This window comes from Carcharodon carcharias, chromosome 21 (genome assembly GCF_017639515.1).
Source record: "Carcharodon carcharias isolate sCarCar2 chromosome 21, sCarCar2.pri, whole genome shotgun sequence".
Lineage (NCBI taxonomy): Eukaryota > Metazoa > Chordata > Chondrichthyes > Lamniformes > Lamnidae > Carcharodon > Carcharodon carcharias.
The window spans coordinates 77218833-77343088 of record NC_054487.1 but is presented as its reverse complement, the minus strand read 5'-3'; the positions used below and the strand labels follow the sequence as shown (position 1 = coordinate 77343088).

Here is a 124256-nt window from a genome sequence, read left to right as displayed (position 1 = left end):
ACAGGACCCAAGGAACTAATCTAAGAGGCCAGAATTACAGGAACATAGTGTTCTCTGAGAGCTGGGGTAGGTTACACTGATGAGGAGGTGTAAGGAAATAGAGATAGCTTAAGTAAGTTACACTTGTATTTGTGGGTTAGGAATGAGTTTTAGCTTTAAAGTTTAAGTTTGATTTGTATTTCTGCATCTGTATGTTAAGAAAGGTCAAATGGAGTTCTAGTTTCACTTTAAAAAGCTGCTTGCACTTCTAATGAGATGTTTACAACTCCTATAAAGTGAAAGCAAACACACGAGAGTAGGAAGAACAGTGCTTTTGCCTAGCAAAAGGGAGCCAGATAGGCAGGTTCCTCCCACAGACACACACATACACATACACACGAGAAGAAAGACAGTGGTTATGGAAGCTGTTTGAGTCTAGTTGGTTTGAAGTCAGGACCCAAAGAGACTGGACACTGGGAGAGGGAACTGCAGATTTCCCAAAAGAACAAAGAGGTCCCAAGCTAAGAAAAATCCCAAAGGTCCAGGGAAGTGGAAGAAGAGAAAGCCCAAAGAAGATCTTCCAGTTAAAAGAAGGACAGGAACCTGGGAAAAGGTCCTGTTACGTGAAGCTAAAAGTGAGAGGCAGAGAGAAAGGCTCCAAGTGTCAGATTTAAAGGGAGAACAGATTGCAAGAAGCAAGAAGGTTCAAAGAGACAACCGAAGGTCTGTAATCCTTTGCTATGGGCATGTGAAGCAGTGGTGTACTGTTAAGGCTGAGTTGGTGAGAGAGAGTGCATGTGGTGACCCAGAGAAGAGGAACATCAGAAGGAGAGTTCGAAACCCTGGAGGTGAACGCTTGTGGAAGGTGTCTGAAAGAAAACCTCAGTTTGGGAGAAGATTCCAAGGCGAGATCCTGGATAGTGGAGATTACAAATCTGTATACATCTGTAAAGGTATAGTTATGGGTGAGGGAGTATCGTAATATAATTAATCTTTTCTTGTTGAATAAATGTTTTATTCTTTTGTTAAAAGTTCATCAGCTGACTCCTGGGATTCTGTTCAGTAGCGACTCTCCATCTAAACAAGCAAAAGTAAAAGGATCTATCAAGTTGGTTTCCACTCTGGGATCAGACTTGGCTAAGGGTAACCTCAGCTTGGATCATAACAGGTGGGATTTGAACACATTTTTAAATTTGAGACAGCCGCACTGAGAATTGACATAGACCTGTGAGCACAGAGTGGTGGGTGAACAGGACTTGATTGGGGTTAGGATGGAGCAGTGGAGTTTTGGATGAGCTGAAGTTTCCGGAGGGTGAAAAATGGGAAAAAGGTGTTTGCTCTACCCACTGCCATTTAATAGATAAATATATATAAATATACTTTTGTCAACAATGGTTGCTTCAAATCTGTAGCATAAACAAAACTCGCAGGTGCTATACTCATTCCCACCTTTTCAGTCTTCCTCTCTGAAGTAAGAAATAAGCGCTTTCCTGTGAAACTTTACCTGAAAAGAGACCTAAAATTAATGCTCCCACGTGTTTTGAAATCACCTGCAAACACAAACTCACAATTAGTTATTTGGTAGTCCAGAACTTGAGTATTGCTGAAAAAAGACACGTTGTCAAAGCTTTTCGTTTTGCACTTGGCAGGACAATTTGCAAGAATACCAAATGTAAAAGGGAACAACAATGCGTAAGAAGAGAGTGCCAAATGGCTGGAAAGTGGCCACGGATTGGTAGATGGTTGCCATGGCGAATGTACCAGTTAACTGATAACGGACAGTTAATTGCCAAGCTTTGTTTAAATTGAAACCAGGCAGGTTGACTCTGATTAGGGAGTGAACCAGAGGATGGCTGTCACCTATTTTGTTAGATGAAAAAGATGCAATGTGTGTATATGTTCCTTCTGTCTATTAAGGACAGGGCCCTGTGTATTAATATTTGTAGCTTCTAGCATGTTTAAGTGAGCCACACTGACTGATGATCTTAAATTGGTTGCTGGTGTAATTCTTAGCATCTTCAGGATTGTTTAGCAAATGTTGTCCAATCTTGGAATCATACCTAATGTTGGGCACTAGGTTTTGAGTTTTGCAAGTACGCGCTGGTTGGATACAGTTAGTACTTGGCCTGTTGCAAACAGCCAAAGGGATGTGCTGTTTGATACAATCTACCAAACCGTTAACTGGCGTGTTCTCCAAGGCAACACTTTGACCAATCAGAGTCAACTTCCCAACCAATCAGCGCTCTCATCTCATGCAGCATAAATTGTTGTTCCTTTTACAATTGGTATTCTTGTGAATTGTGCTGATGAGTGCAAGATGAGAAGCTTTGACAGCGTGTGTATTTTTTCAGCAAAACTCAATTACTGGTATAAACAGGAAAAACGCTGCTTTGAGTTATGAATTACTGAGACCGTTAAACAAGCAGAGCAGGCAATACATTGAATGAAAACCAAACAAGTTCTTCCATGGCTCTGATCTCTTCCGCGAGGTTACCACCCAGATGTTGTAGACTAATATCTACCCCACATCTTTAAATCTAGTGTGTGTTGGGCACTGCCACTAATTCCACCTAGTTCCAAAGCTTCACTGACACTGACCTGACTTTGGATAAACGTTCACGGTCTTGGAAATTACTTTCCGGCCGATGTATTATGTGAAAATTAGGATTCCTAGTGCGAACAGCAGAGTTTAACCCTGCACCCAGTTGGTATTTCTGTTTTTGTTAAACCATTTCGCACCACTGAAATCCCTTGTGGGTGCAAAATGCATTCCCACTCAAGAAAAGCAGCAAGATAACTTATCAAATTATAGGTCAGTGCTCTAAGATTATATTTTACAAGATCATGGTCTTTGAAAGAGGTTCAAGCAAATGAAAAAAATGTACCCTTTATAAATGTTTTGCTTGTCCACTGTGGGAGGAAATGGACCCCACTTTTTCTCACCCAATATACCCAGCCAGGGGCCTGAAAACTGGCCATTTCTTTAATAGTTTGGAGTGGAGTCAATTAGCCATCCTGTTGCACTCTCTGTTGAAGACCTGACCATATCTGCTTTCTCTACCCATACTGAGTGATTCCAACGTTTTCTGTTTGTGCATTCCACTGGATATCACCCAAGCTGTTTACTTATCAGAAAAATAGTGTGGTTAAAAAATAACTTGTTTAATTCTGTTGTGAAGCTAATTTTAAGCTATCTCTCCCCCATCACTCTTTACCTTCAATTAGTTTAGCTTTGCATAATCCACCCAGGACACCATTCAAGTACAGAAAGATTACATCGAGATGTTTGCTGCTATGGAGCTTTAAGAGAGACATGCAAACCTTTATCAGCTCTGTTCAAGAGCCTCTGCCAAGCAGTAAGCATTCTAAAATCATCAATGGAAGTGGTTGTGGATTTTCATATTATTATTCTGTGACACGCTGTTGAGAAAAATATAATGTCTTTTGGGAACAAAGCAATATTTTGTGCAAGTGCACATGAAACTTTGAAGGACATCTTGTGATGTGTTGGGTAGTGTCCCTGCCCCTGGGCTCTGTATTCAAGTCCCACACCAGCACTTGATGGCCAAGGGAGGGTGTGTTCATATTTTGGCCAAACTTGTTGAGTAGCAACCTGCAAATCCTCCCAACACCAACAGCAGATTGTAAGAGTGGTAGAAGTTGTGATGGAAAGGAAGTTGGAGTCTCTACCATCAGCTTCCATGCCACCAGACATACATGTAAAAGTGTATGTTAATTCAGACTCCCTGAGTGAAATGGGACAAACATACAAGTTGTTCTTTTCTGGCCTAGCAAGCGCTTAAGAGAGAAAAAAAATGCTCATTAGCAAAACTGTATCATCAAAAAATAAATTGGTTTAATTCAGGTTGGGGGTTAAGAAACATTAACCCAGTTTCTCTTTCTGCAGATACTGTTAGACCTGCTGAGTATTTCCAGCATTTTCTGTATTCATTTTATCTTCGATTTACAAATGTTAGTACATCTTAAAAAAAAAGTAGGGTATGATCTTGGAGTGGAAAAAACTATTTTACTACAAATGGAAGCAACTATTTACAATGTCATAACTTATCAAATTATAGGTCAGTGCTCTAAGATTATATTTTACTGATCTATAAATCTAACATAGAGATAAAAACAAAAAAACTGCGGATGCTGGAAATCCAAAACAAAAACAGAATTACCTGGAAAAGCTCAGCAGGTCTGGCAGCATCAGCGGAGAATAAAAGAGTTGACATTTCGAGTTCTCATGACCCTTCAACAGAACTGAGTGAATCCAAGAAAGGGGTGAAATATAAGCTGGTTTAAGGTGTGGGGGGGGGTGGGGTGGTGGGGAGGGGTTTGGGTGGGGGGAGAGAAGTGGAGGGGGTTGGTGTGGTTGTAGGGACAAACAAGCAGTGATAGAAGCAGATCATCAAAAGATGTCACAGACAACAGAACAAAAGAACACATAGGTGTTAATGTTGGTGATATTATCTAAACGAATGTGCTAATTAAGAATGGATGGTAGGGCATTCAAGGTATAGCTCTAGTGGGGGTGGGGGGAGCATAAAAGATTTAAAAATATTTAAAAATAATGGAAATAGGTGGGAAAAGAAAAATCTATATAATTTATTGGTAAAAGCAAAAGGAAGGGGGAAGAAACAGAAAGGGGGTGGGGATGGAGGAGGGAGCTCAAGACCTAAAGTTATTGAATTCAATATTCAGTCCAGAAGGCTGTAAAGTGCCTAGTCGGAAGATGAGGTGTTGTTCCTCCAGTTTGCATTGGGCTTCACTGGAACAATGCAACGAGCCAAGGACAGACATGTGGGCAAGAGAGCAGGGTGGAGTGTTAAAATGGCAAGCAACAGGGAGGTTTGGGTCATTCTTGCAGACAGACCACAGGTGTTCTGCAAAGCAGTCGCCCAGTTTACGTTTGGTCTCTCCAATGTAGAGGAGACCACATTGGGAGCAACGAATGCAGTAGACTAAGCTGGGGGAAATGCAAGTGAAATGCTGCTTCACTTGAAAGGAGTGTTTGGGCCCTTGGACGGTGAGGAGAGAGGAAGTGAAGGGGCAGGGGTTACATCTTTTGCGTGGGCATGGGGTGGTGCCATAGGAGGGGGTTGAGGAGTAGGGGGTGATGGAGGAGTGGACCAGGGTGTCCCGGAGGGAACGATCCCTATGGAATGCTGATAGCGGGGGGGTGAAGGGAAGATGTGTTTGGTGGTGGCATCATGCTGGAGTTGGCGGAAATGGCGGAGGATGATCCTTTGAATGCGGAGGCTGGTGGGGTGATAAGTGAGGACAAGGGGGACCCTATCTTGTTTCTGGGAGGGAGGAGAAGGCGTGAGGGCGGATGCGCGGGAGATGGGCCGGACACGGTTGAGGGCCCTGTCAACGACCTTGGGTGGAAAACCTTGGTTAAGGAAGAAGGAGGACATGTCAGAGGAACTGTTTTTGAAGGTAGCATCATCAGAACAGATGCGATGGAGGCGAAGGAACTGAGAGAATGGGATGGAGTCCTTACAGGAAGCGGGGTGTGAGGAGCTGTAGTCGAGGTAGCTGTGGGAGTCGGTAGGTTTGTAATGGATATTGGTGGACAGTCTATCACCAGAGATTGAGACAGAGAGGTCAAGGAAGGGAAGGGAAGTGTCAGAGATGGACCACATGAAAATGATTGAGGGGTGGAGATTGGAAGCAAAATTAATAAATTTTTCCAAGTCCCAACGAGAGCGTGAAGCAGCACCGAAGTAATCATCAATGTACTGGAGAAAGAGTTGTGGAAGGAGGCCGGAGTAGGACTGGAACAAGGAATGTTCCACATACCCCATAAAGAGACAGGCATAGCTGGGGCCCATGCGGGTACCCATAGCCACACCTTTTATTTGGAGGAAGTGAGAGGAGTTGAAGGAGAAATTGTTCAGTGTGAGAACAAGTTCAGCCAGACGGAGGAGAGTAGTGGTGGATGGGGATTGTTTGGGCCTCTGTTCGAGGAAGAAGCTAAGGGCCCTCAGACCATCCTGGTGGGGGATGGAGGTGTAGAGGGATTGGATGTCCATGGTGAAGTGGAAGCGTTTGGGGCCAGGGAACTGGAAATTGTTGATGTGATGTACGGTGTCAGAGGAATCACGGATGTAGGTGGGAAGGGACTGGACAAGGGGAGAGAGAAGGGAGTCAAGATAACGAGAAATGATTTCTGTGGGGCAGGAGCAAGCTGACATGATCGGTCTACCAGGGCAGTTCTGTTTGTGGATTTTGGGTAGGAGGTAAAAGCGGGCCATCCGAGGTTCTGCGACTATCAGGTTGGAAGCTGTGGGAGGAAGATCCCCAGAGGAGATGAGGTCAGTGACAGTGCTGGAAACAATGGCTTGATGTTCAGTGGCGGGGTCATGGTCCAGGGAGAGGTAGGAGGAAGTGTCTGCGAGTTGATGCTCAGCCTCCGCGATCTTTTCATTGAGAACTGTCGGCGTGACATTAATCGTCTCAATTTCTCTGCTCCTCTCACCCACTCTAACCTGTCTCTCTCTGAACTTGCTGCACTCCGTTCTCTCAGGTCCAACCCTGACATTGTCATCAAACCTGCTGACAAGGGTGGTGCTGTTGTTGTCTGGCGCACTGACCTCTACCTCGCAGAGGCTGAGCGTCAATTCGCAGACACTTCCTCCTACCTCCCCCTGGACCATGACCCCACCACTGAACATCAAGCCATTGTTCCAGGACTGTCAGTGACCTCATCTCCTCTGGAGATCTTCCTTCCACAGCTTCCAACCTGATAGTCGCCCAACCTCGGACTGCCCGCTTCTACCTCCTACCCAAAATCCATAAACAGAACTGTCCCGGTAGACTGATCATGTCAGCTTGCTCCTGCCCCACAGAACTCATTTCTCGTTATCTTGACTCCCTTCTCTCTCCCCTTGTCCAGTCCCTTCCCACCTACATCCATGATTCCTCTGACACCTTACGTCACATCAACAATTTCCAGTTCTCTGGCCCCAACCGCTTCCTCTTCACCATGGACGTCTAATCCCTCTACACCTCCATCCCCCAACAGGATGGTTTGAGGGCCCTTAGCTTCTTCCTCGAACAGAGGCCCAAACAATCCCCATCCACCACTACTCTCCTCCGTCTGGCTGAACTTGTTCTCACACTGAACAATTTCTCCTTCAACTCCTCTCACTTCCTCCAAATAAAAGGTGTGGCTATGGGTACCCGCATGGGCCCCAGCTATGCCTGTCTCTTTATGGGGTATGTGGAACATTCCTTGTTCCAGTCCTACTCCGGCCCCCTCCCACAACTCTTTCTCCGGTACATCGATGATTACTTCGGTGCTGCTTCACGCTCTCGTCGGGACTTGGAAAAATTTATTAATTTTGCTTCCAATCTCCACCCCTCAATCATTTTCATGTGGTCCATCTCTGACACTTCCCTTCCCTTCCTTGACCTCTCTGTCTCAATCTCTGGTGATAGACTGTCCACCAATATCCATTACAAACCTACCAACTCCCACAGCTACCTCGACTACAGTTCCTCACACCCCGCTTCCTGTAAGGACTCCATCCCATTCTCTCAGTTCCTTCGCCTCCGTCACATCTGTTCTGATGATGCCACCTTCAAAAACAGTTCCTCTGACATGTCCTCCTTCTTCCTTAACCGAGGTTTTCCACCCAAGGTCGTTGACAGGGCCCTCAACCGTGTCCGGCCCATCTCCCGCGCATCCGCCCTCACGCCTTCTCCTCCCTCCCAGAAACATGATAGGGTCCCCCTTGTCCTCACTTATCACCCCACCAGCCTCCGCATTCAAAGGATCATCCTCCGCCATTTCCACCAACTCCAGCATGATGCCACCATCAAACACATCTTCCCTTCACCGCTCCCCTATCGGCATTCTGTAGGGATCGTTCCCCCTGGGACACCCTGGTCCACTCCTCCATCACCCCCTACTGCTCAACCCCCTCCTATGGCACCACCCCATGCCCACGCAAAAGATGTAACCCCTGCCCCTTCACTTCCTCTCTCCTCACCGTCCAAGGGCCCAAACACTCCTTTCAAGTGAAGCAGCATTTCACTTGCATTTCCCCAACTTAGTCTACTGCATTCGTTGCTCCCAATGTGGTCTCCTCTACATTGGAGAGACCAAACGTAAACTGGGTGACTGCTTTGCAGAACACCTGTGGTCTGTCTGCAAGAATGACCCAAACCTCCCTGTCGCTTGCCATTTTAACACTCCACCCTGCTCTCTTGCCCACATGTCTGTCCTTGGCTTGCTGCATCGTTCCAGTGAAGCCCAATGCAAACTGGAGGAACAATACCTCATCTTCTGACTAGGCACTTTACAACCTTCCGGACTGAATATTGAATTCAACAACTTTAGGTCTTGAGCTCCCTCCTCCATCCCCACCCCCTTTCTGTTTCTTCCCCCTTCCTTTTGTTTTTACCAATAAATTATATAGATTTTTCTTTTCCCACCTATTTCCATTATTTTTAAATATTTTTAAATCTTTTATGCTCCCCCCACCCCCACTAGAGCTATACCTTGAGTGCCCTACCATCCATTCTTAATTAGCACATTCGTTTAGATAATATCACCAACTTTAACACCTATATGTTCTTTTGTTCTGTTGTCTGTGACATCTTTTGATGATCTACTTCTATCACTGCTTGTTTGTCCCTACAACCACACCAACCCCCTCCACTTCTCTCCCACCCAAACCGCACCCCCCAACACACCTTAAACCAGCTTATATTTCACCCCTTCCTTGGATTCACTCAGTTCTGTTGAAGGGTCATGAGGGCTCGAAATGTCAACTCTTTTCTTCTCCGCCGATGCTGCCAGACCTGCTGAGTTTTTCCAGGTAATTCTGTTTTTGTTATAAATCTAACATAGTTTGCTGCGTGGTACGCATCTACATGAATTTCAAACAATGCTTTCAAACAATTATAATTATAAATATAGGAGCTTGCTTTTTCATAACTACCGAATTCAAAATTATTTAAAATCAAATAACCAAACTATGGTAGTTTCTCAAGCTTGGCCAGTCTTATGACTTACGAAAATAAACTGTTGTGAGAATAAATTGGTGGTGATTTGCTATAGGATTCAATATTTTATCAATGTCATGAGCTATTGATGTAGAGACTTTTATAAAGGAACCCATTAACAGAGTGAGGTAACAAATTATCTAGCAACATAAAACATAAAAATTATTTGGCAACATTTGAGGAAAAAGAGATGACTAACTTTTTGAAATCTAAAGAGGACGAGAATTTCTCCTGTTATTTTATTTAGTTGTTTGTTAATGAACAGCATATAGGATTAAATAGGGTATATAGCACAGAAACAGGCCATTTGACCCAACCAATGTTTATGCTCTATTCAGCCTCGTTCTGTCTTTCCTCAACCAAATCAATCATTGTAATCCTCTATTCCCTTCTCCCTCATACGCTTATTCAGCGTCCTCTTAAATACATCTAAACTCCTCATTTTTACCACTCCCTGTGGTAGTGAGTTAGTGATTTTCACCACTCTTTGGGTAAAGGGGTTTCTTCTGAATTCCCTGTTGAATTTCTTGGTGACTAACTTATATCGATGGCCTCTAGCTACACCTTTCCACAAGTGGAACCATTCTTTCTGCATCCACTCTATCAAAACCTTTCATCCTTTTAAAGACCTCTATTGGGCACTCCTCAGCCTTTTTTTAAAGAGAAAGGAGACAGCGTGTTCACCCTCTCCTGGTATGTACACCCCTGCATTTCTGGCATCATTCTTGTAAAGCTTTCGTGTCCTCCCCAGTGATTGTTTTTTTTTGTATAATATGGCAACCAGTGTATTACACTGCGTGGTTTAACCAACGTTCAGTACAAGTTTCACATATCGTTTTTATATTTTAATAAAGAAAGATGGGTATTTATATAGCGTTTTTCAAGTCCGTCAGATGTCTTAAAGCACTTTACAGCCAATGAAGTACTAATGAAGTATTGCTGAAAAAAGAGACATGTCAAAGTTTTTCATCTTGCACTCATCAGGACACTGCAAGAACATCAATATAAGGGGAAAACAATATATACTGTACGTAAAGGGAGTGCTGATTGGTTTGCAAGTGACAGTGGCCAAGTTGTATGCAGCAAGTTCCCACAAACAGCAGTGTGATAATGACCAGATTTTTTTTGATCTGTTGATTGAAGGATAAATATTGACCAGGACACCTGGGATAACTCCCCTGCTCTCCTTTGAAATAGTTCCATGGGATCTTTTACATCCACCCGAACCGGCTGATGAGGCCTTTACTTAATGTCTCATCTGAAAGACCATAAGACATAGGAGCTGAAATTAGGCCATTCGGCCCATCGAGTCTGCTCCGCCATTCAATCATGGCTGATAAGTTTCTCAACCCCATTCTCCTGCCTTCTCCCCATAACCTTTGATCCCCTTACCAATCAAGAACCTATCTATCTCGGTCTTAAATACACTCAATGACCTGGCCTCCACAGCCTTCTGTGGCAATGAATTCCATAGATTCACCACTCTCTGGCTATAAAAGTTTCTCCTCATCTCTGTTCTAAAAGGTCTTCCCTTTACTTGAGGCTGTGCCATTGGGTCCTAGTCTCTCCTACTAATGGAAACATCTTCCCCATGTCCACTCTATCCAGGCCTTTCAGTATTCTGTAAGTTTCAATCAGATCCCCCCTCATCCTTCTAAACTCCATGGAGTACAGACCCAGAGAGGCATTTTAACATCTCAGTCGGACAGTGCAGCGCTCCCTCAGTACTGCACTGGAGCGTCAGCCTTGATTTTTGTGGGGAAGTTTAGGAGTGACACTTGAACCCAGAGATTCAAAGGGGGGAAAGAGAATGCAACCAAATGAGCTGCAGCTGTCATTTAATCCGATTCCATCTTTACTTTTCAATTCTATTTCAGCTTAAGTTAAAGCCTCTGAAAGTTGTCCAGGGCAGAGATTCAGCGGGGGTAAGAAAAAAACAACAGTTAATCACGAGAGGCAGATGAGTGCTAAATTCTTATTTTTTTCATGTCTAATAATTAATGAATGGGTGGTCGGGCGAGGGGGGCGTGGCGGTTTCTGCTGAGCTTGGGTTGCGATTGGCGCTTGCTGCCACTGTGACGTGAAGAGAAGGGGAGGGGGGGACCCCCCCGTGTGCGCGCGCTTGACGCGAGTAACAATTGAAGAAATTGGCAACAAATGAAAGTAGCAATTTCAAGCAGAAGGTGTTAATCGTCCCTGGCGTGGTACCTCTCCCCTCCTACTGAGCTGATAAAGCAATCCTCAAACCTCAGATAACTTTTTTTTTACTTCCCTTCCATGGCGAGGAGTGAGCTGGATACATTCCCCTCCAAGCGGCAAGACAAGCTGGACTTCTTCCTGAAGAGACACTTGGAGGAGAGCGTCTTTGACAAGATCCGAATGTACGAGGCGTGCATCGTGGTGTCGGAAAGGAAGCAGAAGAAAGCCTTTGAGTATGTCATACTGACCGACGAGAGCATCTACTTGACGCAGAACCCACCCAAGACCATCCACGAGGCGGTGCATCTCAATGATGTTGTTGCAATCGAGCTGGTGAGACTGTCACTTTTAGTTTGCTGTCTTTTTCTTTAAAGGCTACTTTCCCATCCAACTTCTACGTGTGATTTCCAAGCTGCTTTTTTTTGTGCAATTTTCCTCTTTTTTTCCCGGGGTCGGAGTGGAAGGGGAGTGGGGGGGGGGGGTGGTGTGCAAATTTGCAATTGGCTGTCAGAAAAATCACAGGATTTTCTATGAATACATTGCAGACGAACGTGGCCCCTGAGGCTGTGTTTGGATCATACTCTTTTGGGAATATCACATAAGGGCTTTAGTGACCGACTGTCCTCCATGAGTTATACTGCCACTCTTACCTTGTGCACGCAAAGCCATACTGCAGGGACACAAAAGTTAGTAGCCTTTCATGAGCGATCAAAATACAGAGGAGGAGTCAGTGCTAATGTTCCGAGGTTTAAAAAAATGTTCAAAGGAACCACGAAGCTAAATTTTAAGCCTGAAATTTCATCTCGTCTACTCCCATGAATGATTGCAACTAATTACACGTGCTCCATCGCTTGCATGGTATGATATTCAATACAATGATAAAATGTTGCGAATGCTGGAAATCTGAAATGAAAACAGAAAATGCTGGAAACTCTCAGCGGATCAAGCAGCATCTGCGGAGAGGGACCCAGTTAACAAAAGGTCATCGACTTGAAACCCAAATTCTGCGTTTGCCTTCACAGTTGCTGCCTGGCGTGCAGAGTGCTGTATTTCTAGCCCTTTCTGTTTTCATTTTCATACTGTATGTGAATATCTTTCACGGCTACATAGAATCTTACAGAATAGAGGATGCCATTCGGTCCCGTTTGTGTGTGTGCTGGCTAATTCTCGAAACCCAACGGTGAAGCAGATTATTTCCCCGACTCAAGTTTAACTAAACTCCTGTTATAAACATGAATGCTATCAAATATAAATTTTGTTAAGTTGTTCTGTAAAACTTCATTGCATTTTTTCTCTGATGAGACCTGGGGAAGGCTTCTGGAACCATGTATTTTTATGCCTATATGTATTCAGTCTACAAAGGTCAATATCTATTTGTTTACTATTAATAAGCTCGGGGTGGTTCTAAGAGGTGGAAATTTAATCCTGTTTGATGTTCAATGAAAAATTGAATAAGCAGTTTCGTTCTGATTTAAAAGAAAAACATTATTTATGGAATAGATTAGATTTATATTTATTTATGAAGGCCATTTGTTGCTAGTTTGATTATTTTTTAAAGTAACATGTTCATAATAGCTTCATAATAGGCATCAATTTACCTGGGTTAGGAATTCTTTTAAAAAGAAATTTGTTCACAGGATGTTATCTGTAGTGACTATAGCTTTAAGACTTATTGTACAGTGTAGTATAACGTGACGGTGGGAACAAATCAGCCCCAAGTACAGCGAACCTTAGGGCAGGAGTTTGTGTCTAGTTGTGGATCTTGATAGAAGCACTTTCTTATGAAAAAACCTGTCTGGAAAATCAAGGTCTTTAACAACTGGCGATGAGGATAAATTGGTTCTGGCACTGCCCCTCACCCAATGAATGCGAGTATCTTGTTTTAAACAGAAGGCAGGGAAAATATACCTCACCAGGTATGCCACTTTTTGGCAGGATCAACCCCTTCGACTCGTCCACAGAGGATTGGAGTCAATATATTGAACACTTCGTTTTCTTTCTCCAAGCAAACGAGATAATGGAGAAGAAAAAAAGGAAAGCAATTCTCTTAAGCGTCTGTGAGAGTAAAATTTATAACTTAATCCGTAGTTTGACGGCCCCCAAATGCTCCGATTCGAAGACTTTTAGTGAGTTGGTAGACCTCATAAAGGATCATTTTCAACCCAAACCCTGCATAATCATACAGGGGTTCAAATTTAATTCGAGAGTAAGAGCCCCAGGGAGACCATAACAACATACGTAGCAAAGTTGAAACAGCTAAAATGAACATTGTGGCTTCAGGGAGACCCTAAACGATATGTTATGGGATCGCTTGGTCAGCAGTGAGCACGATGATGCCATTCAACAATGGTCATTAGCTGAAGTAAATATCAATTTTAAAAGAGCATTAGAAATAGCGCTTGTGATGGAAAGCACTGAGCGGGATTCCCAGCCCTTACAGGGTGTACAAGAAAACGCCGGTTTCCAGTTGGGGCGGGAACAGACCGGGTGTGGCACGAAAACCAGGGAGTCAGCCGCAAAGCGGGAGACAGTCCCTGCTACCTGAAAATTAAAAAAAATATACAGGAGACAACTCGGCAGCAAATCTGGAAATGAATTGTTACCGATGTGGAAGTCACCATATCCCTGAAACTTGCCATTTGAAAGAGGTGGAGTGCCAATATTGTCATAAAAGAGGGCACATACTGAAGCAATGGAAAGCAAGATTGAGACAGACTCCCAGGCAGCAAACTAAACTGATCAAAGTACATAATGTCGAAGATCCAGAAACCACTAATTCTGATGTTTATTCTCTACTTAATGTGAAAGTAGGGAAAACTGAGCCAATCACTGTTAGTCTGCAGGTCAATGGAAAACCTTTGGTTATGGGAGTGGATACTGGTGCATCAGCCACTGTAGTAGGGGAGCACGCATTCAAATATTTAAGCAAGGGTATTCAACAATTGAATATAGAGCAAACTTCAGCCATATTGAAAATGTATACTGGTGAAGCCATGCAATTGAAAGGTATTGCCACTGTATCCGTTTATTAGAAGCATCAGACAGCACAGCTTCCTGTGATTGTAGTGGAAGGTGAAGGACCAAACCTTCTAGGTCAAAATTGGTTAAGGGAAATTAACTTTGATTGGCCAGTGAGATTTCAAAAGGAAGGTGGAAGAGTTCCTGAGTTGGAAAAGGAACAAGGCAAGTACTTCAGAAAGAGCCTGGAGAGTCCGAGGACCATGACAGGATGAAAAAGGAGTTTTCAGCAACCTGAAGAAATGAAGACTGTCTTAAACAGCAGCATGGAAGAACAGCAGAAGGAACTCAAGGAGACTCTGCTGAGTTACAGAATTCAAAATGAAGCAAATGAGCTTTGTAAAGAAAAGGAAAACCTTTTTGAAAGACCTTCACACGGTACAAGGATCCCTCTTGTCAAAGGTTGGACCTCTGGAAAATTATGCAGAGAAGCAGAATGAATTTAACGCCACTGAACAAATTGAAGAACCAGTTGACAGAGAAGACACAGCAATGTTCAAGGCTCCAGGAGGAGGCCAACGGATACAAGAAGGAGCCAGAAGAGCTGAAGAATCAGCTGAATGAAGCCAAAGAGGCTTTAGAACGAAAAGCCGTAGAACTTTCCAAAATGCAAGTGGGTGATGAAGACATAATGAAGCTCAACCTCTGAACTGAACCAGGTTGAGATTTCGCCTGAGAGCAGCCTGTCCGACTGTGAAGTCAAAATGAAGGACGAGGCGAAAATCTGTAGACAGAGGAAGACAAGATGGAAGATGGTTCAGAAAAGACAATGACACCCCCCACCCCCCCCCCGGCCAAACACTGCTACAGGTTCGACACCTTCAGGATTATTTATGAAGCGCTGCCTTCGTATGAGATTAAGCCTGGTACTTCCCAATTTGGAGGGGAAGGTGCAGAACAGTCAAGGGAATCAAAAAGTGACTCATGATTTGCATATTTGAGAATGAGAATTTACTGTCGGTGAAACAGTATTTGAAACTTTGGTGGTGGATCAAATTGGTTACCTGGTGTAATAGTTTCTGTGACCGGACGATTGTCGTACCACTTAAAAGTGGAGAGCTGGATCGCCAGAAAACACATGGATCAGTTAAGAAGGGAGATACCACCTGTAACCATTGTAGAACCTGTGGTCCTCATTATGATTGATCACCCAAGGATAGACATACCAGATGTCTCTGTCAGAGTAGATAACGCTGAACTGCCTGGGCCTAAGGAGGTACCTGATGTTGCTGTGGTTCCAGAAAATGAAGATTCAGTAAGAGATTCTAAAGTCGTGGAGCTGCGACATTCCACCCGGATCAGGAAACCACCCGAGAGACTGAACTTATAATTTCATGACCTCTGAATATTTTTGTAATGCCATGAATGTAGTTGTTCTTGTAAACACAAATTGTAAAAAAAAAAATTAAAGGGGGAATAATGTAGTGACTGTAGCTTTAAGACTTATTGTACTGTATAGTAGCACGTGACAGACTGTGAATGAATCAGCCCGCAGGGTAGGGGAACCTTGGGGTTTATGTCTGGTTGTGGATGTTGATGGAAGCATGTAACTGCCACAGAAGCCCAGTAAATAAAGTTCACTGTTTCTTATGAGAAACCTGTCTGGAAAGTCATGTCTATAACAGCATCGCTGGCTAGGCCAGCATTTATTGCCAGTCCCAAACTGCCCTTGAGAAGGTGATGGTGACCTGCCTACTTGAACTGCTGCAGCCAGGCTTTGTAGCGGTTTGACATAACTTGAGCGGCTTGCAAGACCATTTCAGTGAGCAGTTAAGAGTCAACCACATTGTTGTGAGTCTGGAGTCATGTAGGCTAGACAGCATAAGGATGGCAAATTTCTTTCCCTAAAGGACATTTAGTAAACCCAAACCAGATGGGTTTTTACAACAATAGTTTCACGTTCATCATTACTGGAACTAGCTTTTAACTCCAGATTTTTATTAATTGAATTTAAATTCCACCAGATGCCGTGGCAGGATTTGAACCTGTGTCCCCAGAGCATTAGCCTGGGCCTCTGGATTACTGTATGGGATGGCTGTGGATTTCACGCAAAAGATAATGGATATCTGGAACATGCTGTTCCAAAAGAATGCTGCATCAATTGAGATTGCCAAGACTGAAAGATGTAGCAAAGTTTTTTTTTTCAGTAAAATTTCTGGCTGTAATGTGCTGGTCTATGTATCAGTATTTGTAAATGGGATTAATCTGCTTGAATAAAATCAAACAAAAAACTGCATTTTGAATCGCAGAGAATTTTGGCTATATCACAGTCATTGCAAAGCTTTTGTAGTATATGTTGGGCATTGGGACGGATTGCTTCTTATTCGTTTGAGATCATTCATTTATGTCAGCAAATTAAGAAAGGGAATTATTTATGTATTTATCTATCTATTTATTGATTTATTGTCAGCAAGCCCTTGAAGGGGAAATCAGAACTAGGGGCCATAAATATAAGATAGTGTCATGACTCACTGGGGAGAGTGCGCTGGAATATCCAGCCCCACTGTTCCCTGAGACACGACATGTGAAAAGTTTGACCAAACCACCAGATTGTCCCAATTCTACCCAACTGTTTAATTTAGGTTAACAGAATACGAGCACCCCAGGTTTGTAAACTTAATAAGTAAATAACTTTATTGAACAAATTGTCTTTAACAAGTGGCAAAAAGAAATATTAACTGCTAAATTAAACTCTTACCTGCTTCTTAAATACTCTCTCTCTCTCTCTCTCTATCTCTCTCTCTCTCTCTCTCACTCACACTCACTCACACTCTCACACACACACACACACACACACACACACACACAATAAATAAGACACACAAAACGTGGATTTTAAGGGTGGGATAAAACAGTTTAATAGCACCAATCTGGAGTACAGGATTTGATGGGTTGATTTTGATTGCTGCCTTCCAAATTCCTTTCAGTTCTTTGATGATGCGAGATGGTTTTCCCAGCAATTTCAGTCTTTAGTTCACTTGTTGAGCACTCGCTTCTCAATGTCTCCAATGGTGATTTTCACCTTTCCTCTTGACAGGTTGTCAGAGAGAGAGAGAGTAGGTTGTAAAGATATGAGAAGAAAAAGCCAGCTAGTTATTATTGTGGAATTACTGGAATCTTACATACACAGTAGCAAAAGGTTTTAGGTCTCTTTCCTTTCAGGCTAGGAGCTATTCTGCTGTACTGCTCTCACACAAAACCTAGTCACCTGGTCAGGAGCCAATTAAAATTCTGTTGTTAGGCAGCTTCCTTGGTTCAGGACTCCTTTCTGGCACCATCCTATCTTTCATGGTACACTCTGTTCCAGGACTGCAACATTGTATATTTCTCTCATCCTGTTCCAGTTGACATGTCTTTCAAACTGCAGCCACTGTAGTTTTAAATCCACAGCCAAACAGAAATAGAGAAAAATAAAAGGAAATGTTCCTGACGATAAATCCAATAGGGAAATGAAGAGAAACTTCTCTTAACCAGAGAATGGTTTTGTAGAACTTGCTACCACAAGGAGTAGGGGAGGTGACCGGCAAAGATGCATTTTCGGGGAAGTTAGATAAACACACGAGGAAGAAAATAATAGCAGGGTTCTAATTGTCCTGAGAGGTGGTTTCTGGTGGTTATTTTCACAACTGAGGGGAACTGAGAGACACTGATGTAGTGTGGGACTGAAGTCAGTTTGTCAGCCAGACAGGACCAGCAGTGGCATAAAAGCAAAGAAACTGCGGATGCTGGAAATCCAAAACAAAAACAAAAATAGCTGGAAAAACTCAGCAGGTCTGGCAGCCTCTGCGGAGAGGAACACTGTTAACGTTTTGAGTCCGTATGACAAGCCAGTGGCAAATATTGCTTTCGTAAAGTTGCCAGTGAACCAGCTAGGTTTTGTGACAAGGTGGCAGATTTTGCGGTTTGATTCCCGCCCCCCTCCCCCACCCCGGAGCTCACCCACAAGTTACCAGATTCTTTACATATAGCACCTTTCACAACCTCAGAATCGCTATAAAGCGCTTTATAGCCAATGGAGTACTTTTGAAGTTTAATCACTGTTACACTGCACTCCCACAAACAGCAGTGTGATAATGACCAAATAATCTGTTTGGATGTTATTGAGGAATAGATATTGACCAGGACACCAGGGATAACATTCTTGTTCTTCTTCAAAGTAGCACCATGGGATCGTTTACCTCTTTGGGGGGGCAAACAGCTTAACTTGGTTTAACGTCTCATCAGAAATATTGCGCCTCTGACATTGACAAAAATCCGGAGTTGAGTTTCTTGATGTCTGTGTGCTTTGCGTAATGTGTCTCCGTATCGGGAGCTTGAAGTACAAGCTCCCCACAATATTACCGTGAGCCCATCCTTTTGCTGGATGGCATTCTCGTGCATGTAGCACCCAGGGATAGTTTTATGCCAGTTTTTTGTTTAAGTGGAACATTTGGTCATACAAACAGTGTGAGAGATGACAAATGCCTATACGCTGAATTAACACAGGAATTACAGATCCATTTAAAGAACTGTTGGAGTACATATTGATTTTGATTACCAAACTTATTGCCATTATAATACTATTGTGTAAGCTTTAGCGAATAAATAGTGCAAACAAGTGCTCTGTTTTTTGTGTTTTTTATGAATTGAGGAACCCTGAGTTTTTTATAAACCATGAGCCTGGGAGCCCTTTCACTGACTTGTCCTTTTTGAATAATTGATATCTGTGATCTGCATGCTTACAACTACTGTGAGTGGCAATAAAATTTTAATGCACAAGTTGAAGGTCCCAAGAAACTCCAATTACTACATTGGCACTCAAAAAGAAAATGTGTGAGGAGAAAGATTGTTTGTATAGCATCTTTCACAACCTCATGACATCTCAAAGAGCTTCACAGCCAATTAAGTACACTTATTTTTTGAACAGTAGTTACTGTTGTAATATAGGAAACGCAGCCAATTTGCACACAGCAAGCTCCCACAAACAGCAACGTGACAATGACCGAATAATCTGTTTGTATTGAAGTTGATTGAGGGATAAAGACTGGCCAGGACACAGAGGAGAACTTCTCTGCTCTTCAGAATAGTGCCATGCGATCTTTTACATCCACCTGAGAGGGCAGACAGGGCCTCGGTTTAACATCTCTTCCAAAAAGTGTCACCTTCAACAATGCTGCTGTCCCACAGTACGGCACCAGAGCATTAGACCAGAATCTTGTGCTCAAGTCTCCAGCTTGGGACTTGAACCCACAACCCTCTGACTCCAAATTAGGGTTACTACACAGCTGAGCTACAGACCAGAATGTAAACATGAGCAGGGCTCAGACAGGGCTGGAGCTGAGGTTGGAGTCATGAAGATACCGTCATAGTGTACAAATGGCTTATGCTTGCACTTCATTTCAATAGCATATGAAAAACACAGCAAGAAGACCTGTTGCTAAGCCTCTGTGTTTATGTACAGAAAAACACTTCTTAAATGCACTTCCTAAATGAAATGACTGGCAAATGGCTAGCAGTCCTCGGCCTAGTTATGTATTTTAATTGGCATTTGCCAAACACAAGTGTTTCCTTTTGTCAGTCTAGTACCGTAGAAAGTAAGAATGGAGTGTGCAGGGCATCGTTTCTGGGCATGGTTTCTATTTCAAGCTTAATTTATTCCCGCTTGCCCATAATTACTACTTTTATATTTGGTATCACTGATCTATGATATGTTAATCAGTGGGGGGAAAAAAGGTAGATTATTCAGTAATGTAAATGCAGTCATATCCATTTCTTTATAATTCACTTTTTTCATTTCAGATGTTTCAAGTCTTGGTTATATTTCCAACATTTTCAAAAAATAAAAGATGTTGCTAACATATTAAATATCGCTTTGCATTATTTCATCTTTATAATTGCCATGGCAGGCAGTATTGTTTAAAGGGACAATCTCAAACTGCAGAAACATTTAACTATGCTCAGTTTCTTTTTAATAAGGTATCACAGCATTGCTACAGTACAGAAGGAGGCCATTCAGCCCATCGTGTCTGCACCCGACTCTCTGAGCAATTTGCTTAGTGCCATTCCCTTGCCTTCTCCCCATAATAACCCTGCACTTGTTCCTTTTCTAGTTCTCTTTTGAGTGCCTTCATTGAACCTGCCTCTACCACATTCTCAGGCAGTGCATTCCAGATTCCATTTGTTGTGTGAAAAGTTTTCTCATATCCTTTTTGCTTCTTTTGCAAACTATTTGAAATTTGTGCCCTCTTGTGCTTGATCCTTTCATGAGTGGAAACAATTTCTCCTTTTATATACTCTGTCCAGACCCCTCATGACTTTGAATGCTTCTATCAAATCTCCTCTTGGCCTTTTTTTTCCTCCAAGGAAACTGTGCTAACTTCTCCAATCTATCTTCATAACTGAAGTTCCTTGTCCCTGGAACCATTCTCATGAATCTTTTCTGCACGCTGTCCAAAGGGGTGCCCAGAACTGGACACAATCGTCCAGCTGAGGCCGAACTAGTGTCTTATACAAATGCAACATAACCTCCTTGCACTTGTACTCTATTAATAAAGCCTAGGATACTTTATGCTTTATTAACCACTCTTTCAACCTGTCCTGCCACTTTCAATAACTTATGTAGATATACACCTAGGTCCCTCTGCTACTGCACCCATTGTAGAGCTGTACCCTTTATATTGTCTCCCCATGTTCCTGCTACCAAAATGAATCATTTCACATTTCTCTGCATTAAACTTCATCTGCCAGCTGTCTGCCTATTCCACTAACTTGTCTATGTCATTTTGAAGTTCTACACTATCCTCCTCACAGCTTCCAATTTTTGTAACCTCTGCAAATTTTCAAACTGTGCCCTGTACACCATGGTCTAGGTCATTCATATATATCAGGAAAAGCAAGAGTCCCAACACTGACTCTCTGGGGAACTCCACTACAAACCTTCCTATTTCCAAGCTTTATTTTATTGAAGAACCATATTCAACAATCTAAGCACTCTAACTTGCTCATTAAAATAAGCACAAATCTCTCACACACAATGTAATCTAATAGACATCCACCTATCCCTGAAGGTAGATGGATAGACAGATAAGGTAGTCAAGAAAGCATATGGGATACTTGCCTTCATTATCCAAGGTAGAGAATATAAAAGCTGGAACTGGATATTATATTTCTACTTCTTAGGCAGTCTTTCGGGATTGAGCATGCCAATTGCTTCCACTGCTTCATTGGGTTCTGAGATGGCTGATAAGTCCAATACATGATTTTCAGTTTCTGCCATGTGCGGGACAAATGGTGCTTGAAGGGTTGGGTTAGTGAGTCTTTTGGAGGTCTGTGCACTAGTATATTATACTAGTTAGGCCGGTTAGGTGCAGTACTGTGTGCAGTTTTGGTCTCCACTCTACAGGAAAGATGTGATTGCACTAGAGAGGGGATTTATGAGGATGTTGACTGGATTGGGGAGTTTTAGTTATGGGGAAAGATTGCATTTGACTAGGGTTGTTTTCTTTAGACAAGGGGGGAGACCTCACGGAAGTGAACAAAATTATGAGGAGTCAAGATAAGAGTGGGTAAGAAGGTCCTATTCCACTTGATTGAGGGATCCATAACTAGGGGGCATAGATTTAGGGGAAGTAGGAAGGGGTTTAGAGGGAATTCAAAGGGGAAAGTTTTCACCCAGAGGCTGGAGGGGATTTGGAACTCACTGCTTGAAAGGGTAGTAGAGGCAGAAAACCCCCTATCATTTAAAATATACTTGGATATGCAATTGAAATGCAAGGCCTGGACCTGTAAAAATGACGGGTGGGACCCGGAAGCATAAATCCATTTCCGCCAGATCCCACTTTTGCCGGTGGGGGAAAAGGGATGGGATGTGATTCACACAGGAGGTAAACCCAAACTCAGCAATTTGAACCATAGCCATGCAAAATTACCCATGTCAAATATTTATCCAATCCCCTTTTGAAAGTTATTGTTGAACCTGCTTCCACCACCCTTTCAATCAGTGCACTCCAGATCATAATGACGCAGTGTGTAAAAATATGCTTCTTTATGCTGTCATTTGCCAATTGCATATTCAAGTATCTTTTAAATGTTATGAGGGCTTCTGCCTCTACCAGCCTTTTCAGGCAGCGAGTTCCAGATCCCCACCACCCTCTGGGTGAAAGATTTCCTCTTTGAATTCCCTCTAAACCTCCTCCTATTTACACCTAAATCAATGCCCCCCCCCCCTTCCCAGTTATGGATCCCTTAACCTTCAGCCTGTCTCCTCTAGTTACCTATCCTTTTGCCAATAGGAATAGTTTCTCTTCATTTACACAATCAAAACTCCTTCAAGATTTTAATTACCCTTATTAAATAGCCCCATAACCTTCTTCCCACTAAGGGGAACAGCCCCAGTTTCTCCTCCAGGTACAATGCCCTAAGAGGGCATTGGTGCCCATGGACTTTCATTGGATTGGTCCATGATTCTGTTTGGCAAAGTACTGCAGTACAACATACCTTCTGCAGTACAGCTGACCACAAAACCTCCCACTCTGCCTTCAGGCCAATATTGCGAGGGTTTAGAGGCTGATAATCAACCTGTTTGGCCACTTTATAAATGCACCTTCCATGGCCATCAAGTCCTGAAGTGGGACTTGAACCCAGAGCCTCTGGGCCAGAGGTAGGGAGACTACCCACTGCACCACAAGACTCCACTCTAATCTCTCCATGTAACTGAAATCTTTATGGTGCTTACCTTACCCAGAATGATGTGAAAACCAAAAGTTTTCTGTAGTGTCAATATTTATATTATTATTCATTTGAGATGTGGGCACTGCTATTGCCCATCCCTAATTACCCTTGAGAAAGTGGTGGTGAGACACTGCCTTGAACACAACTTAGTAGCTCCCTAGGCCATTTAGAGTGCAGTTGAGAGTCAACCGCTTGGTTCTGGAGATACATGTGTAGGTGAGACTGGGTAAGGACAAAAAATTTCCTTCCCTAAATCAAGTTAATTAACCAGATGGGTTTTTACAACAATGAAGTAGTTTCACGTTCACCATTACCAATATTAGCCTTTTATAAATTCCAGATTTGTTTAATTAACTGAATTTAAATTCCCTAGCTGCAATGGTGGGATTTGAACACTGTACATGAATTATTAGTCCAGGCCTTTGGATTATTTGTTCAGTAACCACCATATTACCGTACCCATTATGCTGTAAGGATCCATTATATGAACGTGTGTGCAGCAAAATCAAAAAAAATTGAATAAAATATTCCATCGCTTTAGTTTATTCCGTGAATAGTATTGATAAATATCCTTCCTTCTTTCATACATCATTTGGAATCCGGCCATTTTCACAGCCGCTGCATGAAAGAAAATATATGCGTGTTTTTGAAAGCAGAGAAGGTTTTGAAATACTCAGAAGGTTTTTGAAACATACTTTGATATCAATATGGGGCAGATAACCTGGCCTTATTTGTTTCAATCTATTCAGGTTAAGGAGGCATGCTCCAGACCAGTTCCCATTCAAGGTTAAAAGCAGAGCCTGCTGGAAACACTCAGCAGGTCTGGCAGCATCTATGGGGAGAGAAGCAGAAATTAACATTTCAGCTCAATGACCTTTCGTCAGAACTGGAAAAGGTTAGAGATGTAACAGGTTTGAAGCAAGTACAGAGACGGGGAATGGGGGGAAGGGAGGGGGGAAGGTGGGTGGAAGAACACCATCTCTAACACTGTTCTAGCTCTGAGGAAAGATCATTGGCCTTGCACGAATTCTGTTTCTGCCTCTACAGGTGCTGCCTGATCTGCTGAGCATTTCCAGCAATTTTCTGTTCTTATTTCATATTTCCATCGTCTGTAGTATTCAGATTTTTTGTCCCAGTTCAAGTTCTCTTCATGGGTGCCGAGTTTAAAATGCCAAGTCCTCAGTGGTAGAAAATAAGCCTTTGCTTTCTCTTCTAAAGATGTTTATTTCATTGCAGTAACAATTAACAGTTTTCAGGGGTCTACTCTGAATAGCTGATGGACTGTGTTCATAGTTTTATCATGCGGGCAGATTTAAATATTTGATGATTATGTTTTTCAGTCTGAGCACCTTGCTTTGAAACCTCTGTTCAATGAACCACAAAGACTCACTTCATGCTTCCTTCATTTGCAATTCAGCAAAATCTCAGGGCTTTAATTGATCATAAGGTTTAATTTAAATGCACCATAATGCGGCGTTCTTTAATGTGCATCTCTGTCAGAAGGCCCTGTTTTCTGTATAGGGCCTTTATTAATGAGCTCATGATTCTTGTGTGTGACTGATTTAAATGGGACTTCAACAGGTAGAGCACTAGGGTGAAATTCCAGAGTTATCGCCTCTGAGGCAGGGCCTTGCTCGAAGGAGGACAGAGTGGTTCAGAAACCTAAACCTTACTTTTGTGGTCATTGAAAATTCGAAATAAGCTTGTTCGCTCCATGCCAAGTTGTCCGATCTGCCCTCCTACTGGACAAAGCTTACGCCAGAGAGCTAACTAATAACATTGAGTCCAAGTTTCCTGAAACACATGTCATAGAACATTCCAGAAATGGTATTTTCCTAATGCTAACGCCTGACTACAATTCTACTATTTGAGTAGAACTCCAACACTTTGCTGCACTGCACATTGAGTTTGTTTTTTTGGAACCCTTAAGATGGAAATAGTTGGTAAATATGTTGAGGCAAAGTATCTTTTCCACCCAGCAAATCAGCATCTTTGAACATGCCAGATTCTGAAATTCAAAGCATGAGTTTTATTCCAAAACTAACTGTTGGACTCCTAATATTAACTTAGGGTAAAGGAGGGGGAAATATAAGGGTGTGGGAGGGAGACCAGAAAATCTCAACACTATGCTCTTTAAAGAGCTACAGCTCTGATTTAGAGGGATGTTGCTATAACAACTGGCTGTCACAGTCAGAAGGTTGTCGACCATTCGAGAGACTTGGGCATGACAATTCAATGCAGCGCAGAGGGAGTGCTGCACCGTAGGAGGTGCCTTCTTTTGGATGATAAGTCAACCTGCCGTCTCGGTAAAAGATCCCTGTGCACTATTTTGAAGATGAGCAGGGGAGTTCTCGCTCTGTCCTGGGCAATAGTTATTCCTCAATTAACACCCCAAAAATAGTTTATCTGGTCATTACACTGTTGCTGTGTGTGGGAGCTTTCTATGCGCCAATTTGCTGCTGCGTTTCCTACATTATACACTTTGTAAAGTACTTCATTGACAGTGAAGCATTTGGGGACTTCCTGAGGGAGTGAAAGGCACTATACAAATACAAGTCTTTTGTTTAAGAATTCTGACAAAGGCATTTATATCTGCAACATTAACTTGTGTGTTTTCCCCACAAACGTTTGTTTTCAGAGCTTTGCACATTACGTGAAGGTCATAGCACAGAAACAGGCCCAAGTGGTTTATGTCGGTGTCTGTGCTCCATACGAGTCTCCTGCACGAATTCATCTCACCCCATTTACATATTCTTCTATTCCTTTCACCCTCACGTGCATATTTAATAGGCCAGTTCCTTATTATAACCGTTGAAGATTCATTATTGCTTTGCTAAGAACTTAAAAATAACATTACTGCCTATGAACATCGAAGTGGATCAGCACAAAGGCTTTTCTCACTCTTACAACCTTTGCCCTCAGGTCGATGATTATCCAGATTTTCTGAGCGGACAAGATCGTGAGTCTGCACAACACATTCGCATCGTTTACATTTCACGGGCGGAGAAGAAACATCACAAAGTGCAAGTTAGCCGCAATAAATATTTACCCGCTCTCATCAGCGGCAGAAGGAAACTCGGTGCCATAAGCCAGGAGGAAGGTATGTGCAGCAGTCACTTGAAAGTAAATGGATATTGACATGATTGAAGAGCCATTAAACCCAGTGTGTCTGGCAGAATGAGAATAGCTTGGATATTTGCATTGAACACAATGGACCCAGCAGGACCTGGCGGTACTTACTGCAGGAATCTTTAGTCGTTAAAATTATATTTTTCAAATGTTCTTTTAAAATTGTCATTATTCCTTGTCTGCCTTTTCCCTGTGCCCCTCTGTCTTTCTCGTTGTCTGTCTGTCTGTCTGTCTCTCTCTCCTTCTCTCGGCCTGTCTGTTTTCCACCAGCAAAATTGCCCTTGAGAAGGCTATCGGGGATGGGCAACAAATGCTGGCCTAGCTAGCGATGCCCACCTCTCGTTAAAAATCCCTCCAAGTGTCCTTCCACTTCACCGCTGGGTCTAGCTTACCTGCCTTGGAGGACCACCACACCCCCCAACACCACCCACAGACTTACCTAATCCTGTGGCCTCTTCTTCAGCGGCTCCCACCTGACTGGAAGCCAAGCCCTTCAATTGGGCGGACGTCAGGTGAGGAAACTCAGTGACGTTAGGCACTCACTGGAAAGCTCAAGATCTATAACGTGTGGGGAAATCCCAGCTTCCAGCTTTTCCTGTGCGCTCCCAGGCAACCCCTTTCCTCACTTCTGACAAGCCTAAAGGTTTAAAATCTCCACCCCGTATCTGAACGGTTTTGAAACGCTGCGAGCATCGAATCCTCCGCCTTTCGTGACACCGCCCCATGTCCCTTTTGTGCCATGAAGGTCGCTGGGAATGACGGCTTTCCCAGGAATTTTTTGTTTAAGCCCCAGACTGCCAATCCAAAAGTGTGTGTCTCTCTCTCTCTCTCTCCGAGAATTTCAGTCTAGTTAAGACCAGGAGCCCATCCACGTGCGACACTTCAGCACAATCCGACGATTTGAAAGCAAGCACGGAGCCAGGAATTTCCAAATAGAATTTCTGCAATCTTCTATGTAGTCTTGTTAAATTCCATGATGTATTCCTCTATGGGATAACCGCCTGTTGTTCTTAATTTATCAAAGTCTGATCATGCCTCGCATACATTTAATAAATCACCTTTCTTATAAATTTAAGTGGAATATCCAAACCTTCCTCCGTGTCCAACTGACGAATCTCTAGCTTCAAAAATACTTTGTACCTGATTCTCCTTTAGATAGGAAGTGACAGTGCCAAGGCCATACCTTCCTTTTCCTTCTGTAAGGATACATAACCCGTGTCCACATATCTACTTCATTTTTCGACTGGTCATAACATCAGTGGGAAATCATACCCTCACGCTTGGTTTCTGCCATTCTTTTCAAAAGTAATTCCGATTACAATCTTCGGTCTGAAAATGTGTTTTTTTTTTAATCATTAGTTTCCAATCTTCACCTTGAGGCAACTGTCCTCTGTTGCCACATTAAGTGGATCCAAGCCAGATGGTGAAGTGTGAAACAAGATACGGATACTTTCCCTTCATAGCAGGTTTATTCACAGGATGCAGCATTACAGATCTCTGCCTCCTAACTGCTAATCCAGTATCCCAGCTGTCTCTCTTTCTGTGTGCTTAAAATAAACAATGCCCACCACCAGAACAGCATAATCAACCGACCATGATCATCTTGCCCGATCACAACCCCACCCTTTTTTTAAAAGAGTTGAAATTATCCCCATGCCATCTGTGTTGGATCTTTGAAAGAGCTATCCATTTAAACTCACCGCCCTGCTCTTCACTCCTAGCCCTCTAGCCCTGGCACAAAGCTGAGTGCTAGGATTTGATAAATGTTAGCTATTTGAATGCCAGTAACGTTTTTGTAATTTCACACTTCTGCACTTATAAATAAAACATGGCTTTGCAAAATTAAAATCCTTGCGCCCTACTTATAATAAGTAAATCCTGGCGTTGTGTATTTGATTATAACAGCAAAATAAAATGTGTGAGTATAAAGAACAAATGTGTCAAACTTGAGTAATCATTGGCCACCAATAAACCAATAAAATGTCACATTTTATTACCTACTTTCTCCTCGTCAGTAGTTTTTTTTTTAAAGAACGTGACTTATTGGAGGGGATTTTCAACAGCTTCATGCAGGAGTAGATAGTAAAAACAGAATGCTTGAACAAGACTTCACAGTTCTGGTGCAAAATGGAAGGCAAATTTCCACATTCTGTTCGCTGACTACTTCAGATAAAAATGCCTAGCATGTCCAAAAGGGCCCGCAATAAGAGTTTGATTCATCACTGTCCAGGCACATTTATTCATGGGGCAGAAAATTCCCCCCATCGGGGGTGGGGTGTTGTGCGGGGACAGGCGCAAACCCAATCGGGGCTGCGCCACCATTTTATGCGGGCAGGCCAATTAAGTCCCGCCCAGTGTGACGGTTGCCCAGAAGCGCTGAGCGCTGCTTGTGTGGGCGGGAAGAGGGGGAATTCCTTGAGCGCACGCGCGCAATAGAGTGCAGAAATCTCCCTGAGGCACAGAGGTGGTCGGACACCCCATACTCTGAAACCGAGTGGCAGATGCCACCCAAAATAGATGCCATGGATCTCTCATCAACTCCCCCCCCGACACTTGGCACACCGTGATCCAACCGGTCTCACTGAGTTCCATCTTTCTCCCGCAGGCTTCCAATCTCAACGCTCAAAGTACTCGCCTTGGAATCTTCTCCCAAACGAAACTTTCAACAAAGATCCACCTCCCTGAGGCACAGAGGTGTCTCAAGGAGATTTGTTGAAGTTTTAAACATCCAAATAAAGAAACTTTTAAAAATTTGCCCCCTCATGTGACAGTGTCACATGAGCTGGGACATGTCAATGAATTTTTAAAAAAAAAAAAATTTTATTGAATTTTTAAAACACTTCATGAAACCTCATCCCGCCTGTGGATGAGGTTCCATGAAAAATGCAAAGGCCGCCTGGGCTCTTAGTTCATTTAATCAGTTTTTAACAGGCCTTAATGGGGCTTTGACAGTTTGGCGGGCACGTGGCCGACTTGGCTGCGCTCCAGCCGAACTGAAAATCTAAATGATATCAGGACACCCGCCCGATGTCACCGTGCGTCATTGTACACGTTGGCGAGCAGGCCCCGCCTCCTCTCGCCAACCCTAAAATTCTACCCATGCTCCAATATGATGCTTGAAGACTGGATGGATTGGGTTTTCTCACTGTCCAAAGGGCCAGTTTGTATGGTGGACATTAGAGGTGGAAGCTGCCGCAGCCCATTTGATATTTGCACACGAGGAACCTTCTCCAGCCTTACAACTCTCCACAATACCTGGGCCCCTTCAATCCTGGCCTCTTGAGCACCCTCAGTTTTCATCGCTCCACATTGGTGGTCATGCTTTCAGCTGTCTCGGCCCCGAGCTCCAGAATTCCCTACCTAAACCTCTCCTCCTTTTAAGTTGTGTTCTAATTCACTTGAGTAAAGGAGGAATCTGAAGCCAGTCTTTCCTCTACAAAGGTTTAGTCATAAAACCCAGTGACGACAGGCACAGACTCCTTTATCCTTTCCCACTGCACAAATGGAAACCGGGTCTTATATACACTTAAGAATAATGCCCTAACCTTTTCCCAATTATTGACAGCCGCTTTCACCTACAACTAGAGCTTGCATTTTATTGTGGCAGGATTTCAACATTAACAAGGCGTTCTCTAATACCTATTTCCTCACCCATCCTAATATTTCTTTGTGTGACTCAGTGTCAAATTTTAACCACATGAAAGGTGCTATATAAATGCAAGTTGATGTTGTGGTTACTCATGGTGATACTCAATTGATGAAAGACCCATAGCAAACAGTAAGTTCAGACTTTCCTTATTGCGCTATGTAAGTTTAAGTTGAGACTTTAGCTTTAAGTTAAATTTATATGTTGTATGTGTGTGTACAGGGGAAAGGGGAAACCTGGGTTTTGGTCACTTTAGAATGTTGCCTGCAAGCCTGTGGGTTGGTTTGTATACCTGCATTTTCATGAGGTTTTAGGACCCTTGAAGTGGTTTAGGGAAGTTAAATCAAAGTAGGGAAAACTGTGTTATTGCCTAGCAACAGGGGTCCACAGAAACAGGGAAAAACAAAGAAAAGCGGTTTGATTTCAGTGGGTAGGGCCACTCCACAGAAGCTGCCAGAGCCGGCAGGAAGGGGAACAGGCACCAAAGAAAAATAAAGTTGGTTGCAGAAACCAGGGAGTTGGGTAGAAGAAAGAAGACAATGAAGTCAAGGGAAAAGAACAGGAATCTGAACTGGTCCTGTTCAGTGAAGTTAAAGTAAGGAGCAGAGGAAAGGGCCCCAGTTTAAAGAGAGAAAGCTGCAGGGAGCAGAACCAAAGCAAAGTGGGCTTGCGAGAAGCCAGAAGATTCAAGGAGACAGCCAAATGTAGATGACTTCTTAATATGGGCTTGTGAAGTAGTATCCTGAGAGTGTGTGTGGAGGGTGAAGCCTGAATGCATGTATAGATCCAGGGGGAGAGGAACATCAGAAGGAGAGTTCAAACTCTTGGAGGTGGATCTTTGTTGAAAGTTTCGTTTGGGAGAAGATTCCAAGGCGAGTACTTTGAGCGTTGAGATTGGAAACCTTCGGGAGAAAGATGAAATTCAGTGAGACCGGTTGGATCATGGTGTGCCAAGTGTCTGGCAGGGAGTTGATGAGAGATCCATAGCATCTATTTTGGGTGGCATCTGCCACTTGGTTTCAGAGTGTGGGGTGTCCGACCACAGATTGCCCATTACATGGTCTGTATACTTATTGTGAACATTAGAGAATAAGGTAGCTTTTGTAACTTGCGTTATCCTTACAAAAATGTATATAACTGTATATAGTTGTGGGTGAACAAGTGGTGTAATATATTAACTTTTCTTGTTGTGAATCTGTTCAGTAGCCACTCTCCACATTTCTAAACAAAAACTAAAAGTAGGATCTATCAAGCTGGGTTCCACTCTGGGATCTGACTTGTCCAGTAGTATCATCAGCTGCGATCATAACACATTGCTTTAATTTCTAACAAATACAGATGGGAATTTAGACAGAATTGGTTTAAATCATGTTCTTGAAAAGTTTTTCCCTTCTTTTCCCCTCAGGTGAATCAATCACAGTTTCTGAATTTTTGAAATTGTTCCAGTTTGTGTCTCAAGCCTTTGGCCAGGGAGGCTATAACAAGGTTTGCAGCATTGTTTAAGATAGGCTTTAGCTGTGCAATGGGAGTTTAACAGCCAATGACTGAATTTTAAACAACATTTGACACAAATACATTGGCTGGGATTTTGCAGTAAGAATAATTGTGAGTCTATCAGCACTCATTGTTAATTAGGAGTAAATTGGACAGCAATTTGCATTGTATGCAACTTGCATAGTTAATCGCGAAAATCGAATTTGCTGCTTGGGTTGCCCTGATCCTCCACGTGCTTTGCTCTAACAGTAACTCACTGACAGACTCAGCATCGAATAATGTGCAATGATGTGAAGTTGCTATACATGCCTAACAGATACCCGCTAAACATGCCAGAAAATGTTGGGGCTTATACTTTCAAATGTGAGTAAATTTTTAATAGTGTGGTAAGCCTTATTATCGAACAACAATTTTAACACTGAAAATGTATTTTTTATAAGTGTGGACTCTCATTCCTACAAATTTTAATTATTGTTGGAGGTTTTTTTTAACCTCTTCTTTCATCTCCCTCTTAATCACAACTTTCTTTCCCTGTCTCTATACATATTATTGAATTCAATATGCCAACGTACATTTCCTGGTCTGGACTCTGCATACATCAGAAGGATTCTCATTGGTTAACAAGACACACCTTTACTTGCCCTGGTCCTAAATCTGCTGTAGAGAGAGATGTGTTGTTTTGGATTTCCAATCAATACAAGTTGTAGTACAAAAGCCTACAGAGAGTTTGCAGTTTGTGTTAATGTAGTGAACGGCTGGCACTGTTCGAGATTGACTGCAAAATCCAGGGTCATTCTATTTGCAACCAACACTTTATCTATGCTAATGTTTCATTTGAAGTACCAAAGGACCATTGCAGATGCTATTCTTCCTGGAGTGTCAGTTTAGACTTTGTGCTCAAGCCTCTGGAGTGGGACTTGAAGCCACAACCTTCCAACCCAGTGAGCATTGACAACTGAGACTTCAAAGTTACATTGACCTCCTTTATTTTCAGTTTTTGTTGGTAATCTCGCTGATAAGTGGTGACTATCAATGTTGATAAGTCGGTGTTCTTAAGTTCACAAATCAGCTAATATAAGGGGTGATACCAACTGACCATGATGAATGACTAGCATTCAATATTAAGAATGCCGTTAAATTTCTTAGCTTGCGTTTTATTTAAATTGCTCACTTGATAAATGCTTGTACAATGCTGAAGAAATAGCATTGTAATCTTTTGTTTTTTAAAAGACTATTGATGAATTTTGGAGTGGTTTGAATTTGTGCCAAATTGGGGTGTGTGGACCTGCACCCACCTCTTTGGGCGGATGGTTCTTTCCAGTCAGTTTGAAAAGGAAGAAAGGTAGAAAATGAACAATAAGATGAAGAAAGGTTCTTCCCTGTGATGAGAGGACAACTTTGCGTTGTGGCTTTGCTACGCTCTCGGGTGCAGTACAGAGGCCGGGTGTGGGCATTCACCCTGGGAGCAAGTCGCCTCCATTGACTCCTGTGTTGCAGGAGGTTTCCAGGCCAGGGTGGGTCTAAAGGAGGAGAAATAGGGGCAGAAACCCCCTCCATCCCCACCCAAAAAGATCAAACTAAAAAGCATACAGTATCTAAACCTGCTCCCACAGGATGGGAAGTGATAAAATGCATGTGCTGTTTGATTCAAGTATTAAAACTTGTTTTACAAATGCTTCTTTCTCGAAGAATCAAAAAAAATATTTTTATCTTTAGTTCTGGTTAGTAGCAACATCCAGGAGGGCATCAGCACATCAGATGCACCGAACACAAAGCAATACAGACCTCTGAATGAATTCTCTGTCAGGTAGGAAATATTATAATACCAAATCATTTATAATGTTAATTAAAGAACTCATTAACTCATTAAACTTATAGGCCTGGATTTTACCTTTTGGCAGGCCTGGGGTCAACTGGGAAATGGACCACTGACCGCGATCGGCCTCCGACTGCGATTTCACATTGGCTGGCCAATTAACGGCCATCCAGTGTGAAAGGCGTGCCGGAGAGCTCAGCGCTGCCGGGGTGGGGGGGAGCGGGAAGAGGGTGGGCGATGATGTTACTGTGGACGGGGGTGAGCACTGCAAGAGAGCTCCCTGAAGTCAGACAGCTGCCTCAGGGAGCTGCAAACCTTCAAATGATGAAATAAAGGCTTAGAAAGCTGCAAAAAAAATAAATGTCCGTGCGTCACAATTAAGCACCTGAAAATATACCTCATAAAAATGCTGTCCACAGATATTTATTTTCATTTTCGCTCATAACAGAGATTTCGTTCCACCCTTGGATGATGAGAAATGTAAAGGCCACCCGGCCGATTTGTCCATCCACCAGTAAGGTTGGATGGGCCATGAAAGATCTGAGACAATTGTGTCGGTGACGGGCTTAATTGCTGCCTTAATGGTTGGCGGGCGCACTTACGATTTTTGCGCGCAGCCACCAAGCGAAATATCGCGCGAGTGCGCGATGATTTCGGGACGCTCGCCCGACGCCATCTCGCGTGATTTTACGCCCAGTCAGGTCGGGCGTGCACCCGCCTGTGAAGCGTAAAATTCTGCCCATAGATTACTTAAGTAATATTCTCTTGGGATGCCTTGTCGTTCAGTACGGTATTTGGATCGGGAGTGGCTCTGGAATGTCTGGACAACTCAGAAGAACACAAAAGGAACAGGAATAGGCCAACCAGCCCTTTGCATCCCCTCTGCTGTCCAATAAGATCAGGGCTGATTTTCTACCTCAACTCCATCTTGCTGCACTAACCCCATAATCCTTAATTCCCTTACGAGTCCAAAAATCTATCCACCTCCGACTTGAACATATTCGACAACTGAGCATCCACAGCTCTCTGGGGTAGAGAATTCCAAAGATTCACAAGTTTCCCCTGATCTCAGTCCTAAATGGCTGACCCCTTACTCTGAGATTGTGACAACTCCAGCCAGGGGAAATAGCTTCTCAGCATCTACCCTGTAAAGACCCTTATCTATGGAATGCATTGCCACAGAAGGCTGTGGAGGCCAGGTCATTGAGTGTATTTAAGATGGAGATAGATAGGTTCTTGATTGGTAAGGGGATCAAATGTTACGGGGAGAAGGCGGGAGAATGGGGTTGAGAAACTTACCAGCCATGATTGAATGGCGGAGCAGACTCGATGGGCCGATTGGCCTAATTTCTGCTCCTATGTCTTATGGTCTTAGGAATTTTATTGTAGTAAAAGCAATGCGACACCCATGGCGCAATCTTCCAAAAGTGCAAAAAATATACCATCACAGTGGATAAAATAAGTGGCATTTAATAATTCATCTTACACTGACCTTTCACCTCTCTGACAGCTAAGTTTGAGTCCAGTCCACGTGGAAAGGCTGAAACATCCCCCCTCATAGTTATGAGGGCCCTCTCTCTCCCGATCTATGATGAGTTTAGTTTACAAATTTGGCACCAAATGTCTCTCGGAGAGACAATAGGGATGGCTAAAATGGAAAATGTTTCATTCATGGGGTAGATGATGTTCTCCTGAGAATGGGCATACTGTTAAGCAGCCTCGAAAGAGCTTTAAACTGCAGCATGCTGTGATTCATATGACCTGGGTGTACGGGGTATCTGAAATGGAAAATTGCTCCATCCCACAGTTTCCAACATCCCTTTCTCTTGATGAATATAAAAACTCAGCAAAAGTTAACTCGTAGCAGAAAGTCCAAATCTATACTGAGCATTGTGGGTGCCAAATCCCAAGGATTAAATTATGAGGAACGATTATGCAAACTAGGGTTGTACTCCCTGGAATTTAGAAGACTTAAGGGATGATTTGATCAGTTTTTGAGCTATTGGGGCTAATTTACGGGGCAGATGGAGAGAAACTATTTCCGCTGGTCGGGGAGTCTAGAGCTATGGGACTTAGCTCTAAAATTAGAAAGACCTTTCGGGAGTGAAGTTAGGAAACGTTTACATGTGAAGGGTGGTTCAAGTTTGGAACTCTCTCTTCCCCAAATTGCAGCTGATGTGTTATGACGTGGCAGGTATATACTGGCAGATGTGTGCCAGGTGGACCAAATCCACAAGGGAAATGTGGCCACACTATCACAACGGTTTTGCAATTTGTATTTATTACAAGATTTGTGCACTGAATTCAGAAGTAATGAGTACACAAACACCTTTAGAGATTTTTAAAAATAAATTAAAACATTTATTAACACAAAGAAGATTTCAAGCACCTATGTAAGATTACAGTTACTTAATAGAATAACAAATTCCTAATTAACCTGACTCCTAAATACACACCCCTTTAAGGCAACAGTCTAAAATAGATTTTAAATTTAAATAGCAAGCCAGCAGGTTTACCATAGCACCCACTCAACAGTGGAGTTCCAACGGCTTTCCTCCACCTTTGGTTACTGGACATAACAGACTTTTGCTAAAGTGGCTGGAGGCTTCCCCAAGGCTGCTTTACATTTTCCTCTTAGATCTTACATGGCCCCGCAACAGAGTCTTCCATTCTCTTTATATATGTTTCTCTCTCTTTAATCTGTAAATTCCATTGTTCTAAATGTCTTTGTAAATTTACTTTTCCCATAATATAAAAATCTTTCATGTTGCCAATATGGTCAGTACCTTTGGGGAAAAATAGACTGCTTGGGCTTGCTTATCTTGTTAGTTGTAAACATCCTATCATCCCTTTGAAAGCCAAACAACTCCTTCACTTATCTAAAAATGCAAATTCCCTTCACACCCTACACGCTAAGACCTCATCCGTGTTTACTCATTAGCATTTCTAATCCATTTTACCCCTAAACTTCTTTTGATAGTTTCAAGCTTCCAGTCTATCTGACTCAAATTCAATTAAATCAGCTACACAGGCAACCATCTGCACTCTTCCTGGTAAACTTACTTTACAATAAACCACAATAATACAATGAAAAAATGTTAGTTTCATGACAGATGCTAGACCAATTGTTAAAGTTATCAATCTCAGATTTAAAATTTTGTTAACCAAACGTAGAGGCTTATGGGGCAAAGGCAAGAATGATGGGGGCAAAGGGATGGAGTGCAGGTCATGCATCATTCATGATCTCATTGAATGGTAGGACAGACTCGAGGGGTAAGTGTGGAAACTCCTGTGGAAAGTTGGAAGAAAGATGAAGAGAGATCACAAACCACAATGAAATGAAATCAAGCCAGGTTTGCCAGAGTTGTTGACAGGGCCATGCTGCTTTCTAACTCTCAATCAACACCTCTTAATTTTACATTTGGTCTCGAGACTTCTGTAGGTCAGCTCTTTAATTTGTCCTGTAGTAATGAGGTGCGTTCATGAATGGGAGCATGTCTACTTTTATTTAAGTGTTAATAGAATGTAAGAACTAGGAGCAGGAGTAGGCAATTCAGCCCCTCGAGCCTGTCCTGCCATTCAATACGATCATGGCTGATTTAATTTCGGCCTCAACTCCAATTTCCTGCCCTCTCCCTATAACCTTTCAACTCGTTACTAATTAAAAATCTGTCTATCTCCTCCTTAAATTTATTCAGCGTCCCGGCATCCACTACACTCTGAGGTAGTGAATTCCACAGATTCACGACCCTTTGAGATAAGTAATTCCTCCTCATCTCTGATTTAAATCTACCACCCCTTAGCCTAAAGCTATGGCCTCTCATTCTAGAATGCCCCACAAGGGCACACATCAATGCCCCACATCTGCTCCACGTCAACTTTGTCTATCCCCTTTAGCATCTTATATATCTAAATTAGATCTCCTCTCATCCTTCTAAACTCTAGCAAGTATAGGCCTAAACTGCTCAATCTCTCCTCATAAGACAAGCCCCGCATCTCTGGAATCAACCTAATGAACCTCCTCTGAATCTCCTCCAAAGCAACTACATCCTTCCTCAAGCCAAAACTGTACACAGTACTCCAGGTGCGGTCCCACCAACGCCTTGTACAGTTGCAACATTTCCTGGATTCCAACAATTTCCCAATGACAGACATTAAACTAACTGGCCTATAGTTTCCTACTTTCTGCCTCCCCGCCTCGGCCTTTTTTAATAAGGGTGTTATATTAGCATTTGTTCCAATCCACTGGAACCTTTCCAGAATCCAGGGAATTTTGGAATGTTATAGCCAATGCATCCACTATCTCTGCTGCCACTTCCTTTACGACCCTGGGATGTAGGCCATCAGGTCCTGGGGCACCCTTTAATCCCAATAGTTTGCTCAGCGCTTTTCCTCTAGTGATGGTGATTGTTCTAAGTTCTTCCTTCTCTATACCCACTGCATTACCTGTTACTATTGAGGTACTAGTGTCCTCCACTGTGAAAACTGAGGCAAAATATTGATTAAGCGTCTCTGCCATTTCTGCGTTCCCCACTATTAACTCCCCAGTCTCACCCTCCAAGGGACCAACATTCACTTTAGCTTCTCTCTTTTCTTTTATATACTTGTAGAAGCGTTTGCTATCAGTATTTACATTTTGCGCTAGCTTTCTTTCATAATTTACCTTTGCTCTTTTCAATATATAAATTAAATCAATCTAATCAATAGATTGCAGGATCACCCATTACAGCCCAAGATAAGCCTGGATGATCCTCTTCCTGTCCAGGAAGGTGGGGAGTGGGATTTCAGTAACCCTATATCGAACTGGAATAATGGTTTACAATGTGATTGACAATGAGGAGCCATGGGTTGCAGCTCAGAATTTATTTAATGCTTCACCAACTCTTTTTTCTTAAGTAAAACTAAACCTAGATAGCAGGGTAGAAGTAGTTTCCTCTTTGCACAATTTTCTACAACATTATCCTGGGCTCATCGGGGTGGAATGTCTTGCATATGATCGCATCTGCAGCATGGAAACAGGCCATTCACCCGAACAGCTCCACACTGGTGTTTATGCTCCACACAAGCCTTTTCCCAGCAGTTTTCATCTCACCCTGTTGATTACATCCTTTCCCTATTCCTCCCTCTCTCATGCACTTTTTTAAAATTTATTCATGGGATTTGATGTCACTGGCTAGGCCAGCATTTATTGCCCATCCCTAATTGCCCTTGGGAAGATGTTGGTGAGCTGCTTTCTTGAACCGCTGCAGCCCATGTAGTGTAGGTACACCCACAGTTGTGTTAGGGAGGGACTTCCAGGATTTTCACCCAGCGACAGTTGAAGGAACAGCTATACATTTCCAAGTCAGGATGGTGAGTGGCTTGGAGGGGAACTTCCAGGTGGTGGTGTTCCCATGTGTCTGCTGCCCTTGTCCTTCTAGATGGTAGTGGTCATGGGTTTAGAAGTTACTGCCTAAGGAGCCTTGGTGAATTATTCTTAAATGCATCTATGCTATTCACCTCAGCTACTCCTTGTGGTAGGGAGTTACACATTCTAAACATTCTCTGGGTAAAGCATTTACCTCTGAATTCCCTGTTGGATTTATTGGTGAGTATTTTGTATTTACGGCCCCATGTTTTAGTCTCCCTCTCCTCCCACACAAGTAGAAGCATCTTTTCTATGTCTACCCTATCAAACCCTTTCAGGATCTTAAAAACCTTTTATCAGGTCACCTCACAGCCTTCTCTTTTCAATCTTTCCTGATGGAAATTAACTCTCAGATCTGGTCTGATCCTGGTAAATCTTGTTTGTTTTTTGCACCATTTCCAGTGCCACAATTTTCTTCTTTATAATTATATTTCTGCATACAGTTGTTCCATTGAGCAGAGTGCAGGTTAAATGAAAGACAGGTGGATTTAGAGGGGACAACCTGCCCTACAGAGAGTCTCAGTCCCACTAACCCTGCACCCCCCACCCACATACCCACCCCACCTTAACCTGACCTGATTTTATTTCAACCTGAAGAACGTTTAGAAATATCTTGGTGTGGAAAACCTTGGATGGAACCTGAGGTACCTGAATGTGCTAATCTGAAACATAAATACCGTCATTCCCAGAAATAAAAAAGGTTACTAAAAATGTTGGAACTAAAGTAGAAGCTCCCTATCCATTTCTTTACAAGCCCGAACTTGTGCACATGTTGAAGGTGAGATCAACATTGCTGCAACATATTTCGTCAAAGCATCTTTTGTTTGGCATTTTAAACCAGTTTTAAATAAGCGTAAATTTCTATTATTGGAAATTCGCATTTCAGTTCAAAATGAAACTCGTCGCCTGATTAAGTTTGTGCCTATTGCTGATGATCCAGTTAAGATGTTGTGATGGGAACTCTTATCTCTAACAGGCAGTGCTGTCTGATGACACACGTTACCATAGCAGAGATATCAGGGCATTTGCTCTTTGGCACTTCCTACCCTGAGACACATGAATTATATTTGTGTTCTGCTCTCCACCCGTAATGCCAAGCTCCACACGTCGAGGCTGTGTTATTCTTTCTCCTTTGTTGCCATGGTAACTGTTGTCTGCCGTACCAGGCTTATCCGCTCAGGAAGCCCCATTGATCCTAAAAGAAAGAAAGGAATCCTTAATGTGATAACACACACACATTAAGCACAAACGATTGAGAGTCCTAAATATCTGTGGGCGATGGAGCTGACTTTGCAGCTTTCTGGTTGCTATGCAGTGCGCAATTTAAAATGCAGAATCTTAGAGTGGTCTTCCATTTTGTTATATTAAGGAAAAAAAAACGCTTGATAGCACTTCAAATGTTTGTCATTTAATATTTAAAATATGTGCAAAGAAACAAGGGATGCCATGGCTTAACAAAAAAAATTGCTAATTGTCTACGTAAGTAATAGCGCATATATTTTCATGCTAGACTGTGCTCAGCAGTTATTCAATAATCATGATCTCCACACCAGTGAAAGGACAGGGCTGGCTCAGTGTTTTTGCAAGCTTTAACTTGGTTCTCTGGTTTGAATTTGCAAACTGACCGCTCTTTACATTCACAGTTGTTGAGGCAGAGGAGGGGCCCACACAGGGAACAAGGCAAGGATTGGTGGGGAGCAGGAGCTGCAGGAGCCCTGAAACAGTTTTGTGCTTTGTGCATCTCGGGTTTCTTTTCCCCTCCCTGATTTCTTCCTCTGTTTCTTGCGTGGACCTGCCCACGTTCTCTCTTTCACCGTTTTAGCCCTTTGTCCGTACCTTTTGTGGCCTCCAGACCTGACTATCCCAATGCACTCCTGGCCCACCACCCACATTCTACCCTCTGTCAACTCATCCAAAACTCTGTGGCCTCTGCCCTAACTCCCATCAAGCCCAGTTCGCCAATCGCCCTTGCGCTCCCTGACCTGCGTTGGTTCCCTGTTTGGCAACAACTCCATTTTAAAATTACCGTTGTGTTTTCAAAGCCCTCTGTGGTCTCACCCCTCCCTGTCCCTGTAATCCCCTCCAGCCCCCACAACCCTGTAAGGTACAGGGGAGGCAATGGCACAGCGGTATTGTCACTGGTCTAGTAATCCACAGACCCAGGGTAATGCTCTGGCAACGGCCAACGGTGGAATTTGAGTTCAATAAAAACCTGGAATTAAAAGTCTAATGATGACCATGAAACCATTGACAATTGTTAAAAACCCAACTGGTCCATCTATGTCCTTTAGGGAAGGAAATCTGCCATCCTTACCTGGTCTGGCCTACATGTGATTCCTGACCCACAGCAATGTGGTTGACTCCTAACTGCCCTCTGAACAAGGGCAGCTAGGGATGGGCAATAAATGCTGGCCTAGCCAGCAATGCCCACATCCCATGAATGAATAAAAAAAATACTTTGTGCTCTCCCAACGCTGGCCTCTTGAGTGTACCCTGAGGCTGCACCATTGGTTGCCATTCCTTCATCTGCCTAGACACTAAGCTCTGGAATTCCTCCCTAAATCTTGCCACCTCTCCTCCTTGAGTTCTACCTCTTTCACTAAGCTTTTGGTCACCTGCCTTTAATATCTTTTTATGTGGCTCGGTATGATCATACTCCTTTGAAGCCTGTTAAGACATGTTACTATGTCGCAGGCGTTATATAACTGCATGTTGCTGTTTTACAAACGCACGAATTAGGAGCAGGAGGAGGCCATTCGGCCCCTTGAGCATGCTCCACCATTCAATAAGATCATGGCTGATCTGATTGTGGCCTCAACTCCACATTCCACCTACCCCCGATAACCTTTGACCCCCTTGATAGTCAAGAATCCATCTACCTCTGCCTTAAAAATATTCAGTGTCCTTGCCTGTCCCACTCTCTGGGGAGGAGAGTTCCACAGACTTCCGACCCTCGGAGAGAAAGCATTTTTCCCTCATCTCAGCTTTAAATGGGTGACCCCTTATTCGTAAACCGTGTCCTTAGTCCCCATAAGGGATTAGCCATTTTCTTGTTCTTTTTAAAACTCTCCATTGCCTCTGTTATCATCTGAGTTTCCTGCCTTTCTATTCATCAGTTTGCAGGACATTCAAACTGATTCCCAAAACGTGCAACACAGAACCATGCCATTCGCCCCATCTGCTGGTGTTTATGTTCCACAAAAGCCTCCTCCCACCTCATTTCACTCCCCCCTTTTTACCCCTTCTATTCCTTTCTCCTCATGTACACATCTAGCTTCCACCTGTTATTCCGCGTCCTCTGTCCCCATATAAACAGTTTTCAGTTCTGACAGACAGATACACACAAAGCATTAACCCGTCTTTTCTCTGTACAACTGCTGACTGACCAACCCCTGTGCATATTTGGGCTTCCCAAACTGTGGTGACATTTTGGGGTCGCGAGGTCCCCCTGGATTGACTTCTGAAGCTGCACGGCCCCTTTAAATTCTCGCCATTGTCACAGTGACACTGCCTCTAAACCCTTTGCACTTTCCCAGTTTATAATTGGATGTTTGAAGTCTCGGTTTTTCCGAATGCCTTGAATGACACCCAGAGTGATCCTCGGTCTTGGGTCATTGAAAGCAAGACCCAGCGTTTATTGCCCATTGCTGTTTCCCTCAGGAGGTGGCAGTGAGCCTCCTCGCTGAACCGCTGCATTACACATGGTGAAGGTATGCGCACAGTCCTGGTCGATAGGAGGTTGGGGGGGTGGTGGGGGGGGTCGCTGGATTTTGACCCAGCATGTTGGAAGGAATAATGAGACCATATTCAAGTCAGGATGGTGCATGACTTGGATAGGAACTTGGAGGTGGCGGAGGTCACAGGTGTTTGGGAGTTGCTGTCAAGGAAGTCTTGGTGAGTTGCCGCAGTTTATCTGCTGGATAGTGCACACTATTATTGACAAGTTCCTTGTAGAGAAAAGCACAGGCAAGGAAGCTTAAGCATCATTCGACCTCATAAGACTGTATATTTTAATTCGAAAGTAGCATAGTCCGATTTCTTAATCAAAGTATGGTTAAGAAAGTCTGGAGAGTGGGGGCAGGATTTTGGGTTTTGGGTCAGGGCCCCCAACATCGGGGTCAAGTTGGAGTCATAACCCCGCACTGAGTGGGGAAACAGTCACTTGGCAGTGATTTCTTCCCCCCCCCCCCCCCGCCGAATTGGCCAATTAAGGAATGTGGGTTAGCTCTCGAAGCTGGAGAGCCAATAGGAGGCTCTCCGGCATGGAAGGAGCAGCAGCCTGCATCCTGAGGTGCCCTCTCTGCGTTTCTTTTCGGAAAAAAAAACTCCTAACTTTAAAAAAAAATAACCTCAGCAGCTGGGCCACCACTGTGGAACAAAACCTCTTTGCAGCTAAGCCCGTGGATGCAGCTGAGGCCAGACAGGCCTCAAAGCCGGCCTGGAACGCTGGGCCTCTCAGTCGGCCGCCTAGTTCCTGATGCCCTGGAGAGACCCACGGACCGACTGGAAAATTCCTCTATTCTCAGTTGGCTCCCCGCCGGTTGCGGGCAAGCAGCACTTTGGCAGCCAATCCTGCCTGCGGCAGATTTATCTGGATGCAGTCAAGTGGCACGCCGGCCAGCAGCGTGAATTTTCACATCAGCTCACCTCCGTACTCACTCCCACATGGGGATGCAAATCCTTCCTTCTGATGGTGGGTGGGGTGTGGGTGGTGTGGTGGGGGGGTGTGGGGGGTGGTGGCGTGGGGGTTGGAATCTTCTCTTAACAATTATGAGAAACTATCAGTAGGATATAACTACGATGCAAGAGCTCAGGTTGACAAGATTTTCGCATTCTGTCAGTCTTACCACCCAAAAGACAATTAAGAGCGGATTCAGCGTCAAGAACGAAATAGCCGTGACCGATTATCAGGTTATAATCACTTTTCCTCGAGTAGCTCTCAGTCTCTTCCATGCTACATGCAACGGATAACAAGCTGGCATTTGATGCCCACGACCTTTGTATAATTAGCCTCTGTGCTCAGTAACATGGTTGGTTTCACATGACTTTGTATCACTGTAAGTGGAGCCAGTTTAATCTGAAAAGTGGCCAGTGTCTATACAGTAATCCAGATTGAGAGTACTTAGGTTTCTTTAGATACCATAATATGAATCATTGACCTGCTTTTCTTACCACAACATCTGAAAGGTATGCGTCAGCTTAATTTGGATTCGGGTTACTTGCTTATTATGGTCTCTGTTCCCCTAATTTAAAAGGTCTTTCTGTAACTAATTATGGAAATCCTTACCTTGCTTCTTGGATGATTTACACTTAAACAAAATCTTTTTTGGACATATTTATCACCTAACTCCACAAGCAATTAAAAAAAATCAATGAAGGTGGAGTAACCTTAAGTTAAGAGCGAGGCCATTCAGAGTTGATGTCAGGAAGTCCTGCTTCACGCTCCGAATAGTTGAAATCTAAAACTCTCTTCCCCAAAAAGCTGTTGAGCTCAATTGAAAATGTCAGAACTGAGACTGATAGATTTTTGTTAGCTGAAAGTGTTAAGGGACATGGAACAAAAGCAAGTAAGCAGAGCTAAGATACAGATGAGTGACAGCACAGGCTCGGGGGGCTGAATGGCTGCCTCCTGTTCCCATGCAGCTTCTGGTAGGGATTCATCTTAATTGACCAGCCTGTTCTTTGTATTCAGGGAAAATGCAGCAGAGGCTGGGGAGCCACATTCCACACTGAAGCATTCAGCCTCCTTCCCTACCTCTGCATTGAAGAATCTGAAACTGTCTGATCAACGTAACGTGGAGTGTCCTATACCTCCAAACGCCCGCCCGCTTCCAGTCCCTCCGAAAGAAACTACAACCGCCATCCCTGCACTGAGAGCGTCTCCTTATAGATCACTATCAATGGAACAGTTAGCAGCCAGTCCTTATACCTGGCACAGAAATGCTAAGGAACAACGATCTGATACAAGTGACGCCACCCCCGAGCCAGACAAAAGGACCACTGGTCAATTCAAGCAGCAAGAGTCCGAACTTCACCTCTATATTATTTCGATGTCCTCTCTAATATTTCTCCATTTGAAAAGTGCGTGGAACAATTATATGATTGTAAGTACAAGCGAGAGGGTCCATTCTTTGTTGCTGCCTGTGCTTCACCTTCATCTTTGTTAATGCTTGACTTTCTTTTAACGTTCTCTGCAGCAGTCGACACTAATGCAGGACCCAGCGTATGCAAGAATAAGTGCACCGTTATCTCCTGCCCAAGCTCCAAGATCACACAGGTAACTCCTGCATCAACCCCCTCCTCTGTTTCTTGAGTTTGAAAGGACAAAATAATAAAACATGAATGTTAACCTGAAACAAAACCCAAAGATGCTGATAATTCAAGGCCACGGTGGTCTGCATCTGAAAGAGAGGCTAGCGTTTAGGCCAGGAACATCCATCAGCATTGTCTGTTCTTGGGATGTGGGCATCGCTGATTAGGCCAGCATTTATTTCCCATCCCTAATTACCCTTGAAGGCGGTGGTGAGCTGTCTTCGTGAACCATTGCAGTCCGTGTGGTGTCGCGATTTGATACAACTGACGGGCCATTTCAGAGGGCGGTTAAGAGTCAACCACATTGCCGTGGGTCTGGAGTCACATGTAGGCCAGACTGGGTAACAATGGCAGATTTTCTCCCCCGAAGGGCATGAGTGAACCAGAAGAGCTTTTACAAGAACCTCTTAGTTTCTTAATGAGACTAGCATTTTATTCGAGATTTATTGCCTTTAAATTCTCCCAGCTGCTGTGGTGAGACTTGAACTCCTGTTTGTGGAGCATTCGTCCAGGATCCTGGATTACAAGTCCAGTAACGTGGCAGATGGAAGAACTCTATCAAATTAACATTCTCTGTACATCTTTTGTTGTGCCTGTGGCTGTTGTGCATTAAACACAGGCTTGGTTTTGAACCTCGCTTATGCATTTGATGTAATATGATACAGCAGCTTTGTCTTTGAGAGCTTTCCCATGTCATTTCTATCACCTTAACTTAACTTAAAATACAAGTTACAGTTTAAGATCTGAATTTAAGTACAAAAATTAACTGCTGTTGTCGTGATGTGTCAACAACTACAGAAATGTACACATGTCACACCAATGGGCTGATCAAAGGCAGATGTTTAAAGAGAGAAGACCTTGGGAGGTGGCGCTGAGGCGATGATGTAGAGGAAGAGGCTCCAGTAAGGGGTAAACACAGCCATTAGATCACTTCACACTGATGGAGAAAGATAGAGCTAAATGTTTGATTCTTAGGTTTTCAGATTCCAATCCTTGAGGGATTCGTAGGGGATCATCAGACTTCAATTATTAGTTTAACTGTGTATTTCTGCAGAAACAGGAACATAAGAATGCACACATTAGGAGCAAGAGTAGGCCATTCAGCCCCTTGAGCCTGCTCCGCCATTCAATAAGATCATGGCTGATCTGGTTGTGGCTTCAAGTCCACATTTCCACCCGCTTCCAATAACCTTTGACTCCCTTGTTAGCCAGGAAACTATCTACATCCGTCTTAAAAAAATATTAATTGACCCTCCCTCCACCTCTTTCCGGCCAAGAGAGTTCCACAGACTAATGACCCTCTGAGAGAAAAAAATTCTCCTCATCTATGTCTTAAATGGGAGACCCCTTATTTTTAAACAGTATCCCCCAGTTCCAGGCTTTCCCAAAAGGGGAAACATCCTTTCAACATCCTCCCTGTTAAGTCCCCCCAGGAGCTTATATGTCTCAATAAGATCACCTCTCATTCTTCTAAACTCCAATGGATACAGGCCCAGACTGTCCAACCTTTCCTCATAAGACAATCCCTTCATCCCAAGAATCAGTTGAGTGAACCTTCTCTGAACTGCTTCTAATGCAGTTGTGTCCTTTCTTAAATAAGGACACCAAAACTGTACACAGTATTTTGACATATATAATACCTATACATAAAATACCTGACATTTTCCATTGAATTCCTTATTGCAAAATTATACCTGTGTCTCCCTTTACGATAATGTGTTACCTTTGTTGGCTCGTTAACGTGACTGGGTATGATGTGTGCATTGAAAGCTTTCTGTGCAACCTATGATGAACCCGACTTGTGTTGTGCCAGTTCAGAGGAAATAAATAAGCTGTTCAATCAACTGAGCACTGAGTTACTCCATGGGAATAATTTACTGGAACGGAGCTTCTCCCTGGTGCAGGAACTGAAAACAGCAGCTCGCAGGAACTTCACCATTAAAAAACTCTTTTGGAAGGTAAGCTTTTCCTGCAATCCCCCAGTTTTTGTACTCAACCATTCTATTTGTAAAGCCAAGGGTCCCGTATGTCTTTTTAACCGCCCTCTCAACTCGCCCTGCCCCCTTCAGAGCCTTATGAGCAGTCCTCCAGCACTCTCTGTTTTTTGCACCCCCTTTAAAATTCCACTGTTTAGTTTATTTTGCCTCTTTCCCACCACCTCCCCCCACCCCCCCCACCGCAAACCATTCTTCCTGCCACATACATCAAACTTCATTTACCATCTGCCTGCCCAAGAAACCCGATTGACTTTGTCCTCCGAACGATCTAAGATTTCAGTTACAAGGGGAAACTAGAGAAAGTGGGACTCTTCCCCTTGGAGGGGGGAAGGTTATGGGGCTATTTCGCATAGGTGCTTATAAATCTTGAGTTTTGAGAGCATAAATAAAAGGAGAAACTGTTTCTTAGTGGCAAAAGGGTCGGTAACCAGCAGAGACAGACTGAAGGTGATTGACAAGAGACAGCGAGGAAGAGGAATCATATACTTACACAGCGACTTATTATAACCTGGAATTGATTGGTAGAAAGGCTGGTGGAAGCAGGTTCGATAATAGCTTTCAGGTGGAAGTTGGGAAAAATTTGCAGGGCAATGGGGAAAGAGCAGTGGAGTGGGACTTATTGGATAGGTCTTTGAGAGAGCCAGCACAGGCATAAAAGCCCGAATGGTCTCCATCTGTACTATATCATTCTATAGTTCTATTGGAGCGTTCATCACAGACGTATCTTATGACAAGATATATATGAATTAGCTAGTTTCTTTCAAAGCTTAAACATCGATTTTTCACACCAGGGAGTCACTAGCTGATGACAGGGGAAAATGGTGACATCAGCTGTGGGCCGGCTTGCGTCACCATGACGATCAGTGGCTATAGCGCCTCTGGTGGCAGGTGCCAAAACAACGACACCTGATAACCACCTCCTATGTGTCCCTTGTGGTGGAACCTGCCTCTCATGGTTTGGTCTCTTTAGCCGTCAGCACCATATGGAGCTACCCTATCCCCAGTGGATTTGATTTGCTGCATGAACATCACCTTCCGGAGATGGAAGGATGCCAACGTTGATTCTGAAAAATACATTCTTATGGTCTATTCTGCCTTTCAAATCCTCAGGATTTTCCAATGCATTTCAGAGCCAACGAGTTAGCTGGGACAGTCACTACCGTCTTGTAGGAAAAGAACTTGCATTTATATAGCGCCTTTCATGACCTGAGCCAAAGCACCTTACAGCCAATGTCTAGTCATTGCTGTACTATAGGAAATGCGACAGCCGATTTGCGCACAGCAAGCTCCCACAAACAGCAATGTAATGATTAAGATATAATTTTTTTTTAGTGATGTTGATAAAATATTGCACAGGACACAACTCCTCTACTCTTCTTCAAGCTCGGTCCATGAGATCTTTTACATCCACCTGGGAGAGCAGATTGGTTTACTATTTTAATGTCTTTTTTGTTGCCAGCATTTGTTGCCCATCCCTAATTGCCCTTGAGCTGACCTTACTGGGTCATTTTAGAGGCCATTGCTGTGGGTCTGGAGTCACATGTAGGCCAGACTAGGTAAGGATGGCAGATTTCCTTCCCTAACAGATATTAGTGAGCCAGATGGGTTTTTATGACAATCGATTTTAGTTTCATGGTTACCATTCCTGAGGCTAACTTTGTATTCCTGAATTTATTAACTGAATTTAAGTTTCACCAGCTGCCATGGTGGGATTTGAAACCATGTTCCCAGAGCATTGGCCTGGGTCTCTGGATTATTAATCCGGCGACATTATCACTACGCCACCATCTCCCCAATAATTCAAAAGATGGCACCTCCAACAGTGCAGCACTCCCCCAGTACTGCATTGGAAGTGTCAGCTATGATTCTTCTTCTTGCAGAAATCTCTGGAGTGGAACTTGAACCCACTACCTATTGTAGACAAATGCAGCAGCCATGTAGCACAAAACAGGGCCCATAACGAGCCAATGTGATAAATAATCAGACAATCTGGTGTGATGTGGGGTCAATAGCGAATTCATGCATAAGGCCTAAGGAGAATTCTGTGGTCCTCTATGATCGCTTGAATAGGTAAACAGTGTTAGTGATCCCAGTAGAGAGTAATAACTTTTAAGAAGATACTTGAACAGTGACTGACTGAAAGGGTCATGCAACAAGGTTTCAAGTTTTAAGACTTTTACTGTAGCACAAATTAGAAGTAACATTGACTAAAGACTATTTTTGTTGGCAACGTACATTTTAAACTTTCCCATTTTACTCTCAACACGCCGAAAATCCCACGCTATTGTTATACACTATGCCACTCTCTCCACAGAGTTACAGTCCTTAAAGCAAACACTGCACCATTCCTCCCCGCTCCCAATGGGTTCGTGTTTCGCTGGGTGGTAAATTCGAGTGAACGTCTCCAGGCACTTCCTTCAGTTTTTGGAGAGTTCCCCAAATGCGTTACCAGCAGTAAAGCCCACTCTGATGATTCTTCTTTTCCCCCCAACACCCGCTTCACCCCATCCCCACCCCCACACAACCAGCCACACCAGGATAAGCCTCCCAGACTCCTTAAATGGTTGCGGAATGCGTCTCTTCAACTCGAGACCGTCTCCCTCCAGCATCCTGCTTTGGTAGCTCATGGAGGACTCCAGCTTCTTCTCTCTGCCGATCACACCAATTGCTGTCCTTTTCCACACTTTTTTTCCTGTTCTGCCCTAAAAGCCGCGAGACAGAAAGTCTATTCACTGTCAGCGCAGCTGCCCTTGCCTTTACTCCCAGGTGTGAAAACTTTGCACCTTGCTCATCGAGACTCTTGACTTGAACTTCTCTTGTTGCCATAGCAACCAAGCCAGGCTTGTTGTTAAGCAGAATTCAGAACAGGCTGCCTTTCCCCCATTTTACCCCAAGTTAAGGATTCCATTCCAAAACAACATAATTTTATAAAACTTTGCATTTGTAATAACGAGGCCTCACTTTAGTATCGCATCAGCGAGAAGATCCAAAATTTCTGAGGAAGCTAGTTTCTAATTATAAGACTTGGAAAAAAAAATGCCTTCATGCCCATAAATCTTGAGTTTTTGCGGGATAATTGAGAATAGAAAGCGAATCAGAATTTAAATAATGTTATTCCATGGATAACATTTCCATGAACATTACCTTTTCTATCCAAATGTAATTTACATGATAATTGTTGAAATAAGTACATTTTCAAAGTAACTGAAAACCTTGCATTTACATAGCATCTTTTACAAGCTCATGATATCCAAAAGCGCTTTCAGCCAAGGAAGTGCTTTGGAATTGTAGTCACTGTGGTAAATATGGTGGCCAATTTGGGCACAGCAAACTCCTTAAAAAAAAGCCAGAAGAACATAAGAAATAGGAGGGGGAGTAGGCCATTTGGCCTTCGAGCCTACTGTGCCACTCAGCAAGTTCATGCTGGTCCTCTGCCTCAACTCCACCTTCCCCATAATCCCTTAATTCACTTAGAACCCAAATATCTATCAACTTCTGCCTTGAATACACTAAACAAGTGAACATCCACAGCTCTGTAGGGTAGACAATTCCAAAGATTCATAACCCTTTGAATGAAGAAATTTATCCTCATCTTAGTCTTTCAGGCCAACCCCTTATTCTGAGACTGTGACCCCCATGTTCTAGATTTTCCACCCCAATGTGGCCTCACTAATGGCCTGTTTAACTGTGGTAAGACTTCTTTACTCTTGTACTCCATCCCTTTGGAACAAAAGCTCACCTATCATTTGCCCTCCTAATTACATGTTAACTTCTGTGATTCCTGTACAAGGACACCCAGGTTCCTCTCTGAATGCACCCATTTCCCAGCCTCCCACCATTTTAAAAAAAAAAATTGCCTTTTTTATTTTTCCTACCGAAGTGGATAACTTCACATTTTGCCACATTGTATTTCATCTACCATGTTCTTACCCATTCATCCTACATGTCTATAACCCTCCACACAATATCAGTTATAGGCAAAATGCTAGCATCTTTTATTAGGAAAAGGGTAACAGAATTCTTAGAGTAAATTTAATCATTTTATGATTTAGCTTACCCTATAGAAACATTTACAATCTTTTTTTTTGTCTCTGACTAGTTTACTCTGATATTCCCTTTTCTCTTTCCATTTCAATTTCTTGGACCTCCTTTGCTGAATTCTAAAATCCTTTCAATCCTCAGGCTTCCTAATCTTTATGGCAACATTATAAGCCTCTACCTTTGATCTAGAGGTGTTGTGGTGCAGTGAGTAGTAGCGTCTCTGTTTCTGAGCCTGGAAGCTCTGGCTGCAAGCCCCACCCCAGGACTCAATGGCCACTGAAGGTGTGCTCATAATGCAGTGAAACAGGTTGAGTATGAACCTGCAAACTCTTCCAATGCATGCCAATGGCAGGCAGTAAGAATGGGAGAAATTTCTGGTCAGCCGTGTGATGGAAAAGTTGGAGCCTCTCCTGTCACTGAAAGTGCATGTTACCACAGCAACTCAGACTCCCTGAGTGAACTGTAGCACACCATCATCTTTGATCTAATACTATCTTTAAATCTCCTTAGTAACCATATTGGACTACTTTTTCCTGTGGGATTTACAAGTCGAAAATGAATGTATATTTGTTGCAAATTATGTATTCATTCTTTAATTGCTTGTCTACTGTCATATCTTTTAATAGGCTTTCCAATCTACCTGAGCCAACTCACCCCTCAAACCTACTGATAATCTTTTTTTTTAAAGCAATGTTGGGTTGGGGGATTAAAAATTGATCGGGACATCAATGATAGCTGTTATACTGTTCTTCAAAATAGTGCCATGTGATCTTTTAAATCCACCTGAGAGGACAGATAGAGCCTTGGTTTAACACCTCACCTATAAGGTGGTACCTTTGATAGTGCAACACTTCCTCAGCACTCCACTGAAGTGTCAGCTGAGATTTTGTGCTTTAAGACCCTGGAACAGGGCTTGAACCTGTTACCTTCTGACTCTGAGACAATCGTACTACCAATTGAGCCAAGCTGACACTTTGACAAGCATGGATAAATAAGAGAACATATTAATTTTGAAATAGTTTGCATATTACTTTTTGTTTGAACACCAGATATTCACTAAAGGCATTTTGTTCTGCTTTGACTTGTCCACAGTCGAACGACCTGTACCCCTTTCTTATCAGCAAGCTTCAGGAGCACTTGCCAAAGTCTGAGCATCACAGCACCCAGCAAGACAAGCGCAAAATGGCAGACGACCTGCAGTAAGTAACATGTTTCTATGGATTTAAGCTTTACAAAGGAGCCGTTCTAAGTTTGAGGCCAATCCATCCTTCAAGCCATATTTGCAACAAATTCTCATGGCTCACAATAGGAGGAAGACTTAAAACAACAGCATAACAAAGTCTTGCTGCAATTGTACAAGGCTTTCGTGAGAGTATACCTGGAGTACTGTGTACAGCAGGGGGCTTAAAGGGAAAGGCCAAAGTTCAGCACAGCTGCAGATCTCAAGAGTGCCTGTGAATAATGTCTTAGCAAATTTATCTTAATTTAATACAAGAGCAAAATATTCCAGAAGTTGGAAATCTGAAATAAAAATAGGAAATGCTGAAAATACTTGGCAGATTAAATCAGGGGAGAGAGAAGCAGAGTTAATGTTTCAGGTCATTCAGAACTGGAAAAAGTTGGAGAGGCGCCAGTTTTTAAAAAGTACAGAGGCAGAGAAAGGGAGGGAGGGGAGAAAAACATAAGTGATTTTGGTGCAAGGCAAAAGAAAATGGCTGAGATAAGTAAAAAAAAAAATGAAAGATGGGTCTAAAGGAGACACAAATGGGGATAGAAAAATCATTACCAACACCTGCCATCTGGAAAGAAATGGAGGCAGGGTTTATGACCTGAAATTATTACATAGAAAATTAGGAGCAGGAGTAGGTTATTCAGCCCTTTGAGCCTGCTCCACCATTCAATATGATCATGGCTGATCCTCTATTTCAGTGTCGTACTCCCGCTCTTTCCCCATACCCCTTGATGCCTTTTAGATTCTCAAAATCTATTTCCTTCTTAAATATATTCAGTGACTTGGCCTCCACAGACTCCTGTGGTAAAGAATTCCACAGGTTCACCATCCTCCGAGTGAAAAGGTTTCTCCTAATCTCAGTCCCAAATGGCCTACCCCATATCCTGAGACTGTGACCCCTTGTTCTAGACCACCAACCCCCCCCCACCTCCACCCCAGCCAGAGGAAACATCATCCCTGCTTCCAGTCTGACCAGCCCTGTCAGAATTTTATAGATTTCAATGAGATCCCCTCTCATTCTCCAAACTCCAATGAATGCAGGCCTAGGCCTAGTCGACCCAATCTCTCCTCCTACAACAATCCTGCCATCCCAGGAATCAGTCTGGTGAACCTTTGCTGCACTACCTCTAGGGCAAGTATATCCTTTCTTAGGTAAGGAGACCAAAACTGCACATAATACTCCAGGTGTGTTGAGCTCAATGTTGTGTCCAGAGGGCTGTAACGTGCCTAGTGGAAAGATCAGGTGCCATTCCTTGGGCTTTGTGTTGAGCTTAATTGGAACAGTGATGATAGGTCGGGGACAGACAGGTCAGAGTGAGAGTGGAGTGGAGAATTAGAATGATGGGTAAACTCAAAGTTTAGGTTCATGCTTGCAGATTGTATGGAGGTGGCCCACAAAGAGTAAGGTGTCAATCTTTACTGAAATATGATATCTTTTGCCTGCTTAGGTTATGTATTTTGATCGTAGAGACACTAGGCGTCATGTTCAGGGAGACTGAAACAGAACCAACACGTCTGGCTCTTCTGAATGCTAAACGGTATGTGTAGTACAAATGGTTCATACTCAATGAGATATTGTATCGTTATGAGAAGAAAGCTCGTATGACAAAATTATATGTTCAAAATGAGTTTCTTATTTGAAATTTGCATCACCTATAAATCAGAAATATGATGGAACACTTTCCATTCCCCTAGATGGGGGAGGTAGTGGCATAGTGATAGTGTCACTTGATTAGCAATCCAGAGGTCCAGGCCATTGCTCTGGGGACATGGGTTCAAATCCCACCATGGCAGCTGGTGGAATTTAAATTCAATTAATAAAAACTTGGAGTTAAAAGCTAGTATCAGTAATAGTGTCTATGAAACCATTGTCAATTGTTGTGAAAACCCATCTGGTTCACCAATGCCCTTTTGGGAAGGAAATCTGTCCTTACCTGGTCTGGCCTACATGTGCCTCCGAACCCACAGCAATGTGGTTGACTCTTAACTGCCCTCTGAAATGGCCTAGCAAACAACTCAATTCTAGCAAACTGCTATGAAGCCTAAAAGGAATGAAACCAGACGGACTACCCAGCATTGACCTAGACACAGTAAATGACAATGGCACACCCAACCCTGTTAACCCTGCAAACTCCTCTTTATGAACATCTGGGTGCTAGTGCCAAAATTGAGAGGGCTGTCTCACAGACCAGTCAAGCAACAGCATAACATAGTCATACTCACCTTACAAACAATGACTCAGGCACCATCATCCCTGGGTATATCCTGTCCCACCATCAGGACAGTCCCAACAGAGGTGGCAGCAGAGTGGTATTTAGTTTGGGGGCGTGGGGTTGGGGGGGCGGGGTGGGTGGGGGGGTGTTGGGGGGTTGGGGTGGGGGGGGGTGGGGTTGGGGTGGGGGGGTGGGTTGGGGTTGGGGTGGGGGGGTGGGGGTGCCGGGGGGGGGGGGGGGGTGGAGTTGCCCTGGGAGTCCTCAACATTGACTTCAGAACCCATGAAGTCTCATGGCATCAGGTCAAACATGGGCAAGGAATTCTCCTGCTCATTACCACCTACTGCCCCACCCCTCAGCTAATGAATCAGTACTCCTCCATGTTGAATACCGCTTGGGAAGAAGCACTGAGGGTGGAAAGGATACAGAATGTACTCTGGGTGGGAGACTTCAATGTCCATCACCAAGAGTGACTCAGTAGCACTACTATTGACCAAGCTGGCTGAGTCCTAATGGACATAGCTGCTAGACTGGGTCTGCGGCAGGTGATGAGGAGAAACAAAAAGAGGGAAAATCCTACTAGACCACCTCCTCATCAATCTATTGCTGATATATCTGTCCATGACAGTATTTGTAGGAGGGATCACTGCATAGTCCTTGCAGAAGCAAAGTCCTGTCTTCACATTTAGGATAACTTCCATCATGCAATGTGGCACAACTACTGTGCTAAATGGGATAGATTTCAAACAGATCTAGCAACTCAAAACTAGGCATCTCTGGGCACTGTGGGGCATCAGTAGCAAGAGAATTGTACTCGAACACAATCTGTAACCTCATTGCCTGGCATATCCCCCCGCCTCTACCATTACCATCAAGCCAGGGGATCAGCCCTGGTTCAATGAAGAGTTCAGGAGGGCATGCCTGGAGCAGCACCAGGCATACCTAAAAAGATGAGGTATCAACCTGGTGAAGCTACAACACAGGACGACTTGCATGACAAACAGCGGAAGTAGCATGCACTAGACAGAGCTAAGTGATCTCACAACCAACGGATCAGATCCAAGCTCTGCAGTCCTGCCATATCCAGTTGTGAATGCTGGTGGACAATTAGACAACTAACTGGAGGAGGACGCTCCACAAATATCGCCATCCTCAATGATGGGAGAGCCCAGCACATCAGGGAAAAAGGTAAGGCTGAAGCATTTGCTACAATCTTCAGCCAGAAATGCCAAGCGAATGATGCATCTCGACCTCCTCCTGACATCCCCAGCATCACAGATGCCAGTCTTCAGCCAAATCAGTTCATGATACCCATGAATGGCTGAAGGCATTGGATACAATTATGGGCCCTGACAACATCCTGGCAGTAGTACTGAAGACTTGTGCTCCAGAACTAGTCACGCCCCTAGCCAAGCTTTTCCAGTACAGCTACAACACTGGCATCTACCCAACAATGTGGAAAATTGTGCAAATATGTTCTGTGCACAAAGAACTGGACAAATTCAACTTGGCCAATTACCGCCCCATCAGTTAGCAAAGTGTTGGAAGGTATCATCGACAGTACTATCAAGAGGCACTTGCTCAGCTATAATCTGCTCACTGACATTCAGTTTGGGTTCCACCAGGGCCACTCAGCTCCTGACCTCATTACAGCCTTGGTCCAAAGGTGGACAAAAGAGCTGAACTTCAGAGGTGAGGTGAGAGTCGATGTTGCTTGCTGGGTAAACTAAATCCCAGAGGGAAACTTGTCTTACTGAACATAACTTCTTTTTTGTATTCTGAAAATGAGGGGAAAACTATTGACCTCTGAAGCATAGAATCCTAGTAACACTCTTAGGATTTTAAAATTAAAAGATTTATTAACAAGAAGAAAAAAAACTTAAGCACACAAGATTAAAGTTACACAGTTGAAATAGTCTTACAAAACACTCCCCCACAAAAAAAAACACTTGATCAGGACACACAAGTAATCTATTTGGCAACAGCTCCCTTATAGATTTTTAACCATAAAAATCCAGTAATATTACCCAAGACAAAGACTACTGTTACTTTAATAAAATATATCACATGACTTCTTGCTCTCTTCCACTCTGCTGTGGAATTCTGAAGGAAGTTCAGAGACAGACTGCTTTCTGAAAACAAAGACCTTTCTGGCTTGAAACTGGATGGCTGCTTCAAATTCACAACTTTTCTCAGCACAGAGCTAGACTCAGGACATCTCTTCCTTACAGCCATCTCAATTCAACTAAACACCTCCTTAAATATCTTAGATAATAATAGAGATAAAAACAAAAAATTGCGGATGCTGGAAATCCAAAACACAAACAGAATTACCTGGAAAAACTCAGCAGGTCTAGCAGCATCGGCGGAGAAGAAAAGAGTTGACGTTTCGAGTCCTCATGACCCTTCCGTAGAACAGGAAGTTCAGTTGAAGGGTCATGAGGACTCGAAACGTCAACTCTTTTCTTCTCCGCCGATGCTGCCAGACCTGCTGAGTTTTTCCAGGTAATTCTGTTTTTGTTTTCCTTAAATATCTTGTTTCCCTTAGACTCCCTTGTCCTTAGTACCTCTTTGAACTTGAACTCAACTTTTCCAAAATATAAAATTCTTTCATGTTTTCTTATTGCCTCCACTTTAGGGTCAAATAAAATTTAATAACCTTCCTTTGTTTACTTACGAAACCCTTGTAAGTTGTAAGCCCTTAAACTCATTTTGATATTTAGTAGCTGAAAAGTCACATTCTTACCTAATGTAAATTTTAAAACCCAACTTATTTACTTGCAATTCCAACTTCACCATAGCCTTGCATTACAAATGTATGCATCTAGCACCTTTACTTTTCATCCCTCAGTTCTCACTGACAAGCTGTCGTTACTAACCTTCCCCCGGTTTAATTACTCATGGAGGGAGACACAGCCATCTTTACAGAGTACCACTACATTTCCAAAAATACTTAAAAAAAAACATCTGTCTTCTCAAGACTGCATTTGACTGAGTGTGGTACTAAGGAACCCTAGCAAAACTGGAGTCAGTGGAAATGAGGTTGAAAACTCTCCACTGGTTGGAGTCATACCTAGCACAAAAGAAGGTGGTTGTGGTTGTTGGAGGTCAATCATCTCAGTCTGCAGGAGTTCCTCAGGGTAGTGTCCTAGGCCCAATCTATTTTTTTTATTCATTCATAGGATGTGGGTGTGGCTGGCTGGACCAGCATTTATTGCCCATCCCTAGTTGCCCTTGAGAAGATGGTGGTGAGCTGCTTTCTTGAACTGCTGCAGTCCATGTCATGTAGGTACACCCACAGTGTTGTTACGGAGGGAGTTCCGGGATTGACTGAGCGACATTGCAGGAACTGCAATATATTTTGAAGTCAGTTTGGTGTGTGGCTTGGAGGGGAACTTACAGGGGTGGTGTTTCCATACATCATCAGCCCTTGTCCTTCTAGATTGTAGTGGTCATATGTTTGGAAGGTGCTGTCTAAGGAGCTTTGGTGAATTCCTGCAGTGCATCTTGTAGATGGTACAGTCTGCTGCTACTGTGAGTCCGTGATGGTAGGAGTGAATGCTTTTTGTGGATCATTTTCAGCTGCTTCATCAATGACCTTCCCATCATCATAAGGTCAGAAGTGACCAAATTCACTAATGATTACACAATGTTCAGCACCATTCACGACTCCTCAGATGCTGAAGCCCAAATGCAGCAAGACCTGGACAACATTCAGACCTGGGCTGAAGTGGCAAGTTACATTTCTGCCACACAAGTGACAGCCAATGACCATCTCCAACAAGAGAGAATCCAACCTTGACATGACCATCACTGAATCCCCCACTATCAACATCCTGGGTGTTACCATTGACCAGAAACTGAACTGGACTAGCCATACAAATACTGTGGCTACAAGAGCAGGTCAAAGGCTGTGGTGAATAACTCCCCTCCTGACTCCACAAAGCTTGTCCACCATCTACAAGTCAGGAGTGTGATGGAGTTCGCTCCATGTGCCTGGATGAGTGCAGCTCCAACAACACTCCAGGACAAAGCCCACTTAATTGGCACCCTATCTACAAACATTCATTCCCTCTACCACCGACGCATAGTGACAGCAGTGTGTACCGTCTACAAGATGCACTGCAGCAATTCGCCAAGCTAGCACCTTCTAAACCAATGTCCTCTACCACTCAGGAGGACAAGGTTAGCAGGCACATGGGAAAACTACCATCTGTAAGTTCCCCTCCAAGTCGCACACCATTCTGACTTGGAATTATGTTGCCGTTCCTTCATTATCACTGCATCAAAATTCTAGATCTCCCTCCCTAACAGTACTGTTCATGTACCTACACTACATGGACTGCAGTGGTTCAAGAATGTGGCTCACCAACACCTCCTTAAATACAATTAGGGATGGACAATAAACGCTGGATATGTCAGCATTCTGTGAAGTAAAGAATAAAAAATTATTTAAAATCCCCTCTTCATGATATTATATTGAAGGAGGAGGAAGAGCAGCAGAACATCCTTAATGCAATCATGAATATCTTTAAAGCCCTGAGATAGTATGCGTATATTCCAAAGATACTAACCTGGCCAATATGGACCTTGGTAGATTGTGGTCCCATCATTTGTTCATCCAATGCCTGGAAAGCAAAAGTCAGTGCTTCCACATTGGAGGTACTGATTCATCCGCCGTCCTCGTAGGTGGGAGATTTGCAATATGTCAGGCAATCTGAATCTGAGAAAGACAAATTGGACAATATTTTCTTGGTGGTGGTGATGGTGGTGGTGATAGATTAAATGTGACCTGAAGAAAGCTTCCAGCATCTTGCATGAAAATGGGTATTTACTAAAAGCCTATTTTTTAAATGAGTGCCTTCTTGTTTTCATTACTAGAGGTATGTCCGTCATGAACTTACTGAAGATCTTATTAAGTGGACTGGAGATTCTCAAATCATCACATGCAGTTGGTATCAATGTTCCAATTGCATATGAAATCTCGGCCAATTCTCAAGATCTCGAGGTAAGCCTTTGTAGTTTCTAGCCCGACAACTCTGAGATCTCTGCGCACCTCCAATTCTGGCCTCCTTGTACATCCCCAATTTTAATCGGTCCACCATTGGCCTCGCTTTCAGCCACCTAAAACCTAAGCTCTGGCATTCAATCTTTAAACCTCTGCAACTCCCTCTATCCTCTTTTGAAATGCTCCTTAAAACATCCCTCAGGAGGTCTTGTGGTGCAATGGGTACCGTCCCTGCCTCTGAGCCAGAAGCTCTGGGTTCAAGTCCCACTCCAGAACCATGGGAGGTGCATTGATAATATGACCAAACAGGTTGGGTATCAGCTTGTAAATCCTCCCAACATCTGCCAATGTCAGGTGGTAAGAGTGGGATGGATTCTTGGTCAGCCCCAACCATCACTATCTAGAGCACACCACGCATTTAAGAGTGTATGTTGCCACAGCAACTTGGGGTCTGGGCTCAATTGCCTGGAGGGCCAGTGTGGATCAGACTGGTGCCAACAGCATGAGATTCAATCCCTGTTCTGGCTGGGGTGGAGTGGGGACCTCTCCTTGCCCAGCCCTTGGTGAAGGTCATGACACCGTGGGAGGACAGAAGAATGCCTACCTCTTTGACCAAGCTGTTGCCCATCAGAACTAGTATCTCCTTATGTGGCTCGGTGTCATATTTTGTTTGATTGTGCTCCTGTGAAGCACCTTGAATTGTTTAATTACTTTAAAGGTGCAGTAGAAATGCAAGTATTTGTTGTTGTTATTGAAGTGTGTTAAATACATTGGCATCCAAGTTTCCTTTATGCCAGTAATATCACTGGAATTGGCCGACCCAGTGTAACAGACCAGAGAATTTTAAACTTCAGTGAATTACGTCCCAAACTATACATGTTTACTTTATCACGTACACTGGTTCAGGAGCAGTTCAGCCATATCAGGCCCCATCATTACGAGATTCCATCAGTTGTGCTGGTTTGAAGGCTCTTCACATTGAGCTCATTTTCTTAGGCCCACAGGCACTCTTTGGCCTGTTCTGAAGTTCCTTCATATCAGCAATATTCAAGTTACGAACAAACTCACTAGTATATGTGGATGAAAGTCGGAAAATGTTCAGTATAGGTATCTTTTAAGCCACTTTAAGTGATTTAAAATCAGGTTACTCGCAGGTGTAGGACTGAACACAATTATTAAAAATGCTTATTTTTTTTGTGATAAATCCATTTTCAGCTGCATAATAAGACTGCACCAGGTTACCATTCTCAAATACATCAAGGAACACTTATTTTAATGGAAAGAAAGGGATTATTATATTCTGCTGCCTGATTATGCTGGTTCACAGAAGGTTTTGTTTGTGATCATGCAAATGATTCCTACCAGAAACGTGTCTTGTAACCTAATCAGCACAGCTTTTTAATTATGTGCAAGGCAATTATTTTAACATATTTAGTAAGTCCCAAGTTCAATTTGGCTTGAAGATGGGAGCAGTAAAACGTGTGATTGCATACATGCAGACAGGAGACATAGCCCCTGGATGGAATGACAATTTAAGATTGGCTTGTGAGACTGCTTGCAGTGGGACTTACTTAATGGTGCATTTGGCCTTTTGCAGCTACAGAAGCTACTGCTGGAGTACAGTGACGCAGTGACAGCTGTCGTGTATGAAATTTTCCTCATAACTCACCAGGTGAGTGCATTGTGTCAGACTATCAAAACTGTGTGTCTCCATGATATTCACTGTTTCCGTCTTCTACTTTATACCTGCACTTTTAGCACTATGCCAGCAATAGATTTGTGTAGATTTTATCCAGCGATGACTGCATTATTTTTAACATGTGCTGGTTGATTCCACCCCACCTTTCCCCTGCACCCCACTGCACCAACCATATTTTTTCACATGAGGAAACCAGATCAGTTGTGTAGAGCTTGGATAGTGGGAGTTTGGGCAATGAGGTGAGGGCAATAAATGTATTAGGGTGCGCAGACTTTATTGAGTCCCATTTTCATGTTATGTGCACTTATTTTTATATTTGGATTATAAATTCCGTGTCTTCATTTATAATGTAATGTTATCAAGCTGTAGTGTTGCCTTATTGCTCTGTGGGCCTCCCACCTTTATGCCGAGATAAATGTTTGTGTGTACGTGTGTGTATTTACTCACTTAGCCTGTTACCCCTTTGTTTTTTGTTGACACTTTACTTGCCTTAACAAAAATTCCCTTCTCTGTACTTTTAGACAAACAACTTACCATTTATTCCAACCCTGGCCCCTTAAAAGTCAACAATTTTTTAATACCTAGTAGCAATAAGGACTGATCAACACCAGACCTGGCCCAGCAAACACCCTTCAGCTGTTTGACTGAGAATATCATCCCTGTTCCTTAATTATCCCCCAGCGTCGCGGGCTTGATGGCTCATAGGTTGCTGGCTCCTTTATCTTTCTTGCGTGTACCATTTTAATTGTACCTTCCCGCTGCAGGCAAATTGCACTGAAATACCAAGCTGCCTGGTCAGTTTCACATCAATTCAGAGGAAGACGCTTAGAATCAGGGAATGGTTAGAACAGGAGACCCATTCAGCCCGTTGTGTTCATGACGGCTCTCTGCAAAAGCAACTCGGCTAGCCCCTCTCCCTGTCCTTTCCCCATAGCCCTGTGAATTTTTTTCCCTTCACCTGCTTATCCCTTTCCATTTTGAAAGCCACGATTGAATCTGCCTCCATCAGGAAGGACACTCCAGATTCCAACCATTCTCTGCGTTTATAATTTTAAAAAGCTTTTCGCCTTTGGGTCCTTTGCCAATCACTTTTAAATAGATGTCCTGTGCTTCTTGTCAACAATATTGGAACCATCTCTGAAATGTGAATGTAAATGGATCAGGGTGTGTGTGTCTATATTGTATATATCATATTTTAGATTTATTTTATTTTATATGTATACACACACGTAATATGTTTATATATGCGAGTGCGCACAAACACACACACACACACACACACACACACACACACACACACACACACACACACACACACGATATATTTTTTCCAGCTTCTGTTGATTTTTATTTCTGGTCTCTTACATTCCTGCACAAATGTACTTTTAACTTCAATTCTCCTCAATATTCAGAAAGAAAACTAATTCCAAAGCTTGTTTCTTGGCTTCTCTGCTTAAGTTGTAAGGGCAGAAAGCCAGAATACTTAAAATTAGTTGCTATGGCAACCTAGGCAATAATATCTCTCACTAAGAGAAATGTAATAGACCCTGTACTCTCTCATATAGTCTTTATCCTTATTTGGATAGATATTTGATCTGTCACATTTAAAAAGAATTAGAATCAGATTTAATTGTAGGAAAATAATAGTCCATTGTTGTTAAAATTGGCTTAAAGACACAAAGTAATAACTGTCTCGTCCAACCGCTTCATGATGAAGGATTTTGTTTCAAACTTATGTATGATTCATTGTAATTCAATGAAGAACAACTAGTAACTTTTATTAAAGCTGAAGAATGTTACACACAGCAGTTCAACTTCAGGCTCCCGTCTTCAGCGCTTTGGCTCGATCAGTCTAGTTCAAACCAGCTGTCTGAATGAAACAGAGCGAGGGTGTCTGTTGGTGGAAAGACTATTAATGATGTTTAAGTTACGTGCCAGGGCCTGATCTGAGCTTTCTCAGTGGATTGTGAGTCCTTGCTCCTCTTTATTCCAGTGTCAGCTAGGGTGGCCACCGCAGATTGGATGTATTTTTGTTTTTGTTTAATCATTTTGCCATTACTCTAACCCAGATCTCCTGCCCCTCCCCACGACCTGACATTGGCTGCCCAACATGTCAATCATCATGGTGTCCTGCCTTCTCACAACCAATTGGGAAAGGAACAGACGCTATGGGCAGAATTTTCAATGGCCTGTGGAGGTCAGTCTGGATTGGGTGGCGGTGGGGTGGGGGGGGGGGGGGTGGGTGGGTACAAAAAGCAGGAGGGAAATCCCATCAGGCTGGCTTCAAGACATTCCGACCTCCATGGGACTCTGCAGGAAGCAGGGCAATGGCAGGACTGGTTACCCAAGCAGGCACAGCAGGTAGCCAATTGAGCCCCTCAGTCTTAATTTAAGGGACTCTACCGACACTGTCTGGAGCTTCCAGCTGGCGGATGGGGTACCCACCGAGCAAGGAGAGCATCTACAAAATGGCGACGGCCTCCCAATGGCAGGCCGAGTGGCCATTGGATCTGGGGACTCCATTCAGTGGGGAAGGTGCTGCACTAACAAACACCACAACTGCATCAGTGCCCTTTACTGTGGGCTACTTTCCCTCCCTTGGTGCAATGGCCCTAGCTATTTTGGCCCTCCTTTATAACCCCATCCTATGGGAAATGTAATGTGATCTCATTGAAACAGACAACATTCTTAAGGGGCTTGACAGTGTGAAGGCTGTTTCCAGTGGCTGTGGAATTCAGAACTGGGGATCATTGTCACAGAGTAAGCAACCGTCCATTTAGGATTGAGATGTGAAGAAATTTCTTCACTCAAAGGGTTGTGAATCTTTGGAATTCTCTACCCGAGGGGGCTGTGGGTGCTCAGCTGATGAACATATTCAAGTATCAATATTTTTGGATACTAAGGGAATGAAAGATTCAGGTATGATCTTACTGAACAACAGAGTAGGCTCAAAGGGCCAAATAGCTTACCCCTGCTCCTATTTCTTTTCCGACATGGCATTGAAACGTATTAATGTAAAGAATATCTAGCAGTGGTCACGGTTTATCATTAAAGGTGGTTCTAGACTTTGGCAAAAACCTAGAAAAGAGGCCTGGCTCTAGTCAGAAATTATTGCAGAGCACAGATTAGTCTAAGGATGAGGAAGAAGATTAATTATAAGCAAGTATCTTGCTTATAGAGACTTCACATTGGAAGAAAGGCCACACAAATTATAAATCTGTCAGTGCATGCTTATCTTGGTAAAGTGCAAAAATGCTTGAAAGGGACAGCAAACTTGCTGTTCAGATTAATGAGTTAATTAAGTCAGAATAGGGTGGGACACTGCATACAAATCTGAATATTTAGTTGTAAGTGTTAGATATAGCTGAATTTCACTGATTCTAATTTGCTCTCCACCAGCTGGACTGTTTCAGGAGTAAATTAGGATTAGTATCTCGTTTTAGGTTGGTCCCAACTAAATTTTTAAAGTTCAGTTAATGATTGAATCGTGCTTAATGGGCATGTACTGTATTTCTGTATGCCTTGGGTTTATGCAGGTATCAGTTTGTTTATGGGTTCAGATCTATGAAAAATTAACATAATGCAGTAAAAAACACACCGTGGGCCAGGTTTTCAAAGTGGGGTCAGGAACCTGAAGCCTGAATAAATTCAAAGTCCTGACCCTGCGTCATTAATGCATCGCTCACGTGACGCTATTTTGAAATGGCAATGCCCGAAATGGGCAGGAGGCAAGCTCGGTGTTCAGTTAGTGGCCCTGAGCGTCTCCAGGAGGTGGGAGCTGCCTGCAGAGTGCCAGCAGGAAAGGCAGATAGCAGCCATGATGGGGCCTGCTACTGGTATATCGAGGACAAAAGGTAGAATGTGTGTGGACCAGCAATTAATGAAAAGGAAAGTGGCCATGTGGCCCAAAAAAAGGGATTGCACAGGATCCAGTGCAAGATCCCCCATGTTTTAAAGGGAGACATGGAAACATGGAAAATAGGAGCAGGGATAGGTCGTTCGGCCTTTTGACCCTGCTCCAACATTCAGTATGACCATGGCTGATCCTCTATCTCAACACCGTACTCCTACACTCTCCCCATATCCCTTGATATAGTTAGAGCCCAGAAATTTATCCATTTCCTTCTTAAATATATTCAGTAACTTGGCCTACACAGCCTTCTGTGGTAGAGAATTCCATAGGTTCACCACCTTCTGAGTGAAGACGTTTCTCCTCATCTCAGTCCTATATGGTATCCTGTATCCTGAGATTGTGACCCATTGTTCTAGACCCCTCCCCAGCCAGAGGAAATATCATCCCTGCATCCAGTCTATCCAGCCCTGTCAGAATTTTATATGTTTCAATGAAATCTCTCATTCTTAACTCCAGTGAACACAGGCCTAGTCAACCCAATCTCTTCTCATACAACAATCCTTCCATTCCAGGAATCAGTCTGGTGAATCTTTACTGCGCTCCGTCTATGGCAAGTATATCCTTTCTTAGATAAGGAGACCAAAACTGCACATAATACTCCAGGTGTGGTCTCACCAAGGCCCTGTACAGCTGCAGTAAGACATCCTTGCTCCTGTACTCGAGTCCTCTCAAAGTGAAGCCCGACATATCATTTGCCTTCTTAACTGCTTGCTTTCAGTGATTGGTGTATAAGGACACTCGGGTCCCGTTGTACATCAATATTTTCCAATCTATCACCATTTAAATAATACTCTGCCATTCTGTTTTTCCCATTGAAATGGATAACTTCACACTTATCCACGTTATACGGCATCTGCAATGTATTTGCCCACTCACTCAACCTGTCTAAGTCGCCTTGAAGCCTCTTAACACCCTCCTCATCGTTCACATTCCTACCAGGTTTTGAATTGTCAGCCAACTTGGAAATATTACATTTGGTTCCCTTATCCAAATCATTGATATATATTGTGAATAGCTGGGGCCCCAAGCACTGATCCCAGCGGGACCCCACTAGAAACTGCCTGCCACTCACCGGAGTATCATTCGTTGTTTTCTCCCCCCTCATTTTTTACATAGTGGGGTTACATTTGCCACCCACCAACCTGCTGGAGCTGTTCCAGAATCTACAGAATTTTGGAAGATGACAACCAACACATCCACTATTTCCGTGGCCACCTCCTTTAGCACCCTAGGATGTAGATTATTGGGCCCTGGGGATTTATCGGCTCTGAGTCCCATTAATTTATCCAGCACTATTATTTTAGTAATATTAGTTTCCTTCAATTCCTCCTTGGTTCCCTATTATTTCTGTCTTCCTCCATGAAGACAGAACTAAAGTAGTTGTTTAATTGCTCTGTCATTTCCTTGCTTTCTATTATAAATTCTCCCGTTTCAGACTGTAAGAGACCTACACTTGCCTTTCTAATCTTTTCCTTTTTGCATACTTATAGAAACTCTTACAGTGTGCTTTTATGTTCCTTGCAAATTTATTCTTACACTCTGTTTCCCCTCTTAATCTCTTGGTCCTCCTTTGCTGAATTCTAAACTGCTGCCAATCCTCAGATTTGTTACTTTTACTAGCAACTTTATATGGCTCCTCTTTGGATCTAATACTATCCTTAATTTCTTTTGTTAGCCATGGTTGGGCCGCTTTTCCTGTTGTGTTTTTGCGCCAGACAGGAATGTATAAATGTATACATTCGTTCCTTAAATATTATCCATTGTCTCTCCACCATCATGCCTTTTAATGAAGTTTCCCAATCTATCTTAGCCTCATACCTTCATAGTTTTTAAGATTTAGGAACCTAGTTTCATATTGGATGGTGGCATAGTGTTAATGTCACCTGATTAGTAATCCAGAGGCCCAGGCTAACGTTCTGGCATGTGGGTTCAAATCGAACTACAGCAGCTGGTGGAATTTAGAATTCAATTAATAAATCTGGAATGTAAGGCTAGTCTCAGTAATGGTGACCATGGAACTATCGTTGTCATAGAAACCCATCTGCTTCGCTAATGTCCTTTAGGGAAGGAAATCTGCCATCCTTACCTGGTGTGGCCTACATGTGACTCCAGACCCACAGCAATGTGGTTGACTCTTAACTGCCCTCTGAAATGGCCCAGCGAGCCACTCATTTCTCAAGGGCAATTAGGGATAAGCAACAAATCACCTTGCCAGTGATGACCACATCCAATGAAGGGGTAAATTTTTTTAAATGTCACAGTGTCTTTCATTGTTTAAAAACGAACTTTCAGTTCTCCTCGCGTTGAACCTGACAGCCGTGCACTAATGTTCACCAAACCAGACTGTGTTTGGGTTCACCAAATTCTGCATGGAAAATTGCCCTCCCCACCCCTTAACGACCTCCTCGAGCTTAAAGGCCGTTAACTGGAGGCGAGCGGGTTCCTCAATTTACACCCCCACCGCCCCCCCCCCACTCCCCCCACCCCGCCCTCTCTTTGAAAAATTGCCGTGGGTCCCAGAGGTGCCACTCTAACCATCCCTCTGGGAACGTGATATTTAAATTGTGCTCACACCTGATCCCGACCCCGCTGGCTAATGAAAATCCAGCCCCAAGTCCCCACATGTGACCTTTCCAGCCCAACGAACCCTCATTAACACGTCATTCATTCAAACAGAATTAATTCAGATTTACTCTCGATGAATTGGTACAAATAGATCCCTATTCTGCAAAGTACAGATCAATGGGGGATTAAGGATTATGCAAGAGTTATTGGGGGGGTGGGGGAGGGGTGCAGACAGGAAAGTGGCATTGAGATCACAACCAGATCAGCCATGATCTTATTGAATGGTGGAGCAGGCTCAAAGGACCGAATGGCCTACTCCTGCTCCTATGTTCCTTTATTCCTATTATTCAATCTATGCAGTAAAGTTTATAATATGTACAGTGCAAGGCTTAATTGTATCACAATCAAATGAAATTGTTGTATTTCTAAGAAAAAAGAACAATTTTTTAAGATCTACAGGGAAATGCTGGAAAGTTTTAGTCTTGATGCTTTTTTATTCATCAGGAATATGGGTGTCGCTGGCTGGGCCAGCATTTATTGCCCATCCCGAATTGCCCCTTGAGAAGGCGGTGGTGAGCTGCCTTCTTGAACCACTGCAGTCCATGTGGTGTAGGTACACCCACGGTGCTGTTAGGGAGGGAGTTCCAGGACTTTGACCCAGTGACAGTGAAGGAATGGTGATATATTTCCAAGTCAGGATGCTGAGTGACTTGGAGAGGAACTTCCAGGAGGTGGTTTTCCCATCTATCTGCTGCTCTTGTCCTTCTAGATGATAGTGGTCGTGGGTTTGGAAAGTGCTGTCTAAGGAGCCTTGGCGAGTTCCTGCATTGCATCTTGTAGATGGTGCACACTGCTGCTACTGTGTGTCGGTGATGGAGGGAGTGCATGTTTGTGGATGGAGTGTTAATCAAGCAGGCTGCTTTGTCCTGGATGATGTCCAGCTTCCTGAGTGTTGCTGGAGCTGCACTCATCCAGGTAAGTGGGGAGTATTCCATCACACTCCTGACTTGTGCCTTGTAGATAGTGGACAAGCTTTGGGAAGTCAACAGGTGAGTTACTTGACGCAGGATTCCCAGCCTCTGACCTGCTCTTGTAGCCACAGTATTTATATGGCTAGTCCAGTTCAGTTTCTGGTCAATGGTAACCCCCCAGGATGTTGATAGCTATGGTAATGCCATTGAATGTCAAGGGACGATGATTAGATTCTCTCTTGTTGAAGATGGTCATTGCCTGACACTTGTGTGGTGCGAATGATACTTGCTACTTATCAGCCCAAGCCTGGATATTGTCTTGATGCATTTGGACATGGACTGCTTCAGTATCTGAGGAGTCGTGAATGGTGCTGAACATTGTGCAACCATCAGTGAACATCCCCACTCTGGCCTTATGATGGAAAGAAGGTCATTGATGAAGCAGCTGAAGATGGTTGGGCCGAGGACACTATCTTGAGGAACTCCTGCAGTGATGTCGTGGAACGGAGATGATTGACCTCCAACAACCACAACCATGTCCCTTTGGCTAGGCATGACTCCAACCAGTGAAGAGTTTTCCCCCTGATTTCCACTGACTCCAGTTTTGCTAGGACTCCTTGATGCCACACTCGGTCAAATGTGGCCTTGATGGCAAGGACAGTTGCTCTCACCTTACCTCGGGAGTTCAGCTCTTTTGTCCATGTTTGAACCAAGGCTGTTAGGAGCTGAGTGGCCCTGGCAGAATAATCTTCACAGTGTCAGGGCCACAAGGGCGAGGTGGATTGAATTATTATTACTGTTCCCCTCCTCCGCCCGTGACGGTGATTAGTTTTAAGTTTTGATTTAATTTGTTTCCCTTAGTTTCCTTTCCCTTTTTGAAATGGGCCGTGGTGTGTTTCCCAAACCCCAGTTAATGAGGCCCAGTGTTAACAATAACCCCACAGCAAACTCTTTAAAGTGAAACAAAACCAGGATTTATTAACACATTCAAAATCTGGAGGGATGGATCATGTCATTTTGTCACACTCATGGCCATACAAGATAGAAAGGCAGAGAAAGAAAGCTGAAGAAGTTACTTAAAAAAAAAATGAAAAGGGCATTGGCATTAATTAAGTAGAGTCCAGTAAGTCAATGTCCAATGATGGTTCTTTCAGTTGGTTTTGTCTGGCAGTATTCCCGGTCTTTATCCTAGGAACTTGGTTGAGGCAGTTAAAGATGCAGCAAAGTATTCTTAGTTCACTCTGTAGGCGAAAAACAGGATTCTTTCTGGAGATCCGACTTTGAGAGAGACGGAAGTCAGAAGCTGGCTGCTACCCTGGAGTCCGGTTTTCTCTTCTGAGGTTAAACCACAACAGGATCCAAAGGCTGTATAATTAAAGCGATTCAAACAGCTCAAGTCTCGGTCATGTGACAGGGTGGTCTCGGGTTGCACCATTCAGCTAACCAGGCACTTTCGGGACCCTTGTTAAAATCCGTTGCATTTTGAGCCGATAACTCAGGAGCCATTAGCACAACGTTGGAGATGAGGAGTCACAAGTAGCTTTGCCTTGCCCAGAGCTGGTTGGTGCCGACATCTCGGGCAATATTTTACGACAGGGGGATTTTACGTTCCCGCCGAAGTCAACGAGGTTTAGAATGTCTCACCGCGTTTAACGGCCCTGTCCCTGCCGAAACAGGGCTGTAAAATTCTGCCCCTCATCAGCTAGTCCTTTGTGTTGGCATGGCTGGAATGTTCATTCAGTGCAAGAGGCGTCACACTCCGGGAGGGGGTGGAGTGAGCCTTTGTCCGTTTTTAAAAACAGAAGTTAAACAAGAGAATATGGAAGAGAACCTCATTTTTAAGATATTTTTCTTTCATGCCTTCGCGACATGACACGCCTCTACCCTAGGGAGAAGAAATTCATTTTATTTCATTTTTTAAAAAACACTTTAAAGGAGAAGAGAGAAAAAATAAAGAGGTATACGTTCACTATCTGATTCACTACTGAAAAAAAACAACACATACACAGCTAGCAGGGGGAAATGTCAGTTCCTGGCCGTATTCTCTGGCTGACTCCCTGTCCCATGTGTAATCCCTACGTGAGGAATATATTTAGTCGGTTAAAAGGCTGTAAGATCCAACTTCAGGGTATCGGGGGAGCTTCAGCTGCTCTGGAGCTCAGCTAGATTGGGGTCCAGCATGTGCTGGGTTTCCTGTTGGACCTGGGCTGGCTGATTGGGGCTCAGCTGGTAGGGCTTTTGATGTATTGGTGGGGGCTCTCCCACATCCACACCATGGACTGCTGGTGGGGTACCCTCCAGCTTATCCCTGTGAATTCCTTTAAATTTCCCAAGCAGCATAACCACATCCATCTGCGCCCCCGCTCCACTGCTCTTGGGTGAGGGTTGCTGATTGGGTAATTGAGATTCTGGGGTCTGACAGCCTGACAGCAAGGGGTTCAACTGGGGAAGCCTCCTGTCCCTCCTCCTCACCTGACCTCTCCTGGCCACCCTCGGATGTGTCCATCCTCTGATAGATACTCACCAGTTGACTGGGCTCTGGGTTCAATTTGGCCCTAACTGCACTTGAACTCCCCTTGAGGCAGTCCCAAGGGTGGTGGAGTTTCAGGGTTACTGCCTTTCCCTGACCTGTTACCTTGGGAAGGGATTGGTTCCCAACCTGTCCCATTTTGTTTGGGACACTATCGCCCTCCGGTGGCCGTCTAGCTCCTGCTGCACAGCCCTGCAGCCCATCAACCAGGTGAGGCAGCCCCCTCACCATCTGCATGTGTACTTGGGACCCTCCCTGTTCTCCCTCTTAGGGTTGGAAAGATGGTGTGGGCTGGCCAGACCTCCTGCTCATCCCACAGGGGAACACTCTTTTTATAAATCGTTCTGTCTGGTTTGGGACCTTTTTGCATCCCTGTTCTGTCCTGTACCTCTGGGGATATCCTCACTCGCAGGGGTTGGGCTAGCTTCGCCTGCTGTGCCTTGCAGCTCTTCAACTGGGTGGGGCAGTTCTTCACCAGCTCGGAACGTGCTTGGGAACCTCCTACGTCTGCCTCCAAATTCAGACAGGCTCGCCCAGGTACAGGATCTTTTTTTTTTAAATCTGGGCAAGTCCTCACCAGCTGAGAATCTATCCGGGGACTTACCTGACATCCCTCTTCTAAAATTGAAAAGAAGGTTTCAGACAGCCAGACCTCCTGCTCACCCAGCAGCGATACGGGCTCCCTCCTTTTTAAATTTGCTGGCCGGTCTGGGGACTTCGTGTCCCTATTTATCCCTGGGGAGAGGGGTTCCGCTAGCTCCGCTTTGGCTGCATCTCCTCCAACCTTTGCTACTCCCATCCCAGCCTTTTTATTTTCCCCTGGCTCCTCAGCTCAGTCCTGCCCACCCATTTTGGATGCCTGGAAGTTAACTGCAACACTTGCTCTGTCTTTTGGGTGGTGGCCAGTATGGGCTTCCCCTCGGGGTAATCACCCCCCCCCCCCACCCCCCAATTAATGTGTTTACTGTAGGGGTGGGCCAGCCCCTATTAGGCCCCCTTTCCTCTGGGACACCCTAACTCACGTGGGGCTAGCTAGCTTTTACTGCTCTGCCATGTGGCTCTTTGACTGTGTGAGGCAGCTCCCCTCACGGTCAGTTTTGCTGTCTGGGAGTGGCCCTGGTCCCTGTTTAAATTAGCAAAGGAGACGTTGGCCAATTCGGTCTCTGGCTCGCTCCCTTCGTCTCTTTAGAAACACGTTTTCCCGACCCCTTTGAGTTTCACAGGCCCAATCTCCGCCTTTTTAAATCCAGGTAGCTTTCTTTGAGCCACCTTATTATTCCTGATGGGCTCTTTTGCGCATCCCCCCCTCCGCCCCCCCACCAACCCTGCATGGGCCTCTGCACCTTTTTCGGCCCCTGATTTTTTTCTCAGCCTTCTGCCACACTGCAGGGTTTTGCTGAAATCGTTGGGGGTTGCCCAGCCTTTCTGGAATGTTCTGCCTCCTCGGGGCGCAGTGCTTGAGACTTCACCAAGTCATTTCCCCATGATATAGCTAATTCCCTCTGTCACCTATCCATGTCCTTTTGGAATCCCCTCTGCTTCTTTGAGCTTTTAATTTAATCTCCAGCCTCTCTTGCTGGTGAGCCCATTCTCTCTCTCTCTCGTGCTCTTTCCTGGTCTCCTCTTTTCCAGCTCTAACAGCAGTTCTGTGGCTCGGGTAATTATCTTGAATGCAGGTCTCCAATCCATTTTTGGTTCTGATTCTTCTATCCATTCTGGATAGGGGATGGAGGTCTAAATTCTCCAAAAGTATCTGGAGTACCTCAGGGTTTTTTGGCCTCAGGAGGAGCATTTACCTGTGTTTTCCTGGGCTACAAAAATCAATCCTCCCTGATTTAGGGAGGCTAAAGCTTCATTAGTTAGTACTTCCTTTTCCATTCCTGCCTTTGTAGTATAATTTACCATGTTGCCCTAATGTGAGATTAAAAGGATTTGCTGCGGGATGTGTATTTCTCTCGCAGGTCATTTCAGCCACTGAATTTTTCCTCTTTGGCTTCCGATTGGTTTCTTTCAGTGTCCGATTTAGGCTCGTTTTCAAATCTGGACTCTGGTCAGAGTTTTGTGCACTTTGGGCAAATTTTGGCTCATTCAAATCACCAATCCCGGACACCAGCTTCCAATTCCATTATGGACACCGAGGGCCAGCGGGATTGAATTATTATTCCTGTTCCCTTCTTCTGCCCCTGACCGTGATTTAGTTTTAATTTCCAATTTAATTTGTTTCCCTCCGTATCTTTTCCTTTGTTGAACTGGGCCATGGTGTGTTAACAAAACCCCAGTTTGAGGTCCAGTGTTAACAATAACCCCACAGCCAATTTTTAAGGTGAAACAAAACTAGGATTTATTAACACGTTCAAAACCCAGGGAGTGGATCGTGACATACATTCACACTCACGATAATACGAGGTAGAAAAGCAGAGAAAGAAAGGGAAAGGAGTTACAAATTGTGAGTTACTTATTTAAAAAAGACAAAAAGGTATTGGCATTAATTCGTGTGAATAGAGTCCGGTAAGCCAATATCCAATGATGGTTCTTTCAGATGGTTTTGTCTGGCAGAATTCCTGGTCTTTGTCCTTGGAACTTGATTGAGGCAGTTGAAGATGCAGCAAAGTATTCTCGTGTTCTGGGAATTAGTTCATTCTGTAGACGCAATACAGGATTCTTTCTGGAGATAAAAACAAAAAAACTGCGGATGCTGGAAATCCAAAACAAAAACAGAATTACCTGGAAAAACTCAGCAGGTCTGGCAGCATCGGCGGAGAAGAAAAGAGTTGACGTTTCGAGTCCTCATGACCCTTCAACAGAACTTGAGTTCGAGTCCAAGAAAGAGTTGAAATATAAGCCGGTTTAAGGTGTGTGTGTGGGGGGCGGAGAGATAGAGAGAGAGAGAGGTGGGGGGGGTGTTGTTGTAGGGACAAACAAGCAGTGATAGAAGCAGATCATCAAAAGATGTCAACGACAATAGTACAATAGAACACATAGGTGTTAAAGTTAAAGTTGGTGATATTATCTAAACGAATGTGCTAATTAAGAATGGATGGTAGGGCAAGTTTGAGTGCCCTACCATCCATTCTTAATTAGCACATTCGTTTAGATAATATCACCAACTTTAACTTTAACACCTATGTGTTCTATTGTACTATTGTCGTTGACATCTTTTGATGATCTGCTTCTATCACTGCTTGTTTGTCCCTACAACCACACCCCACTCTACTTCTCTCTCTCGCTCTCTCTCTCTGCCCCCCACACACACACCTTAAACCAGCTTATATTTCAACTCTTTCTTGGACTCAAACTCAAGTTCTGTCGAAGGGTCATGAGGACTCGAAACGTCAACTCTTTTCTTCTCCGCCGATGCTGCCAGACCTGCTGAGTTTTTCCAGGTAATTCTGTTTTTGTTTTTTATTCTTTCTGGAGATCCAACTTTGAGAGAGACAGATGTCAGAGGCTGGCTGTTAGCCTGGAGACCAGTTTTCACATCTGAGGTTAAACCACAACTGAAAGACAGAATCCAGAAGTTGTACAATTAAAGCAATTCACCAGCTCAAGTCTCATTCATGTGACAGGGCAGGTTGCAGGTTGAGCCATTCAGCTAACAATGCACTTTCAGGACCCTTGTAATGACTCCCATTGTATTTCGAGCAGATAACTGTGGAACCATTAGCACAACCTTGGAGATGAGAGGGTCACAGTAAATTTGCCTTTGCCCAGAGCTGGTTGGTGCAGGCGTCTCATCTGCTAGTCCTTTGTGTTGGCTTGGCTGGAACGTTCATACAATGCAAGGGGTGTCACACTCCGGGAGATTGAGTTAGCCTTTGTTCGCTTTTAAAAACAGAATTTAAACAAAAGAATATGGAAGAGAAACAACTTTTTAAGGTTTTTATCCTTCATGCCTTCTCAGGATGAGTGTAAAGGTATATTTTGTAGATCAGATTATGGGGATAAACTGATTTTTGTTTGTATAAATTGACTTCTCTACACAAGTGGCCGTGAGACCTTTAATTCCAATAATTGTTGGCTGTCTTTAAGACAACTAGTGAATGAGTTGCTTGATTGCTAGCTGAATGGTCGCCGAGCAGAGGACACTGATTTAAGACAAAAGAATGGGAGGTGACACGAGCAAAAAACTATTTTTACTAAACAAGGGTTAGGATTTGGAATGCATCGCCTGATAGGGCAGTGGAAACAGATTTAGCAGAAGCTTTCAAAATGAAAGTAGGATAAATCCTTGATGGTGAAAAAAATTGCAGGAATATGGGAAAAGGGAGGGGCAGTGGCACTAAATGGATTGTCTTCCAAAGAGCCAACACGGACTCAGTGGGCCGAATGGCCTCCTTTTGTCTTTTACAATTCTGCAAAACTTTTAAGCCCCACTGATGGCTAGATTCCAGGTTGATCTTTTGTCTTGGTTTGAGTGAGCTATCTAGCGTGGCAACAGCTGGCACCACAGTTGGCCTTGGGCTGGCAATGGGAAAACAGGTAAGGTTCCCTCTTGTATGCTGTCCCATAACTTGCGCTGGTACAGATCAGACACAGAAGTAATCATTTGGACCAGATACTGGAGGATCACCCGTGGATCTAAATCTGAACAGGAATCAACGCCCTTCAGGAGAAGGTGGAGAGAAAATGGGAAAGATCATAACTTTTGTTTCTCATTCTCATTCTCAAAAATAATGCTTTTAGGAACAGGATAAACTCCATTCTCTTAACTTTGTAATAACTCTTGCAGGGAAACTGGGGATCGTCCTCAGGGAACTTGATGACAGTTGGATGGCTGATGGTTGCTCTACAAAAACTTCCTTCCATGGTAAGCATTGCTGGCTGTTTACCATAACCTTCAGCGACACTAACCTCTCCAGGGTGGCATGGGTCAAATTAGCGACCAACACTATATTCGCAATGGACGTTCTAAGCAGGTATGATTCAAATAAAATGCTGAGCTTAGTGAATCACTAAGGGAGCTTATAGGGGCTGCAACATGTCTGATTTATGGAAGCTTCTCCTATAAATTATATCTGTGTAATGCGCAAAATAATAAAACTTGGGAATTTAAATCAGGGCATCTTCTCCTGAGGCTGTCATTTTTTGAGAGAAATTGTGTTTTCATCATAGTAAGACATAATAATAGAGATATTTTGATATAAGTAAACTATCTTTATTTCCTAAAGCTTCTCTACTTTACTGCTGTGCTGTACTCCAACATCTTCCATCTCATACTCTCCAACACGCACACTCATACACTCCCCATACCCTCCTAAGCCCCTCATACACGTTCTTCCCCACACTCTCCCTCCTAAAAACAATGGAGGTTCAAATGTCAAGAAGGCTAATGGAGTGCTGGCCCTTATATCTAGAGGACTAGAATACAAAGGGATAGAAGTCATGCTTGAGACATACAAAGCCCAAGTTAGACCACACCTGGAGACCTGTGAGCTGTTCTGGGCACCAAACCTGAGCAAAATACTGCGGATGCTGGAAATCTGAAACAAAAACAGAAAATACTGGGAAAAGCTCAGCAGGTCTAACAGCATCTGTGGAGAGAGAAACAGTTGACGTTTAGAGTCCGTGTGACTCTTCTTCAGAGCTTTTCTTTTCTCAGTAAGGACATGTTGGTCTTGAAGGAAGTGAATCATAGATTTACCAGATTGATAGCTGGACTCTGAGAGTTAAATTATGAGGAGAGCTAGGGTTATATTGCCTGGAACTTAAAAGATTGAGGGATGATTTGATCGATGTTTTCAAAATATTAAGGGAAACTGATAGGGTACAGAGGGAAACCACATATGCAGGTTACTAAGTATAGGTTGGGAAGAGGACATGGTCTAAAAATTAGAGCCAAACCTTTCAGAAATGTAATTAAGAAAGACTTCTACACAAACGGGGTTAGAAGTTTGGAACTCTCTTCCACTGATGATAATCGATGCAAGATTGGTTATAATTTTCAAATTTGAGGTTGATAGATTTTTGTTATCCATGGGGCACAGGAGGGTCTGTGAATTTGGATAGCAAACCAGCCATCAGCGCACTGAAAGGTGGAACAGGCTCAAGATGCCGAATAGCCTCATCCTGCTCCTATTTTCTTGCCCCACACCCACTTCCACAATCCCTCCCATTTCCTCTCCCTTATTATTGTCAGCCCCAAGCCAATTGCTGAAGTATTAAACTAGACACTAATGCCTTTCCTAAGAATAGGTTTATTCACAGAATGCAGTGTGACATATGTCTGCTTCCTCCTTACCAGCCCAGTGTGCCAGCAGTCTATCTTCATACTCTTTTGAGTACCGGTGAGAAGATAAGCTAATTAACCAATGAAGAAGAGCCAATTAAACCAATTGACAGCACTTTAAAGGGCACTGTAACTAAAATGAAATTTTACATAATGAGAATGTTGTTTTGGGGGCTGATAATGCACTCCAGCCCCTGTGGTGCCCACTGGTCATAGAAATCTCTTTCTATGCTCTTTTGAGTTGATAAATTAACCAAATAACTGATTTTTAATAAACTGAATGATAGCCCCTAAGGGGCACTGTAACTAAGGAAAAGAATTAAAGGAACCTTTACCAAATTAAATCGGAATGTCATTTTGTGGAGTGAGGAAGCAGTCTGGGGGAGAATTCTTCCTATGGCGGGCGGGAGCGGGCGTGGAGTCGATCGCCACCCGCGATCGGCTGCATGCCGCCATTTTACGCAGGCGGGCCAAATAAGGTGCTTCCTGTGTGGGCAGGGGGAGGAAGGAGCGTCAGGATCTGCGCTCTTCCACCCATGCGCGCGAAAGAGTGCAACAATCTCTCGGAGGCTCGGAGCTGCCTCAGGGAGATTGAATAGATGGTAAAACATTTAAATAAATGAAATAAAAATTTATTTAAACACGTCCCCTCACGTGACAAGTGTCCCATGAGCTGGGACATGTTTGTGAAGTTTGGAAAATGTATTTATTTATTTCCTGAGAAAGGCGAAGGCCACTCGTGCTCTTCGCCTGCCCCCCCGACAACCTTCAGGTTGGACAGACAACGTTCTTAACTTGTTTAGCTACGCCGACCGGAAGATTCAGCCGCAAGTTTCTCTTCTTACCCTTTTGAGTAAGATCAAATTAACAAATCAGCAAATTCACAAATTAAATTAAGGTGATAGCTACCTACAGGGGCAAAGTAACAAAGGACAAAAATCTTGAAGGAAACTTTATTGAAACAAAACAAATTGTGGTTTTTGGGGTTGATAAAGCCCTCCAACCTCCATGGTGCCCACTGGTCACAGGAATCCTCAATCATGCCAAGTGGACACCACGTCTCCTCTCTAAGGACACCTGGCTGCGAATGTAGCCACGGAAGAGGGGCAGGAAGAAATCTCTCTTTATAAGTGCTCTAAGTACTAAAGATAACCAGGTGAAGGGCATTATTTAATTAACAATATCATTGACATGCCATTAACAACCCACTGCTTCCTGTTCTAGAAAGAATCTATTGAAATGTAAATTGTTCTTCATTTCTGTCGGACTTGCTCTCTGATTTGCTTCTTTTTCTCTCTCCTCATTTCCTACTTTTCATTTCCTACTCTGCTTTTATGTTTTTCATCTTTGGTTTTGTCTCTTCTCTCTTCCCTGCCCTTTAATTTCCTGTGTCATTTGCACTGCACTGTAGGGAGTACCCTGATTAAAGAGCCTGGAAATTATCCCTTGACAGGCCTAAAAATCAATGTAAACCAAAAAAGAAGAATTATCTCTATCACTCACTCCTAATGGCATGAGTGTCAAATAATTCTTTCGAGTGTGTTTCATGTACAGGCTAAGAAAATAAATGATCCTGCAGCAGATCAACACCAGCACATTTCTGCTGGGACAAGGAGTTTGTCCTAATTGGTACAGAGTGCAGCGAATTGGGAAGATTGTTTCTGAGGACATTACCTTCCTCGGGGCTAATTGGAGTTCCTGTCCAGCCTTTGCCAAAGTAGTGGCGGGAGAGTAAGGGAAATGCTGAGAGGAATTCAGGTCTATCCCCTTCTACCAACACCTATCTTGTCTCCTTGGCCCTAGTGATGACCTGACAAAGTACACGTGAGTCCCATTAACCATATGGTAATGATCGTAGGTTTCAAATGCCATGCAGATAGAGTGTCATGTATGAGGGAATTTTTTCAGTCCCCAAACATTTTCAAGTGTTCCATTACTCTCCTGGCTGATCTCCCACGTTCTACGTGCCCTCCTTAAACTTGAGCTCACTCAAGAATCTGCTACCCATGTCTTTTTTCACACCAAGTTCCATTCACCTATCACCTCAATGCTGAACCTACATTGGTTCATCGTCTGGCAGTACCTCAATCTTAAAAATTTCCACCTTTTGTTTTCAAATCCCTCCATAGCCTCGTCCCTCCCTTTCTCTGAACTTCGTCAGCCCCACAACCCTTTACAATCCTCAATCCTCTTGAGCATCCCTAGTTCTAATCACTAAATTCTGGAATTCCTCCCCTAAACCTCTCTACCTGTCTCTCTCATGCTGTAGGACACTCCCTATCTCTTTTGAGTAAGCTTTTGGTTGCCTATCCTAATATCTCCTTATCCTCAAATATCATTCAAACATGCCCTTGTGAATTGGCTTGAAACATTTTACTACATTAAAGGCGTTATATAAACAGAAGTTATTGTTGTTTAATTAGTATTTTGGAGAGATTGCATTGTAAATGTAAATATTATGTAGCTGGACATTAGGATGCAAAATCTAATTTTGAAAAGGGCCATTGTGTTTTGTTTCTTCGCTGAAGAATGTACTCATATGAAACAAAAGCATTTGCTTGAGCAAACTGTTGGTAGCATTCTTGAGTCACAAGGATGTGGGTTCAAGTCCCACTCCAGGACTTGAACACAACCGTCAAGGCTGAAACTCCAGTGCAGGGCTGAGGGAGCTGACAACTTGTCCATCAAGCTGCGTCACATTTTGAGTCACAACGTCTTAACGATGAGGCAGAGGCCAGCAGAAAAGGAGGGAAATCCTGAACTCTGGATTGCGCTACCTCGTGGGATGACCTGCCCCAAAGATCTGCAGGTTATGAATCGGCATTTTCAGTCACATGAAGACCCTTGACAGAAACTTTTTTTTTAATTCATTCATGGGATGGGCGTGTTGCTGGCTAGGCCAGCATTTAGTGCCCACAAACCAAGTGGCTTGCTAGGCCATTTAAGAGTCAAGCACATTGCTGTGGGTCTGGAGTCACATGTAGGCCAGACCAGGTATAGATGGCAGATTTCCTTCTCTAAAGGACATTAGTGAACCAGATGGATATTTACAACACTTGACAATGGTTTCATGGCCATCATTAGACTTTTAATTCCAGATTTTTTATTGAATACAAATTTCGCTATCTGCCTTGGTCAGATTTGATCCTGGGTCCCCGGAGCATTTCCTTGGGTCTCTGGATTATTGGTCCAGTGACAATACCACTACACTACCACCTCCTCGCGACCCTGAAAGTAGATGTCTCCTCGAATCAAGGAACAGGCGACGACTGAAGGAGTGCTGCATTGTCAGAGATGCCGTCTTTCAGATGAGACTTCAAATTGAGTCCCCCTCTGCCTTCTCATGTGGACATAAAGATCTTATGGCATTATTTTGAAGGAGAGCAGGGGAGTTATCCCTGGTGGCTTGTAAAATTAATTATCTGGCCATTAACACATTGCTGTTCGTGGGAGCTTGCTGTGCCCAAATCGGCTGGCACGCTTTCTACATTACAACAGTGACTACAGATCAAAAATACTTCGTTGGCTGTAAAGTGCATTGGGATGTCAGGCGGCGCTATATAAATGCAAATCTTTCCTTTTTATGTATTTTTAAATGTGCCCTTGCAGTTCTCACACAGCCTTGGAAATGATTTGTCTGATTCACTGTCATCAAGCTCAGTGATCAGGGAGGGAAGGGAGAGAGAGAAATGTCAAAAGGCATCAAAATACTGAGAAATTATAAAAGAACATGCTATGAGTATGCAGCTTGTTGGATGGGTCATATTTACAATGAGTTTTAATAATTAAAACCAGCTATAAACAATCCATAATATAGGTTGTAAAGCAGTTACTGGCCTTGATGAACAAGTCGTCTTTATAAGCAATTTTAGATGATAGTTCCTGAAAAATCACTAATCACGTAGATATTTGTCATAAATGTGTATATTTGTTGGTATGCATAAGTTTCTATAACAATGTATATTTCCATTATAATGCATGTATTTCTGCTATGCTGTGAATATATTTCTGTTAAATACATTATATAAATGTATTTATTATATTTCTGTTTCAGTTGCCTTTTATTGACCATATGATGAAACACATCATTAAGATGGTGCTACCTCCAGTGTATATCATGAGCCCCACTCAGGCATTGCTTCTTTTCCAACAATTCTATATCCTGAACACCTGCATCCAGTATGGCAGCAAGTTAGCAGAACATATCAGGAGTAAATACAGTGAGGAGTTCAGGTAAGGAAAGGGCACAGCTTTGTCTCCCTATTCAGCACATTGTCTATGGGGCTGAAATTCCTCATTGGGTACGCTGTAGGAAAACTGCTCGTGATTACCAACCAACAAAATCTCTTGTTGCGTGTTTTAAAACCACACCGTCCTATTAATGGGCCTTTCATTAAAAACAGTCTTCCAGTTGACCTTTGGAAATAGGAATTTAGTTTCCACTCTGTTATTGGTAACAATCTATCAATGAGCAGCATCATAAAATCTTATAGCGAACAAGGAAACCATTTGGCTCATTTGAAAAAGCTATCCAGTTAGTCCCTTCCCCCTGCTCTTTCCCACATTGACCTGCAAATGCTTCCTTTTCATGTTATTTCTCCTGGTTCCTTTGGAAGACACTATTGAATTTATTTTCATCATTTATGGGATGTCGGCAAGGCCAGCATTTGTTGCCCACCCCTAACTGAGTGGCTTGCTAGGCCATTTCAGTGGTCAGTTAAGAGTCAGCCACATTGCTATGGGTCTGAAGTCACATATAGGTCTGACTGAGTATGATTGATAGGTTTCCTTCCCCAAAGAACATCAACAACAACAACTTACATTAAAAGGTGCAACATAAATTTAACAAAACGTCCCAAGGCACCCACAGGATCATCGTAAAAGAAAATATAACGCGGAGCCACATGAGGAGATATTAGGTCAGATGACCAAAAGCTTGGTCAAAGAGGATTTAGGGAGTGTTCTAAAGGAGGAAAGTAAGGTAGAGAGTTGGAGTGATTTAGGGAGGGAATTCCAGAGCTTAGGGCCTAGTAACTGAAGACATAGCCACCAATGGTGGAGCAATTAAAATCGGATGTTCTCAAAAAGCCACAATTAGAGGAGTGCAGATGTCTCAAGAGGGATGTGGAGGCTGGAGGAGATTACAGAGATAGGGAGGGGCGAGGCCATGGAGGGATTTGAAAATATGGATGTAAATTTAAAAATCAAGGTGTTGTTTGACTGGGAGCCAATGTAGGTCAGTGAGCACAGGGTGACAGGTGAACAGGACTTGGTGCAAGTTAAGCCCCAAGAACCAGATGAGTTTTTATAACAGGCAGGTATTTCATGGTGTTAGTTACCCACACGAGCCTTTTGTTGCAGATTTATGCAATTAACTGAAATTAAATTCCCCTAGCTGCTGTGGTGGGATTTGAACTCATATCTTCAGATCATTAGCCCAGACCTTTGGATTACTAGTTCAGTAACATAGGCCAGAATTTTCCCGTTGGCGATTTGGGGGCGGGGCCCGCTCGCTGACAGGAAAATGACGCGGGATGACATTGGGAGGAACCCCCCGACATCATCCCGGTCCATTTAAATTTTTAGGAGGGCGGGCGGACAGCGAAATCAGCTGTTCGCCTGCCGACCTGTCAATGGCCAATTGAGGCCATTGACAGAGTAATTAAGATAATTAAAGACCTGCCCGTCCAACCTTAAGGCTAGCGGGCAGGCCAGGAGCCCCAGCGGGCTTCTGATAATACATGAAACCTCATCCACTGGCGGGAAGAGGTTTCATATCTGTTTTTAAAAACTTTAATAAATTTTATGTGATATTTATTAACATGTCCCATCTCGTGTGACATTGTCACCTGAGGGGGACATGTTAATAATTTTTTAATTTTTCTATTTTTAAAGTTTTTTAGACGGTCATTGCTCTCCCTGAGAAAGCACTTAGTCTCAGGGAGCAGTGCGCTCTTTGACAGATGGGGAATCCCTCCTCCCCAGCACAGGAGGTGCATAGCGCTTCCCATCAGGCAGGCCGCTGGACCGGCCTTAATTGGCCCACCCACTCAAAATAGCGGCGGTCCCCATTTCGTCGGCGGAGTTTGGCTGCCCACCCACCGCCGAGCCGGTGGGGCCCACCCGCCAACCGAGGGGCAAAATTCTGCCCATAACTACGATGCTGCCATACTTGTTGAATCTGTTTCCACCACCCTTTCAGACAGCGTATTCCAGACCAGCAGAACTCACAGCGTTTAAAAGAAAATCCTCAACTCACATCTGAATTTTGTTTTCCCAATTACTTCCAATCTGTGTTCTCTGGTAAATGCAACAACTTGCGTTATTTAGCACCTTTAACATAGTAAAAAAAAAACCCCAAGGTTGCCCACGAGAGGGTTGTCAGATAAAATTTGACACAAACTACATCAGGAGGTAGTGGGATAAGGCAAAGAGGTAGTTTTAGCAGCGTCTTAAAGGAACAAAGTGATGTGGAGAGGCAGCGAGGTTTAGGGAGGAAATTCCAGAGTCTAGGCAGCCAGGGGTGGAACAATTAAAATTGGGGATGCTCAAGAGACCAGAAGTGGAGGATTTAAAGACATGACCTTAAATATTGTAAACAACCTCTCTGACCTGAAAATGTCATTTTACAGATGTGGAGGACAGTCCTTCAGATCTTAATTATTTTTTGGCGGATTTAAAAAAGAATTGATTTTTCATATAATGACTATGTGGGGGGTAGGATTAGTAAGTTTGCGGATGACACAAAGATTGGCCGGGTGGTTAACAGTGAGGTTGAGTGTCTTGAGCTACAGGAAGATATAGACGGGATGGTCAAATGGGTAGATAAGTGGCAGATGGAATTTAACCCTGAAATGTGTGAGGTGATACACTTTGGAAGGAGTAATTTGACAAGGAAGTATTCAATGAACGGCATGGCACTAGGAAGTTCTGAGGAGCAAAGGGACCTTGGCTTGTATGTCCATAGATCTCTGAAGGCAGAGGGGTGCGTTAGTGGGCTGGTGAAAAAGGCATATGGGACACTTGCCTTTATCAATCAAGGCATAGATTACAAAAGTAGGGAGGTCATGTTGGAGTTGTATAGAACCTTGGTGAGGCCACAGCTGGAGTACTGTGTGCAGTTCTGGTCGCCACATTATAGGAAGGATGTGATTGCACTGGAGAGGGTGCAGAGGAGATTCACCAGGATGTTGCCTGGGATGAAACATTTAAGTTATGAAGAGAAGTTGGATAGACTTGGGTTGTTTTCATTGGAGCAGAGAAGACTGAGGGGTGACCTGATCGAGGTGTATAAGATTATGAGGGGTATGGACAGGGTGGATATGGAGCAGCTGTTCCCCTTAGTTCAAGGGTCAGTCACAAGGGGGCATAAGTTCAAGGTGAGGGACAGGAGGTTTAGGAGGGATGTGAGGAAAAACCTTTTTACCCAGAGGGTGGTGACGGTCTGGAATGCGCTGCCTGGGAGGGTGGTGGAGGCGGGTTGCCTCACATCCTTTAAAAAGTACCTGGATGAGCACTTGGCACGTCATAACATTCAAGGCTAAGGGCCAAGTGCTGGTAAATGGGATTGGGTAGGTAGGTCAGGTGTTTCTCACGTGTCAGTGCAGACTCGATGGGCCAAAGGGCCTCTTCTGCACTGTGTGATTCTGTGATCCTTTTACTTTCTATCTTTCATCTCTTTCTCTTAATCCCATTTTACTTGCCCTCTCTTTATTGAGCTTTCTGTATATACTTTTACATTAAGTTAAATAGTCGAATTTATATTTCATGGCTTAGATTCTGCATTCTTAGATACTTCAGTCTGATTGGTTGAAGAGCCACCCTGTTGCTTGCCCAGTTCACACACACCGCAGATCCCCAGTGGACCCCACTGACAGAAAGTCTCCACTGAAAACCCACAAAGTCGGGGCACCTGGAAACAAATGCTGTCCCATCACTAGTGACCACAAAATCCTGGCTAATCATTTTATATGACAGTTAAACAGATATAATTTTCTGGTAGAAAAACAAAGTGCTGAAAAAACTCAACAGGCTTGGCAGAATCTGTGGAAAGAGAAACAAGGTCACTAAACTTTCAGCAGAACTGTAAAATGTTTGAGATGTAACAGTTTTTTTAAAGCAATTACCGAAGCAGGGAAAGGGTGGGGGGGAAGAGGAAGAAAGAACAAAAAGAGGGCGTGGTGGGGTAGTGCTATTGTCACTGGACTAGTATTCCGGAAGACCCAGGGTAATTCTCTTTGGGTCCAGGGTTCAAATCCCACCACAGCAGATGGTGAAATTTGAATTCAATAAAAATCTGGTATTATAAGTCTGATGATAAACAACAAAATCATTACCGATTGTCGTTAAAAACCCATCTGGTTCACTAATGCCCTATAGGGAAGGAGATCTGCTGCCATTACCTGGTCTGGCCTACATATGACTCCAGACCCACAGCAATGTGGTTGACTCTTAAATGCACTCTGAACAAGGGCAGTTAGGGATGGTCAATAAATGCTGATAGGATAGTGAATAAATAGTGATAGGATGGAAGGCAAGAGTGATTAACCAACAAAAGAGTTGATGGCGCATGATAAAAAGGGACGATAATGAAACAAGCACAGGGTTTGGAAGAGGTGTAAATGGCAACAGCAGAATCATCACCAACAGCTGCTGTCTTAAAAAAAATTGAAGCAGTGGCTATGATTCGATATTGGGTCTGGAAGGCTGTAACGTATGCTGTTATCATTTACAACTCCTTTAGACCCCTCTTTATTTCTTTACTTGTCCTGTTCCCTCCATCATCCTTTTTTCATTGAATCTCTCCTGCCTTCCATCCCAGACCTTTCGTTCCTACCTTTCCCTCTCCGGCTCTTTCCCTGCCTTTGTACTTTCTTAAAACCTGTAACATATGTAGCTTTTTCCAATTCTGATGAAAGGTCTTCTACCTGAAACTCTGCTTCTCCCTCCTTCACATTATTTTCCGGTAACTTGCCGATGTACTACAGAATGTCAGGAACTAGACTTGTATCCAGTGTGATTGTATTTTGATGTTTTAATTGTGTTGATCACGTGTCTCTGTGCAAACATCCCACCTGATGCTAGGGCAATTACTGCTTATTACCAATGCAAAGTCAATTTGGAAATGCGGTAGCTATTAGATGCAACAAAATCAATATTTGTTGGATCTTAAGTCTATTGGCAAGAACTCATAGGATTTGGTATTTATAAGCCCAATCATTAGTGATCATGACATGATGGAAAGCAAGCAATAAAGACAAATGTCATGTTAATTTATAGTATAAATGCATTTAAGGGGAAGCTAGACAAGCATATGAGGGAGAAGGGAATAGAGGATTATGATGGTAGCTTTAGATGAGGAAAGATGAGAGGAGGCTCAAGTGGAACTGGCATGTAAACTGGTTAAGTCAAATGATCTGTTTCTGTTGTTATGATATGGCAGGTGGTATTTGCCAAGCTGACCAAATCCACAAGGGAAACTAGGCCACGCTATCACAATGATTTTGCAATTTGTATTTATTACGAGAAGGCTGGTACACTGAAGTCAGAAGTAATGAGTCCACTACCACCTTTAAAGATTTTAAAGACTAAATTAAAACATTTATTGACAAAAGAAGAAAAAAAAACTTAAACAAGCACGATTACAGTTCTATCAGTTCTCAAACTTTCTACTTAACCAGACTCCCAACTATACATCCCCTTTAAGGCAATGGTCCAAATAGATTCCAGATGTATAGAGTCATCCAGTAATTTTATCACAAGCACCCACTGGACAATGGACTTCCAAAGGCTTTTAACATTGGTCACTGGAACAGCAAACTTCTGCAGGGTGGCTTTTTCCCCCAAAGTCTGTTTCACACAGTCATCTTTCAAGATCTCACATGGCCATACCTCACACAGCCTTCCATCCTTATTTAAATATATTTCTCCTTTTTTGAGCTGTAAATCCCATTGTTTCACTTGTCTTTACAATTTACTTTCCCCAGAATAAAAAAATCTTTCATGTTCTCATTATGGCCAGCATTTTTGGGAAAAATCAACCTTGCTTTATTTATCTTGCCAGTTGTAAACATTCTCCATGTCCCTTTGAAAATCAAACACTTCTCTAAAAAATGCAAATTTCATTCACACCGTATCTGCTGAGCTGACCCTAGCTTTATTCATCTCCATTTCAAACGCCTGTTTTATACCTCACTTCTTTGATAATTTAAACCTTGCAATCTAATTGTCTCTAGTTTAACTAAATTGGCCACACACACATGAGCCTGCTTTAAAATATTCTACAATAATATTAGGAAAAATATGATGGTTCCTTGACACTGTGCTGTGTATCCTATGTAAAGCTTACATAGAAAGTGACTTTTTCTATCAAACTGGAAGATATTGATTATGAATTAGTCTATTATGAATTATTGCTGCTTATCAAAGAAGAAAATTGCCTAGGAAATTTTAATATTGTTGAACATGTATATTTTTAATCTATCTTTCTGCCCCTGATCTTTCTTCGAAACAGCGATTGATGCTAGAGTGTCGTTCCTTAGATATTGGCAGCTCTCCAGCCCTCTTCTTGATTGTATCTGGACAGACTGTCAGCAGGCTTTTGGTGCAAGATATCGTAGCCAGTGCTCGTCAGCTTCATCTGATATCCATACGGATGCATTTTCTGGCTGATTTTTTCCCACACTCTGCCTTCCACCCAATTCTCTAGTCTAGAAATACTGCTGCCAGTTGTGTAAAGTCTTGCTTTTCTGAAAAAAAAAGCATTCTTAGGATATGGGGTGTTGTTGGCAGGACCCATCCTTATCTTTCCTCAGGTAGGTTCTTAACTGCTGCAGACCACGCAGTGAAGGTGCTGTTGGGTGGGGAGTTCCAGGATTTTGATGCAGCAATGTTTGAAGGAATGGTGGTATTAATGATAATGCCAGCAACAAGGTACATTTTTTATAACATCGTAAAACATTTCAAGGTGCTTCACAGGAGCATCATCAAACAAAATTTGACACCGAGTCACATAAGGAAATATTCAGACAGATGAGCAAAAGCCTGGTCAAACAGAGAGTTTTAAGGAGGAGAGAGGGGCCGAGATTTAGGGAGGGAATTTCAGAGCTTAGAGATGAGGCAGCTGAAGGTATGCCTGCCAGGGCAGGAGCTAAGGAAATCGGAGGTGCGCAAGAGGCCAGGATATTAAATGTCCAAATCTGGATGGTATGTGATTTGAAGAACTAGGGAATCATCCTGGGGTTGTAAAGTCTTGATTGTTTCTATTTCTTTGCATGCTTGTCGTAGGTATTACATCCAAAGTGCCACAGTGGAAGCAATGCTTCCAGTCCATTACGCTGTTGCCCAGCCTACTATTCGGCTTCTCCGCCAAGTGCTCAGCTTCATCCTCCACAAGCTGGTCTGAACGTCCAAGAGGATTAAAGTGGTGTTAGTAATGATCATCAAATTCAAATGGAACTGCTGTCAGTGTAAAAGCAGCGATATTCACACAGGTACTTACCTCCTGGTGTTATTGAAACCAATAATGGTTTGAGATCCCATCTATGTAAAACTGTTATTTGAAACCTCGAATTCTAAAGAAGAGTAATTCGTAAAATGATAAAATGTAATTTTTTTGCTGTTAACTTGGGGGGGAACAAGTTGCAAATATCGAATGTCACTTAATAGCTAGGGCAAGTCACAAAGTGCTACATATTTTTATGCTAAGCTTAATTTACATAGGTATTTTTAAAACTGACATCTTGCTAGATTAAGCATAAAATAAGAAGCTTATTTTTGTGGTTTTTTAAAAGTAAACATGTAGTTTACAAATCAGCAAGTTTAAAAACTGTACTACACCATAGACATAAGATGGTTTGCCACAACAAGTGTTCTCAATGTGAGAAAGTCTAAATGTCAACCAGGCCATTGAGGGGTAGGAAGCTAAGAAATAAGAGCAGAAAATTGGCCTTGTAGCCCCTTGAGCCTGCTGCACTATTCATCAAAATTATGGCTGGCAGATCCTCAACTCTACATCCCTCGATTTTTCTATTGTCAAAAATCTATTGATCACTGACTTGAATATATTCAACGACTCAGCATCCACAGCCCTCTAGGGTAGAGAATACCAAAGATTCATAACACTCTGAAGAAATTTCTCCCCAAATCAGTTTGAAATGGCCCATTCTTTATCCTGAGACTATCCCCTCTAGGGGTTTTGGGGGAGGGAGGGGGTGCAGTAACAGCCTCTCAGCATCTGCCCTGCCAAGCCCTCTCTGAATTTTATGGGGGTGAAATTGATTTAAGTGGTTTCACTCCAAGTGGTGTTAATTTCTTTAGCTATGTGTTTCAGTGAGATCACCATGCATTCTTCTATACTCCAGAGTGTGGGCTCCTACAAGAAACGGAACTAGGTGGTTCCCAACAAGAAAAGTGGCAATATCGGTTGAGGCAGTCCAAGTTATTTTGATGGATGACCTCACAATTGGTCAGAAAGAGGAGGCCATTCAACCCCTTGAGCCTGTTCTACAATTCAAATAGATCATGGCTGATCCGCATCTTAACTTCATTCACCCACCTTGATTCCATAGTCCTTGATATATTTGCCTAACAAAAATTCCATTAATTTCAGTTTTGAAATTTTCAGCTCATCCCAAGCCTCAAAAGGCTTTTGGGGGAGAGAGGTCCAGATTTCCACCAGCCTTTGTGTGAAGAAGGGCTTCCTGATATCACCCTGAAGGACCTAGCTCTATTTTGAGGCTAGGTCCCTTTGTTCTGGAATCCCCCATCAGAGGACTTGGTTTCCCTTCATCTACCCCCATCAAATCCTTTAATCAGTTAGACTTGGGGCTTCCTGCCAGTGAAGGAAGCTATTGAAGTACCATGGGGTAGGAGGGAAGCACTGTGTGACCATGCAACATTTTCACCAATCATATATTTTTACCAGGTCACCTTCAAAAAACTTATTACATTTCTTACTTTACTTACTGATATTATGTAGCATAGCAACAGGGTGCAGCAATAGCGGTGGCAAGTGCAGAAAGGCAGGTATCTCAAGCCTGGAGGTTATTGGGAGCAAAGGAAAATGTGGAAAGATGACCCTAGAAGATCTTGGGAAAAGAAGGAGATTTACTCTAACCAAAGGCATACCTTAGCCCAAGGAGTGATGGAGTAACGTGCGTGGTCAATCCACACTGGAAATATGCCACCCACCATATTGGTTAAGCTTTCTATAGTTGCCAAGGATGTCCACTGAAGCTGATGTTCCTTTGATGGAGATAAGTTGGAGACATAGAACAGTGCTAAGCTAAAGACTAGGAAGATCTTGGGCCTTCACTCATTTAGTCGGGAACACGCATTGTACTTAGCCTCAACAAGGTGTCTTGTATGGATTCTATTGAGGACAGGATTTGCCTGCTGTGATGCACCCCGGTTTAATACCCTGCCAGCATCTACTGTACAGGCCCACTAGTAAATGGTTATCATATGGATGGGAGCTGCCATTTTTCGTGGGCCTGTAACCCAATATAAATCACTGCCTCAATGCACGGTTAAGAGATAAAAAAAAAGGTTTACAAAGATTGTGTTATGTCCTTTACTGACTGTTTAATAACTTTGTGTATCTTTTTATATCACGTAAACTAATGTTTTAATGTTCGTTATGTATTCTTTGTTAAAGTAAAATCTTTTTAATGAAGATGTGAAACTTCTATTGTTCAAACATTATTTTGCTGCAACAAAGGCAGTACAAAAATTGGTCTATTTATCTTTAATGTATCTGTTGTGAATGTGTGTAAAATTCTTCAGTTGTGTTTAGCTGTGTGACAAGTGATCTTGTGCCACATTACAGCCTATGCCTGATAACTCAATCGCCTTTGCACTAAAAATGGAAATTATCCGATAATTTGAATTCAGCAATATAAAGAACATAATAGCATCAGGAGTAGGCCATACAGCCCTCGAGCCTCTGCTACCATTCTGTAAGATCATGGCCGATCCTCAACCTCAACACAACTTTCCTGCCCCATATCCCTTATTTCCTCAAGAGCCCAAAAATCAATTGATTTTCAGGCCTTGAATAAACTCAACGACTGAGCATCCACCACCTTTTGGGCAGGAAATTCCAAAGACCTACAATCCGTTGAGTTTCACTTCATTTTAGCCCTAAATGACCGACCCCTTATTCTGAGACAGCACCCCTAGTTCTAGATTCTCCAACCAGGGAAACATCCTATCAGCATCTGCCCTGTTAAGCCTCCTCAGCATCTTATATGTTTCAGTGAGATCAACTCTCATTCTTCTAAACTCCAGAGTATAGGCCCACTTTACTCAAACTCTCCTCATAGGATAACCCTCTCAACCCAACATAGGAGTTTAGTGCTAAATAATTGAATTGTCAGATGATTTGAATTGGGCTGTTTATAATGGTGGAGGACTCAGTTCTGTTTACAGATTACTATGTTACCTACATTTTTATACTGTTTATGTAATTTGGAAGGAGTCTGAGAGAAGATGTTCTGGTTATACTTCTGGTGAGTCACCAGCCTTTTTTTGCCATGTTTGTAGCAAAAGGAGAAAGCATTTTTTACGATTAAGCTGTTTCAAGCAACAAATTATAAGAGTGTGAAACCAATGTTAACCAATTGTGTACTGTGCTAACATTAGTGCTGGTTAATAAAAGCCAGAGTTATGAAACATTATTGTCCTCCATTTCTGCTTGCTGCTGGGGTACCTTGGTTACACTGAAAAGGCATTAGACTAGGGAAAATCACTTACTTATGTTCAATACCAATCTTCCACCATCTAATTCAGTTGCTATAATTGGAAAAGAATTACATTAAAGAGGTGAGTGCTTAGAATTGTAGATAAGTATTGAACTCCTGCTTCCTCCCTTCCCACTCAGGATCTCAAGGGGCCGAATGGCCTACTTCTGCTCCTGTTTCATATGTTCATAGTGCGTTGCCTATCAATGTGCACAAAACCCTAGTTACAAGGATTCTCTAACAGAACATTAATCATTTCAACAGAACAGAGACATTAGGATAAGTAATGCATTGGTGTCAATGATATTGGCCTGTTTAGAGTCTATGGATGTTTTAAAACAATGCTGAATAATTGTTTTTTAAAACCAAAATAAATAGAGAGAGACCATATATAATATATAAGCTTTCATTGGTTTCTGAACAGACCAGTTTGATGGATACCATAGTGCAGACACAAGCTGCATGATGATTCCTTATCACCCTGGTTCCAGGCCTTAGTGGATTCAAACTTACATAATTAGAATTAGAAATTCAAATTGCAAGAACTTGGCATATACTCTCTTGAGGATAGAAAGTAGAGGAGTGATCTGATTGAAGTGTTTAAAATGTTAAAAGAATAGGTGAATATTGAGAAACTATTCCCTCTGGTGGGGAAGTCAAGTTAAAATTGGAGTTGGCTATTTAGCAAGGTATTACAAATCTGGAATTGTACCCACCACCCCCAAAGCCCTGTAGGTGTTGTGACAATTGGGGCTTTCAGGATGGGGATTGATAGATTTTTATCAACGTTCAGGTACAGATTAGCCATGATCTAACTGAACGCCAGAGCAGACTCATGGGCATGAATGGCTTACTTCCATTACCAATGCTCTGAAGATTCCTTTCTCAGTATAAAACTGTATATTGTAGGCCTCCATTCATCAATTGGGTTTTGTACACAACTTTTTTTAAAAATAAAACTTTGGAGCAAATTTTAATTTTTTTTTTCTCATGGTTTTCCCAGAGAGCATGGGTGAGTAATCTACTCGTAGACCTATATCAGCTGGATGGTTGACAAATGCAAACTGATTCCAGAAAGCAGTCCTGACCTTCCTTCAGTGTGCCCCATGTTCTAGATTCCCCAGACAGCAGAAGAAAATGGACGGAATTTTCCCTTCCTGCCTGCAGCAAGTTTCACGGTTGGTGGGGGGGGTAGAACTGGAAAATTTGGAAAGAGGCCAAAAATCTGGTTCCCACTGGTGGGAAAAGAGTTTGGAACTTTTCCCTCCCCACCTTCATGACAGGCTGATGGTGGGTTGGGTTTGTTGCTGATTCATGGTGGGAATGCGATTTGCAAGCATGACCACGTCATGAGTGCTCATTAAAACACAACTCCCCAAAATCACCTAGCCCCCCTGCCTATCTAATGCCACGTTAGTGGGAAATTAGATTGGTCTGAAACACATTTGGGAATGAGCGGCGTACAGCTGTCGCCCCTCACTTCGAGGTGAGTGCAACACTCAAAGCCTACCTGCAACAGCGCCACTCCGGGTTCCCACCAATGGCAGTGAGATGCTAAACTGATGGTGAGCAGAGCAACCCTACACCCTGCTCACCGGCTTCCTCCTTTCTCCTGGAGGATGTCTTCTGCGGGCTCAGGGAGGGCTGCAGACAAGTCGGAGACTTGCTTTGTGATCAGAGGCAGGTGGCGATGGGGGACAGGGGGCTGATGGTGGTTGGGAAGGAAGATGGAGACATGGTGGGGGATGGGGAAGCAAAGGTACAGTTGCGGGGTGGTGTGGAAAAGAGACACGGGCAATAGGCAGTGGTGGTGTTGGAGAGGAGTGTGGGGGGAGGAGACACGGGACAATGTTCACTGGTAGGTTGGAGAGGGAGGTGGGGGAGACTGAGGGTGGGGAAGCTGGAGCTCGGCATGAAGACAAAAATGCAGACGCAGAGGAAGGTGAATGGGAACCTAACTATGAATGGGAGGGGATGCACCCATACCCCAGAATCTGGGGTTAAGGGGTGGGGTGGGTGTGTTAGTGTGGTACAAGAGGGATGGGTTGCATAGAGGTGGTGGGGGGAAAGGCTTGCACAGAGACTCATAGAGGGGGTAGAAGAGGGAGACTGTGTTATCAGTAAAGAAGGAACAGGAGAGCTCATTGAAAGACAGTCATAGTCCCTGGTCTGGGGTCAAGAGGTCGGCTTGAGAGATTAAGGGCAGTCCTGGGGATTAGTGCACCTCATAGTCAGGGTGAGAGGTTAAAGGCAGTTGTGGGGGTTTGCAGGCCATGCCACAGGGCTATGCATAGCACGCATGTCGTAGTTCCATTCAGGGAGGGGCAAGACCTGTGTACTCCATTGGGATAAGGCATAGCATGGTGTGCAGTGCATGGTCCTACTGTCACTGGCCACGCCTGGTTTGGTACTGGGCTGCAGTTGGGATGGTCAGTGTTATGGGGAGGCATCTACAGCCTGTAAAGGGGGAGTATGTAATACAGAGGGGGGTATTCAAAACTTTCTGAGATGAGGGTTGGGGGGTGGGGAGGGGGAGTTCTCTATATGTGACTGTGCTCACAGCCTCAAGATGGGGAGGGGTGAGGCCCACAGTGGAATGGGGACATCTACAGTAATGGGTTCAGGTGGACGGGTTGGAATGTCAACCACAATGGCAAGAGGATCCAGCATTTTTGAAGGAGGCTGGAGAGTAATGAGAGGGAGCTCTACCTGTACACCATAGGGTTCCAGGAAGATTTTAGGGACCACAACCCAAAACCCACCGGGGCAGGGGGGGGGGGGGGGGGGGGGGTGGGTATCGAGTGCAGTCTTAAAATAGAATCGCAGTACCACCATCTTGCAATCACAGTTAGAGATTGAAATTGGAAAATAATCTACGTGGGAGGGGTCTGAGTGAGTGTGGGAGGAGGTCAGGGCTGCACTCAAGGGCCCTTTCAGGGGGCACCCTCAAACTATTTGGACTCTAAACAATGAAATGGAGTCAGAGCTGAGAGAAAAGAGGAAGACTTCCTTGAAAAGGGGCATTTGGAACCATTGCCTTTTGTTGCACATTAACGAGAGACTGCAGGAGCCACTGGCTTCACAATACCGTCAGTCCATTTGAGCTTGAATAGAAGATGCAGGCAAATGTGAAGGAAGCACAGCTGCTGCATATCTGCCAGATAATCAATTAAAGCCTCTAATGTGCTTTCTCCAGTTGGCATGGATAACAGGTCAAAAGCTCAATTCATTGCTGAAGTGCAAGTTGAGCTTGATCAGCATACAAGATAATAGATTGCAGGAATGCCTTTAGTAAGGTGGCACATTTCTTAATGTGTCCAAACCTCTCCCAACTTCTGTGGGTGCGGGATTGAGATGTCAAGTATCAGCATTGGCATTGTGGTCATCTAGATATGTGTATGTGCACGCTTCAGCTGCAAGACTATCAGCAAAAGTCTAGCAACACAGATGCAGCTATCGGGCATGATATTGGCTTTCTGTGTGCAAGTGGTCTGGTATATTTGCCCAGTGTTCCCAGGGAGAAGGAGGATTGAATAATGGAGCCTGTGGTCAATGCTCCCTTCTTGATGGCAGTGATCCGACTGAGGAGGCAGCCCCGCTTAGCCCAGCTTCGAGAGGGGGTCCGGCCTGAGGTCCATAATCCAAGGGAGCCCCAACAAGACCCAGAGGATGAGGTTAGATCCATCCCACGGAGGCGACTTGCACAACCAAAGCTCTACTGAAGACGACTTTCCTACCTGGAGGTGAGCGACAGACAATGCCACATCCGTTGGCGTTTGTCAAGAGATGTGGTGGATCATATCTGCCACATTCAGTGGGAAGAACTAACAGCCCATGGACTGGGAGGTCATCCCCTGCCAGCGGCCCTGAAGGTCACCGCCACATTCAATTTTTTTTTGCCTGTGGATCATTCCAGAGATCCACAGGGACCTATGTGGCATCTCACAACTTTCAGCACATAAATGTATCAAGGAGGTGACGACACCATTCTCATGAAAAGCAAATGTATTTACAAAGGTGCATTATATTAAGTGATGGAACAATCATGATCCAGAAGTGATTTTAAAGCTACTTAATTTTTCGAACCCTAGCGCTATGTCTAGGTGTACCCCTGATATCCACTGCAGAGGTGGTCGCAGCCTGTTGACTGGTTTGCCCCTTTATCTTTGATGACTTGGCAGGTGTCCTCTAGAGCTTTGACAGTTGGAGGGCCCTAGCCTGCTTTGGGTGTCCTGCTGTGGGGCAGGTGCACACTCCTCGGCCTGTACAGCGGGAGGTGATAGGGTCACAGGCAGAGGGAATTGAGATTGGCTGGACTCTCTCAGAGTCACCTGGGTGGATGGCCCCGGCTGCTGGTCCTCCTCCTTGTGGCTTTACCTGTATGCTCCTCGAAATATTCCTCTGAATATCAACATTTACAAGTTTCGCCCCTTTTTAAAGAATTCTGCCTTTCTATTCTTATGATCAAAGTGAATACCCTCACACTTCCCCACGTTATTCTTATGATCAAAGTGAATACCCTCACACTTCCCCACGTTATACGCCATCTGCCATCTTGTTTCTCACTCACTTAACTTGTCTATTTACCTGTCTTCTCTGTTAACCAATCCTCTGTTCACGCTAGTACATTATCCCCAACTCCTTGAGCCCTTATCTTGTGTATTAAACTTTTTATGTGACACCCTATCAAATGCCTTTTGGAAATCCCAGAATACCACATCTACTTGTTCCCCTTTATCTACCCTACTGGTTGCATGCTCAAAAATCTCTAATAAATTTGTCAAACACAATTGCCCTTCTGTAAAACTATACTGACTTTGATCATTATTTATGATTTTCTAAATGCATTGTTAAGATTTCCTTAATAATAGGTTCCAGCACTTTCCTAACAATTGATGTCAGGCTAACTGACCTGTAGTTCCCTGTTTTATCTCTCCCTCCTTTACTGAATAGCAGAGTTCCACTTGCTGACTTGCAATCAGCTAGAACCGTTCTGAAACCTAGGGGATTTTGGAAAATCATAACCAATGCATCTCCCATCTCTGCAGCAACAACTTTTAGAACCCCAGGGTATAGGCCATCAGAGCCTTGGGATTTATCAGATTGTAATCCCTTAAATTTCTCCAGGTCTTTTTCTCTGCTGATATTAATTACCTTAAGTCCCTCACTCTCAGTTGCCCCTAGGTTACCCTTTACATGCCAGAAATAGTCTTCTACTGTGAAGACAGACAAGAGATTTGTTTGATATCTCTGCCATTTCCTCATTCCCCATTATAATTTCTCCTGTCTCTGCCTTTAAAGGACCGATGTTTAGTTTTGTTACTCTCCTTTTTATGTTCTTGTAAAAGCTCTTACAATTTGTTTTTTATATTTCTGGCTAGTTTACGTTAATTCTATTTTTTTCTCTTTTTATCAACATTTTGGTGGTCCTTTCCTGGCTTCTAAAATATTCCCAATCCTCAGATTTACTATTATTCTTTTCAAAATTATAAACCTCTTCTTTTAATCTAATACAATCCTCAATATCCTTAGTGTGCCATGGGTAGATGTTTCTTGCTGATTTTCTTTTAAATGGAATGTATTTTTGTTGAACATTTTGAATTGTTTCTTTAAATCTTTTCCACTATTTACCTTCATATCTTTTAGCCTTTTTACCCAATCAACCTTAGCTTTCCCCTCACGCCTATGTCATTGGCTTTGTTTAAGTTATTTTTAATTGGAGTATGTCACTTTCAAACTTAATGCAGAATTCAATTGTATTATGATCACTATTTCCCAGTTGATCTTTTACTGTGAAATTGCTAATAAATCTTGCCTCATTGCACACAAAATGAGATCTAAAATAGCTTTATCCCCAAATGGGATCATTCCAACACATATTGTTCCAGGAAACTGTCGCAAAAGCATTCTACAAACTCATCTACTCAGCCCACCTTTGCCAATTTGACTTCTCTTCTCTATGTGAAGATTAAAGTCCCCAGAATTATACATTGCTTTTGTTACAAGTTCCAATAATTTATTGTTTAATGTTCTTTCCAGCCATATAACTTTTGTTAGGAGGTGCTATAGCTATTCGCTGCAGTATTTTCTGATCCATGCAATTCCTAATCTCTACCCATACTGATTCTACTTTCTGATCTTCTGAGCCAAGATTTTTTCTCACTACTGTCCTTATGTCATTGTTTATTATCAAGGCTATCCATTCTATAATTCTATTTTATATTCTATCCCTCCTTTTCCATTCTTACTTTTCAAAATATTGAGTATCTGAAATATTCATTTTGCAACCTTCTTCACCTTGAATGGTGGGGTGAGTGAGGCAGAGTTAATTGAGGATGGGGGGGTGGAGGTGAGTGGTTTTAATTTGGCAGGGTGTCAGTGATGAGTGGTTAATTTGGGGGATCAGTGAAGGTTGGTTAATTTTTGTGACATCAATGGGAGGGTGTTAATTTTTGGGGGTGAGGGGTAATTTTCAAGAAGTCAGTAAAGAGGTAATTTAGGGGAAGTCAGTGAGGGGGTGGGAATTAATGAGGGGTGTAATTTTTGGGGTGTCAGGGAGGGGAGTTAATTTTGAGGAGGTAAATTTTGGGAGGACAGTAGGGGCTAATTTTGGAGGGGTCAGTGAGGGGTTAATTTTGGGGGGCTCATTGAGAGCAGCTAATTTTGGGAGGTCAGTGAGTGGGATAATGTTGGGGCAAAAACAGAAAATGCTGGAAAAACTCAGCAAGTCTAGTGGTATCTGTGGAGAGAGAAACAGAGTTAACGTTTTGAGTCCATATGACCCTTCTTCAGAGCTGGAGAGAAGTGGAAATGTGATGAAATTTATACTGTTAAAGGGAAGGGGCAGGTGGAGTTGGATTGACAAAGACGTCAAGAAAAGGACAAAGGAAATGTTAATGGCAGTGGTTAGTGGTAGAAATAAAACTGCTGATAGTGGCATAAAGGTAAGAAAGCAGAACGTGATAATAGCAGAACGAGGGTAGCATTGTGTGAACAGGGCAAAAGAGACAAATGGAAATCCTAGTCGGAGAGAAAAGCAATACTTCCTAAAGGTAGGCATTCCTGGAAGAGAAGTGGCAGTGAATTAAACGCTAAGGTAAAAGCAAAATTCTGCAGATGCTGGAAATCTGAAACAAAAACTGAAAATGCTGGAAAAACTCAGCAGGTCTGACAGCGTCTGTGGAGAGAGAAAAACAAAGTTAACGTTTTGAGTCCGTATGAGTTTTTGTGAAGGGGTAATTTGGGGGGGGTTAGCTTTTGTGAGGGGGTAATTTGGGGGGGTTAGTTTTTGGGAGGGGGTAATTTGGGGAGGTTAGTTTTTGTGAGGGGGTAATTTAGGGGGGCTAGTTTTTGTGAGAGGGTAATTTGAGGGGGGTTAGTTTTTGTGAGGGGGTTAGTATTGGTGAGGGGGTAATTTGGGGGCTTAGTTTTTGTGAGGGGGTAATTTGGGGGGGTTAGTTTTTGTGAGGGGGTAATTTGGGGGGGTTAGTTTTTGTGAGGGGGTAATTTGGGGGGGTTAGTTTTTGTGAGGGGGTAATTTGGGGGTTAGTATTAGTGAGGGGGTAATTTGGGGGGGTTAGTTTTTGTGAGGGGGTAATTTGGGGGTTAGTTTTTGTGAGGGGGTAATTTTGGGGGGGTTAGTTTTTGTGAGGGGGTAATTTTGGGGGGGTTAGTTTTTGTGAGGGGGTAATTTGGGGGGGTTAGTATTTAGTGGGGGGTAGTATTTGAGGGGGAGGTTAGTATTTTGTGAGGGGGTAATTTGGGGGGCTTAGTTTTTTTTGGGGGGTTAGTATTTGGGGGGGTTAGTTTTTGTGAGGGAGTAATTGGGGGGGTTAGTATTTTGTGAGGGGGGTTAGTATTTAGGGGGTTAGTATTTAGGGGGGTTATTTGGGGGGGGTGAGTTTTTGTGAGGGAGTAATGGGAGGGTTAGTATTTTGTGAGGGGGGTTAGTATTTAGGGGGGGTTAGTTTTTGTGAGGGAGTAATTGGGGGGGTTAGTTTTTTGTGAGGGGGGTTAGTATTTAGGGGGGGTTATTTGGGGGGGTTAGTATTTAGGGGGGGTTATTTGGGGGGTTATTTTTGTGAGGGAGTAATTGGGGGGGGTTAGTTTTTGTGAGGGGGTAATTTGGGGGGGTAGTTTTTTGGGAGGGGGTAATTTGGGGGGGGTAGTTTTTGTGAGGGAGTAATTGGGGGGGTTAGTTTTTGTGAGGGGGTAATTTGGGGGGGTAGTTTTTTGGGAGGGGGTAATTTGGGGGGGGTTAGTTTTTGTGAGGGGGTAATTTGGGGGGGTAGTTTTTTGGGAGGGGGTAATTTGGGGGGGTAGTTTTTGTGAGGGGGTAGTTTTTGTGAGGGGGTAATTGGAGGGGGGGTTAGTTTTTGTGAGGGAGTAATTGGGGGGGTTAGTTTTTGAGGGGGTAGTTTTTTGTGAGGGGGTAATTTGGGGGGGTAGTTTTTTGTGAGGGGGTAATTGGGGGGGTTAGTTTTTGTGAGGGCGTAGTTTTTTGGGAGGGGGTAGTTTTTGTGAGGGAGTAATTGGGGGGGTTAGTTTTTGTGAGGGGGTAATTTGGCGGGGTAGTTTTTTGGGAGGGGGTAATTTTGGGGGGTAGTTTTTTGGGAGGGGGTAAGTTGGGGGGGTAGTTTTTTGGGAGGGGGTAAGTTGGGGGGGTAGTTTTTGTGAGGGAGTAATTGGGGGGGTTAGTTTTTGTGAGGGGGTAATTTGGGGGGGTAGTTTTTTGGGAGGGGGTAAGTTGGGGGGGGTAGTTTTTGTGAGGGAGTAATTGGGGGGGTAGTTTTTTGGGAGGGGGTAAGTTGGGGGGGTAGTTTTTGTGAGGGGGTAATTGGGGGGGTGGGTTAGTTTTTGTGAGGGGGTAATTGGGAGGGGGGGGGTTAGTTTTTGTGAGGGGGTAATTGGGGGGGTGGGTTAGTTTTTGTGAGGGGGTAATTGGGGGGGGGTGGGTTAGTTTTTGTGAGGGGGTAATTGGGGGGGTTGGGTTAGTTTTTGTGAGGGGGTAATTGGGGGGGTGGGTTAGTTTTTGTGAGGGGGTAATTGGGAGGGGGGGTTAGTTTTTGTGAGGGGGTAATTGGGGGGGGTGGGTTAGTTTTTGTGAGGGGGTAATTGGGGGGGTTGGGTTAGTTTTTGTGAGGGGGTAATTGGGGGGGTGGGTTAGTTTTTGTGAGGGGGTAATTGGGGGGGTGGGTTAGTTTTTGTGAGGGGGTAATTGGGAGGGGGGGTTAGTTTTTGTGAGGGAGTAATTGGGGGGGTGGGTTAGTTTTTGTGAGGGGGTAATTGGGAGGGGGGGGTTAGTTTTTGTGAGGGGGTAATTTGGGGGGGGGTAGTTTTTGTGAGGGGGTAATTGGGGGGGGGTAGTTTTTGTGAGGGGGTAATTGGGGGGGTGGGTTAGTTTTTGTGAGGGGGTAATTGGGAGGGGGGGTTAGTTTTTGTGAGGGAGTAATTGGGGGGGTGGGTTAGTTTTTGTGAGGGGGTAATTGGGAGGGGGGGGTTAGTTTTTGTGAGGGGGTAATTTGGGGGGGGTAGTTTTTGTGAGGGGGTAATTGGGGGGGGTAGTTTTTGTGAGGGGGTAATTGGGGGGGTGGGTTAGTTTTTGTGAGGGGGTAATTGGGGGGGGGTTAGTTTTTTGGGAGGGGGTAATTGGGAGGGGGGGGTTAGTTTTTTGGGAGGGGGTAATTGGGAGGGGGGGTTAGTTTTTGTGAGGGAGTAATTGGGGGGGGGGTTAGTTTTTTGGGAGGGGGTAATTGGGAGGGGGGGGTTAGTTTTTGTGAGGGGGTAATTGGGAGGGGGGGGTTAGTTTTTGTGAGGGGGTAATTGGGAGGGGGGGGTTAGTTTTTGTGAGGGGGTAATTGGGAGGGGGGGTTAGTTTTTGTGAGGGGGTAATTGGGAGGGGGGGGTTAGTTTTTGTGAGGGGGTAATTGGGAGGGGGGGGGTTAGTTTTTGTGAGGGGGTAATTGGGAGGGGGGGTTAGTTTTTTGGGAGGGGGTAATTGGGAGGGGGGGGTTAGTTTTTTGGGAGGGGGTAATTGGGAAGGGGGGGTTAGTTTTTGTGAGGGGGTAATTTGGTGGGGGTTAGTTTTTTGTGAGGGGGTAATTGGGGGGGGGTTAGTTTTTTGTGAGGGGGTAATTGGGAGGGGGGGGTTAGTTTTTGTGAGGGGGTAATTGGGAGGGGGGGGTTAGTTTTTGTGAGGGGGTAATTGGGAGGGGGGTGGTTAGTTTTTGTGAGGGGGTAATTGGGAGGGGGGGGTTAGTTTTTGGGAGGGGGTAATTGGGGGGGGGGTTAGTTTTTGTGAGGGGGTAATTGGGAGGGGGGGGTTAGTTTTTGTGAGGGGGTAATTGGGAGGGGGGGGTTAGTTTTTGTGAGGGGGTAATTGGGAGGGGGGGGTTAGTTTTTGTGAGGGGGTAATTGGGAGGGGGGGGTTAGTTTTTGTGAGGGGGTAATTGGGAGGGGGGGGTTAGTTTTTGTGAGGGGGTAATTGGGAGTGGGGTGGGTTAGTTTTTTGTGAGGGGGTAATTGGGAAGGGGGGGTTAGTTTTTGTGAGGGGGTAATTGGGAGGGGGGGGTTAGTTTTTGTGAGGGGGTAATTGGGAGGGGGGGTTAGTTTTTGTGAGGGGGTAATTGGGAGGGGGGTGGGTTAGTTTTTTGGGAGGGGGTAATTGGGAAGGGGGGGTTAGTTTTTGGGAGGGGGTAATTGGGAGGGGGGGGTTAGTTTTTGTGAGGGGGTAATTGGGAGGGGGGGGTTAGTTTTTGTGAGGGGGTAATTGGGAGGGGGGGGTTAGTTTTTGTGAGGGGGTAATTGGGAGGGGGGTGGGTTAGTTTTTTGGGAGGGGGTAATTGGGAAGGGGGGGGTTAGTTTTTGGGAGGGGGTAATTGGGGGGGGGGGTTAGTTTTTGTGAGGGGGTAATTGGGAGGGGGGGGTTAGTTTTTGTGAGGGGGTAATTGGGAGGGGGGGGGTTAGTTTTTGTGAGGGGGTAATTGGGAGGGGGGGGGTTAGTTTTTGTGAGGGGGTAATTGGGAGGGGGGGGTTAGTTTTTGTGAGGGGGTAATTGGGAAGGGGGGGTTAGTTTTTGGGAGGGGGTAATTGGGAGGGGGGTGGGTTAGTTTTTTGGGAGGGGGTAATTGGGGGGGGGGGTAGTTTTTGTGAGGGGGTAATTGGGAGGGGGGTGGGTTAGTTTTTTGTGAGGGGGTAATTGGGAGGGGGGGTTAGTTTTTGTGAGGGGGTAATTGGGAGGGGGGGGTTAGTTTTTGTGAGGGGGTAATTGGGAGGGGGGGGTTAGTTTTTGTGAGGGGGTAATTGGGAGGGGGGGGGTTAGTTTTTGTGAGGGGGTAATTGGGAGGGGGGGTTAGTTTTTGTGAGGGGGTAATTGGGAGGGGGGTGGGTTAGTTTTTTGTGAGGGGGTAATTGGGAGGGGGGGTTAGTTTTTGTGAGGGGGTAATTGGGAGGGGGGGTTAGTTTTTGTGAGGGGGTAATTGGGAGGGGGGGGTTAGTTTTTGTGAGGGGGTAATTGGGAGGGGGGGGTTAGTTTTTGTGAGGGGGTAATTGGGAGGGGGGGGTTAGTTTTTGTGAGGGGGTAATTGGGAGGGGGGTGGGTTAGTTTTTTGGGAGGGGGTAATTGGGAGGGGGGGGGTTAGTTTTTGGGAGGGGGTAATTGGGAGGGGGGGGTTAGTTTTTGGGAGGGGGTAATTGGGAGGGGGGTGGGTTAGTTTTTGTGAGGGGGTAATTGGGAGGGGGGGGTTAGTTTTTGGGAGGGGGGGTTAGTATTTAGGGGGGGGAGGGGGGTAATTTTGCCCTCCTCCCTGGGCCGGGTTGGAGTCAGGAGTTTGTCCTCGGTCTCGGCTCCGGTCCCTCCCCCCGTCCCGGTTACAGTCTCCCAGCGCCGGGCTGAGCGGTAACCCGGGCCCCCGGTCTCGGTCTCTCCCTCCCCCCGGGCCCCGGGCCCCCGGTCTCTCCCTCCCCCCGGGCCCCCGGTCTCTCCCTCCCCCCGGGCCCCGGGCCCCCGGTCTCGGTCTCTCCCTCCCCCCGGGCCCCGGGCCCCCCGGTCTCTCCCTCCCCCCGGGCCCCCGGTCTCTCCCTCCCCCCGGGCCCCGGGCCCCCGGTCTCGGTCTCTCCCTCCCCCCGGGCCCCGGGCCCCCGGTCTCTCCCTCCCCCCGGGCCCCCGGTCTCTCCCTCCCCCCGGGCCCCGGGCCCCCGGTCTCGGTCTCTCCCTCCCCCGGGCCCCGGGCCCCCGGTCTCTCCCTCCCCCCGGGCCCCGGGCCCCCGGTCTCGGTCTCTCCCTCCCCCCGGGCCCCGGGCCCCCGGTCTCGGTCTCTCCCTCCCCCCGGGCCCCGGGCCCCCGGTCTCGGTCTCTCCCTCCCCCCGGGCCCCGGGCCCCCGGTCTCGGTCTCTCCCTCCCCCCGGACCCCGGGCCCCCGGTCTCGGTCTCTCCCTCCCCCGGGCCCCCGGTCTCTCCCTCCCCCGGGCCCCGGGCCCCCGGTCTCGGTCTCTCCCTCCCCCCGGTCTCGGTCTCTCCCTCCCCCCGGGCCCCGGGCCCCCGGTCTCGGTCTCTCCCTCCCCCGGGCCCCGGGCCCCCGGTCTCTCCCTCCCCCGGTCTCGGTCTCTCCCTCCCCCCGGTCTCGGTCTCTCCCTCCCCCCGGGCCCCGGGCCCCCGGTCTCGGTCTCTCCCTCCCCCCGGGCCCCGGGCCCCCGGTCTCGGTCTCTCCCTCCCCCCGGGATGAGTGAGCCTCCGGCCGGCCCTGTGCCTCTGGAACAGGCGGTGCTGGAGACTTTCTTCTCGCACCTGGGAATCTGCTCCCATGACCGGGCCAAGGACTATGTGGAGCGGGAGAAGGAGAACAGCCGGAGCGCGGGCCCGAGCTGGGCCGGGATCCTGTCCGCACTCGCTCACCTGGCGGCGGCCGAGAAAGCTTATCACAGCATGGGCTTCCTGGGGCAGAAACTGGGTAAGTGAGGGGGAGGGAGGGGTAAGTGAGGGAGGGAGGGAGGAGGGGGTACAGTGAGGGAGGGAGGGGGGTACAGTGAGGGAGGGAGGGAGGAGGGGGTACAGTGAGGGAGGGGGGTACAGTGAGGGAGGGAGGGGGGTACAGTGAGGGAGGGAGGGGTACAGTGAGGGAGGGAGGGAGGGGGGGTACAGTGAGGGAGGGAGGGAGGAGGGGGTACAGTGAGGGAGGGAGGGGGGTACAGGGAGGGAGGGAGGGAGGAGGGGGTACAGTGAGGGAGGGAGGGGGGTACAGTGAGGGAGGGAGGGAGGAGGGGGTACAGTGAGGGAGGGGGGTACAGTGAGGGAGGGAGGGGGGTACAGTGAGGGAGGGAGGGGTACAGTGAGGGAGGGAGGGGGGGTACAGTGAGGGAGGGAGGGGGGTACAGTGAGGGAGGGAGGGAGGAGGGGGTACAGTGAGGGAGGGAGGGGGGGTACAGTGAGGGAGGGAGGGGGGGTACAGTGAGGGAGGGAGGGAGGAGGGGGTACAGTGAGGGAGGGAGGGGGGTACAGTGAGGGAGGGAGGGAGGAGGGGGTACAGTGAGGGAGGGAGGGGGTGTACAGTGAGGGAGGGAGGGAGGAGGGGGTACAGTGAGGGAGGGAGGGGGGTACAGTGAGGGAGGGAGGGGGGTACAGTGAGGGAGGGAGGGAGGAGGGGGTACAGTGAGGGAGGGAGGGAGGAGGGGGTACAGTGAGGGAGGGGGGGTACAGTGAGGGAGGGAGGGAGGAGGGGGTACAGTGAGGGAGGGAGGGGGGTACAGTGAGGGAGGGAGGGAGGGTGGGGGGTACAGTGAGGGAGGGAGGGGGGTACAGTGAGGGAGGGAGGGGGGTACAGTGAGGGAGGGAGGGGTACAGTGAGGGAGGGAGGGGGGGTACAGTGAGGGAGGGAGGGAGGAGGGGGTACAGTGAGGGAGGGAGGGAGGAGGGGGTACAGTGAGGGAGGGAGGGGGGTACAGTGAGGGAGGGAGGGAGGAGGGGGTACAGTGAGGGAGGGAGGGGGGGTACAGTGAGGGAGGGAGGGGGGGTACAGTGAGGGAGGGAGGGAGGAGGGGGTACAGTGAGGGAGGGAGGGGGGGTACAGTGAGGGAGGGAGGGAGGAGGGGGTACAGTGAGGGAGGGAGGGGGGGTACAGTGAGGGAGGGAGGGAGGAGGGGGTACAGTGAGGGAGGGAGGAGGGGGTACAGTGAGGGAGGGAGGAGGGGGTACAGTGAGGGAGGGAGGGGGGGGTACAGTGAGGGAGGGAGGGGGGGTACAGTGAGGGAGGGAGGGAGGAGGGGGTACAGTGAGGGAGGGAGGGGGGTACAGTGAGGGAGGGAGGGAGGAGGGGGTACAGTGAGGGAGGGAGGGGGTACAGTGAGGGAGGGAGGGGGGTACAGTGAGGGAGGGAGGGAGGAGGGGGTACAGTGAGGGAGGGAGGGAGGAGGGGGTACAGGGAGGGAGGGTGGGGGGTACAGTGAGGGAGGGAGGGGGGGTACAGTGAGGGAGGGAGGGGGGGTACAAGGAGGGAGGGTGGGGGGTACAAGGAGGGAGGGAAGGAGGAGGTTACAGTGAGGGAGGGAAGGAGGGGTACAGGGAGGGAGGGAGGTACAGTGAGGTTGGGGAGGGACATGTGGGGGTGGTGGGGGGAAGAAGGGGAGAAAGGGGGTGGGGGGTAAGAAGGGGAGAAGGATGGGGTGGGGGGGGTGGGGGGGAAGAAGAGGAGGGGTGTACGGGGAAGAAGGGGAGAAGGGGGGGGGGAAGAAGAGGAGGGGGTGGGGGGGAAGAAGAGGAGGGGGGTGGGGGGGGAGAAGGGGGTGGGGAAGAAGAGGAGGTGGTGGGGGGTAGAACAGAGGAGGGGGGGGTTGGGGGGAATAGGAGGAGGAGGGGGTGGTGGGGGGAATAGGAGGAGGAGGGGTGGTGGGGGGAATAGGAGGAGGAGGGGTGGTGGGGGGAATAGGAGGAGGAGGGGGTGGTGGGGGGAATAGGAGGAGGAGGGGTTGGTGGGGGGAATAGGAGGAGGAGGGGGTGGTGGGGGGAATAGGAGGAGGAGGGGGTGGTGGGGGGAATAGGAGGAGGAGGGGGTGGTGGGGGGAAGAGGAGGAGGGGGTGGTGGGGGGAAGAGGAGGAGGGGGTGGTGGGGGGAAGAGGAGGAGGGGGTGGTGGGGGGAAGAGGAGGAGGGGGTGGTGGGGGAAGAGGAGGGGGTGGTGGGGGAAGAGGAGGGGGTGGTGGGGGAAGAGGAGGGGGTGGTGGGGGGAATAGGAGGAGGTACAGTGAGGGAAATAGGTGGGGGGAATAGGAGGAGGAGGGGGTGGTGGGGGGAATAGGAGGAGGAGGGGGTGGTGGGGGGAATAGGAGGAGGAGGGGTGGTGGGGGGAATAGGAGGAGGAGGGGTGGTGGGGGGAATAGGAGGAGGAGGGGGTGGTGGGGGGAAGAGGAGGAGGGGGTGGTGGGGGAAAGAGGAGGAGGGGGTGGTGGGGGGAAGAGGAGGAGGGGGTGGGGGGGGAAGAGGAGGGGGCCGGGAGGAGGGGTTGGGGGTGGGGGGGTAAAAGGGGGAGGAAGAGGAGGAGGGGTGGGGGGGAAAGGAGGAGGGGCGGCGGGGTGGGGGGAAGGAGGAGGGTCAGGGGGTTGGGGGTGAAGAGGAGGAGGGGGCGGGGGTTGGGGGGGAAGAGGAGGAGGAAGTGCGGTTCAGAGGAGGCAGATGAGGTGGTGGGGGGGTGGGCAAGAGGGGTTTGGGGGGGTGAGAGTGGGGCAGAGGGAGGGAGAGGGGGTGGAGGGTGAGAGATGAGGGGAAGGCGAGAGTGGGGGAGAGGGTCTGGGGGGAAGAGGATGTGGGGGTTGATCAGGTGGGGAGGCGAGAGAGGGGATTGGGGGGTGATAGAGTGGGGGGGGGCAAGAGTGGGAGAGAGGGTCCGGGGCGAAGAGGGGAAGAGGGGGGCGTGTGAGGAGGAGAGGGTGTGGGAGCGGGTGAAAGTGGGAGCGAGGGGGTGGTGATGGGGAGAGGGGGTGGGGGAAAAGTGGGGGAGAGGGGTTGGGGGAAAAGTGGGGGAGAGGGGGTGGGGGGAAGAGCGGAATGGGGAGGGGGGAAGGGGAGAGTGAGTCGGGGGCAAGGGGGAGAATGGGGGAATAGGAGAGTGGGGGGGAGGGAGAGGGTGGGGTGGGGAGGAGGACAGCGGGTGGGGGAGAAGGGGGGGGATGAGGGGTGGTTGGGGGAGAACGTGGGGGACGGGGGCTGTAAAATCCTGCACCCATTGTAGACACTGGCTGTGTATCCACCCATTCCCATTGCCTTTCACTGTTCTTCTGCACATGGACCTTTAGATCGTCTTTGGCTCACAGCTACATATCCACTTAGCACATGTCCAGAAAAAAGCAAATTGGAAGGGATTTTTAATCTATATTTGTTTTAATAACATCTTGGGATACAGCAGATGAGTAATCTGAGATATGACATGTGGGAGCAATAGGTGGCTTTGGACTTGTGGTTTCCAAAGCAACTGGGGTCTTCGTTATGCCTCAGTCTGTTGTAGACTAATCGATAGAGATTGATTGATATGATTAGTCAGCTAACTCTTTTTCAGTGTATCATGGGACGAAGAGGATGGTACAGGGCAGAATCCATGAATCTTGTTTTTTTTTGTCTTGGCCTTTTTTGGTCTAGTAATTTATTAACTGCTCCACTGGTGTTTTGGCTGAAGTGTCGGATGTTGGTGGTTGAATATAATTCATCTATTTTGGGAAAGAGGATTCAAAGGCTGATGGCACTCAGTTTAAAAGCTGCAATCAGCCCCAACTGTAATGTCGGAGATGAAGAGAAAGCCAATATCAGATTGACTGCAAATCATTTCACCATTGACTGGGTTTTATTACCTTCCTGGAACTAGCAAGCGGTTACTGTTTGAAATGGGACTGTACGCAGTCAGTGTTTGAAAAGGGCAACAATGCTTGGTGATTTTGTAATTCAGAGAAAAAAGCTTAAATGAAGGTTTTTTTTTGTCTTCTTTAAGACTTATAGGGCTTGAGTGTCCATTGCTATATAGAAATGAGGAATGTGTGTTTATATAATGCCTTATCATGTCTCAATGCATATCATAATCAGCAATTATTTTTGATGTACGGCCACTTTTGTTGCATAGGAAATGGTGAGAGCCAGTTTATACACAGCATGTTCGCACGAATGCAAATGAGGCCAATGACTTTAAAGGAAAGAAAGACCTGCATTTATATAGCTCTTTTCACAACCACTGGATGTCTCAAAGAACTTCTCAGCCAATGAAGTACTTTTGAAGTTGCTGTTGTAATGGAGGAAAAGCAGTAGCCAATTTGTGCGCAGCAAACTCCTACAAACTGTCGTATGATAATGACCAGATCATCTGCTTTTGTGATGTTGATTGAGGGATAAGTATTGATGAGGGCCCCAGGGATAACTCTTCTGCTCCTCTTTAAATAGTGGCATAGGATACTTTAGATAGGCCCTCAGTTTAAATCTGAACTGAAAGATGGCACCTGCAGCAGTGCAGCACTCTCTCAGTACTGCACTGGAGTGTCAGCCTTGATTTTTGCACTCAAGCCCTGTAATTGGGACTTGAACCTGGAATCTTGTGACTCAGAGGCGAGAGCACTACCAACTGAGCCACGGCTGAGACCATGACTCTAAGAAAGCGCAATTTTTTATTTACAAATGTGATATGTAATTTTTAATGCGATTTTAATAATGGAAGATGTTTCAGTATACTGTACAGTCCAAAATGAACAATGAGTTGAGGGAAAAATCAGAAAGGTGTAGCGAGAGCTTTTTGCGTGGATTTTCATCTTTTCTATTTGAAATGGTCACCCTGAATCTTGACCATTAACTGAAACACTCTCATAGGTCCATCTTTTATTTTTATTCATAACAATACCTCTTTGTTTTAAAAAGGATCAAATTGTTCCAAAGGCGCCACTACTCCACTGCTACAATTTGTAATGAATCGGCTAGAGAATGACATTGAGAAACTCCCAATATAGACATACGTGTGCACACATTTGTATGTGTGAGTAAGTGTGCAAAACTGTGTTTATATGTACATTGTGCATTTGTGTATGTGTGCACGCATGCGTTCAGGTGGATAAATGTGAGTGTGTCAGTGCATTGGATATATGCACATGTGTGTGCGCATGCACATGTGGATGTGTGCGCGCATGCACATGTGGACATGTGCATGTGTGTGTTTCTTCTGCTCTCAGATCACCCTGACCTGCAGTATTATCTCCAGGAGTTCAGTAAAGTACTCCTGTGGACGGAGAGGGTGAAACAATAATGTAGTCGGTAGGTGAAAATTTTGCACTGTATCACTTTTAAGAATGAACCTTGCATACAGTTATAAATCTTGCCCATCCAATCTTGGGTTGTGTCTGGAATCAGCATTTTGAGGTAGCACATGGATAAATTATTGAATTATTGGAGTCACTTTAGGCGATGAATTAAAAGCATCACATAAAGCATTCCAAGTCTTAAATGTGACACTTTTCTTTAATATATTGGTACCACTCTGCTGAATGACAACACTTCTAAGTGATTAAGAGCTCATGTGCAACACACTTCAGTCAAATTTGCTAGATTTAACTGTAAACTTTTTTTTGTCTCATTCCATACGGCAGAACAAGATTCAAACCCAGGCTACTGAAGTGTAAAGGAGGTTGTGTTAAGTCAGTGTCATGCAGGCCTCCCCTAATAATGGCTGATGTATTTTAAGAATTGTTTTCAGTACTAATATGTTAGTCAATTTGTGACATAAGACATTTCAACTTTACCTGTTTTTTGATACCAGAGCTGAGAGGTTACACCTATCAGGAAAGACTGAACAGGCTGGGGTCCTTTCCAGAAAAGGGAAGGCAGAGGGTTGTCCTAATGGAGACCTATAAAATTACAAAGCAATAGGGTGGACACAGAGAAGGGGTTTCTCCTTGTGGGTGGGAGCCCAAGACGAGGGATCATAAATATAAGATAATCACAAATAAATCCAATAGGAAATTCAGAAGAAACTTCTTTATCCAGCGTGTTCAGAAGGTGGAACTCGCTACCACAGGGAGTAGTTAAGGCAAATAGCATAGATGCATTTAAGGGGAAGCTAGATAAATGCATGAGAGAGCAAAGGAATAGGAGGATATGTTGATGGGGTGAAATGAAGTAAAGTGGGAGGAGGCTCATGTGAATCATAAACACTGGTATGAACCTGATGGGCAGGATGGCCTGTTTCTGTGCTGTAAAATTCTATGTAATTCTTAAGGTGATTTTTTTTCTTCCACCCCCCCACCCCCCCCCAACTATTCCCCTGGCTAAATCTGCAGGCGGCCAGTCGTTTTTTAGTCGGAAGGATTCCATTCGATCTATCTACACGTCCCTCCACAATGAGCTGCGCAAGTTGGCCACCACTGCACGGAACCCGACGGCTGGGACCTCTCCACATCTGGAAGAACTCCTCTCCCACCTCTCCGAGCAGCTCTGCTTTTTCATTCAGGCCCGAATGGAGATTGCGGACTTCTACGAGAAGATGTATTCCCTCAGCACGCAGAAGTCCATCCACTCAACGGAGGTGGTGCACGCATTGGAGTCAATTCTAGAGAAATACAGCTGCAGGTCAGTGGTAGACCCGGGACCTGTTCCAAGATGGTGGAGGTGGACTGATGAACAAAGTAGAGCCATTAGTGATTACCAGTAGCAACGTTCACACAAGATATTGAGGAGTAAAAGATAGAGCAAAAAATAGTAGAGCAAAACTTTCCAATGCTGAAGTCTCGATAATCAGAGGGCACAGATTTAAGGTGATTGGCAAAAGAACCAGAGGCGTCATGAAGACAATCTTTTTTTACACAATAATAAAAGCAGAAAGTGCTGGAGAAACTCAGCAAGTCTGGCAGCATCTGTAGAGAGAGAAACAGAGTTAACATTTCAAGTCCTTACAACTGTTCTGAAGAAGAGCCATTTTGGACTTGAATCATTAACTCTGTTTCTCTCTCCACAGACACTGCTAGACCTGCTGAGTTCCTCCAGCACTTTCTGTTTTTATTTATACTGCATCCGCAGTATTAAGCTTTTCTATGCATGGTTAGGATTTGGAATTCACTGCCTGATGGAGAAAGATTCAATATTAGCCATCAAAAGAGAATTGGATGAACACTTGTAGGAGAAAATAAATTTCTGGAATATGAGGAAAGAGTCAGGCGTGGGGCTGACTGGATTGCTCTTCAAAAGAGCTGGGCAGGCTCAATGGGCCACATGGCCCCCTTTTAAGCTGTACTATCCTATGCAAAAATTTGCATTTATATAGCGCCTTTCACAGCCTCAGAACGTCCAACAGCGTTCTACAGCCAATGAAGTACTTTTGAAGTATGGCCATTGTTGCAATGTTGGAAATAATTTTTTTTTCTTACTGCACTTTAGACTTTTCCATGTGACCAAAGCCTGTTTTGTTCTTCTCAAGGCCAAAAGTCAAACAGCAAAACAACTCCCTTGTCACTGATTGCTGTCAGTTTAAGCAGCCCACTAGCTGTTCATTTTACTTTTTGCTCTGTCACCTGCTCCATCACAAGTCAACTGTGCACTGTCGCAGAGGTGTCCAGGCTGCTTTTAATTCCATCAAACCATGGAAGTTTACGGCACAGAAGGAGGTCACTCAGCCATCATATCTGTGCCAACTCTTTGGCAGAGCGATCCAAGACTACTGAACACTGCCACACTCTTGCTTCAATCTACTAGATTGCTAAGTAGTTGGCTTATTTTGGCAGGCCAATTCTGAGCTGTGCATTAAAAGGAATTCCTATGCCTAGAGTAGACAAAGAAAATCTGTTCCCATTAGCTGATGGTGCAAGGGCTAAGAGGCACAAGTTGAAGGTTTTGGGCAAGAGGTGCAGGGAGGATGTGAGGAAGAACTTCAGCTTGGAGTGGGCACTGTGCAGATTGAGCAGCGAGGGGAGGAACTTCCCTCCAAGTGGTAATGACCTGGAATGTGAGGGTGGTGGAAGCGGAGACGATGAATGATTTTAAAACGAAATTTAACAGACAGTTGAGGGAAAGAAACTTGCATGAGTGAGGGAATAGAGCAAGGGAATGGCACTGACTAGATTGCTGGACAGAGAGCCAGCTTGGATTCAATGGGCCAAATGGCCTCCTTCTGTGATGTAATGGCTCTGTGACTTTAATGTGTCAAAATGAACCACCACTGGCTGTCTCTCACAATGTGGTCCTTGGTTGTAGATATAGGACAGTGGAGTCTGTAGAGGCTGAGACAATTCCTTCTCTTCAGTAAGTGGTGCAGGAGCAGGACTTATACCCAGTCTTTCAACACGCTCCCGCTCTGCTATGAAAAGACCAAACTCGAAATAAGTCATGCAAGGAGAGCAGAGAGAGAGAGAGAAGACTAGCAGCACAATCCAGTGATTGTTTGATGTACACCCACAGTGCAGTTAGGTAGGAAGTTCCAGGATTTTGATCCAGTAACAGTGAAGGACCGGTGATATAGTTCCAAGTCAGGATGGTATGTGGCTTGGAAGGGAGCTTGCAGGTGGTGGTGTTCCCATTCTTCTGCTGCCCTTGTCCAACTAGGTGGGAGAGGTCGCAGGTCAATGGGCCTACTGCCCCTGTGTCTTATGGCCTTATTAAGGGAATCAAGGGCTATGGGGAAAAGGCAGGAAAGTGGAGTTGAGGATTATCAGATCAGCCATGATCTCATTGAATGACAGAGCAGACTTGATGGGCCGAATAGCCTACTTCTGCTCCTATGTCTTATGGTCTTATGGTTTGGAAGGTGCCATTAAAGAGGCCTCAGTGAGTTTCTGTAGTGCATCTTGTAGATGGTACACACTGCTGCCACTGTGCGTCAGTGTTGGAGAGGCTGAATGTTTAGGTTGTTGGATGCGGTGCTGATCGAGCAGACTGCTTTGCCCTGGATTGTGTTGAATTTCTTGAGTTTTGTTGGAACAGCACCCATCCAGAAAAGTGGAGAATTCTATGGCTCTTTGAAATAGTGCTATTAGATCTTCTACATCCACCTGAGAAGCTAGGCATGGCCTCAGTTTAACATCTTAGCCAAAGGCTGCTGACAGTGTAGCTCTCACTCAGGGATGGTCTACACGTTGAGGTCTCTGGACAGGGAATTGATTCCACAACAATCCAACTAAGAGGTAACACTGCCTCCCACTTAGCCATGGCTACATTGACACTCATGTGAGTAGCCAGTTACAGATAAGGCTGGGATATGAACCCTTAATTACCTGGTGGGATTTGCAAACCTGATTAATGGATCTACTTGTCCAGGGGTTCATTTGTTACATAGGGAAGTTAAGCCAACAGTGCAGAGCTCCAGGGGCTAATCCATGAGGGATTTTAAGTGTATTTATTCTTATTTCCTTAGGTTCCATCACCCCATCCTGAGCCCCTTGGAAAGTAGCTTCCAGCTGGAGGTGGATGTGCTAACTCAGCTGCTGAAAGCTCAGGCTGAGATCAGTGAATGGAAGTTCCTCCCCTCACTGCTCAATCTGCACAGTGCCCACTCCAAGCTGCAGACCTGGGGCCAGACGTTTGAGAAGCAGCGGGAGACCAGGAAGCACCTGTTTGGGGGCCAGACCCAGAAGGCCCTTCAGCCCCCACACCTCTTCCTGTGGCTGTCCAAACTGAAGAACGCCCTCTTGGCCAAGTTCACCTTCTACTTCCACGAGGCACTGAGCCGCCAGACCACGCCCTCGGAAATGAAGGCCTTGACCGCCAAGACCAACCCTGATTACTGCGGCAAGATCTCTAGTTTCATTCGGAAATATGACGCCGAAAATGTCTCTTTGATCTTTGACAACCGAGGGTCTGAGACCTTCCAGGGGCATGGGTACCACCACCCGCACTCATACAGGGAAGCCCCCAAGGGGGTGGATCAGTACCCGGCAGTTGTTTCCTTGCCCACTGACCGACCTTTAATACACTGGCCCAACGTGATCATGATCATGACAGACCGCGCGACGGAGCTGAACACTTTGGACAAAGTAGTCCACTTCTACGACGACAAGGTTCAGAGCACTTACTTCCTGACACGCCCCGAACCCCAGTTCACCATTGTGGTCATCTTCGACTCCAGAAAGTCAGAGAAAGATTCTCACTTTCTCTCCTTCCTCAACGAGCTCTCCAGCTCCCTGAAGAACTCCAAGCCATTTGCCAGCCTGAAGCCAGGTTCAAAGGGCTAACACCAACATCTCTGGCCCAAGTAAACGCATCGTGACTGTGAAAAAAGGATGGCAGGAGGCGGATTCTGCTGCCAGTGAATTCAAGTAATTTAATCATGTCTCCATCCATTACCGTGCGGGGAATTAGTACTCCTTAATTGTTTATGACTATGGGATGTTTCAGTCCATTAACTTGCACTCGGCTAAGAACTGCACAAGCTATTTACCAAGTGTGATTGCTGTATTTTTAATGCCAACTGATGTAAGGATACATACAGTCCACTTAAACAGCTTACAAATATTAAATAAAGGCACTTGAATTTGATGCATAGATTGCGCTTTAATCCTAATTGCTATTGGAAAAATTAATGTAATGTTTGAAAATATTGCCAGGGCAATTAAATATAAAGCAGGATCCTGTTACTATAGGAAGCCTTGGACCTGACCCCGTCTCGATCAATGGTCTCAATCTCTTTGGTTTTGAGGTACCTCCTCCAATGTTTTAAAATTCAACGCACCCTTGAAACACTCATTTTTATACAGAAAATAAACTTGCTCTACAATTAAACATATAATTTATTATGATTTTTGTTTTACTTACCTAATGGGTGACTTGGCTGGTTGAATGAAGGTGGGCCAAATGGTTCACCTCATCTGTAATTATCCTGATCTCAGATCACATTTTATTCGCACTGAATTAGTGTAGTCAGGCATGCAAGTGCTCGTGCTATGATATTCAGTCCGCAGGCTGCAGGACAATCTTGGCACACCATGACTGGGAAATTTCTGAGCCTGCAGCTGGGGAAAATGATCCGAGGAATTTGCCCCAGTTTTCATCGTAAAACTATAGATGACGCACCCCACAAAGAGTGACATGTTTCTAAAACTGCTCCGAACTTATCGTGAGCAGAAATGTCTATTAATATGTTAATAAATACTCCAATTTTTCTTTAAAAATTACAAATCAATACTAAAATTCCCAAAGGGGTTTGTTAATTTTTTTTTTAATTGCTGTAAACCTGTAAAGGTGAATGGAATTGTGCAGGAAGCACAGGCATAGTATGAGAAGATGGCAGGGTAGCTTTGCAGCAGCAGAGTGAATGCAGCTTCTACTGCAGTCACTTAAAGAAATACCCCAATATTTATTCAGTTTGCCTTCCAATATTTATTAAATTGAAATGCAGTTTTAATAATAACAGACGCTGAAAGCGATACAACATGTAGCGCGATATAGTGGCCAGCCTAACAGTGGTCCCTCCCTTCTGTCAGTGTTATTCATTTCCAGTAGTTGGGCTGATTTCCACATGCATCATTGCCAGCTTGTTCTCCCTAAACTGCCAGATCCTTACAAGTGATATTAATTCATCCTTTTTGCCTCTTGTTGCCTACTCTGGGCCCTGTAAGTTGACTTGAATCGACTTGCCAACCAGTCAGCACCCTTTTCTCCTATAGTATAAATTATGGGGATTGTTTGAAATTCAGCCTTGTGTTTGCCCTGATGATTGCCAGATGAAAAGCTTTGGCAATGTGTTTTTTTTTAAAGCAATATTGAAGTTCTATAAAACCAAGCGGCATAGGTAGGTGTCAGGTTCAGCAGAAGCCAACCACTTTCTCCAACAGAAAGATATGAATGTCAGGGTTAAAGCTTTCTCTGGGCTGGTCTTATGCACCGTCTAGAGACTCTGCACAAGAAGGACAAAGTGCTGGCAGGTTATTCTGATAGGATTAGATGAAGAAAGTGTAGGAGAAAGCTCATGTGGAACTCAATCCTCTACCCTGAACCAGTTGGACCGAATGGCTTGTTTCTATGCTGTACAGTGTAATTCTATGTAATCATATGACAAACTTTACCTCCCCATGGATCAGCCTCCTTCAACAGAGAACCTATCAGTGATGGCTGCTGTTTCACTTTAATGCTCTACATTTGTGTACAAGGATATCTGGCATAGCAAGGGTTAATGTGGGACTGGAAACAGTACCGCCCACAGTGTGATGTGAAGGGTCACATAACCTGAGACTAGAATCATTTGTGGGCTGGACAGAGACCTGTGTGGAAGCAATTAAGGATTTAGCTCTTGGCTTGGGCTATATCCTGTATATATGTACATAGTTATGTGTTATTGTGTTATCAATAAACAGTTAATGTTCATCCATACAAGTCTCAGAACTTCTTTGTGAGAGCTACTGAACAGACATACAACAATTTGGTATCTGCTTTATTTAAAACCCAGAATCCCAGTCGTCCTTTTTAATGTTATTCCTTCTCCTCTACCTGCAATCATAATTTTAGAAATCTGCACCTTGTATTAAATCTTCCTGTTACCTCATTCTGTTGGGAATTTTACTTTTTAGCTTGCACTTTCATTTGTTTTCCTTTTTCCAAAAATATACTACATTCATATTAATCCATCTATTACAAGAATAAGCTCTGTGGAATAATTTATTCATTAGTTTTACCTATTCTCAGCAAGAATCTTGACATGCTTTTTTTTTTTTGGAGCATTTCTTTCCGCTGTGTAAACATTCGCTGTTGCTTTAGTGTCTTCTCGTAGCTGTCTCCTGCCATTATTGACTTGATTGACAGCCAGCACCCCTCAAATCATTTCAGATCCTTCTGCATTTGGTCCATTGGTTCCCTGTTGTTGGTAACTCCTGCCCCTCCCCCTTCCCAATCAGCTTCCTGACATTAACAAACCTAAGCAGCTCTCTTTTCCCACATCCAGTGTAAGCAAGAATGATCCAAAAGAACAGCCTGAGGGCATAAGCCTCACTTGTTACCTCCTGTTCCTGCAGCAGCAACGTCTACAACTAGCCCCCACTTCCTCCAAATTGGCCAGTTACTCATCGGAAATTCCACACATTCTGTGCTTTTCAACGCCATGAGCCACTCTCCAACATGACGCTGTGACAAAAGCATTGCTAACGCCTCTCAGTCGCTAACATTTGATAAGCTTCCCTGCTCAGGTTCCTGGAAGAAGCAAATTGGACTTCTAGCTCATTCCATTCCTCCCATTAAATAAACAATGCAGACTCCCTCAGTTCCTCGGAGAGACAAGAGAAACTGAGGCTGTCCCCCTTAAAGCAGAGAAGGGGAAAATGATGGAGATGTACAAGATTTTGATTGAGTAAATAAGGAGCAACTGTTTCCAATGGCAGAAGGGTCAGGAACCAGAGGATACAGATTTAAGGTGACTGGCAAAAAAAATGAGGTGATATGAAGAAACATTTTTTATGCAGCGAAATGGAATTCACTGCCTGAAAAGGCGGTAAAAAAGCTTAAGTAGTAACTTTCAAAAGGAAATCGGATAAATAATTGAAATGGAAGAGAAAAATGCTGGGCTTTGTGGAAAGAGGACTAATTAGATAGCTCTATGAAAGAGTTAGCACAGGCATAGAGGAGCTAAAAGGCCTCCTATGCTGCATTATTCTATCATTCTTATTATTCCATTAATTCTCCATATATGTAACAGATTTTTTTTTTCCATGGGTGTCGCTGGCTAGGCCAGCATTTGTTGCCCATCCCTAATTTCCCTTGAGAAGGTGCTGGCAAGCTTCCTTCTTGAACCGCTGCAGTCCATGTGGTGTAGGTACACCCAACAGTGCCATTAGGGAGGGAGATCCAAAATTTTGAACCAGCGATGGTGATATTATTTCAAGTCAGGATGATGTGTGACTTGGAGGGTGTTCCCATGTTCTCGTCCTTCTAGGTGGTAGAGGCCACGGGATTGGAGGGTGCTGTCGATGGAGCCTTGGTGAGTTGCTGCAGTGCACCTTGTAGATGGTACACACTGCTGCCACTGTGTGTTGGTGGTGAAGGGATTGATTGAATGTGCGGTCGTGGATGGGACGCTAATCAAGCATACTGCTTCCTCATGGATGGTGTCAAGCTTCTTGAGTGTTGTTGAAGTTGCACTCATCCAGGCAAATAGAGAGTATTCCATCGCACTCCTGTCTTGTACCTTGTAGATGGTGGACAGGCTTTGGGGAGTCAGGAGGTGAGTTACTCACCGCAGAATCCCCAGCCTCTGACCTGCTCTTGTAGTCACAGTATTTATATGGCTAGTCCAGTTCATTTTCTGGTCAATGGTAACCCCCAGGATGTTGATAGTGGGGGATTCAGCAATGGACATGCCTTTGAATATCATTGGGAGAAAATTGGATTCTCTCTTGTTGAAGATGGTCATTCCCTGGGATTTTCTGTGGCGCAGATGTTACTTGCCATTTATCAGTCCAAGCCTGAATGTTGTCCAGGTCCTGCTGCATCTGGACACAGACTGCTTCAGTATCTGAGGACTCACAAGTGGTGCTGAACATTGTGCAATCATCTACGAACATCCCTATTTCTGACCTTATGATGGAGGGAAAGCCATATATGAAGCAGCTGAAAGTTGGTTGGGCCCAGGACACTGCTCTGAGGAACTCCTGCGGCGATATCCTGGGCTGAGATGATTAAACTCTAACATCCACAACCATCTTTTTTTGCTAGGTATGATTCCAACCAGAGGAGAGTTTTACCCCTTATTCCCATTAACTCCAGTTTTGCTAGGGGCTCCTTGATGCCATATTCAGTCAAATGCTGGCTTGAAGTCAAGGGCAGTCACTCTCACCTCACCTCTTGAGTTCAGCTCTCTTGTCCATGTTTGGACCAAGGCTGTAATGAGGTCAGGAGCTGAGTGACCCTGGCGGATCCCAAACTGAGCGTCAGTGAACACGTTATGACTGATTAAGTGCTGCTTGATAGCACCGTCGATGACAGCTTCCATCACTTTGCTGATGATGGAGAGTGGGCTGGTGGGTCAGTAATTGGCTGGGTTGGATTTGTCCTGCTTTTTGTGGACAGGACATACCTTGGCAATTTTCTACATTGTTGGGTAGATGCCAGGGTTGTAGCTGTACTGGAACAGCTTGGCTAGGAGTGGGGGGGGGGTGGGGGGCGCAGCTAGTTCTGGAGAACAAGTCTTCAGAGCCATTGCCAGAGTGTTGTCAGGGCCCATAGCCTTTGCAGAATCCAGTGCCTTCAGCCATTTCTTGGTATCACGTGGAGTGAATAGAATTAGCTGAACATTGGCATCTGTGATCCTGGGGACCTCAGTCAGAGGCTGAGATGGTTCATCCACTCGGCACTTCTGGCTGAATATGTTGTTCTTCAAAATTGACTAACTGGACATAAAGCACTTCAGCCATGTCCTGAGGATAAGAAAGGAGCTGCATTAATACAAGTCCTCATTTACTTCTTTTGTCATCAAGATGCCCTCCAATATTTTGCTAATCCGGTAGGTCATTGCAAATGATACCTGTTTTTATAAATTGCCAATAGTTTCATCCCTCTCCAGCCCTAGAGCTTAAGGTGTTTTTTTTTTCATATACTGATCATCTGGCACATTGCACCACAAAAAATTGTATTTCCTCAATGTCTCATTTATCAGATTCTGAACTTCATGCCATTTAGTGCATCTGTCATGGTAAATTATGTGGAAGGAATTAATATTGAATGCTTTTGTGAATGCGACTGCCTGGAAAGCATACCTCTGTACGTTTCCCAAGTTCAAACATTTATTAGTGCCTTTATTTCAGTAAATGTCCCCAGGCATTTCTCAGAGAAGAAATACATGCCAAGTAGCAGGAGAGTTAGGTGAGGTAACCGAAGACATGGTTGAAACGATAACTTTGAAGTCGCTTTAGCCAGTGGGGGACCTCATTGTAAGTTAAGTAGGGAGTGGGGCACAAGCTGAGAGAATATTGTTAGCTGGAGAGTCAACCAAAAGAACAGGGAGAAATGAAACATGGCAGGCGTTGGGTATGAGTAAGCCTCAGGACAAGGCAATGTGGCATTGAAGTATATGTGCCGTGTGAGGCTATCTCAAATACATGTCCTATGTTAAAGAGAGACTTTAATTATAGAATAATGGGTTAATAGTTATGGTAATGAGATGGTGATGTGTGCCATGATGTAACAATGACATCAGCAGTCATGTACAAGAGACTAAGAGAAGATGGAAGAGTCTGTACAAGAGAGAGATGTGCTTACCTCAAAGCTTAGAATGTACGATAGTGTAAATAAAGGAGTTTTTGAAGCAACATATCAGAGTTAGACCTAATCACTCATCAGGAGTGGGAAACCTTCCCAATCTGGAACAGGCTCACAAGTTACCCAAAGAGAGATCCAAATAGTAGCTAAAGTGGAAACCAAACCACTAACTACTTTCCCTTGATGTTCAATTGGCAATGCCATTGTCAAAAATACACCTGACTCGTTTTGTATGTTGCCTTGTACTTTCTTCAGTTTGACAGACTTCGAGAGATCTGCACTGAAGTCAGATGGAGGTGAGCGTGCATTTGGAGTTCCACTTTTAGTGGAATTTCTTCCATACATATTTTCAAACAAAAAATGAAATCATAGAAATTACAGCACAGAAGGAGGGTCCTATTGTGGGTTTGGCTGTTCAGTTGGCTGTCTGCTCTAGCCATTTTGCTTCTCTCCCTCAATTTCAAATATTTAATTGTCTTTTAAATGAGCTTACAATCCCTGTCTCAATAGGCACTAGTGGTAAAGGACTCAATATTCTAATAACCTTATCCATAAAGAGATTTTTTTCAACTTCCCTCTTCAGTCTTTGAATCTGTAGTGTACATACCCTTGTTACATTTTCATCAATTGTAGAAACAATTTTTAATTATTTACAACCTCAAGATCTTCCCTAATTTCTCAGAGAAGACAAGTGAGTCTTGCACAGCTTCTGAGTTGGTAGCACTATCGCCTCTGAATCACAAATCCCACTCCAGGACCTGAGCACAAAAATCAAGGCTGACCCTCCAGGGTAATACTGAAGGAGTGGTGCACTGGCTGGAGGTGCTGCCTTTCACAAGAGAGGTTAACCAGACTCCCATCTGATCTCTCAAGTGGACATAAAAGATCCCACATCACCAATTTGAAGAAGAGCAGAGGAATTATTTCTGGTGCCATGGCCAATATTAATCCCTCAGCTAACATCGCAAACAGATTATCACCATACTGCTGTTTGTGGGAGCTTGCTGTGTGTAATTTAGCTTGTTGTGCTTCCTATATTACAACAGGGCTTTTTAAAAAATTTATTCACGGGATTTGGGCTTCGCTGGCTACGCCAGCATTTATTGCTCATCTCTAGTTGCCCTTGAGAAGATGGTGGTGAGCTGCCTCCTTGAACCACTGCAGTCCGTTTGGTGTAGGTACACCCACAGTGCTGTTAGGGAGGGAGTTCCAAGATTTTGACCCAGCGACAGTGAAGGAACGGTGATATATTTCCAAGTCAGGATGGTGAGTGACTTGGAGGGGAACTTGCAGGTGGTGGTGTTCCCATCTATCTGCTGCCATTGTCCTTCTAGGTGGTTGTGGTTGTGGGTTTGAAAGGTGCTGTCTAAGGAGACTTGGTGAATTCCTACATTGCATCTTGTATATGGTACACACTGCTGCTACTGTGTGTCAGTGGTGGAGGGTGTGAATGTTTGTGGATGTGGTGCCAATCAAGCGGGCTGCTTTGTCCTAGATGGTGTCAAACTTCTTGAGCGTTGTGGGAGCTGCACTCATCGAGGCAAGTGGGGAGTATTCCATCACACTCCTGACTTGTGCCTTGTAGATGGTGGGCAGGCTTTGGGGAGTCAGGAAGGGACTTACTCATCACAGAATTCCCAGCCTCTGACCTGCTCTTGTAGCCACAGTATTTATATGACCACTGCAGTTCAATTTCTGGTCAATGGTAACCCCCAGGATGTTGATAGTGGGGAATTCAGTGATGGTAATACCATTGAATTCTCTCTTGTTGGAGATGGTCATTGCCTGACACTTTTGTGGCGCAAATATTACTTGCCATTTGTCAGCCCAAGCCTGGGTATTGTCCAGGTCTTGCTGCATTTGGACATGGACTGCTTCAATATCTGAGGAGCCGCAAATGGTGCTGAGCATCGTGCAATCATCAGCGAACATTCCCACTTCTGAGCTTATGATGGAAGGAAGGTCATTGATGAAGCAACTGAGGATGGTTGGGCCGAGGACACTACCCTGAGGAACTCCTGCAGTGATGTCCTGGAACTGAGAGGACTGACCTCCAGCTTAATTCGCTGTAAAGCGCTTTGGGATTCCCAGAGGTCCTGAAAGGCAATTTATAAATGCCAATCCTTTGTTTTTGAAAACCAGTTAGATTTCCCTTAGCATATACCTTTCAGTGAAAAAAACAGCCTTAATTTTTCAAGCCTTTCTTCATAACTATAGCTTTTCATTTTGGCATCATTTCAATGAATCTTCTGCAACCCTCACCATGGTTCTAAATTTCCTTCCCATAGTGGAAAGCCCAGAACCACCTGCAGTTCTCCACATTGGCCAAACCAACATCTTGTACAAATTCAGCGTCATCTGCTTCCTTATTAACAAAGATGTAAGTTCACTGTTCAGCAATAAAAGATTCATTATTTTTGTTAATCAATGATTGCTTGACATGTGAAACATAAATCAAAGGACAAAGGATGAGTTAAAAATCTACACCTGGCAGGACATTTGATATTTGCCATTAACTTCTATGTCCTGGGGCATGCTACACCTGCAATAAACTAGGGTAACTTGCCTTAAGAAACAAAGTGGAAGAAAGTAAAGTCATTAAAGAGAGTGCTACATGGAATCCATCACAAATATAAAAAGCTCCAGTTAATGGTTGAAGAAAGGACAAATACAAACCTTTTAAGTCAGACCTTATCTTTTTTTTTGGTACAGTTTATTGCAATTTGTATAATCCCACGTGCTTTCCCACAATCTTAAAGAAGTGCCCCAGGACTGGGCTAATGGATTTTGACTGAGCAAACTGCTCTGAGTAGAAGCAAAAAGTATCTCCATTTAGTGGCATATGATAGGCTAGGGTTGTTTGCCTTTAAGCCTGATAAATGCTACATCCTCAAAATTCTCAGTCTTGTATCTAATTCCCTCCATGGCCTAGCTCCTCCCTATCTCTGTAGCCCTTGAAGTCTTCATGATCTCTGTGCTCCTCCAATCCTGGGCTCTTGCACATCCCCAATTGTCATTGCTCCATCTCTGGCAGCCATACTTTCAAGCTGACTCGACCCTAACTTCAGGAATTCCGTCCCTAAACCTCACCACTTCTCTCTCCTCCTTTAAGATGCTCCTTAAAACCTACCTCTTTGGCCAAGCTTTTGGTTATCTGTGCTGTTATCCCCTTCTGTGGCTCAGTCAAAAATATTACTACATTAAAGGTGCTGTGTAAAT

General features: G+C 44.6%; 2 protein-coding genes and 1 long non-coding RNA gene across 4 annotated transcripts; 2 read left to right on the top strand and 1 right to left on the bottom strand.

Moving 5' to 3' along the window:
* Positions 1–11108: 11108 nt before the first annotated feature.
* c21h12orf56 (chromosome 21 C12orf56 homolog) lies at positions 11109–89962 on the top strand. The gene is made up of 13 exons (XM_041216330.1): positions 11109–11529; positions 25846–26023; positions 32909–32999; positions 44108–44519; positions 44613–44692; positions 46541–46685; positions 51858–51964; positions 53445–53534; positions 59091–59217; positions 60815–60889; positions 75625–75702; positions 81176–81354; positions 88408–89962. The coding sequence occupies exons 1-13, from the start codon at positions 11275–11277 to the stop codon at positions 88523–88525; spliced, it is 1935 nt and encodes a 644-aa protein (XP_041072264.1). The 5' UTR covers positions 11109–11274; the 3' UTR covers positions 88526–89962.
* Positions 88385–94314, bottom strand: LOC121293352. Of its 2 annotated transcripts, XR_005946496.1 has the most exons (4): positions 93373–94314; positions 91876–92062; positions 88622–88694; positions 88385–88521 (listed from the first exon to the last, which is right to left on the bottom strand). It is a non-coding gene; the product is annotated as an uncharacterized LOC121293352 (long non-coding RNA). The 2 variants fall into 2 exon arrangements; XR_005946497.1 differs by lacking the exon at positions 91876–92062.
* A 10187-nt stretch (positions 94315–104501) lies between these two features.
* On the top strand, positions 104502–117158 carry kics2 (KICSTOR subunit 2). The gene is made up of 3 exons (XM_041216470.1): positions 104502–104809; positions 111152–111440; positions 114214–117158. Exons 1-3 carry the CDS (start codon positions 104581–104583, stop codon positions 115028–115030), a joined length of 1335 nt encoding a protein of 444 aa, XP_041072404.1. The 5' UTR covers positions 104502–104580; the 3' UTR covers positions 115031–117158.
* The last annotated feature ends 7098 nt before the right edge of the window (positions 117159–124256 follow it).

Bases quoted from the DNA above. Each gene is read 5' to 3' on its own strand.
- c21h12orf56 (XM_041216330.1), top strand. From the start codon at position 11,275: ATGGCGAGGAGTGAGCTGGATACATTCCCCTCCAAGCGGCAAGACAAG. The intron at 11,530-25,845 runs GTGAGACTGTCA...CTTTGCCCTCAG, and splicing joins ATGTTGTTGCAATCGAGCTG to GTCGATGATTATCCAGATTT. The intron at 81,355-88,407 runs GTAAGGAAAGGG...TGCTTGTCGTAG, and splicing joins AAATACAGTGAGGAGTTCAG to GTATTACATCCAAAGTGCCA.
- kics2 (XM_041216470.1), top strand. From the start codon at position 104,581: ATGAGTGAGCCTCCGGCCGGCCCTGTGCCTCTGGAACAGGCGGTGCTG. The intron at 104,810-111,151 runs GTAAGTGAGGGG...CTAAATCTGCAG, and splicing joins CTTCCTGGGGCAGAAACTGG to GCGGCCAGTCGTTTTTTAGT. The intron at 111,441-114,213 runs GTCAGTGGTAGA...TTATTTCCTTAG, and splicing joins CTAGAGAAATACAGCTGCAG to GTTCCATCACCCCATCCTGA.